Below are 121,896 nucleotides of genomic sequence, written 5' to 3'. Positions count from 1 at the left end.
GAGATACGCACAATCACATACTGCTGGCGAGATACGCACAATCACGTACTGCTGGCGATATACGCACAATCACGTACTGCTGGCATCTTAAAGACTGCATTCTGTTGTGATGTCACATTTCACTTCACATCTTCCAGCTTTCTAATATGACTTGATGACCATCTTAAAGCTCAAGGAGTCAATGAGAAGTTACTGTATTCAACTCCAACATCATTCCAGTTGCTCCAGCATGTCAGCAATGTGGGCACATACCTGTAATATGCCTAATGAGAGCAACAGTGACTCATGCTTATCTAAGATCAGGGCATAATGATTCCCCCAAACATTCGATGCATCATGATCCTCTGTGCCATGATATACATATTGTATCAGTAGGTCATGTATACTAACCAACAATACAAGTACAAATGAAGGGAAATATCTAAAAAGTTAGTTTTCACATATATCGCATCCTCATTATTGGGATGCGTATCATGTTGCAAGGAAGTGTATTGCTGTGGTCTTACTTTGTGGCAGAGGTTTGGACTGGGCTGCTGGCATAGCAAGAGTCATGTTTTCACGTATCATGTATTGTATTGCTACACACTATTACCATGATTACAGCCCAATTACATATACTTTCGCAGCACCTTCCTTATCAGCATATTAACTGGAACCGGAGATCTATAGCATGAGAGAGCACTGATGATGTTTAGGTTGAAAATGATAACCAATACCAATGTAACAAGATAGTCTTGATTAGGGCACATTCAATTAGTTCCAAATAAGCAAAAGCACTAACATTCAAAAACATAATGAAGATGGTTGAGAAGATTATTCAGCACAATCACAAAAAAATTCCGTTAAAGTATCTGTAACATAAACATGGCAATGCTAAAAGTCACTTACACACAAATGTTTGCTTGACTTGACTTATTCAAACTGAAATAAATACTCAACATTAATGAAATCTTACATCAACATTACATCCAGCACTAGAAAAAGAAAGTTTAAGATAGCAAACCAAAGACAAAACATGGCTTGCAGTGAGGTAACATACTCAAACCTGCCTGTATACAGAAGTCAAGTATACATACATGTATATTCGATATATATATATATATATTCGACATATAACTTTTTGTTCGTTATTCAAACTTACATGAGCAATAAGTCCCATTTCCCAATGAAATACTCAAAAAAAAGTTAAGGGACACCCGATTCTTTCAAATTACTAAGGTTAATCTATCAGAACAAGGCAAATTAACTGGCGTAAAATGAAAGAATCGGGTGATCCTTAACTTTTTTGAGTAGTATATTTAAAAAAAGTTTTGCTTAATATAAAAACATACAGGTATGAAAATAAATATGGTTCCTACTGACTATGAAAATAAAAAGAATTCATCACAAAAAACAAAACAAAAGATAATATTAGGATGCAAAAATAAATCGCACCTATCTGCCTATTGAGAAAAAATCTATTGACCAAGTAATATTTATATATGTGTTGTATGCATACTTTACCGTATTAACTGAAACACAGCATGTTCTTAAAGTCACATCAGCAAGGTCAGTTAAACAGGCACGCATTAAGGGCATGCCAGACAAGACAGAAATCCAAGGAAGTAAGGAGAGGCCAGACAAAATGTCAGGTCACTATCAGTACTTCAGAGTTTTGTATACATTACATTCATCCACCAATACAACTGTGAATATGTGTGTCACTTTGTGGTGTAGTTGCCACTTTTGAACAATGAATCATGTAAAGGATAGGTTCGAGCAGGAAGTCAGCGAGTGCTTTGACCAATGAACACCTAGCTGACATCAAGGTCTGGTCACATAGCAATATTCCAGCTATATGACAGCAGTCTGAAAATAATCAAGTCTTGACCAGACAAGCCAGTGATTGATATCATGAACATTGATCCACCCAATCGGGATCGATGACATGTATGAACCAAGTCAGCGAGCCTGACCACCCAATCCCGTTAGTCGCCTTTTACGACAAGCATAGTCACCTTTTACGGCAACCATGGGTTGCTGAAGGCCTAGTCTACCCTGGATCTTCACAGGTCCTGACATCAAGGGTAATGTTTCTCTCTCGACAACATGGATAACGTGTTATGGCCTTGGGACTATCTGCTCCAGACAGTATTTCAATGTCAGGCATCCAGAAGGGCTAATTGTTTTCTTTGGGTTATACATCCTCATTTCGGTAATATATGAAAAAACAAGCATGAAATACTTATATCCCCCGCCAAGTCAAAGTCGTTGCTTTGGAAATTTGAAAAATAAATTTGTAAAAAATCCCAAACTATCAAAGGGCACCAGTTTGCCACTAGACCTATCTATGTGCCAAGTTCGGTTAAGATATCTCTCATGGTTGTTGAGTACTGCTCCGGAAACGAAACGAAATGGATGGACAGATGGGAATGGCTCCCATTCATATAATATCCCTTTCAGTTTATGGTCGGGGATAATAAACGTGTCATTACTGCACCACAAAGCTACAGTATGTATTCACGGGCGATGGAGGGACGTAGTGTGTAGACACCTGTGAAGTACTGACAATGTGGGCAGTCAGATGCCAAGTACACTGAGACATGGCATCTTTCAGAGGATGGATACTGATGACAGGCAAACACAAGTATGATGGAAAAGGAAGACAGATCAGACACGATAGAAAAACATGGACAGAGGTCAGACAAAAGGATGTGCTAAACACTGATATAGCATAAATACACTACAGGGTAGGTAGACACTTATGACATACTACTCTCATGACTTATCAGAGGCAGGGGACAATCTGATTGGTCAGAGAAACAGACGAAGGAGAGTATGTGTCAGACAAGGAAGTCTTTTTTTTTCTTCTTTTTTTTTTAACAAGTAAGTCATGGTGGACATGGCAAGGGAAGAGATTCAACCTATCCTGTAGACTTTGACAGAGTGAGTGAGGTAGTTGACAACTAGTAAGTGTCTGTCCCGCGTCAGCATGATGTCGGACGGTCGGTAGATTGGATCGGACAGCTTGATGGGAAACAAGTACTGCCCGTCAGGAGAAAAAACCTGAAGCAACAGAGTCAGCAGTGATGAAGGGTTTTGGTTTGATTTGTTGTTTTACGCTGCACTTAGCAATATTCCAGCTATATGAGGACAGTTTGTAAATAATCGAGTCTGGACCAGACAATCCAGTGATTGATATCATAAGCATCAATCCATGCATGCTTCAACCAAGTCAGCAAGCCTGACCACCCGGTCCCGTTAGTCGCCTCTTATGACAAGCATAAGTGATGAAGGGAGGTGGTAGAGAACCATTACTTACCCATATCTATTAGTGCGTAAAAATAAATCAACAATTAGAAGTTAACTTGAAAATGATTGTGATGACACCAAAAAAATTCATATGAAGAAATTAGGCCTGGTCTACAGTATTTGGGATGATTATATATATATTTTCATGGCTCATGAACTGGATCTCTGGCAATCTTAATTCCAAACACCCCATACTCAGCGTTGACACAATGCATAACCCTCCACCACATACCTGTATCCTGTCATTCTTGCTGTCGGCTATTATCCAGTTCCCGGCAGAGTCTACTGTCACACCTGATGGTTCACGGAAGAATCCTGGATTGGTTCCGTAATGGCCGAAACAGTGGAATACTTGTCCACACAAGTTGCCCAGGTACATCACACTCAGGCCTAATACAGAACACAACTTAACATGGAGCAAACTGCGATAAAATAACACATCCAAGCCTCCGAGTCATACAATCTGTAAGGCTAAAAAAAATAATAGTCTTGGTTCTCAGGCACCACCCGCATCATCATAAAGTCAGCCACACATTTCGTTTTTATTTCCATTGTCAAAATTTAATTTAAAAAAAACCTTTATCACTGTTTATATATTCCACAACTTGAACAGACTACCCCAGCAGTGAAATGCTTCAATACTACAAAATTTAGTTACATACTAACTAGATCTCCCCAACAAAAAGAGCCCCCCCTCCCCCCCCCCCCCCAACCTGCCCCTATATTTTCAAAAGCAATTGCCTGAGAACCAGTTCTTTTATTTTTTTAACCCTCTGGCTGCCACCTCAAAAGCCTGTGTACTATCGCTGTGCCAAGTTTATTTTTTGTGATGTTGCAATTGCTATGGGCTTGGGGTAATCCAAAAATATTTTATTTCAATTCTTTTAACATGATGTTTCAGAAGGACATATATGTCCCTCTGGCACAGCAACTGTGCTTTGTGTAGGGACATATAAATTATTATTATAATGTCCAAATGGCATACAGGGGGTTAACGCCGCACTCAGCAATATTCCAGCTATATGACGGCGGTCTGTAAATAATTGAGTCTGGACCAGACAATCCAGTGATTAATATCATGAGCATCGATCCGCGCAATTGGGATCGACGACATGCATCAACCAAGTCCGCGAGCCTGACCACCCGATCCCGTTAGTCGCCTTTTACAACAAGCATAGTCGCCTGTTACAGCAAGCATGGGTTGCTGAACACCTATTCTGGCCTAACATCATGATCATGGTACTGTTCATATACGTTATAAGGACATACTTTGTTACACAGAATCTCGGGAATACCCCGCAATGTTGCTCACAAGGAAATTTTTATCATAGCCGTACAGTAGCAATATTACCGATATGTACGTAATCCTGATACCATGCAATAGCAGTATTTACACCTACCAAGATCACTGACAAGGACCCTGTCTCTGAAGACCTCCAGAAAGCGGCACTTGGAGCCTGCCATATTGTTACTGAGGGGACCAAAGACACTGCAGCGGAACACTCCACCGTTCTGCTTGAAGAGATACAGCAAGTGGTCGGACCTCGTCACATCTAGGGTCACCAAGTGTCCGGTGTAGGTCAGCGCAAGTCCTGTTGGCACAAGAACACAATCAGACACAGCCCCATGTCTCTATTCCATAAAGTGTGCACCCCAAAAGGTGTCCATGGGGCCTTGAGATTTCCTCAACTTACTGGTAGGAGGATTACCATGCTAACATATTTGTGATTCTAACCAGGATGTGGATGGTGACTGTTTGAAGTACCGACATTCGAAGTGGAATAATCTCCTTTCTTATTGTGTACTCATTGGTAATGTTCCATATTTTTTACTACAAACATTTCTGTGAAGAAGCAATAAAAATATTCAAATGATGGCAAATTAGCAACAGGGAGCATCTCTTAAAAAGGTATCATAGCATGGAAAGGAGGCCTTTTCTTGGCCCCGGGTTTACAGCAAATGTTTTCAAAATTCCCAAATTGGAATCTAAATTTTTCGAATTCAGGGTAATTTTAATTTGTGAGTTAGCTTTGTATTTTGATACCAGACTTCTGAACAATAAAGAGAAAAAACATTAATTCCATAACCATCATGTTAAATTTCTGCTAAAGGCAGAGTCAGTTGTATGATTACAACTATATCATAAGCATATGTATAGATACAAGTTGTACATGTGATCATAGATATCAGACCGCTTCCGTGGTCTATCGGTCGAGCGTCTGCCCAGAGAGCGTAGGTAGGGGGTTCGAACCCCGGCAGCAGCATCGCAAAAAATGTTAAAAGATGGTACTTGTTGCTACCCTGCCTGATGCTTGACATGGAGGGGATAAAACAAGGACTGGTCGGCTTGGAGTCCTCATATTGTGTCTGAGTGGGGTATTCATGTTAAACTGGGACATGGTATCTCACTGGGCTAGCACTATTAAATCGGCATCAGTCCGGACTAGCTAGTACAAACACACACCCCAACACCCCATAAAAGTAAAATAATCTTGAATGTTAAACTCCATTTCACCTCACTTCATAGATATCACCCAAAGTAAAATTGTTACAAAGTAAGAGTGGTCTTCAGGTTGGGCTGCGTCTTACTTCTCACCGTAAGGTCTTTTGAGAATCTTTTGACCTATCTGCTCCAGGAGAACTCCTTTGACGTCAAACTTGAATATTCCAGTGGCATCCTTCACAAACAACTCATCTTTCTCGTTCACTACTACTGCTGAGGGACGAGATAGTGCAACTCCACTCTGTGAGAAAAACTATGTACAAGGTTACATAAGTCACATGTGGACGTCACATCACAAATTTCTATCAAACATAAACATTGTTATATTTTCACATTGAAGATGCGAGTGAGTGAGTTTGGTTTAACAGTATTCCAGTCATATCGCGGCATGTCAGCTTAATGCGGGAGGAGAAAGCCCAAAGTGATGCAGGTCTCAGACGTTTACCACTTCGGTGAAACCCACGAGCACGGGTATGGTGCTGACAAACCTTGAACTATAATCGGGGCGAACTGGGATTTGAACCCACAATCATAGGTTCCTGGCGTGCCCAAGGGACGCAACTCTGCACTGTGAATCGCGGCGCCTTAGACGACTTGGCCACCCGTGCCCCCACACTGGTGAAGAGTAATGAACTGGATTTACAACATGCCGTAAGAGGCTACTATGCTTGTCGTGAGAAGCGACTAACTGGATCTGGTGGTTAGGCTTGCTGACTTGGTTCATGCATGTCATCATATCCAAATTGCTTGGATCGATGCTAATGATGTCAATCACTGGATTGTCTGGTATAGACTTGATTAATTACAGACCGCCGTCATATAGCTGGAATATTGCTCAGTGTGGCGTTAAACAATAAACAAATGAAAACAAACCTCAAATCATATACAGAGTGAACTGGGATTCAAACCCATTGGCCATCAACATTTTTTATTTTAAAAGCAATAAGTGCACAAATGATGCAATGGTGTGGTCGAGAGTAGGACAGAAGCCCCAGACCAGTCAGAGTCAGCTCTGTCAAATCTATCAAAGTGTACAAATCATTGTCTATAGCGTGTGTCGTTCAGAAAAAAATGAGTGAGCGACCCAGTTGGATATCTACGCTGCCAACATTCCAGCAATATCCGACTGGGGACATCAGAAGTGGGATTCACATGTTGTACCCATGTGAAGCATCAAACTGGGTCCTTGGTCATGTTGGTGTGACAAGTGACTTGGCTACCCAACCACCCTTAACTTAATCTAAATGATTCAGGCAACACAGAACAATAGAGCAAGCACAGTGATGTTTACTTCTACATTCAATTCATCACTGCCTTTAAATAAAGTACTTGGGGCTGGGGTAAACTAAACTGTCTCAAATTCAAAAACTCCTGTCATGTTTGGGGTAGCTACTTTTAGCATGTGAAGCCAATGCTTCTTGTTACACCTTCCCATATTCCTTTCCATCAGTGTGTATAGCATGGCGGGAACATGAGAAATGGGCTTCACACATTGTCCCCTTGTGGGGAATTGAACCTGTGCCTTTGGCATGTGGAGCAAATGCTTTAACCACAAGACTACCACACCACCCCTAGGCAAGGTGAAAGCCAGTTCACTATAGGATTTGTTTGTTTGTTTGTTGTTTAACGCCGCACTCAGCAATATTCCAGCTATATGACGACGGTCTGTTAGTAATCGAGTCTGGACCAGACAATCCAGTGATTGACAACATGAGCATCGATCTATGCAATATGGATCGATGACATGCTTCAACCAAGTCAGCGAGCCTGACCACCCGATCCCGTTAGTCGCCTTTTACGACAAGCATAGTCACCTTTTACGGCAAGCATGGGTTGCTGAAGACCTATTCTACCCCGGATCTTCACGGGCCAGTTCACTATAGGAAGGCAATTTGGCTCATGCTTCTCCATGGCCTTGTACATGTCATGGCATGTCAAAGAATCGTGGCCATCTTTTTATTTTAACACAAAAACGCAAATGATATCACAAGATATTGATCTTAGTGTTTGATGATGCTGTCAATATGTAAGGCTAAAAAAAATATAATAGTCTTGGTTCTCAGGCACCACCCATAATCATCATAAAGTCTGCCGCACGTTTTGTTTTTATTTCCATTTTTTTTTAAATATAAAAATCCTAATACTTAAACATGTTAAACACAATGCACATAAAAATTGAAAATGGAAACAAAAACGAAACATGCAATGAACTTTATGAATGTGGGCAGTGCCTGAAAACAAAGACTTTTATTTTTTTTAGACTAAAAATAACTTTCCAGCACAAATTCGATCATTCTGCACTCGATTCATTCTCAGCTCCCTGGAGAGTATACAACCTGAGCTGCCTGTGAGATGCTAGAAGATTATCAGCCACATGACCATTTCATCCTACAGGTACCCATTCAGTGCTGGGTGAACAGAGGCACTATTTGAACAAAATCACTTCCCTGCTTAATGTGCTTCAGTGTGGGGCAGGACTGAAGCCCCAGAAGCCCTCAGGAGACTCTTTGAGTCACTTTGCAGTCACCCATCCAACTATTCTTCATCACTGACACTGCTCAACTTCACCTGATTTGTGACCGGTGCACTGTGCACAGGACCACATGCCACCACATTTTACACCACAGACATAAACATGACTTGAAAAAACTGTTTTCCAGAACACAAATGACAGACAAAACATCATGTCATCATGATGAACTGCCTATGATGGACGATGATCAGTGGAGCTAATATCTAATTCACAACTGTAGTATCTTGTTCAAACAGTTTATTCTCCCCTACATGGAAAGATTAAGACATGAAACCTACCTTGTCCGCCTGCATGCCAATGGTAAAGTCAAGGACATCCTTCTTCATAACCTTCACAAGATCGTTACCGTTGTCTGCCACAATTAAGTCACCATGGCTGTTGGACCCAACACCGATGGGGAAGAAGAAGCCTTCGCCGTGGCCTTTCTTCAGGTGACCAATCTTACTCACAAGTGTAGCATTGACTTCTGGAATACAATACAAGAATAAACAATATTAAACATTGAAAATGAGTCAGTGACTGAGTTTGGCTTAACAGTAATTCTAACAGTATTCCTGTTAGTGTTACATCACAGTGTGTCAGCTAAACATGGGAGGAAAGCCCGAAGTGATGCAGGTCTCAGACGTTTACTTTTTTGGTGAAACTCATGATCTAGGTTATGGTGCCGACAACATAGAAACATAATCGGGGCAAACAAGGAATTCGAAACCACAGTCATGCCAAGGGATGCAACTCTGCACAGTGAATTGTGAAGTCTTAGACGACTGGGTTACCCATGGCCCCTTGAAAGTGAAAGTCACAGCCTAATTTTAAGAATGATATACTTAGGGCATCCAGCGATTAAAATACTGCATAGGCTACTGTGATGCCAAGCACTGTACAACACTATAATCTCAGGCACTCACCGGTCCAGCAGTTCCCTGAGAACACCAGCCTAGACAAGTCAGTGTATATCTCTGCTACCTTCTTGCTTACAGTCCCACTGCCAGGAGAATGAACTTCTTTTTTCACTGCAACTTCAAGATCCACATCCTTCTTCACAGCAACATCATCCTTCCTCTGTAGTGGTGACTGGGCACGAGTAGCCATCACCTTGTCTTCAGACTTGGTGGTAGTAAGAGCAACAGATGTCCCCTCAACCTTAGCCCTGGTACTTCCTGGATAATCAACATCAGTCTCCATCTGGATCTCCTCTTGGGGTTCTTCCTTTATACTCAGCATATGTTCCTGTAGCTTAGGTTTCGAAAACAAAGACATGTCAAGAGGTCTGCTCTTTGATAGTGTATGACCTAATGGTGAGAGTACCTTGTCCATATCACCATGGTTACCATCCTTTGGCTTGTCTAATACATCAACCTTACTTGACTTGGAACTCTCCACAATTCTACTGGTATCTGATTTGGGACAGGAAGGGCTATCACCAGCACTATCATCTTCCCCACCAATCGTTCCACCCATAGGACTTTCCTTGTTAGATTCAATGTACGTCTTCAGCAGATTCTTCATTCTACCAGAAATGATAGGATATGTCTTTTTGGAAGAATATTCTTTCTTTCCCTTTTGGCAATCCTCCTCCTTTGATATAGCTGAAGTCTTCACATTCAAATCCAGTTCACCTTTAGATTCATGACTCACGATTTCACAATTTCTCTCAGGCTCTGTGACAGTGTCATTTCCCTGTTCTTCTGCCAGTGGTGACAGTTTCAATGAGGTAGAACCAGGCTGCTGTGGCATCTTTCCAAGTGGGCTGCTTCTGAAACTCTTACCGGGTGCTCCACCAAGACCTGTGGTCATCTGTCCATTCTCAAGCCTCCTTTCACTTGATACAGGCTGCATATCAATCTTCTCTTTCTTCACAGGAAAGCTGTACTGACTATGGTCGCCACCCCGAGCATCCCACCAGTCATCCATCCCATTAGCAGTCACACACGGAAACCTTCTCAATGCTGCCTCCACATCAAAGGGTTTGGGGGGCCTATTTTCAATATCGGTCGATTCTTTCTCACTACCTTTTGTCGAATTTCCTTTTAGGTTTACAATCCTCCCTTTAGTTGAATCCTTCCAAGATTCACCATTGTTTTGCTTTTCATTTAGCTTACTTGACCCTAATTCTTTATCAAAAAGTCTTCTCACATGGGAAGGGTTCTCAGATGATACTGCTCGAGTTTGTTGATGGAAAGAGTTTTCATCTGGAAGGGCCATATCCCAAGATTCAGTTGAATTACTTCTTTTGTTAGCTGACCTTGGTGCTGAATGACACATGTCTCCAGAACCTTTAGAACTACTCTTTGTGTTCCTCTCAGACACCTTCCTGTCATAAATGTTTTTCTGGAGCCGAATAGACATGGCAGACGACATCTCAGTGATCTCATACATATCTTCATCCCACTTTTCAATAATTGGTGACAGTTTGGAATTGTCTGATGATCGGTTGCACGATTCTTCATTGCAAGGATTAATTGCACCCATCTGCATCACAGTCTCTTCATTAGCTCCAACTTCCATTGCCTCCTCCAACAATTTTGCTGTCAGCTGGTTTGATTCATTTTTTCTAGCTGCAACAGGTTCTTTGGCTTGAGAACTTGGAGTATGAACAACATTAGCAGGTGTGGAAACACAAGGAAACATTTCGCTCTTCTTTTTGGCAAGTCCTGCCTCAAACCCAGGTGGACATGGAACATTATGGATTGTATGAAGCAGAGTTTGATTGGTCCTGCCTTTCTCACTGGCTTTAAGTCCTGGTTGAGATTCAGAACCATGTGCACTGTTCAACAATGAGCCTAGTTCCGGAATTGGACTCACTTCAGGATTCGAATCAAGAGACATATTGGAACAAGCAAGCGATATCCCACTATCTTTGTTTGAAGTGAAAATATGTCCGAACACCCCTTGATCGAACTTTGTCTCCAGGTCTCCTTGTACAAACTGTAGGAACATCAAATTTTCAAGGTCACCCTGATCCTCGCCATCATGTTTGCTATCCAGCAAAGACTCGAAAGTTTCTGTCAGATGAGTTCCATCTGATGCTAACTTGTGCTCATTCTGAATCTTTAGCACCTTCTCTGCCTCCACACAAACTTCTCCCAGGGTGCAGATCTCATCAAACAGCACTTGCACCTGGTCCTCCATTGCTTTAATCTTTCTGTCCACGATGGTGGAAAGATCTTTTTCAAATGTTCTTTGCAGCATGGCTATTTTGGCTGAAAGTCGGCGTGTCATGCTGTCCATGTCGCTCTTAGTTTTGTCTCTCCTCATGAACAAGATAGCCATGACAGCATTGATCTTCCTCGTAGCAGCATTGAGTGAGTTGATCTTCTTGTAAGCCAACTTGAGTGTGTGAAGCAAGGTTTCGCGTTTTTCTGACAGATCCATTGTCTGAAAATAAAATGTTAAAGAAAGTTTCAGTAGTATTCAGTAGTATTAATTCAACTTCAACTGGAAGTGTTTTGAATGAAACATTCAATAACATTCCATGGCTCAAAAAAGATTATAGAAAACTTGAAACTTGTACAACTAATTGTATATATTGATATACTTATGCTATCTGACACTATGCATTCCTCCTATTTTTCAATCCTGGTGTGGAAACGTCCTAGAATAAAGTTCTTGACGACAAATTGATAAGTTTTCAAGAAATTTTGTGTCATATTTGTGAGACATTACAGAATTTGTATGCGCCAAGTGACCCCCCAATAGTATAAGTTATGAGTCAATTCTTTTTTGTTAGCAATGATCATGCGAGCCCTCTGCCTTGGCAGAACACTGCAGACACATGACATCTTTACTTTTTATCGTTAAACTCTTTGACCCCATATTCTCAAAAATGCCTCTAACGAATTTCACCCAGCTAGCTTGTGCTCGCTTACATATAAGCAAAGCTTTGACGAAACGGCCAAAGTGGGCACCTAAATACTACAGTTGACACTTATATTAATTACAGGACCTATATATTATATCTCAGGCATTTATATCGTCAGGATAATCTATCCCTTAGACCATTGGACTGTCATCTGTTCAAAATGTTAACTAGGTTCGTATCTGTCATTTTGAGGTTCAAAAACTTTTGTCAAGTGAAATTAGCACTGCTATTGCTCCTACTACGCAAGGGATGGTGATGTTTAATCTTGTCTAAGACATTTAGACGTACGCTTATTGTTTTAGTTCAAGTTATCTCTCACCTGACGTGTGGATTGCATCGCCATGTTTTCCTTTGGACGGACGTGTGACATCTTCAACAGTGTTCAAGTTTTAGCGCCAGGAAAACTATATTTTCATCATGACATATGATAAAAGTGCCACAGTACCACTTGTTGACTATAGCATGTGGAAGACATCCACGGTCAATCATTCTACGAGCATGTCTTTAGACAAATAACCACAATATAATCTAGCACAGCACTTTTCAAATATTTGACATAACCGGAAGCACACTTAACTACTCCGCAGCAAGTAATTATAATGGATTTGTTTACCTTCATAAAAAGTCTATTAATGCTGCGTTAAATATATTAGCAGTAGAGCAATACCATACTAACCCTACAGAAACTTATGTGGCGTAATTATTAAACAGAGTGTTAAAAGTGGCTATTATTTTATCACGTGATATCCGGCGCTGCAATCACATGGCCACCAAAAGCAGACGATGCAAGTAATCGCCAAACGAGAACACCCGTTATTCATGCTGCTTGAAAGTTGCGTTTGTGCAAGTTGTCTCAATACTATTTCGGATTGTTTTCGGTTATTTGCCTTTACATAAAACTGTGGTAAGTCAGGATATCCATTGGCTTCACACCACATGAATATTGTGCTGACAGTAATTAAGCGAATACGTCATCACATTTAGGCCCCTCGAACCTTTGAAATAAAAGCGTTATCCAAACAGTTGTTTCAGTGAATGATGACATGTCATGTTTCGAGTCGATCCCCATTTACATCTCCATGCAGTGTCTAGGACAACTTGCAGCCGCTACAGGGGTTTATGTAAAGTTTTATATAGGCCTAAGCCTGGTCTGTGATAGCTTGAATTACATTCTATAACCATTACATTTTTTACAGTCAGTCCCCTTTTACTTTATGCTTACATTATGTATTTATGAAGCATGATATATAGCCTTTTCGTATTCAATAATATTTTGAATGGGTTGCACCGTTCTCATTCTCCTGTCACGTAAAAACCACTTATCGACTGTTCAGAAGGTTCGTACAGGCTTGAAATGGCTTTGAATCTTAAGGTACCTCTTGAAAAGCTTTGATTGTAAGTGTCAACCTTGAAAAGCTTTGAAAATCACCAAAATAACTGAATAAGTAAATTGAATTTGTACAAAATGACATCATTAATAATAGGTCTGTACGTCAAGGATGTTAAGTGTGATTTATCGCTTTGATAGATTTGAAACCATGCGAAGGACATTGAAGAATTCATGACAGACTTAATGTATTTTGCTTATTGGTTGTGAAAAAGAATCTCGTTTGAAAAATTCTGATGTTCATTCTGCGTTTTAGGTCTTACGACTGATATCTAGTATGCTGGATTAAAAATAAAAGTATTGTCAGACTAAGGCTAATGACCCGACTAAACAAACCTTGAAAATGAGAGTTGAAAGCCCCGAAAAGACCTTGAATTTTAAGAACCCTGTTAAATGGTATCTTGAAATATTTGGGTGACGTCTGCCATCGAAGGCATTGGCGTTGATAATTGTTTTATCAATTTTCCACATTGTCTACCTAACAGCATGATGAACGACGTGCCCACGGAAAACTCAGCCCTGGAAGCCACACACTGCCACCAGAGTGCCCTTGGTGAGATTGATAAGATGAACAAGGAATTGGAGCAGCTCAAGGAAGATTTGTTCAAAACCAGAGGTTCAGTATCGCAACTAGTATAGCATTTGTAATTTGTGGGAACTGTTTTGCATACCGCTTTACAAATGTCTTAAGAAAAATTGTAACTTTATGGATGACAACTTATGGTTTATTGCATATAGCGACGTTGCGATGTTGATTCTAACACTGTTATCAAGCTTGAGTACATAATATCATTTCTTTATCAGGGTATTTAACATAATTCGAACAAACAACAGACCAGTGATTTCTTAATAATAATTACAACTCAGCATACTGCCTGTAGATCTATATATAAACGAAATTATTAAATGTGATAACTAAAAAATATATGTAATAAATTACTTAGTTTGCGTGTACATATGAGCATTTGTGAACAGTCTTGTTTTCAATAATATTTTCAAAGGCTCAGAATAATGAGTAACGTAATTTGCCAAACACACAGTGATATAAGGTCAGCATATTTGCAAGATGTTGTGGTTAGTCGCCATGTAATCATTTTTATCATGACAGTGAAGTCTCACATCCTCCACGTTGACCTGGCCACCCAGTTCAGCCCCCATATGGTGGAGAAGTTGAGCCGTGTAAAGGAGGATTGCAACAGGTGCTCTATGACAGTTAACATGCATCTCCAGGCAGACCAGAAGTAGATGTCAGGCACATAGAGACATGGAGTGAAGATGGAACAAGCAACGTTTTCCCGTTTTCTTGTATAAAAGGCAGTTCTGGAAATGACATTGTTGACCCTGGATCCTTTCCTTCATGATTTGTTTATCATGTTCAAAACATTTTTTGATTCAACACTGACACTATCTGATTATCATTTAAGAAAACCTTGGCCTACAATAAACAACCATGTAAAATGTGTATTTGTCATATTGTCACGTCTTGACATTGCTCTTTAATGGCTAGCGTATCTAGTAATTTTATAGAAAATGATCTGGGACTGTTTATCAACTCAAAATAAAAGCGTTATCCAAACAGGTGTTTCAATGAATGATGACCTGTCGTGTTGCAAGTCGACCATCCTCTTTTATATTCCCATGCATTGTGTATGTTCTACCACTACCAGGGGGCCTATATATATATATAAATGTTATAGTCTGTGTATATTCCGTTTTACTTTCTGTTCACATTACAAGTATTTATGTGGTATGATATGTAGCTTTTTGCTACAGTGTATTTAATAGTTCTTGTTAATGAGTTACACCGTACTCATGTACTTGTCAAAGTTAAAAAAAACGGTTGCGAACGTTCCCGAATATAAATGTTTAGTCATTTTTATGGTATCTTAAAAGTCTAAGAGGGTTACCATCAACGGCATTGGTGTCCTTTGAACTATTTTATCCATGTTCCATATGGCTACTTTACAGCATGATGAACGATGTACCAGACAAGTGGCTTCTTAATAATATCAACCCAGCATACTGCCTGTAGAGAGAATCTATAAACGAAATGATTAGGACATTACAATATGTGAACACTAAAAACAGATACAAAATGCATTACTTAGTTTAGGTGTACATATATGGAGATTGGTGGGAAAATCTTGTTTTCATAATATTTACGTCTATTTTAAAAAAACCAGTTCAGTCTCCTATCGATTTTGAATTTGTTAACGTTCATTCAAAAACGTTCCTTTCTGTACTTAGTTGTGTGGGTGTCCACACGTCGCTTGTACTTAAATGTGTCAACCCTAAGTCTGCGTTATAAACAAACAGTTTTAGTCCACTTGTCTTTATAATGATAACATATAGAATAATGATAATAAAAAGGGCCAATTTCTATGAGTCCTTATGATACCTTAACTATTGGGCAGTGTGGCAAGGACAACAGGACTAGTGCCAATTTCTAACACTCCATAACTGCATCTTCAGTTACACTGTTTGTTGCACAATGTTTATCTGAGCATCGCCTGTGTTCTACGAACAGAGAATAATATACCCAAACGATCATATATGTCAAGGTAACGCAGGTTTCATACAGACATGTTATCAAACAACCCCTTGTCTTATAAAACTTGAAACCTCAACATCGGTATACACTCACCTTCTTGTGATACTGATTTTCGGCCCTTTGGCAAGTTTTATCCGTCATCACTACATAATTCTGATATGATTCACCTACAATTCAACCTGAGGTAGCAACTTCTGTAGCCGGCGCACAACGCACAACAGTTATCCATCCCTCGTGAAGTTAAGGATTGAGGTGTCCCTGTCGTGTGGCCTAATGTGTACACATAGTTCAAGAGGTCATACAGTCAGGGACATAATATTTACCCCAGCGAATGCATTTGTTAACGTATAGGCATTGGCAGTCATTCCTTGAATTATTATAGCTTATTGGGAGAATGCAATTTAACTTCATATACATAACCCCTGTCAAATTTAATCACAATTTGAAATATATTATCCATACTCTTTGTCTACACTAAGATGCCAATGGATTGTTTGTTCTGTGAGGCCGCATTCACAGGACGTCTTGCTTTCCAGGCGGGCTGCATACAGACGGTTTTTAACGGTAGGTGTTGAAATTTGCTATAATTATCGGCAGACATTTTGAACTGCAAGATGACAATGCTAGAAGACCACATCGTGCCCAGGTTGTCACCATTTATCTCCAATGAGAAGGCATACGGACATCGGACCGGCCCGCCATGTCGCCAATAGATCATCTGTGGGATGTTCTGAAGCGGAGAGAGTAGGCCAGAGACGTGCCCCAGCTTTAGGTAGGTTTTCTGGCGGAATAAGGGGGCAATACCAAGGGTAACCATGCGCGAAACAATCAACATTATGCCATCAAGGTGTCGTGCATGCATCACCCAACATAGTGGACACACCAGATATTGATCTACACGACCGAAATTAATTTTACAGACATTTATCGTCACTACACCTTCACTTTTATTCATTAGTTCCATTATTTCAGTAGAAATATGTAATTCTTGTTCTCCCTATCTTAGAACAAGTCTAATTATATATGATATTTCTACGAGACTAAGATTCGTTCTCTCAGAAATTGATTCCACTGTTTGGAGACATTTTGTACTGGAGACAGATGGAGAGAAATCAATTTTTTAATTAAGACATAGATCTAGATCTAATTAATAACAGAACAGTTTTTGGGTAGAGTTAACATGTATCACGTTAACTCAACCCAAAAACTGTTCTGTTATTAATTATGTCTTAATTATTGGGCTACACACATTGTACCCATGTCGGGATTCGAACCCGGGTCTTCGGCGTGACGAGCGAACGCTTTAACCACTAGGCTACCCGACCGCCCCTGCTCCTTGTTGTCTCATGTACCAGCCTTGTCATTGGAGTCAACCTGGCATTTCATTGATATAATGCAGTAACTTAAATCATGAGCAGACGACGCACTAAGGGACGTAACTCTAATTTCTTACCACATGTCATCATCCAACACGACAGACTGTAGTGGTGTTGATGACTCTTTTAAGATGCTCCTTGTTGTCTCATGCACCAGGCCTCACCAGCCTTGTCATTGGAGTCAACCTGGCATTTCATTGACATAATGCAGTAACTTAAATCATGATGAAATTGGTAAATTAGGTCCAGGAACGTGATTAAATATTTATATTATGTGTGTGCATTGTGAATGTCATATAAATGTTGACCTGTAATAATTAATTGCAAAACACTTGAATATAATATATCAGTAAATTGCCTCCAAAAGTGCAATTTGCCAAACCAAATCAATCATTTAAATAAGGTCAAATACATTGACCCGTGGAGATTCCGGGCTGGAATAGGTCTTCAGCAACCCATGCTTGCCGTAAAAGGCGACTATGCATGTCGTAAAAGGCGACTAACGGGATCCGGTGCACAGGCTCGCTGACTTGGTTGATACATGTCATCGATCCCAATTGCGTGGATCGATGCTCATGATATTAATCACTGGATTGTCTGGTCCAGACTCGATTATTTTACAGACCGCCGTCATATAGCTGGAATATTGCCGAGTGCGGCGTTAAACCACAAACAAACAAACAACATATTTATTCTTCTTTCACTGGTTATATTGATGAGTAGTGGGCAGATCAGTTTTACTTTTGTCACTGCAAACACAACTTGAACAGACCTTAGTCATGCCAATCAATATTTGAATACTTGTGCCAGGTTAGCTATATAGCAGTTGTGGCTGCTTTTTTTTTGGGGGGGGGGTGTAATTTGCATTGAGCCAAGATGTTGCATATTTGTATATGCATGTATTCACTGGCTAAACATATGTTAAACGATTGTGCATTGATGAAAATTGGTGGGAAGAAATACATTGGGCTCTTTCTGAACCAGAATCTGAATTCTTTTGACACATTTATGAACCAGCATTTATTTCAAGTCCAGTAAAACTTTGGTAAAACATCATTATTTAAACTTTTGGTACCCTGGCATTTGTCTGTTCCGATTCCGGCACTGAGTATTAGACAAAGTCTCCTCTATATATACCGTCATTGTTTTCTGACTAAATGATTGCCATTTCAAGAGGATTACCCATAAAATTGTGTTGTCTTTGATGTCTGTTTTTCAAATTGATAAACACGGAGTTGTCAGTCGAACAGTTTTTGCCGGTCCCTTGTGACGCAAGTTTAGACAGTGGGAAGGTGTCAGTGGAAGCATATGCATCACATGCTACCAGTATTCAGAAGGTACTGGTTTGATGTCACAAATGGGTACAACATGTGAATCTGACATCCCCTGCCGCGAAATTGCTCGAAAGGGTGCAAAATCTTATTCTTTCACTCACTCCATCCGCATAAAGCATTATAAAACAAAGAGCGCACAAATGTTTTTTAAGTTTATTTCAACATTTTGTTTTGGATGACTCCCATATGGTGATATGAATATTCCTTTAATATTTACATCTCTGATGCATGATTTATCAATAACAAACAGTAAGAACTAAATAAGAGGTTAACAGTATTTACATTTAACAATGTTTGATGAGATGCTGATATGAGAATTATCACAATTATGCTTGGGACAAATATTGGCAGATTACAAATTGTGTCATTAACACAACATTCCTTACAAATTCCTATAGTCCGAGTGCTGCAAAGTCGTACCGATGAAATGCAAAATAAATATATATCTGAAAGCAACAATTCATCTTAAATGGCGTGAAAGTTAAGTTATATATATTTGTCCATACCAATTCATCACCATAATTTCAGACATTGTCATGATGGGTAGAAAAAGTTGTAACTGTAATTGTTGGTGGTTTAATACCCCCGGTACTTGTTGTTACAAGGGGGTCTGCACAATAAACATAACAGCTTAGGGGCATCAGGGATAGTCTCAAAACTTCTATTCTGAAATATGTGCTGTTATAAATAACATTTATGCCATTTAAGACGAATTGTTGCTGTGGAATTTATATGTATTTTGCATTTCATTGGTACAGATTTTTGTAGCAAACGAACGATAGCAAGCACAACAATTTATACAGTCCCTATATATCTCTGATATCACGTGACATTATTTGGTAGTTAAAGCCATTAAAAGGCTGGAAAAAAAATTCTCAAGTAATCTGTGTTAAAAAGTTTATGCAGGCAGGAAGCCATTTTCATGTACCTTTATGCATGTAAACTCAAAAGTCTGCTACCCAGGTTAAGAGATGTTCTCTTAATCTCCTGTTACTTTGAGATGTTTATTACAGATGCAAACAGCTTGAGACACAAGAATATCTTACAGCAGCATTATATTAAAATGTGCCTTGTCATACACATTGCATAATTAAGGTACAAAGTGATCACAGTTATTAAACAATTAACAGAAGCAGAAAGTAAATGGAAGCATTATAAAATAAATAGTTGCTGAAATGTAAGCTTAAAACCTGTTGATTTTGTCTTTGAAAGTCATTTATAAGTGATACTCAGAAGGAAGAGATTATGGATGTCAACTTCTTTATAATGAGGAACACAACCTTGTGTTCCTCATAATAAAGAAGTTGAAATCCACAAATTCTCTTCCTTCTGTTGATTATCAGTTGATGTACATGGTGTATGGGTGTTGAATGATCTCATTCCCAGTTTTATATAGACAAGTTGACTTGGAACAGATTCTGAGAGACTTGGCACAGAATCTGTAAGCCTGGAACAGTCAGGGACTGTGAGAGAAGGATTAATCTATCTGCATGTTTGCATAACAACCCCTATCAGTGAAAGAGTGGGTGACACTTTACAAACCTGGTTTGAACAGTATTTCAGTTATAGAACTGTTTTATCATAATGTGAATGGAAAATCCAAAGTGACACAGGTCATAGACATTTACCACTAAGGTGATTTATGCAAATCATGCAAATGGATATGGTGCTGACTATGGCCAAAGCAAATGTACATTGAGATGCAATGCCACTGAACTGGCAATGTTTATCATAAAAGGAGTGTAGATGCACAACTGAGATTTACGTCACATTTGTTAATGAATGTTCCATGATGATACAAATAAATTAATCCTGATAATGACTATTCTTGGCAAACTGTATTCATTATATACAGAGACATATATCTATATATACAAACACATATGTACAACCAATAACATTCCTTGTCTAGAAACAACAAAATAAAAAATCATAAATTTGGTCCATTTCTTTGTTCCAAGATAAACCCTCAAGTAACTAATCATTTGAAATTGAGTAAGCAAACGAAAAGACAGAAACACACATGTTGTTAAAGCTTCATACACCAACTGCAGAATATCAAATCATTCCGTATATGATTTATCAGTAATATTGTATTTGTTCACAAATGAATCAGATCTTATTGTGAGTGAGTTCTGTTGAATATAGACATATTTGGCCGCCTGTGACGTTCGCTACTGGTCCAAAATCTGATTCTAGTCAAATTCCATTTTGTCTGAAAAGATAAACTAAAGAAAGTATATATTTTGAAAATAAAGTCTAAAAAAAAGAAGTTTTTCAGACTTGTAATTTGAAGCATTTGCCACAGACTTTACAAACCTTGCTTTTATGTAGATAAATCACCACACAGTGATTTCATGAGTACAAACATACTTATTTATGCTTTTGTTTGGTTATCACCAATTTCAATAGGAAGCATTTAGAAATCTGTCATCTACTCACAGCACCAAAATACATCACTCTCTACCATGTCAGAATGTTTTGAAACATAGTCATTCCTGAGTTCAACCAATGCATATCTATGAATAGAAAAAGGGTACGTTATCAGAAAGAGTTACCAGGTCTGCTGAAAAAGTGAGAGTCATGGACTGGATTTATATGCAGACTTTATAAAAGACTGCCACATAGATTCTGTTCATGGTTAAGAAGCAAAACTGAATACAGAGAACACCATACATAAAGTATTTACACAGAAAGCTTGCTACATATATGCACTTAAGTTTGTGGTGTTGCTGGAACTGAGTCTAAGGTGAAATACTGCAATTACCACATGCGACAGTGCCCCACCTGTTTCTGCCATGATCTCACATGCACTGAAACTAATTGAATCTAACCCACAAATATGATTACCGGTAACACAATTCTTTCACCAACCCCTAAAAACCTTCACTGACCCAAAATTCCAAACTTAGGGTTTTCAACATGTTATAAGGGAATAAAATTAATCAGCATGATTACTTAGCTGAAATGAAGTTGCCTAAGTGTACATGTGTCAATCATATGAAACATGTAAATTTGTGTACATCAAATATTTCAACAATCAAATATTTCAACCTTTCTGTGACAATATGCCACATGAACTTGTTATTGGTCTGTAAATACCCCCTTTATGTAAGTACAGACGTATAAGGGGTATATATTTTTATTTACTGATCAATAACGAGTTCATCTGACATTACTCTGTTTCATATTTGCTAATCTAAAAGTAGACGGCAATACTTGGAATCTCTTAAGAACCCTGAATAATCCAAAAGCAGAAGACATCATCAACTCCTGTGCACTGATATAATGTCCTAATACATGTATTCATAAAGATATCATCAAAATATTTTGGCTTGACGTGAGTTTGGCTCGATGTTTAACTCTTAAGCATGGTAAGTAGAAATGTCAGTGGCATAACTGCAAACAAATTAAAACATGTTGGTCTTTAATGTCACCTTATCCTAGCATTCCCACGCTCCAGGAGCGGTGGATCAGCCAAGTGGTTAAAGCTTTCACTTGTCACGCCAAAGACCCGAGTTTGATTCCCCACATGGGTACAATGTGTGAGGCCCATTTCTGGTTTCCCCGCCTCCGTGATATTGCTGGAATATTGCAAAAAGCGGTACAAAACACCACTCACCCTCTCCATATAGCATACATATATATTAAATATCTGACAGCAGGGATGAAACAGTTATTGCAAGTACAGACCTTACCAGCGTATCAAAACAAGAACTGTTACACTGTGAATGCACACTATCTTGGAAAGGTATTTCTTGAATCTTTTTTACACAGTTCAAGTTCATACTTACGTCAAGATTGTTCACAGGTATGTTTTCCTAGTTTACTGTGTATTTGGAATGTTTGAGACAGTTAATCACTGGTGATAGCCTAACAACACTAAACGCCATGCTTATATAGTGTTTAAAATTAAGGATGAAAGTCAAGGGGTCCTTATCATGTCCCCAATGTTAAAAGGTCTAGCTTCAAATAAAGCAGCAAACCTTAAGTATGCCAGGAGCACACTTAATTCTGAACATTTACATGTACAGGTTCTCAAATCCCTGCCTGGTTCATCCCCATCTGCTGTCCTAAAACTCTTTTCTCATGATGACCCCCCATGATGTATTCTGTAGGTTATCTTGTTTTAAGCGCTCTTTGATAGTCCTGCCATCAATGTTTAGACTACTGTGTCTCATGATGGTCCCTAAATAATTTTAATGTAGACAAGTCCTGCTGTTAAGTTCCTGATCTCATGGTCCCTCCTACTATCAAATGATTTTTTATATAAGTGTACATAGTTTGGTTAGACAAGCTGTGAGGCATTCATTAACTGCCGGTGGAGTTATTGCTTCCACTGCTGATGGTGCGAGTGCGGAACCTGCTGGCCTGTCTACGTGGGGCAAAGTCCTTCAACAGATCATGCTCCAATATAGCGCAAGCAGATGGACGTTCAGAGGGCTTCTGTGATACCAGCCATTTCACCACATCATGCTGAAAGAGAGATATCAAGGGATAAACATCCATCCTTCATGAAGTAAGGAATAGTGAAAGTAATGTTGAACTGCCGGAAAAATAAAGTTGTATATAATAAATAAAGTTTTGTATGTACCAAAGGTTGACCAAAGGATAACAATTATCATTTCATAGCAGTGTAATATTGTTCTGTAATTTCTGAAATATTTTGTTGTCCCAATGTGTATGATATTTTGTTCAACAAAATACATGTATAGGCATACAAAAATTATTTTACATGATAAAATCAACCCTTCTTTCAAGCTGGTTATTGAGTGGAATGTTTCAACATAATCAAAGGGACATTACTATGTACACATGACTTATTAATCTGGAAACTTGTAAATCCAGACAGTTCCGTAATGGTATAATCATCTGGATTAGCAAGGTTTTAACATGTTCAATGTAAGATATATTGGCAGCACTGCAGTTTACTGGGTGCAGCTTATGAAACAATCGGGTGCTGATCACTTGATAAACAAGCACTAGTTCTTTGTGATAGCCCCTATAGTGAGTGAGTGAGTGAGTATGGTTTTACGCCGCTTTTAGCAATATTCCAGCAATATCACGGCGGGGGACACAAGAAATGGGCTTCACACATTGTACCCATGTCGGGAATCGAACCCGGGTCTTCGGCATGACGAGCGAACGCTTTAACCACTAGGCTACCCGACCGCCCCGATAGCCCCTATAGTCCCGTGGTAAAGTGTTGGGTTGATAAACTCATTAGCCTAGCTTAGCTTCAAACTGGCAATGCAAGTTTGATCCTCTGTGCTGTGCTAATTAAAATCTGAAAAAGTATGCAGTATGTGCAGTACTCCCAGGAGTTAATGGACAAAGGACATGAAGGATACGAAGGAGGGAGAGATGGTAGAAAGACTGAACCACCCACCTCTTTTGGCATTTCTCGTATGAACCTGTCTGGGAAAATTTGTTTCTTGATGTCCACAAGTGTCCTGATCCTCTCCATCTGAGTGGAGAAGGGATACAGCAGCTCAAACAAGATCATCCCCAGGGAGAAGATGTCCACCTTGTGGTCATACTGACGCCGAGCAATCTGTATAACACACAACCATGCTACTTTGTACTAACAGAACAGGATGCCTTCTTCTAAATCTTTGCATTGTGTGGTGATAACTTTGGTCCAAGAGTGAGTGAGTGAGTTACTTGGGTTTAAGCCATTTTTAGTAATATTCTAGAAATACCACAGAAAGATACCCGAAATGGGCTTCAAACATTGAACCCATGTGGGGAAACCAGCTGTTCAGGGTGATATGCAAACACCATAATGATAGTGAACCATTAGCTTATCATGCTTACTACTCATAACACATACCCACTGCCAACATGAATACCATACATGTTGGATTAAAAATGGACACTCATTTTCAAGAGATATTAGATTGGTTCCATGCACAAATGAACATACTGGTATGTTGTGTGAACCAATGCTCTTGAATGTATCAAATGTGACATCATAGATCCATGACTCGAGATGCACCATTTGTCTTGTGCAGGATTACCGTGTTCACTTTGTAACTCATGTGCAGCATATCGTGATAAATATAAAGACACTCTGTGGTAACACTTGACTGATTCTTAGTATTGTCATTCATTGGTGCCCATTGGACTGTTGGAAACATCTCTTCTTAACGTACATACTTCTCTGTATGTTTCCATGGTTCATGTTTCTTTAGGCGGTGAGTATACATAACGATATCAATAATATCATAATAATCATGAAGACAGATGAACGGGCAAGCAGAAGCCCTGAAACTTTGTTACAAGTAATAAAGAAGATATCCATACCAGTAACTTGGTGAACAGTTGAATATAATGATAAAATGAAATTTTGGATAGTAACAGATTAATAAACAAATTCTTTAACTTGTTTAAAAAATTTCTACCTGTTCTGGGCTCATGTAAAGCTGTGTGCCGACCTCAGCTGTGTGTTTAGCATAGGCATCGCCAGCTTCACCAACTATGTCATGTGCTTCTACAAGTTCTGTCACAAGGCCAAAATCTCCAATCTTGATTGTCCCATCCACAGAGAAGAAAATATTAGAGGGCTGAAATAAAAGAAATGATCCTTTGATTTCACTGTCAAACTGTACTAGTAATCATGGCAATAAGTATAATTACTAGGGCTGGGATGAGTCCAAAGTAACTACCCGGGTACCCAACCCTGTAATAACCGACCCTACTCGAGTACCCGCGGAAGGTCTCATGAGATTGGTACAAACTGTTCGATAAGGAATTGTTTGACTGTAGCCCTGGCAAAAAATATTTAGGTACACTATAAAACGATAATGTCATGCATTACTGAAGTTGACTGAAGCTCTAACTTTATTCAAAAATACAGAAGGAATGCGTTAATGGTCTGAAAGATAAGCAAACAATCGTGACCTGTAGTGTATTCGTGGAGTTCTAGATAAGTTTTGTCATTAAACAATATATCACATGATTAACAACAGGTCCTGGTAGTCCTGTGGGTACTCAGTACCCACCAGAACTGAGAACCTGAGTTACCCGTCCCAGCTCTGGTAATCATGGTAATCGTGGTAATTACAACACATTTTCTAGTGGTAGTGAGTGAGTATGGTTTTACGCCGCTTTTAGCAATATTCCAGCAATATCACGGCGGGGGACACCAGAAATGGGCTTCACACACTGTACCCATGTCGGGAATCGAACCCGGGTCTTCGGCGTGAAGAGCGAACGCTTTAACCGCTAGGCTACCCGACCGCCCCTTCTAGTGGTAGAGCATCTGCCCTGAGAGTGGAAGGTTGGGGGTTCGATCCCTGGCCACGTCATAAAAGTTAAAAGATGGTACTTGTTGTTACTCTGCCTGGCTTTCGGCATTAAGGGACTAGTCAACTCAGAGGCAGTATACTGTGTCTGAGTGGCGCATTCATGATAAACTGTGGTATGGTATCTCAGTGGGCTAGCATTTAATCAGCATTAGTCCAGAGTAGTACAAGCAGGCACACACACACACACACCCCTGCAATAATCTTGAACATGATGTTAACCCCAATTTCATCTCACCTCATCTACAACACTTCTTCACATGCTTCAGGTGTTAGAATCATGAGTATTGTTATAAAGCATGTTTGTTTGTTTGTTTCTTAGAGCCACACTCAGCAACATTCCTGCTATATCATGTATATGATGGCGGTCTGTAAATAATCAAATATGGACCAGACAATCCAGTGATTGACATCATGACCATTGTTCTACACAGTTGGGATACAATGACATGCTTCAACCAAGTCAGCAATCTGATCACCTGATCCTGTTAGTCGCCTCTTACCATGCTTATGACATTGACAAGCATTGGTTGCTGAAGGCAAATTCTAACCCTGATCTTGGTACACCAAGCATGTGAAGCAGTGACTTGGCTATCAGCTGGGTGCTACTTTGACCATTCTTTCCCTTGTGCTTATATCACGGCATGTCCGACAAATGTGGGAGGAAAGTCCAAAGTGATGCAGGTCCTAGATGTTTGAATGTTTCATAATATTACATCTTTGATAATAATGTTATTGTTAAAGATGAGGGGCTGTTGGAATTTCACTGACAGCAATTTGAGAATGCTTAGAATTAACCAAAGTCCCATCTATTTAATCAAATTGAGTGTATGCCATATATTCATACATGCATTATATATGTACACACATCTATGTTCATACTAGCCAAAAACACATTATGAAAATCTTTTCTCATGATTGAGAATATCACACCTATTATTGCAGCATGCTGAAAACAAACTAGTCATATATAGGGTACCATATTCGACGTAATAAGCGCCCCGCTCTAATAAGGCAATATTTGCTAATATATTGGCTAGTGAGTAATCCCAATTAGCGCCCCTTCCGATTGATCAATGTACACAAGACTTATTTATTCGTGTATAATACGCACTGGTGTGTAATATGCACCCTTAATTATGGGCTGTCAGCAGAAACCACAAAATTTATCTTTCAACTCTTTTTTTCTCTCAACAAATAATATTTTAATAAGAGCCTCCTATTTCTAATTTTGATTGAGCCCTGGGCACTTATTATGTCGAATACGGTATATCATGCTATGATCAAGGTTTACAATAAACAAAATAACAAACGTCATCAGCAGATATCCATCCCCCGTTCTGGTACAATTTAGAAATGGAGTTTGACTACTTATACCCTACCCCACTTTTAGTTCATTGCCATCGGATACCGTCAAATATTTCATTAATTGAAGAGCAATGATATAATTTTTCAATATCGATATACACCACTAACCTATATTGCTATTTGTGTCTGATGACACTTACCTTGAGATCTCTATGCATAAGTCCACATTCATGTACATACTCCACAGCAGACACTATCTGGTCAAATATATCCAGAATAGCAGTCCTATCACGGTTCAGTGTGTTGGCACACATCCACTCCTTCAGCGTCTCTCTCCGACACAGCTGCATCTGAATGTACACATACACCTTCGGAGTGGCTAGCTTCTTCCCCACACTATGACTGTCCTCCGGGGTTTCCGAAGTGTGTCTATCAGAGTTTTGGCTTGGTAAACCAGAGTTTTCAGATTTCTCAATCCGAATGGAATGATCTTTGAACACAACATTGGAGTCCGTTTCCCCTGAATTATCTCTTTCATGTGAAACATCATTACTGCTTTTGTCCTTGCAACCTGAATCTTCAAACACTATGCTGAATGAGTCAGCATCACCTTGGTGAGATGGCTGAATGCTTTCACTTGAAGAGTGGAGATATGACTGGAAGGGAATGCCAGATGACTTAGATTCTTTTCCACCTGACTGAGAATTCATGAATTCAATGCTGAATGAATCTTCATCTTCTGCACAACGCTTGTCAGGCTCTCCACCAATGTAACTGAAAGACCCGCTTTCGTCTGTTGAACAATCCATATTGGAATGAGCTGAAAATTCTTGACTGGTTCCTTCACGAAGATGGTTGAGACGGCTGAGAGAGGAAGAGTTTTCCTCTGGTAGGATTCCCAGTTTGTTAATGAAAGGATTGAAGTCTGAGAGACTAGGCTCCATGGCCTGGTTGGGCGGGAATCTCGAGATGGAGGATAGGTCGGTGCCAGTGTTGCATGGCATCGGAGTCAGGCACTCACTGAAAAACAGATAAAATAACTTTTATCATAATGTTAAATTGCACTGCTGCTTAAGGATCTCTTTGATCACATCCATTAAAAAACACACAGCTACCTCGTAAGCCAACATTAAGTGGTTACCCTAAAGAAAATGTAGTAGACCTTTAGTTACTATTATGACATCACAGCACACACTGAAAAATGATAACACATCTCTGATGACCCTAAGCTTGAATTACACTCTCTAAGTCAGTATCTGTAACCACATTTTGTAACTGACGATTGTACATACTATTCCAAAGCACCTCCCGACAATGACTGAGATGGAAGTACTTTTCTATCAATATTCCACAGTGACCCAGTCGTCAAATTCATTGTTTCAACCAGAGGTGGTTGTTGTGATTTAAAACCTCTAAATGGCCAATCAAAGTGATTGTATTAAGTACCATTCCTCATATTCACGACCTACCTGTCCTCAAACTGTTTGTCCCTCTCCTCCTGCCAGCCTGACGGAGGCGTCTCCAGCCATGCGTGGTAGAACCTGACAATACCCACGTGATCAAGCTTGGCCAAGGCCTTCACCTCTCGGATCACCCGCTCCTTCTGACCTTCCCTGAAAGGTAGCCAATTTTTTAAAGAATATTAACCCCTTGAAACAGGCAGGGCTCTATTTCCGAACATGATTTAACATGCACCATGCACACGTTTTCATTATGAAAACAAAAGATAATTCAAAGAGCCAAAATAGACAAAAAGTCTTTCAAAATTGAAAAAATAATTGTTGAATAAGGTGATGGAATGTTTAAAGAAGATATTCCGACCTAAAAACTTAATAGGGGAGGGCAAATTGAATAAAGATGGTTCAGATAGTAAGAGCACAAGAACGAATTCCCAGCCAGCTGAGTGAGAGTGATGAATCAGACTTGTTAATCACGTGGTTCCGGTGCTCCTGCGGTTCCGCACATGGGCAAGTTGATTGAAGACTTTGAAGGACTTCGAAAATATTTGTCTGAGCTTAATGTTTTTGAATAATTTCAGCGCAAATTTGATGCAGAAACCATGTTTTCGGAACCTGCATGCTGATGGGACTATGAATATGTGTGATAGTCCTCTCCAGAGTGAGTCTGTTTACACAAAAGTTGGGTTGAAATGGCAAGGGTGAGAACTAGACTTTGATATATTAATAAAGGCTAGTGGACATCCTAGCCTCTAGAAAAGGGGGAGAGTGTGATTACCTGTTTGGGATACAGATTCTCTTCACAGCATACTTGCAGTCATCCACTTTATTCTTGGCTTCAAACACAATCCCAAACCCTCCCTTTCCTAAACAGTGCAGGCAGTCGAAGTCTTGGCTGAACCTACAAAACAACAGACCCTTGTTATTATTCATAGGAACAGGGTTAGAAATTAAATCTTACTTTTGCTAGTCCACAAAAACAATCTGCTAAAGGTAAAAGTTGTAGAGAACACAAATGTCCCTTGATCTTTTCCGGAATTTTTCGCATCTCAGACAAGTGGACTTACGATTATTTATGTCAAGCCTACCTGTGGATGCAAATTAACCTCAAACAGTGCCTGAGTAGTGAAAATGTATAAGGACGTCCCCTGAAAAGCCAGAAATTCTACTAGACAAACTGACTTGGGATAACAGGCTGGTGCCAACTTGCATCTCAGCTCTCACAGTAAAAAATATCTGAACATAAATATTTTTCTGATGCTATCAGTAGGACTATCCAATATTGTTTCTCCATGAAAATTTTATGACTGATGTCATAAATGGTTAAAGAACCAAAAATACTATCCATCCACAGTTTATGACGGACGACACTCAGTGAAAGGCTAAAATATTAATAGTCTTGGTTCCCAGGCACCACCCACATCATCATAAAGTTCGCCACATGTTTTGTTTTTATTTCCATTTTGAATTTTTTTTTAAAAATCCTTAAATATTCCAAGTCCAACGGGAGTCAAATATTGCATTCAAGTATTTTACTCATCAAGGAATACATTAATGTATGGAATCCCTGTCCGGGGTTGATTGTTCACAACTGTTTATTTGGTTACACACTAGTTTGATAAACCAAAAAAAAAGAAAGAAAAAGACACCACCCGCCGCAAATATATTTTCAAAAACCACTGCCTGAGAACCAATTCTTTTAATTTTAAGCCTAATGGTGCCCATTTTCAACTTAGGTCCAGAACATTTTAACAAGTGCCAGGCATGAAACTTAGGCATTGTCTCAGATCAATAAGAGGAATTATTAAACAAACTGGTTACATCATATATTTGTAGTTAGCAGGCAAAGTGGGTTTTGAATTACTTTAATGAAAACTTCATGCTGCAAAATGGTCCGAGCTTAGTTACTCTTCCACAACTTTCTGAGCATTTACAAATCTGAAATGTTTTGTGTATGTTAAATAAACTGTTAAATGAAGTATTGGACACCTTCTCCAATCTAAACCATGGCTGTCAGTCACAAACTTTCTTCTATAATATGTGATATGTAAACTGACAGGTTACCTGGAAGAATATTCAGCCTGTTTCTGTGGTTCTGGCAGGATCTGTGAGGTCTCGGACCCCTTGCTGCTGGTACTGTCAGTCGACACCTGAACACAACAAATCCTTCATAGTAACGGTAACTATAGAACAGTAACTTTCCAGAGAAACAATCTCACTACGTTTTCATGAAAAAAAATAATAAATAAACATAAGAAAAAGACAACACTTAATATTCTGCAATCTCCAGGTAATATTTGTGCTCATACAGCTTATTTTTAAAAGGAGGTGGGCGATTTTTTGCAATTTTCGTTCAGAAATCATGTTGATAATATATCACCAAATAAGTTAGTCTTGTAATATATTTACTTTTAGTATACCCCATCACCTTCAAAGCTTCCAAATGAAGTTTGTTTAGTACCGGTATGTTTCAAAATTTACGGTGTGCATCCCTGCACCTCACCCCTCCCCCAAATACACATACAATATCTCTATTACTTTTGACTACTTTCTAAAAGGCATTTTCTACTGATATCTCTATGGTTGTTAGAAACTTTTCTTGAAACTATCTCATTGAATAAAACAATTCCTGTGACAAGTTAACAAAAGAGAGCTACTGTAGACTCACCTGTCTGCTGGTGTTGTCAGGCTGGTCCCTGTGGGTGTATCTGCTCAGTAGCAGGTGAACCACTACAGTCATCAGGGTGATAGCCACCATCTCCTTCCTGTGAGTAGACAACATAGACTGTCAGCTGTCTACTACATGGATACTATCATAGAACAAAAGGCTAAAAATCAACAGCAATCAAGAACTGAAAGATCCATTTTCTGAGCCCTGAAGAATAGTCTAAGGGAGATAATTTGTTGATCTGAGAAGAGTTGCCTACCTTGATAATCCAGTGGATACCTTTTTTATATATTATTTGTTCAGGCAGATTTACACAAAAGAGGTATGCCTTTCTACTTGTATCATAGGAATATATCAGTAATTTATTCAAAGCTCACGATGCTTGGACATATAAACCAACTTTAAGTTTTATCACTGAACTATGAACGGGTGATTGGTGATTTCAAATTAAAGTTCATTTGCTTTTTGGAAAACCAAGATTCTAAAATTACAACCTACAGCAACATTTTGACTTCATAAGGACATGAATGAATTCCTAACTCACCACCAGGTCCAGAGTGGTAGATTCATGCCCATCACGTTGCCTGCCCCATCACGCCTGCTTCCATTGGGTCCTTCCTCAATTGCAAGTGTAGTCGGGGAGAAGTCAGGAAACAGGTAGTAGCCATTGTCTGCATGAGGCAATACAGAATATGTCAGGTAAGCTTTAACATCAGGCAGATGTGGTGAGGTGAGGTGAAATGGGGTTTGACGTCGCGTCCATGATTATTGCACTTATATAGCGACGTGCTTGTATGTGTGTGTGTGTGGCTGCTTGTACTAGTCCGGACTGAAGCGGATTTACCATGCCGCAGTTTAACATGGATACCCCACTCAGACACAGTATACTGACTCCGAGCCGACTAGTCCTTGTTTTAGCCCCTTAATGCCGAGTGCCAGACAGGGTAACAACAAGTACCATCTTTTAACGTCTTTTGGTATGACACGGGTAGGGATCGAACCCCGGACCTTCCGCTGTCCATGCGGACACTCTACCATTAGACCACGGCAGGCAGATGTGGGTGGTTGTGACACATCAATCTGGGTTCAACAAGGCTGCTAGTCATGGGCTAGTACAAAAGGACTAGTAGTAGGAGTCAGTGAGTGAGTATGGTTTTACACCGCTTTTAGCAATATTCCAGCAATATCATGACGGGGGCCTTCACACATTGTACCCATATCAGGAATCGAACGAACGCTTTAACCACTAGGCTACCCGACCGCCCCTGTAGTAGGAGAAGGTGAAGTAATATTACACTATTAGTCAGAATGAACTATGGACTGGACGGTTTAGCGTATGGAGTTTTTCTCTGCCAGTGTTTTTCCTTAGATATCGAACTACCTCACAGCATGGTATATTATATCTGTAAACATTTTTTATGTTTATCAACCATAATGTGAAACCAGAAAAATCTGAATAAATACATAATATTAGCTTTCAGTGTGATGTGGTCGTCAAATATACCGTTTTTAATCAGAAGTGGTTATTGTGATTTGAAACCTCTGATCAATCAGAATCGAGTATTTTTCAAATTCATGGTAGGATTTGCATTACCAAAAGGGTAGTTTTCATGCCATGACACGAGCGAGGTTGCAGCCTGTGCATCGTCCACTCCTTCAGCTATCTGAGGTAGGTCCTGACTGGGGTTCATTATAGGTGTCCGAGATGTCGCTGACAACAAAAACAGTTTGGACATTTTAAGCATATATAAAGATTACTGTGCTGTAGTAGGGTTTCTAAAGATCTATTGAAAGAACAGCCATTGTGTTGACTATGTAAGCAAGCATCTAACATGTCAGGAAAGTCTTATAAAGTGTACCTTCATTTAAGACTTAAGCTTTAGGTGCAAAATAGTGCATAACAGTTTGGTATACGGTTAACTAAAACAGGGTCAAACATTGTTTAAAATGGTCAGTTATTTTCAAGTTGTAATGTACATATTGATTAAAAAAAACCTCATAATTGTCCTCTATTTTACACTTTTTGCTAGAATGGTTTTGAACCCAAAATATGACCAATGATCAGTGTGTACCCATTCAGACTGATGACTGATGGAGAACCTGATTAAGATTCCTATTTCAATATCCTGTTACCTGTACTGAGATAGGGCCTCCAGGTGATTCGCAGTGGCACAGTCTGGAGGCTGTTGGCAGCAGCGGCAGAGACGGTCTCCTGCATCTGATCAGATGGCTGGACGTAAAGCTGGTTCTGATGCATGCCTATAGAACAAACAGACAGTGGAAGATCTTTGACATCCTGAGTAGCATGTAAACCTGGTTCTGATGCACACCTATAACACAGACAGACAGACAGACAGTGGAAGATCTTTGACATTCTGAGTAGCATGTAAATCTGGTTCTGATGCACACCTATAACACAGACAGACAGACAGTGGAAGATCTTTGACATTCTGAGTAGCATGTAAACCTGGTTCTGATGCACACCTATAACACAGACAGACAGACAGTGGAAGATCTTTGACATTCTGAGTAGCATGTAAACTTGGTTCTGATGCACACCTATAACACAGACAGACAGACAGTGGAAGATCTTTGACATTCTGAGTAGCATGTAAACCTGGTTCTGATGCACACCTATAGCACAGACAGACAGTGGAAGATCTTTGACATTCTGAGTAGCATGTACTGGTTTAAATCCCTTGTACATGAGAACCATAACATTTCCAATGTATCACCTCAGTACTGTTGCAATAGTGCAATAGATGCCCTCGATAGTACTCCATTACAGAAACCAGCTAACAGAAAGGTTAGTGTTCTCTGAGTAGGCCGAATCATAACTTATCACCCAAAACTTAATAGTGATGCTTACTTATGAAGTATAGATATAACTTACATAATCTTGATTTACACAAAGGACACCTACAACACAGGGCAGTTGTAGTTGTTGTCCTGTCATGTTCAAGTTTCACCCACTAGTCAAGAGAGGCTCTTTGATTTTAAGTAACTACTCCTCATCAGATGGCTGTGTTGAACTCACCAACATAAAGCAGTGGGTCCCCTGGTGGGCTGTCAATGTCGTCGGGCTGGAAGCTGGAGATGGCTGGAACATGGCGCGTGTCAAACAGACTCATCTGCTTCAGCTGGCCCTGGTGCATCAGCCATGCATTGGCCACCGGGCTGGAGAACTGGCGGAAACAGTGGTGTAAGAATAAGTAGTGTGTTACAATACGGTGTGTGCCACTGGGCTGGAGAACTGACGGAAACAGTGGTGTAAGAATAAGTAGTGTGTTACAATACGGTGTCTGCCACTGGGCTGGAGAACTGGCAGAAACAGTGGTGTAAGAATAAGTAGTGTGTTACAATACGGTGTGTGCCACTGGGCTGGAGAACTGGCGGAAACAGTGGTGTAAGAATAAGTAGTGTGTTACAATACGGTGTCTGCCACTGGGCTGGAGAACTGGCAGAAACAGTGGTGTAAGAATAAGTAGTGTGTTACAATACGGTGTCTGCCACTGGGCTGGAGAACTGGCAGAAACAGTGGTGTAAGAATAAGTAGTGTGTTACAATACGGTGTCTGCCACTGGGCTGGAGAACTGGCGGAAACAGTGGTGTAAGAATAAGTAGTGTGTTACAATACGGTGTCTGCCACTGGGCTGGAGAACTGGCGGAAACAGTGGTGTAAGAATAAGTAGTGTGTTACAATACGGTGTCTGCCACTGGGCTGGAGAACTGGCGGAAACAGTGGTGTAAGAATAAGTAGTGTGTTACAATACGGTGTCTGCCACTGGGCTGGAGAACTGGCAGAAACAGTGGTGTAAGAATAAGTAGTGTGTTACAATACGGTGTCTGCCACTGGGCTGGAGAACTGGCAGAAACAGTGGTGTAAGAATAAGTAGTGTGTTACAATACGGTGTCTGCCACTGGGCTGGAGAACTGGCGGAAACAGTGGTGTAAGAATAAGGTGTGTGTTACAATACGGTGTCTGCCACTGGGCTGGAGAACTGGCAGAAACAGTGGTGTAAGAATAAGTAGTGTGTTACAATACGGTGTGTGCCACTGGGCTGGAGAACTGGCAGAAACAGTGGTGTAAGAATAAGTAGTGTGTTACAATACGGTGTGTGCCACTGGGCTGGAGAACTGGCAGAAACAGTGGTGTAAGAATAAGTAGTGTGTTACAATACGGTGTCTGCCACTGGGCTGGAGAACTGGCAGAACAGTGGTGTAAGAATAAGTGGTGTGTTACAATACGGTGTCTGCCACTGGGCTGGAGAACTGGCAGAACAGTGGTGTAAGAATAAGTGGTGTGTTACAATACGGTGTCTGCCACTCGGCTGGAGAACTGGCAGAAACAGTGGTGTAAGAATAAGTAGTGTGTTACAATACGGTGTCTGCCACTGGGCTGGAGAACTGGCAGAACAGTGGTGTAAGAATAAGTAGTGTGTTACAATACGGTGTCTGCTACTGGGCTGGAGAACTGGCAGAAACAGTGGTGTAAGAATAAGGTGTGTGTTACATTACGGTGTGTGCCACTGGGCTGGAGAACTGGCAGAAACAGTGGTGTAAGAATAAGTAGTGTGTTACAATACGGTGTCTGCCACTGGGCTGGAGAACTGGCAGAAACAGTGGTGTAAGAATAAGTAGTGTGTTACAATACGGTGTCTGCCACTGGGCTGGAGAACTGGCAGAAACAGTGGTGTAATAATAAGAAGTGTGTTACAATACGGTGTCTGCCACTGGGCTGGAGAACTGGCAGAAACAGTGGTGTAAGAATAAGTAGTGTGTTACAATACGGTGTCTGCCACTGGGCTGGAGAACTGGCAGAAACAGTGGTGTAAGAATAAGTAGTGTGTTACAATACGGTGTCTGCCACTGGGCTGGAGAACTGGCAGAAACAGTGGTGTAAGAATAAGTAGTGTGTTACAATACGGTGTCTGCCACTGGGCTGGAGAACTGGCGGAAACAGTGGTGTAAGAATAAGTAGTGTGTAACAATGAGGTGTGTGTTACAATACGGTGTGTGCCACTGGGCTGGAGAACTGGCGGAAACAGTGGTGTAAGAATAAGGTGTGTGTTACAATACGGTGTTTGCCACTGGGCTGGAGAACTGGCAGAAACAGTGGTGTAAGAATAAGTAGTGTGTTACAATACGGTGTGTGCCACTGGGCTGGAGAACTGGCAGAAACAGTGGTGTAAGAATAAGTAGTGTGTTACAATACGGTGTGTGCCACTGGGCTGGAGAACTGGCAGAAACAGTGGTGTAAGAATAAGTAGTGTGTTACAATACGGTGTCTGCCACTGGGCTGGAGAACTGGCAGAACAGTGGTGTAAGAATAAGTAGTGTGTTACAATACGGTGTCTGCCACTGGGCTGGAGAACTGGCAGAAACAGTGGTGTAAGAATAAGGTGTGTGTTACAATACGGTGTGTGCCACTGGGCTGGAGAACTGGCAGAAACAGTGGTGTAAGAATAAGTAGTGTGTTACAATACGGTGTCTGCCACTCGGCTGGAGAACTGGCAGAAACAGTGGTGTAAGAATAAGTAGTGTGTTACAATACGGTGTCTGCCACTGGGCTGGAGAACTGGCAGAAACAGTGGTGTAAGAATAAGAAGTGTGTTACAATACGGTGTCTGCCACTGGGCTGGAGAACTGGCAGAAACAGTGGTGTAAGAATAAGAAGTGTGTTACAATACTGTGTCTGCCACTGGGCTGGAGAACTGGCAGAAACAGTGGTGTAAGAATAAGTAGTGTGTTACAATACGGTGTCTGCCACTGGGCTGGAGAACTGGCAGAAACAGTGGTGTAAGAATAAGTAGTGTGTTACAATACGGTGTCTGCCACTGGGCTGGAGAACTGGCAGAAACAGTGGTGTAAGAATAAGTAGTGTGTTACAATAAGGTGTCTGCCACTGGGCTGGAGAACTGGCGGAAACAGTGGTGTAAGAATAAGTAGTGTGTAACAATGAGGTGTGTGTTACAATACGGTGTGTGCCACTGGGCTGGAGAACTGGCGGAAACAGTGGTGTAAGAATAAGGTGTGTGTTACAATACGGTGTCTGCCACTGGGCTGGAGAACTGGCGGAAACAGTGGTGTAAGAATAAGTAGTGTGTTACAATACAGTGTCTGCCACTGGGCTGGAGAACTGGCAGAAACAGTGGTGTAAGAATAAGTAGTGTGTTACAATACGGTGTGTGCCACTGGGCTGGAGAACTGGCGGAAACAGTGGTGTAAGAATAAGTAGTGTGTTACAATACGGTGTCTGCCACTGGGCTGGAGAACTGGCAGAAACAGTGGTGTAAGAATAAGTAGTGTGTTACAATACGGTGTCTGCCACTGGGCTGGAGAACTGGCAGAAACAGTGGTGTAAGAATAAGTGGTGTGTTACAATACGGTGTGTGCCACTGGGCTGGAGAACTGGCAGAAACAGTGGTGTAAGAATAAGTAGTGTGTTACAATACGGTGTCTGCCACTGGGCTGGAGAACTGGCAGAAACAGTGGTGTAAGAATAAGTAGTGTGTTACAATACAGTGTCTGCCACTGGGCTGGAGAACTGGCAGAAACAGTGGTGTAAGAATAAGTAGTGTGTTACAATACGGTGTGTGCCACTGGGCTGGAGAACTGGCAGAAACAGTGGTGTAAGAATAAGTAGTGTGTTACAATACGGTGTCTGCCACTGGGCTGGAGAACTGGCAGAAACAGTGGTGTAAGAATAAGTAGTGTGTTACAATACGGTGTCTGCCACTGGGCTGGAGAACTGGCGGAAACAGTGGTGTAAGAATAAGTAGTGTGTAACAATGAGGTGTGTGTTACAATACGGTGTGTGCCACTGGGCTGGAGAACTGGCGGAAACAGTGGTGTAAGAATAAGGTGTGTGTTACAATACGGTGTGTGCCACTGGGCTGGAGAACTGGCGGAAACAGTGGTGTAAGAATAAGTAGTGTGTTACAATACGGTGTGTGCCACTGGGCTGGAGAACTGGCGGAAACAGTGGTGTAAGAATAAGGTGTGTGTTACAATACGGTGTTTGCCACTGGGCTGGAGAACTGGCAGAAACAGTGGTGTAAGAATAAGTAGTGTGTTACAATACGGTGTGTGCCACTGGGCTGGAGAACTGGCAGAAACAGTGGTGTAAGAATAAGTAGTGTGTTACAATACGGTGTGTGCCACTGGGCTGGAGAACTGGCAGAAACAGTGGTGTAAGAATAAGTAGTGTGTTACAATACGGTGTCTGCCACTGGGCTGGAGAACTGGCAGAACAGTGGTGTAAGAATAAGTAGTGTGTTACAATACGGTGTCTGCCACTGGGCTGGAGAACTGGCAGAAACAGTGGTGTAAGAATAAGGTGTGTGTTACAATACGGTGTGTGCCACTGGGCTGGAGAACTGGCAGAAACAGTGGTGTAAGAATAAGTAGTGTGTTACAATACGGTGTCTGCCACTGGGCTGGAGAACTGGCAGAAACAGTGGTGTAAGAATAAGTAGTGTGTTACAATACGGTGTCTGCCACTGGGCTGGAGAACTGGCAGAAACAGTGGTGTAAGAATAAGAAGTGTGTTACAATACGGTGTCTGCCACTGGGCTGGAGAACTGGCAGAAACAGTGGTGTAAGAATAAGAAGTGTGTTACAATACTGTGTCTGCCACTGGGCTGGAGAACTGGCAGAAACAGTGGTGTAAGAATAAGTAGTGTGTTACAATACGGTGTCTGCCACTGGGCTGGAGAACTGGCAGAAACAGTGGTGTAAGAATAAGTAGTGTGTTACAATACGGTGTCTGCCACTGGGCTGGAGAACTGGCAGAAACAGTGGTGTAAGAATAAGTAGTGTGTTACAATACGGTGTCTGCCACTGGGCTGGAGAACTGGCGGAAACAGTGGTGTAAGAATAAGTAGTGTGTAACAATGAGGTGTGTGTTACAATATGGTGTGTGCCACTGGGCTGGAGAACTGGCGGAAACAGTGGTGTAAGAATAAGGTGTGTGTTACAATACGGTGTCTGCCACTGGGCTGGAGAACTGGCGGAAACAGTGGTGTAAGAATAAGTAGTGTGTTACAATACAGTGTCTGCCACTGGGCTGGAGAACTGGCAGAAACAGTGGTGTAAGAATAAGTAGTGTGTTACAATACGGTGTGTGCCACTGGGCTGGAGAACTGGCGGAAACAGTGGTGTAAGAATAAGTAGTGTGTTACAATACGGTGTCTGCCACTGGGCTGGAGAACTGGCAGAAACAGTGGTGTAAGAATAAGTAGTGTGTTACAATACGGTGTCTGCCACTGGGCTGGAGAACTGGCAGAAACAGTGGTGTAAGAATAAGTGGTGTGTTACAATACGGTGTCTGCCACTGGGCTGGAGAACTGGCAGAAACAGTGGTGTAAGAATAAGTAGTGTGTTACAATACGGTGTCTGCCACTGGGCTGGAGAACTGGCAGAAACAGTGGTGTAAGAATAAGTAGTGTGTTACAATACAGTGTCTGCCACTGGGCTGGAGAACTGGCAGAAACAGTGGTGTAAGAATAAGTAGTGTGTTACAATACGGTGTGTGCCACTGGGCTGGAGAACTGGCAGAAACAGTGGTGTAAGAATAAGTAGTGTGTTACAATACGGTGTCTGCCACTGGGCTGGAGAACTGGCAGAAACAGTGGTGTAAGAATAAGTAGTGTGTTACAATACGGTGTCTGCCACTGGGCTGGAGAACTGGCGGAAACAGTGGTGTAAGAATAAGTAGTGTGTAACAATGAGGTGTGTGTTACAATACGGTGTGTGCCACTGGGCTGGAGAACTGGCGGAAACAGTGGTGTAAGAATAAGGTGTGTGTTACAATACGGTGTCTGCCACTGGGCTGAAGAACTGGCGGAAACAGTGGTGTAAGAATAAGTAGTGTGTTACAATACGGTGTGTGCCACTGGGCTGGAGAACTGGCGGAAACAGTGGTGTAAGAATAAGGTGTGTGTTACAATACGGTGTTTGCCACTGGGCTGGAGAACTGGCAGAAACAGTGGTGTAAGAATAAGTAGTGTGTTACAATACGGTGTGTGCCACTGGGCTGGAGAACTGGCAGAAACAGTGGTGTAAGAATAAGTAGTGTGTTACAATACGGTGTGTGCCACTGGGCTGGAGAACTGGCAGAAACAGTGGTGTAAGAATAAGTAGTGTGTTACAATACGGTGTCTGCCACTGGGCTGGAGAACTGGCAGAACAGTGGTGTAAGAATAAGTAGTGTGTTACAATACGGTGTCTGCCACTGGGCTGGAGAACTGGCAGAAACAGTGGTGTAAGAATAAGGTGTGTGTTACAATACGGTGTGTGCCACTGGGCTGGAGAACTGGCAGAAACAGTGGTGTAAGAATAAGTAGTGTGTTACAATACGGTGTCTGCCACTCGGCTGGAGAACTGGCAGAAACAGTGGTGTAAGAATAAGTAGTGTGTTACAATACGGTGTCTGCCACTGGGCTGGAGAACTGGCAGAAACAGTGGTGTAAGAATAAGAAGTGTGTTACAATACGGTGTCTGCCACTGGGCTGGAGAACTGGCAGAAACAGTGGTGTAAGAATAAGAAGTGTGTTACAATACTGTGTCTGCCACTGGGCTGGAGAACTGGCGGAAACAGTGGTGTAAGAATAAGTAGTGTGTTACAATACGGTGTGTGCCACTGGGCTGGAGAACTGGCAGAAACAGTGGTGTAAGAATAAGTAGTGTGTTACAATACGGTGTCTGCCACTGGGCTGGAGAACTGGCAGAAACAGTGGTGTAAGAATAAGTAGTGTGTTACAATACGGTGTCTGCCACTGGGCTGGAGAACTGGCGGAAACAGTGGTGTAAGAATAAGTAGTGTGTAACAATGAGGTGTGTGTTACAATACGGTGTGTGCCACTGGGCTGGAGAACTGGCGGAAACAGTGGTGTAAGAATAAGGTGTGTGTTACAATACGGTGTCTGCCACTGGGCTGGAGAACTGGCGGAAACAGTGGTGTAAGAATAAGTAGTGTGTTACAATACGGTGTCTGCCACTGGGCTGGAGAACTGGCAGAAACAGTGGTGTAAGAATAAGTAGTGTGTTACAATACGGTGTGTGCCACTGGGCTGGAGAACTGGCGGAAACAGTGGTGTAAGAATAAGTAGTGTGTTACAATACGGTGTCTGCCACTGGGCTGGAGAACTGGCAGAAACAGTGGTGTAAGAATAAGTAGTGTGTTACAATACGGTGTCTGCCACTGGGCTGGAGAACTGGCAGAAACAGTGGTGTAAGAATAAGTGGTGTGTTACAATACGGTGTCTGCCACTGGGCTGGAGAACTGGCAGAAACAGTGGTGTAAGAATAAGTAGTGTGTTACAATACGGTGTCTGCCACTGGGCTGGAGAACTGGCAGAAACAGTGGTGTAAGAATAAGTAGTGTGTTACAATACGGTGTCTGCCACTGGGCTGGAGAACTGGCAGAAACAGTGGTGTAAGAATAAGTAGTGTGTTACAATACGGTGTGTGCCACTGGGCTGGAGAACTGGCAGAAACAGTGGTGTAAGAATAAGTAGTGTGTTACAATACGGTGTCTGCCACTGGGCTGGAGAACTGGCAGAAACAGTGGTGTAAGAATAAGTAGTGTGTTACAATACGGTGTCTGCCACTGGGCTGGAGAACTGGCGGAAACAGTGGTGTAAGAATAAGTAGTGTGTAACAATGAGGTGTGTGTTACAATACGGTGTGTGCCACTGGGCTGGAGAACTGGCGGAAACAGTGGTGTAAGAATAAGGTGTGTGTTACAATACGGTGTCTGCCACTGGGCTGGAGAACTGGCGGAAACAGTGGTGTAAGAATAAGTAGTGTGTTACAATACGGTGTCTGCCACTGGGCTGGAGAACTGGCAGAAACAGTGGTGTAAGAATAAGTAGTGTGTTACAATACGGTGTGTGCTACTGGGCTGGAGAACTGGCGGAAACAGTGGTGTAAGAATAAGTAGTGTGTTACAATACGGTGTCTGCCACTGGGCTGGAGAACTGGCAGAAACAGTGGTGTAAGAATAAGTAGTGTGTTACAATACGGTGTCTGCCACTGGGCTGGAGAACTGGCAGAAACAGTGGTGTAAGAATAAGTGGTGTGTTACAATACGGTGTCTGCCACTGGGCTGGAGAACTGGCAGAAACAGTGGTGTAAGAATAAGTAGTGTGTTACAATACGGTGTCTGCCACTGGGCTGGAGAACTGGCAGAAACAGTGGTGTAAGAATAAGTAGTGTGTTACAATACGGTGTCTGCCACTGGGCTGGAGAACTGGCAGAAACAGTGGTGTAAGAATAAGTAGTGTGTTACAATACGGTGTGTGCCACTGGGCTGGAGAACTGGCAGAAACAGTGGTGTAAGAATAAGTAGTGTGTTACAATACGGTGTCTGCCACTGGGCTGGAGAACTGGCAGAACAGTGGTGTAAGAATAAGTGGTGTGTTACAATACGGTGTCTGCCACTGGGCTGGAGAACTGGCAGAACAGTGGTGTAAGAATAAGTGGTGTGTTACAATACGGTGTCTGCCACTCGGCTGGAGAACTGGCAGAAACAGTGGTGTAAGAATAAGTAGTGTGTTACAATACGGTGTCTGCCACTGGGCTGGAGAACTGGCAGAAACAGTGGTGTAAGAATAAGGTGTGTGTTACAATACGGTGTCTGCCACTGGGCTGGAGAACTGGCAGAAACAGTGGTGTAAGAATAAGTAGTGTGTTACAATACAGTGTCTGCCACTGGGCTGGAGAACTGGCAGAAACAGTGGTGTAAGAATAAGTAGTGTGTTACAATACGGTGTGTGCCACTGGGCTGGAGAACTGGCAGAAACAGTGGTGTAAGAATAAGTAGTGTGTTACAATACGGTGTCTGCCACTCGGCTGGAGAACTGGCAGAAACAGTGGTGTAAGAATAAGTGGTGTGTTACAATACGGTGTCTGCCACTGGGCTGGAGAACTGGCGGAAACAGTGGTGTAAGAATAAGTAGTGTGTTACAATACGGTGTCTGCCACTGGGCTGGAGAACTGGCAGAAACAGTGGTGTAAGAATAAGTAGTGTGTTACAATACGGTGTCTGCCACTGGGCTGGAGAACTGGCAGAAACAGTGGTGTAAGAATAAGTAGTGTGTTACAATACGGTGTCTGCCACTCGGCTGGAGAACTGGCAGAAACAGTGGTGTAAGAATAAGTAGTGTGTTACAATACGGTGTCTGCCACTGGGCTGGAGAACTGGCAGAAACAGTGGTGTAAGAATAAGTAGTGTGTTACAATACGGTGTCTGCCACTGGGCTGGAGAACTGGCAGAAACAGTGGTGTAAGAATAAGTAGTGTGTTACAATACGGTGTCTGCCACTGGGCTGGAGAACTGGCGGAAACAGTGGTGTAAGAATAAGTAGTGTGTAACAATGAGGTGTGTGTTACAATACGGTGTGTGCCACTGGGCTGGAGAACTGGCAGAAACAGTGGTGTAAGAATAAGTAGTGTGTAACAATGAGGTGTGTGTAACAATGAGGTGTGTGCCAAAGTGAAGTGTGTGTTATAATAAGGTGTGTGTTACAATAGGTGTGTGTCACAATAAGGTGTGTGTCACAATAAAGAGTGTGTAACAATAAGGTGTGCATCACAATAAAGAGTACGTAGCAATAAGGAGAGTGTCACAATAAGGTGTGTGTCACAGTGAGGTGTGTGTAACAATAAGGTTTGTGTAACAATAGATTTGTGTAAAAATAGGTGTGTGTAACAATAAGTGTGTGTTACTATAAGGTGTGTGTAACAATAAGGTGTGTTCCAATATGGTGTGTGTAACAATAGGTGTGTGTGTAACAATAGGGTGTGTGTAACAATAGGTGTGTGTAACAATGAGGTGTGAGTCACAATAAAGAGTGTGTCACAATAAGGAGTGTGTTACAATAAAGTGTGTAGCAATAAGGAGAGTGTCCAAAGTGGTGTGTTCCAAAGTGAAGTGTGTGTCACAATGAGGTGTGTGTCACATTAAGGTGTGTGTCACAATAAGGTTTGTGTCACAATAAGGTGTGTGCCACAATGAGATGTGTGTAACAATGAGGTGTGTGTTACAATAAGTGTGTGTTACTATAAGGTGTGTGTTGCAATAAGGTGTGTGTCACTATAAGGTGTGTGTCACTATAAGGTGTGTGTCACTATAAGGTGTGTGTCACAATAAGGTTTGTGTCACAATAAGGTGTGTGCCAAAGTGAAGTGTGCGTAACAATAAGGTGTGTGTTACAATAACCACACCTTATCCCTATTTAGATTTGGTTAATCTTACTAAGTAAGTTACAACTAAGTATCTTGTATTTTCATGTATCACAATACTGGTTCATACCTATCATCTATCATATCGAAGGCCACGTATCACAGAGTTTCGGAATATTGTTTCGGCCTTACCTTGTGTTGCCACATGACACTGACAGAGTCCTCAGGGTTGAGGGCCACTATCATCCCCTCCGGCACAATGATCTTCAGGTTTCCCTCCAAGTCCGACATTTCCTCTGGCGACAAGCCCTCACCTGTAATAACACCACAAACGGACCCTGTCAGTTCACAAGAGGTGAGGTGAAATTGTGTTTAACATCACATCCAAGATTATTGCACTTATATGACAACGTGCATGCATGTGTGTGTGTGTTGACTGATGCCGATTTATAGTGCTAGCTCACTGAGATACCATGTAACAGTTTAACATGAATAGCCCACTCAGCATTGCTCAGACACAGTATACTGACTCCGAGCCAACCAGTCCTTGTTTTACCCCAATAATGCCGAGCACCAGACAGGGTAACAACAAGTCCCATCTTTTAACGTCTTTTGGTATGACGCGGCCGGGGATCACACCCCGATCCTTCCGCTCTCCGGGCGGACGCTCTACCACTAGACTACGGAGGCGGTCCAGTTCACAAGAGCATTGTGCTTGGGTGGTCAGACTCGCTGACTTGGTTCATGCATGACATCGTATCCCAATTGCCTGGATCAATGCTAATGATGTTGACCACTGGATTATCTGGGCCAGACTCCATTATTCATTGACCACCATCACACAGCTGGAATATTGCTGTGTGCGTCGTTAAACAACAAACAAACAAACACAAAAATGGACTGTTGGTTCAGATCCGTGATGGCTGCATAGTTCTTATGCACTTTATGAATTCAATCATTAAAATGTAAACATTCATGTTAAACATATCTGTTCTGAAGAGACTCGTTCACCATCATCACCTGTCAATTTCACGTTGCCTAAAAGTGGTGGTCTGGACAATTGCATCTTTCAGCTTGTGGTCGTATTCACGGGGACAAGCATCAATAAAATCATAAATCAGTGGCTTTGTTGAGAGATAAATACACATTGAAATATATTCATTAAAAATGTCATATCAGCATGATTGGTTATGAAATGTTGTCAGTATTATTTCCAATCAGCGAGTATTTCACGGGGATAAGTGCTACAGTGAGAATGACACAACTTTGAACTCTCAAGAGAAGGTTCTCACCTGGATTACACGCTGCAATGGTGACACCATCGTCATCATCGTCATCTATCTCTTCTGGGCGACTGGGCTTCTGGCCATCAATGATCTCTATCTCATGGCGACCTACACTGAAGTTCCACCTAACGGCAAAGAAATATAAATGTCATGAAGAAGTCATCAAGTTATACCAATTCAAACCTGGTGACCAATTATTAGGATCATGTTATTGCTTGGTGTCAGTTTGAAAGTAAATTATTGGACTGAATGATACTAAGAAAAATGTTTTCATGGTAAACGCAGTCAAATGTTTGTTTTAATGAGTTCCTTCTTTAAACAGTGTTAAATACAAGGTGTACAACACACAGGCTGAATTCATTCATTGCCCGACACAAAGTTTCTATGAATATCCAGGGGTAGATTAAACAACAAATTTGTCTGTAGCCAGGAGGGCTTGCTCCGTTCACAAGTTACTGGCCCTTCTCCAAACTGGCCTACAAGTACATGGCAAAGGCGTAACCACCTGGCGGGGCTCCAAAATCTTTAGAACTCCTCACCCCTGAGACGCCTATTAATGCACTCTGAGATAAAATCTTGGCTTCTATTTGCCTCATTTCATGGTGGGGGGCACGGGCGGCCCAGTCGTCTAAGGCGCCTAGATTCGCTGTGCAGAGTTGCGTCCCTTGGACACGCCAGAAACCTATGATTGTGGGTTCGAATCCTGGTTCGCCCCGATTATTTTTCTAGGTTTGTCAGCACCATACCCGTGCTCGTGGGTTTCACCGAAGTGGTAAACGTCTGAGACCTGCATCACTTCGAGCTTTCCTCCCACATTAAGCTGACACGCCGTGATATGACTGGAATACTGTTAAAAGCGGTGTTAAACCCAACTCACTCACTCACTCATTTCATGGTGATTCATGAGCAAATATGTTATACACAACATTACAAAGTGGCTTCATCCATCCTTAATATGTTATCAACAAAATTACATGATTCACAAGTAGTGTCCAATTCACAAGTGGTTTGTCCAGCCAAGATATAACTCCTGGACTTGGAGTCTGTTAACTCCCTTGCCTCACGAAGATGATTCAGAGCTTAATGACATTGAAGGCAGACAGAGTTTGCTAATGGCTTTCCACCTCTTTAGTGCAATCTTCTGGTAAAGGCACTAGTACCTCGCACAGGTACACATCTTCCCGAGGCAAAAGAGTTAACGAGTTTCCACCCTTGCCGAACTAGGCTGGTATTATCATGATTATGGAGTTACAGTTTGGCTTCGCTAACGAGTCTATGCATAGTTTAATCAAAATAACGCAACGAAAATGAAATCCGGTTCGTAATCTGTCGTGCTGATTTCGGTCGATTGCAGGATTTGCAAAGCATGTCCACCGCCAACTCATTGTCAACAGATATTTTCCAAATCCTTTCAAGATTTTAATCAAGGTGCTCATGTGATTTGATGCACTTCGCGATGTAAGACCCATTTTGTCACAATATATATCCTGATTATCGATCAGATCGTCTTGACTGGGCACTGACATTTTGTTTGAATCAAATGCAAGTGATACGAGAGGTGGAATCTGCTTGGTCCATAGGAGAGGTTTAGAAGGGACATAACTCGTAATAACCACTGACGCTCTATGATCGAGCCCAGGAATTCCAGATTAGTTGGGCAAGGGTGGAAACTGGACTTTTAAAGTCAGTTAACTCTCTTGCCTCGGGAAGATGATGGGTAACATTGAAAAAATAAAAAGTAAAAAATAAAACAAGTCAACCCTGTATTTATTGATACGACCTCGAAATATCACTTAGAGGTGTTAGAAATGATTGCTCTTACTTCTCCGCCCCAATCCTTGCATCAACGGCACGCACGGTCTGAGTGTTGCGTGTGATGACAATCAGATCATCATCAGCTCGGCTCTCGCCCTGGCTAAGATCGTGACATCCTGCCATTGTACAGAGGTAGCGGATCTACAACACAAACAGCACAAACATCTAGGACGTTTCCACCAAAATCAAACAGGACTTCTTTTTTGAGAGAGGACTGTACTAGGCTATAATTGTACCATAAGTGACAACTTTCCCAATCAGAACAGAGAGATGCCATCTCTATATCAGTATGAGTTTGTATGTTTGTGGGTTGAACAAATCAAAATGTTCAGAAATAAATCAATATCAATAGCAACATGATCAGAACAGTAAACACAAACTTAAATTTTAACATTACAAATATCCTGAAAATCATGAAAATAGCACTAAAAATCTATATTATCTACGTGTAACAAGTCCACTTAGACCAGTTTAAAAGAAACATGATTTTTTAAATAAAAAAAACAACTAAATATTTTTTACATTTGTATATTTATCCTGCATTATTTCAATAGATATATTACATATTACCAAGAGAAATATGAAAGCAGGGTTAGAAACTAACAGTTTATGTCCACTAGTCCTTATAATCATGTATAATGATAACATATAGCAAAACCCTTAAAATGGGCCAATTTCTACTAGTCCTTAGGACAATGTAGGATACCTTTACTATTGGGCAGTTTGGTAAGGACTACAGGACTAGTGCCAATTTCTAACGCTGGAAAGCTGTGATGATAGCACATACATGAATTGTTCCCTTATGAATGTTATGAGGAAATGCATAATGATAGCTAGATTTACCTGACCCCCACTCTCAATACGTCACAGAATTGAATACACTATATTCCCCTGACATCCATGAAAACATACGGCCAGGATAAGGTGTAATCACCATTTTTTTTAACATGAATCAAGCGATGACCTAATTACAGAGAGGGAAACCAACAATTACTCACACCAATGAGCATCCAGATTACATCACACAAACAGCAATGTTTCTCTCTTTAGGTCTCTTCTCTCGACATTGATTCACTGTGATTACGATTCACACAAAGTTTGTGCATCGAGAAGGGCTTATTTGAGCATGAGTTACACACAGACAAACCACACCACACCACACCACTACATCACATGTCAGCCACTTGTATTCACTGGTGATGGAGAAACATGTATGACAAAGTCCTGTTTGTTTGTTTGTTGTTTCACGCAGCACTTGGCAATAACCCAGCTATACGATGGCAGTCTGTAAATAATCGAGTCTGGATCAGACAATCCTGTGTTTGTCATCATGAACATGGATTTAACCAATTGGGATACGATAACATGCATCAACCAAGACAGCGAGCCTGACCACGCGATCATGTTATTCTCCTCTTATGACAGGGGCAGCATGGAAGCCTCGTGGTTGAAGTGTTCGCTTGTCACGCCAAAGACTCTAGTTCAATTCCCACATGGGTACAATGAGTGAAGCCCATTTCATGTGTCCCCTGCCATGATATTGCTGGAATATTGCTCAAAGCGGAGTTTAACAATACTCACTCCTCTTACGACAAGCATAGTTGCTCTTTACAGCAAGCATGGGTTGTTGAAGACCCATTCTAGCCGGGGCCTTTAGTCCAGAAGAACTAACAATGACCCATAACATGATGTACATATCACAATGACAGATGACTTACCTGTCCGGTAGTGGGATCTATTCCATATGTTCGGATGTCCTTCCCACCGATCATCATTGTGTTGTCAGACAATCGGAAGGATGAGGACAGCAGTGTCTCTGCCGTCATAGGAACAGCCTCAATACTGTCCCCATCGTACTGGTACAGGCCGCCATCTAGTGATGGAATAAGTCGTGTCCGCACACCTTCTCGCATCACCTGAAATTACAAGACAAATATCTTTTTTGTAGGGAGAGTGATGCTGAGCTTCAGGCAAATGTAGATACTCATGAAGGCGTCAAAAGACCAACAACTGTTCATAATTGGATATAACATGTATAACGTGCCGAGTTTTGTAATGTTTTACTATCATCATGGTCCTGTTCAAATTCCATACCAAATGAAATTAATTCTGTATTTATAAATAGTGAATATCTTGTTCTATGTTGATCAGAAATCAGCGGAGTCACGTGGTGGTGTTATGATTAATCGAATTAATCAAAGATTGATCTGAAGGTCCAAAAGACTAGGCAGTCGAGCAAATATGATTTCCCCACACCCCTCAACCCTGAGACAGGTTTGCTTCCTGAGAAGGTTTATTCACTACATAGTATATGTACTTGGAGAAACATGTGAGAAAGAGTGTGGCCAGTGTCTTTTTAAAAAAAAATATTGCTGAAGTAAGTATTTGTGTATGTTATAGTTACGTGTGATCAAGTTTTACTGAACCTAACAATGAAAATCAGTAAAATGAAGCTAACCGATTAATTTCGATGATTGATCAGTTGATAGATTTCCAATCACTAATCATGATTGTACAAGCAAGTCCCAACGATAGCGATCAGGTTATTAAAACATATCATGACGTATCACAATACTTGAGTAATCATGGTAATGATAAGATATGTATTGCAATAGTTAAATTGTGCTGTTCCAGTGACCCTGCTAAAAAAAGGCTGCAGCCATCAACCAGTTTGTTTGTTGTTTAACGCTGCACTCAGCAATATTCCAGCTATATGACGGCAGTCTGTAAGTGATCGAGTCTGGACCAGACTTTTAAGTGATTGACAACATCAGCATGGATTTGGGCAATTGGGATCAGTGACATGCATCAACCAAGTCAGCGAGCCTGCCCACCCGATCCCGTTAGTCGTCTCTTACGACAAGCATAGTCGCCTTTTACGACAAGCATGGGTTGCTGAAGACCTATTCTACCCCGGATCTTCGCGGGCCCTGAACCAGTTTGTGTTCACACTACTAGTATTACACAAGTAGTTTGTTTCTTACAAGTTGGAATTATTGACAGATTCTTTATTAATTGTGAATATAGATTTAGCAGTTTAGTTCAACAACAAATTTTTTCAGCCCACCTCCATTTTGCTGATACTTGATGACAGCAGTGGCCGGGAGTCAGCCTGGACTGACCACATCAGCTGTCCCTTGTCCCCGACGTCCAAGGCCGACACCCGTCCATCCAGGGTGCTCACCACCATCAGGTATCTGTACAACAGAATCACACGCTACTGTTACCATAGTTACCATAGCTACACGGACAGAAATAAGCACAGACACTTTACAGGTAAACATGTGGCATAGATCATGTAGATGGAAAGCATTTCTGGATAAGATAATGGGAAGTGTTTCTGCATAAATAATAGAGATGGGACGAAACACCAATGCATCGGTGGAGTGCGATTTTTTACTTCTCGATCACAGTCGCACACAAAGTACAAAATATCGGTTCTGATCTTAAATCTTTGCGTTAATAACTGTTCCACTAAACACTAATCAGTAGTGCAAGTTAATAGTGAAAACATCAACATGATCAATATTTTCATTTGTTTTGCCATACTTGACACTGCCAACTGTAAATTGTCAGTGTGCTAGGTATTTGGCCATCCTGTCTAAGAGTAAGAACAAGATGGCCCACGCACAACAGATGAGAGCACCTGCAAGAATTGCGATATATATCAGATCGTGATACTATCAGATCTCACAGTTGGTGTGTCGACCCAGCCCTAAGAAATAAATGGGAAGTGTTTCTACATCCACCCGAGGCCAATTAACTGACTTTTGAAGTCTGATTAAGCCCAGGCATTCCTGCCTTTTTAGAAGAGAGGAAACTGGGACTTTTAAAGCCAGTTAATTCCCATGCCTCAGGAAGATCGAAAAATAAGAAAAAGAAAAGTTTATCCATCCGTTCACAAGAATAATGCCAATGTGACTTTTCTAACAGTATTCAAGTAATATCCCTGTGTGTCTGTTTGAGCTGGAAGGCATGACAAAGTGATGCAAGTCTGAGATGTTTACCACTTTGGTGAGACCCACAAGTATGAGTATGGTGCTGACAAAACTAGAAACATAATTTGGGCAAACCGGGATTCGAACCCACAACAATAGGTTTCTGTGGAGTCTAACATGTCCAAGAGAAGCAACTCTGCACGGCAAATTGTAGCACCTCCCTGGATGGAACCAGGGGTTAGTGAAGGTTTACCGATATGCAAGCCCTGGAGATACAGAGAATGGTCAGTTCCTGGTTTGAGGGGAATTGCACACAATACAAGACATGACGTTATCCTGCAGTGCCATAACACATTCTGAAAGTTTATTTATATTATTTTCAGGGATAGTGTATGGTGTACATGAATGTAATATGCAATTAATAGAACGAATTGTATGCTTTAATCAGCACTGTGAAAATGATTTGGTGACAAACATCCACTTTATGTAACCATGGTAACAGGAAAAGGGCATAAAATTATGAACTAATTCAATTTCAAGCATTAACTTTTGCTGTATCCACACCATGTGACACTATGTCTGTGTCAAGAGTGCATTCACCCGTTCCATACAAAAAGAATTTCAAAACAGAAAGCAAAAATAACATCGGATCATCATCATCATGCTTCAAGTTTGACCCACGAACTGTTACCCTATTGAAATTATGGGATAAGCATGGAGTGTTTGATTGTGTCAACTTTGTTGTTTAACGCTGCCCTCAGAAATAATATTCCTGCTATATGCTTGATATGATGGTATGGAAATAATCAAGTCAGGACCATACCATTTAGCATGATTAGTGGTTGACATTATGAACATTGATCCACACAATTCTTTTATATTCACTCGACCAATACACTGAGTTTGACCACCGATCTATTCAGCTGCAATTTAGGACAAGCATAGGTTGCTGGGACCAGTATTCATACACAGGTAGGATAAACATTAGATGAATGATAAAACACCTGCTGAAAAATCAATGTCCAGCAGAGGTCGAAATAAGGGTGGGTGGGTGTATCTTGGGGTCTAAAAATTGCTCCTAGATTATTTGAAGCTGGGGATTTACTAAATCTTTATGTTTTAACATTAGAGCTATGACAAGGACCCCTTGACAGTCATGCTTAAACCCAACATTGTGTAGGCTACTATATATATATATATTTGCTGTAGCTACCTTTAAATATAGGGATGATAGCACTATTTATACACTCTGACATTAACTGTGCTGTCTTCACATGTAACAGGTGAAAGGCACGGTAACTTTTTTAATCATGTTAATATTGTCAGTGACCTAGATAACGTTCATATTTCCGCTGATAATTGTACACATCAGATTCATCTAAATACACTACAAGCTTCTTGTTCACCAGTGAATAGACAACCAATGTCAAGGACGGGGGTGTGCCCCGATCGTCCAATCAGAATTTCCAATCCGATCGCCATGTTCAAGGGTCATCACAACATGACATACTTTCACGTGTCATAACACCAGAAGAACTTATGTCGAAACCAAACTGATGTAACTATTTATCCCACACTGTAAATATCACACTGCTTATAACTAAATTAGCATATCTGGTATGACAACGCCATACAACAAGCACTTGGTACAAAACTGGGTGTGTGGCGTTCACAATGTATTGATTGCTACGGCATTATCTCCCTTGAATGAAACCACAAGTGAAATACTTCCGACTACCATGCAGCCATCTCACACCAGTCGTCACATAAGCCTGAAATGAGTGGTTAACGATAACTATCTTGTCATGAAACAAACTGGAAATGCGTAAGCTTACTTGTCTCGTGCCGACTCCTGCCCAGGATTTGGGCAAGACTTCGGCCGATCATCTGTCGCCTCTACATTACTTCTTGCTATGCAAAGGGCGGTCAGCGACGCAATAACTCCAACTATGCGTGAAAACCATCTTCGTACCCTCCTTCTTCCCATCTATAGGTTGTTGCTTACATCAATTAGAACACATCAACACAACATACAGTCATCTTCTGTTTACAATCATCGCGAGATTATTAGCTTCAACGTGATTGGCTGAAATATCGGAAGTTACATCATGTGAAACGTGTGCCTCCAGGTCGACACTTCCGTTCTGGGAATGCCGTCAGGCTATTTTTAGAAAATAGCTCTCGAAGCATCCAGGCTTCATGAGACATTTATGAATGGCAATAAATACATTCAAATTGTATGGCATCAGTATTGATTATGTAGTATAATAAAATCGAAACTGAGATATCAATACATTCATTCCCTATTTTAAATAAATAATTGATGTTATTGGTGTTAATAAAATAGATCTCCCAATAACATAAATTATTGACTTGAAATCCAAAGAACGAATTAATGTATGATGAAACGTAACATAGACTTAGTCAAGTCTGACGATTAATATTTCTGTAAAGAATTATATATATTTTTTATTGGAAAGAAAGCCCGTTGGGGCAAAGAAAAAACATGAAGTGTCATAAAATCTCGCTCATTGTCCGTTCCATATCTGAGTGGGCTGGGTGTTTGGCAACACTGAGGAGTGAGTGAGTGAGTATGGTTTTACGCCGCTTTTAGCAATGTTCCAGCAATATCACGGCGGGGGACACCAGAAATTGGCTTCACACACTGTACCCATGTCGGGAATCGAACCCAGGTCTTCGGCGTGACGAACGAACGCTTTAACCGCTAGGCTATCCGACCGCCCCGGCATCACTGAGGAAGACGTGTTTGGTGACATGTATTAGACTAAACAGATTTGGTCATGTCCGTATATAATGACACAATGTGTTTCAATACAATAGAGTCCCGTGAAGATCCGGGATAGAATAGGTCTCCAGCAACCCATGCTTGTCGTAAAAGGCAACTATATGCTTGTCGGAAGAGCTAGGCGACTAACGGGATCGGGTGGTCAGGCTCGCTGACTTGGTTGAAGCATGTCATCGATCCCAGTTGCGTTGATCGATGCTCATGATATCCATCCCTGGATTGTCTGGTTCAGGCTCGATTATTTACGGACCGCCGTCATTTTGCTGGAATATTGCTGAGTGCGGCGTAAAACAACAAACAAACCAACCAACCAATACAATAGAGCAAAACCATAAATAAGTTCTGATATAAGTTTGTTGCTAGAGTAAACCAATCAGTTATTTCCCAACGTTATACATGGGGACCATTCCAAACCTAGATCTACACGTTTGAATAATAAAACATTCCTGTCATATTTCGTTAAATGCTATACTAGGCAAAGTTCATGTAAAGTATGAAAACAATATGTAGTTTAATACACATATTACTACTATGCGATACTAACGTGGAAATATTGAGTGATGCAGTTTTAAATAATATTGCGATAGTATGTCGAATAGTTTCCCTGTTGTATTCCCCAGCTGTTTTCAACACGATGTCAAGTCTAAGGCGTGTGGTTTCACTTATTTTCTTCTATTTGAAGATAACACCTATACCGAACGCTTCAATTACCACCCTTTTTACACAAGACAACCATCAGTAGTTGCGGATCTCCACTGATGTTATTGTGTTCTCGTTAGGATTACCTCCCCTTCTGCAAGATAACAGTGATAACGATCCTTTCCACAGTGAAACTCTACACGTCGGTTTGATTGTTATAACGGTTTACTGAGGTTGGTATCAATAGAGATGGAAATTCAAAATGTTATACGTACATTCTCTGAAATCAACCCGATACATAACCCATAGTTCTTTTTTGCAAACCACACATAATAATAGCACAGACTGTACCAGGTACTTATCATCCCCAGGACCCAAAGTCCAGTATGTGTAAACCGAAAGTAAAACCAGGAACGTCTTGCTGTTCTAGTTTCATGACAGACAATTGTCAAGCATTACATGTTATTACTTTGCATGTTGTGTTGTTCAAGCATGATTTCTTCTGAATAGTTCGAATCTTTTCTTTTAATTATCACTCATACATATTGTGGCTTGCATCATCTTATGTCGTATTTATAATTGTTGGTTTAGCGCAATAAACAGCACTATTCCAGCTATATGACGAATGCCGAATAAATATGTCACAGTAAACTATTTTTAAAAAATAGAACTAGCACGCCCCCCCCCCCCCCCCCCCACACACATACACATCAACACACCCACCCCAACACCCCTACTCACATCCCACAGCCCAACAGCCACATCCCCCCCCCACACACACACCCCACACCCACACACCACACAAACACGCACACACACACACACACACACACACACATCCACCCCCAGCCCACACCTCACCCACACCCACAAACACAGACACCCACACCCACCCCACACACCACACCACACCCACACACACAGACCCCCCACGAACCCCAACCCTAACCCACACCTCACATACACACCGAATATCAAATGGTCAGTCCCTAATGGTATTAAACAACTTGAGCAAGTGTCGTTTGACGCTCTTTGAAATATTTAAGAAAGAGCGCGGTTGTATCCGAAACTGTCCTTAAATGTAGACACCAAAGACTGGAGCTGCTGGAATATTGCTCGACATAAAGGAAAGGTCCATTTCTAGATATTAAGTTACATGTATCTATCCTTTATAATGGTCTTTCCACTTTCGCCAGAATGTCTGAACCGCAGGCGAAGGTGGACATGAGTGCCCTCAAAGACACATTCCTGGAGTGTCCTGTGTGTGTTGAACATTTCAACCAGACAGACCGACGTCCCCGTCTCCTCCACTCCTGCTTCCATGCCTTCTGTACACAGTGTCTTCAACAGCTGCTCACGAAGGAGGGGAAAGGTCAGATCACATGTCCTCTATGTCGCCAGGTCCACAAGGTCCCAGGGAAGGCTGACATATTGCCCGTGGATCCGGTCAGAGCGAAACTTGTGGATTTTGTGCAGATCAAGAATGAAAGAAAAGTTCCGTGCACAGACTGCCCCGAAGGAAGTACAGCGGAGTCAAAGTGTCAGGAGTGTTCAGTATATCTCTGTAAGGATTGCACATACGTACACAGACGTCATCGACTTACAAACGACCATCCAATCATATCCTTGAGTGATGTACTAGAACAGCCCCTGAACACGTTTGGCAAGGGTCATTTCTGCACTCATCACCCAAAACACCAGTTGGAGTTCTATTGTGCTACTGATGAAATCCTCTGTTGTATTTCTTGCACAGTTCTGGAACATAAAGGCCATGACTTCCAGAAACTCGAAAAAGCTGCTAAAAAAATACAAGGGGAATTGGAAACATCGATGCGGGCAGTCCAAGCAAATGCCCAACAACTGCGTCAGAGGCGACTGTGTGAAGAAAAACGTCAACATGCAATCATGCAGGCTCAGAGAAAGGCCAAATCCGATGTGAGCACATACTGTACAAGTTTGACAAGTATTATCAATAAAAGAAAAGCACATTTGGACCAAGACATAGACCAAAGAAGTAGCACAATGCTGTCTCTGTCTAAGAAGAAAGTAGCAGCGATAGACCAGACTCTTGCTGTCATGGACTCAACTGAAACGTACTTCACACAAGCAAGAACCAAGGCTGACGTCGTGGAAATGCTGCAGATGTATCCTGCAATCAAGAGAAGTCTGGAAGCATCAGCTGTTGGACAAAGACAAGGTCGACCAACGGCACCGGAAGTTGTGACATTTAGTCCCACAAATGGACACATTGTGGAAACATTAGTGTCAGAAATTGGATGCGTGAGAGAGTCTACTGACACCCAGAAAGGTAGACACACCGACTGTCGTGAGATTATCCATACCCTCGTATTAGTTAATGGCAGTTTGGTTTCCTTGTGTGTTTATCATTGTTACACGTTGTCAAGGTTGTAATAGCAAACCTGCCGCTAGTGCACGAACAAACACTTTCTCCTATTTCACCGAATATTGTCACGAACTAGCAACACATTGTTTGTAGTGGATGATATACTATGATATACTATCGACGGTCTCAAAGGTGAATATATTTCGTGGGTCTATAGCTCATGCATGTATTCGAAATTAGTGTAGCCAAATACAATATGATTAACACGGTTGTTGTTTTTCGATGATCATAATATAATAATGTTTTGCAATGGTATTACCGTCCATCAGGAGAGCGGGGGTCGGGGTTCGATCCCCAGGTTGCATAGTCCTGAAAAACTTCAAAAGATGGTTGTCTATCCTGGCGGTCGGCAAGAAGGAGATAAAATAAGGACAGGTCTTCTCGGAGCTAGTAAAGTATCTGTGTGGGGTATATCTATGTTAAACTGAGGCATGGTATCTCATGATGATCAACGGCCAAACACTATAAAACTGACCTGATTCCTGACTAGTACAAGCAGCGACATACACACGTTCATGCACGTTGCTAGTTTAGTGCATGATATGCTTATCTTGAATGCGATGTAAAACCCAATTCTAGCTAACCTCACCTTGTAAAGATATAAACTTCATACAATACTTTATTTCCCTCTTTTCAGGAAAGAATCAACTTCTACAGTGTTTGGATGAAGTATTTGATGCTGCTTTAAAATTCAAAAGCAAGAATGAACTGATGAAACATTTTCAAGAGAAAACCTTCACCACCGAACGAGAATGGTGCACCATCTGCCTGAATCAGATCGTAGAAGCAAAGAAGATACAGTGTGGACACTGTTTCTGTAAGAGCTGCATTGACCAGGTACTCAGTGTGCAAGACCATTGTCCTGTGTGTAAAACCTGCTACAAAGTAATAACTGGAAACATGCCTCCCGGGGTGATGGAGACACATGCTATCCCTGACCGTCTACCTGGCTATGAGCAACACCACACCATACAGATAACATACAGTTTTGAGAATGGAATTCAGTCTGTAAGTTCGGTATTGTCTCACTCTCGTTAAGTGACATTCCTTATGAACCCGAAAACAAACAAAATGTTACAAGTTGTTACCTGCAATCATTTGAGTTATATGTTCATTACGACAATGACTTCATATTCATTGAGTGTTTTTATGAACAGTCGAGAAGGGGCATTGGTTTATTGTGAGTTCATCTCGATTGACGTTGTTAATAGTGCCCAGAGCTTGGATGTAACGAAGGACTAAGTGATATTGCGATGCGACAGGGCGTTCCCAGTATTTCATTATCGTTATATCACATAATAAGGTACGGCGAAATAGTTTCGTTCGGACAGGATATGAACACAAGTGGGTGATTTATATAGTAACCTTGTAACCGTACTCATATTGTATTAGTAAACCCATCCTGGCTCAGGACAAAAATATTTGAACATATATTCTAACGTTTTCATATATAAAACAGAAAAACACTTGTGATTATTTCTATTTCAACTTAAGTATGTTTGATAGGGTTATGAAATAAAAATACTTAGGAATAAATATTTCTCCACTGTATACATGTGTATGTGAATGCCTTCATAGGGCGTTACACATTCATAGAAATGGTACACCGCCCGTACAAGCGATGCGTGGCATTGTGTAAGTGACTATTCATTTTATGATTCGGACACTTGTGACTTTCATTTATGTTCAGTATTTATCCTCATTCATCGGTTACTATGCATTGTGACAAACAAATAAACAAATTTGTTATATTTCATTTTAATAGGTCAAAAATAAGGCTGTGACAATAACCTTCATCAATCAGTTAACCCTATTGCAGTGGCATACGTGTGAGAAGACAGGCGGGATAGGAACCTGTTGGTAACAGGGTATTGAACGCCTTTTATCATTAGTTTATTCAATATGACTGAGATTTCAGTTTCTGATACTATTGGTGACAATTCATATTTAAGAAATGTATTATGAACATAAAGTTGAGTGTGTACGGCACTGTTTTCTCTTACATTTTGTACTGTACTGTAGGCCCCATAAACGAGGTCAAAACGTCATCGCTTAGAATAAGAGAGTATACAACGCTGTATTGCGAAAACGCCATTTAATGACAATGTGATAGAGCCATAGTGTGATAGTGAGAGAATGGTAGAAAGCGACAGAATGACAATGCAGTAGTAAAGTACGTTATTCGAAATAAATGATGTTACTGCATAAGATGTAGCACAGTGTAATTTCAAACTCTGTAGAGGAGTGTTTTCTTCTATTTGGTGACCGCCTCCTTGGTCTAGTGGATAGATCGTTGGTGGTTCGATTCCCGACCATGTCATACCAAAACGTTAAACGGTGGTACATGGTGTTATCCCGCCTGGCCCTCGACACACACACACGCGCACGCATGCACGCACGCACGTGCGCGCAGACACACACCTCCTTGGTGATGGTCGATAAGTTAGCGAGTGAGTATAGTTTTACGCCGCTTTTAGCAATATTCCAGCAGTATCTCGGCGGGGGACACCAGAAACGGTCTTCCAGAAATTGTACCCAATTAGTGCCTCGAACCCGGGCCTTCGGCGTGACGAGCGAACGCTTTAACCACTAGGTTACCCAAACGGCACGCCCGGTAAGAAGAAAGAAATACAGATAATATTAATGCCTACCTACATGTATTACTATCATACCCTTCCAAGACATTTGAAAAAGCAAACAGCGCACTTAACTTTACATTCTTTAATTTTACCTTTGAGATGTACTAGGTATATGTGTAAAGGTTAAATTTTAGTGTCTTAGAATCGTATGTTTGTGTTGTAGTATTGAACAAAGCCTGTAATGTAAATACCAAGATGTAATGTTATTACTTGATATCACCATATTTAGATAATGTGTCATAGCGATGCTTTAGAACTGTAAACGTTCTGTCGCACTGTCGCATCATGCTATTGGTCTATCTCATCGCAAACTCGCCCTGTTGCACGCCAACTCAAGCTGTTTAACAGCAGTACCGCTGTTTTATCGCATGACAGTCTGTTTTAAAGCGCCGCAATGTTTTGTTCAGAGTTTAACTGAGCCCCAGGAACCTATGATCGGAGATTTGAATCACATGTTGACCCTAATTATGATGGTGTCGTCCTAGATATGTCGACATCACACTGACTGCTCTTGGTGTTCACCAAATAGGTAAACACCTAGGACCTGTATCACGAGGGGTTTTCCTCCATTATCAAGAAGATACGCCGTGATATGATCGAAATACCGTTCAAAGCGTCAATCAATGAATCATCTTTAGTTTTTTAAACTTTCACTATTGCCTTCATATATATAGTTACTGTTTAGCCTTGAAGACTCTTCAAATTCAATCTCATTAAAATCAGATCTTAGTTCTCGCTGCCGCTAAACAAAGATCTGAAGACATCCCATTAGGGGTCACGTCAGAACGACCTTTCATCCGACCAATCAGAGCGTCGCTTACCAGATCATGAAAGTGACAGTCGGAATGGGATTTCTAATCATGTAACCTCGAAAACTTTAACATGGAGTATTCCGAACGATAGTAACGGGTTTAACGACTGATTCCATACAATCTAGACCATCTATTAGCCATTCGAGAATGTTCTTTTGTTCAGGTTTCAAATTTGTAATCGAGAATTTGTCAAAATATGTTTCGAAGCATAGTCGCCAATTCGAAATAAGTGCCGTAAATCACAAGAAAGCTGCCTTCTGATTGGTCACTCCATTGGTCGGTCAAGGGTCGGTCTGACGTGACCCCTAATGGGATTTTCTCAGATCTTTGTTTAGCGGTAGCGAGAACTAAGGTCTGATTTTAATGAGATTGCTTCAAATTGTTTTAAATAAGAAACACATTCCCTTTGTTTGCACAAGTAAGCATAATGTTATCACATATGAATCAAATATCAATGTATCTAATTCATTCCACGTTCCTTGAGAGATGATGATCAGTACTATGTCATGTAAGAATGGTAATGGTAATGGTAATGCTTGCCAAATAATCAAATAATCTAACATATATAAAAAGATGTGTTTTCAATAAGCGATAAGAAGTGATTATACTTCCAGGCACCATCCATCCACGAGGTGGATATGCAGGATATGGGATGTATACTGATAGCTGGTTATCTATTTGCTCTCGCTTGTCATTATAATACACACAGGGAATACATTCAGTGAGATCTTGTGTGACAGAAGGGGCATCCCAGACCAGGAGTCAGGTATAATGGAGGAGAATTCACCGCCTACCTGCCCAACAGTCCAGAAGGTCAGAAGGTGCTGGCTCTGCTGGAGGTGGCCTGGGAGAGGAAGCTCACGTTCACGATCGAGGCGGGCCTTTGGAATCCCACTTTGATCATTCGGAGTCCCACTTTGATCTTTCGGATTCCTCACAAAACGAAGAAGCAATTTTCACCAAACATCTACCAAAGGTTTACGTTAACCATTCATCTCTCTAATGTAACACACCATATACAGATTTGTTTATATGCACAAGTATAGAAGATTAAGTTTTTGATTATGATCAGGGACAGTTAAATGTGATTTAATCAGTTAGTTAGAATCGTGAATGCCAGTCCTAAAGGCCAGGAGTAAAACAGCCTTAATCATAAACAGGGATTTCAATCCATAATTAACTCACCCTTCATTTCACAAGAACAAAAATGACTTTAATAAGAAAAAAAGTGTGCACGCTTTATTTGTCAGGTGTTCCTGGACGAACATGTATATCTGTGTATTATAGCTGCAGTCAAATCATGTCGTGATTCGTGAAATAACTAAGAATTAAATCAAATATATGCCCATACCAGAAGTCCCCGAATGACATGGTCATGTAACACCTGAGATGTATTTATTAAAGTACGCTACTTGTATGTTTTATTTTCTTATATCCACTTCCAAAACTCGTGGTATTCCACGTTGGAGGCCACTAAATGGATCGGGTGGTCAGGCTCGAAGACTTGGTTGATTGTGTGTCACCATACCCCGGTGTAATTGCCTTAATGTGTATAAAGTGCAGATGTCTCCGACAACAGATAAGAAAACAAAGGCATCACTCGCCCTTTTAAATATGTGCATAAAATCGCAAAAGTATGTCATATGCCTCATGATTCCAGTTAGTAATTCAATTGTAAATATAAATTAAGATGATTGAAAATAACAGTACTTTTTTGATATCAATGTTATGAGTATTATTTTAAAATTCCATTCATTTTCCATAACAAAATAGCCAAAGAATTAAATAATTCCAGAATTAACGTCTGATGCTCTTCTTGTTAGTTTTAGTAAGACTGCATCATGAGCAACAGCCCGCTCTATCAGGGCTCGATGTCACACAATCAACCAAGTCTACAAGTCTGACACCCCCCGATCTATTTATTGGCCTCTCAAAACAATAACTGGTTGCTGTGGACCTATTTGCACCTGTAAATCCAACAGGGGTATACAGTATCTGATGCGCTTACAAATTATCTTCAAGAGATAGTGATTGGTTAATGAGTTACGCCCCGGAAAATGAAACCCTCTTTGAACATACGTTCAACATGATATTGCCTTAGAAATAGAAAAAAATGTAAAACAATTATTAAAGAACCCATCCGAATAGCAAAAGCTACCAGTACGGCATACAAAGTTTCACAAAGAAATAAAGTCTAAAATGGTAATCAACAGTAAATGAATTATAGTCAGTACATGCATATACGTGGACGTCGAGATAATGAAAAATAATTTTAACATTAAATACATTCCCAGTTGTTGTTTCTGCATTCTGGTAATTTATGTGATTTTAGAAAATGCTTAAAAAATAAAACACCTGTGTCTCTTGATAAAGTGTGATTCTTTTAACAGGCTTTGGGCTTACCAGGCAGCTTCACGCGACTCGGAGGAAAACAGGTGTTGGCTACAACTTCTTTAGTAAAATAGCGAGATATTGTAGTATGTTTTGAAGAAACAGAATTTTAAATTAAAACGTTTTTATGAACATAGGTTTTTCCATGTGTAATGGGCGGGACGTCAGTCCAACATTCAAGGTACATATATCTGCCCGATGAGCTTAAAGGTTTATTCATTACTGCACTGTATTACAAAGCAAAGTTCTAATTTTACAAGTTTAAGACAACAGCACAGTGATATATATGTCAGAACGGTGGATGTGGAGTATCAATACAAAGGATGTGTTCTCTTTGGACGTGGATTACTTAGTTGAAAAATGAAAGTAATTATGTAGTTCCCTCACTGACACAAACACATGTCTTATAATGTTTTTAAGTTTAACTGATACATGATGTACTGGCATTGTTTCAGCAATTTTTACCCTGATCCAGACTACCTGAGAAGAGTCCAAGAATCACTGAAGTCACTCGGAGTGACAGAAGCGGACCTGCAATAACCAGACCAGAGAGAACAACCTTGACAACAGGCGTGCAGACACTCTCTGAATAAGGCTCACCTTAACAAAGACGCGCAAGCCTCATGGAACAGTTATGTCGCATGTTGTTGTCCAAGTCTTGACGGGATTCTAGACCAGTGAGTGTGCGTGCGTGCGCGCATGCTCCATCACAATTATTAGCCTGATAAAAGTCACAATTCATTATTTTTGCTTCTTTATTCAGATGATTGTAGAGCGGTGTAATCAAGTGGCAAACAGAAATTTCTATTTTGCAATGATTGTATGGTATTAACTGGGCGTGAACTGATCTATTAAGCTTATTTTCATAGTTGTTTCCTTTCGAGAAATATACTCTATCATATACTTCAGCGCGAAAGACGGAGTTTTACGAAGTTGAGAAAAATTATATTTTCATTGCAGTGAACATAACACTCGATATTTCACTGCAGAATAGTTTTTAGTTAGAGTTGATTTTGTATATAATTATCTCTATATGTGTGATAGAGAATTTTCGTGACTCTAGATCTAAATAATTGTGGTTACTTTGTTAAAAAAAATTAAGATTTTGCAAACACGAAACTATTGTTTTAGTCGCAAATACAAGGGTTGGAGAACCGTCCGTCTATCGTGGGTAGAGAGAATCTACGTTTCAAGATTATACATTTGTAATAAAATAATTTAATTTTAACAACTACTCAAAAAGTATATAATAAATAGAATATTCCATGAGTCTCGTGAAATGTCTTGTTTCTCTCATCTCGTGACGAGGGGAACGGAGATATTGTCGACGAGAGAAACATGATATTTCAGTCGACACATGAAATATACTCTATCAAAAGAAACCTTCGGGTCTTTTCATTGTACTTGTATCAATGTATGTTTCAACTCAAGGATTGGAAGCTTGCTTCCTCTAATGTTTCCCAATGGTTAACCACTGTGACCAACAGAGAGTTCCCCGCACATCAGATACATGCAGATTACTGCAGTTGATTATAGTCACTAGTTTCAACAATATTTAAACATGCAGAGTGGGAAATATTATTCTTTACACGATTTAAGTTATCATCAAATTTGTATTTATGATGCACCAAATCTTATCATTTGGTTTCTTACCGGGAGCAACTGTAGTTTAGAAGAGACGCTTGAATTGTGTACATTGTGAAATACATATATGTAGCATTAGTTTATCTTACTGATATTTTTTTTATATACGTTGTTATTGAGTTTTGTTACCTTTTGTGTGGATATGTACTTGCTATTTTCTTTCATTTGCTACATTAACAGCAACAAAGTTAACTACTCGTAGAAATGATATGGACTTAACATGCTTAAGATGCTTGAGTCAGCGCAATCAACACACGTTTTGCTGTTTACGTTATTTAATTGTAATCAAACTACTTTAGCTTAATTTCTCTAACACTTTATGTTGTTTAGATACGAAATATCAACTATCAGTGGTCTTATATTTGCAGAAGGTGTCCATGCCTTTGGGATAACCTATTTGATGATTTAATTACCTAATACACAAGACAATGCTTGTTTAGTGTGAGAAGCTATGTTCTCGCTCTGAATATGTTTGTATGTAAGTCAGCACCATACCCGTGGTCGCTGGTTTCACCAAAGTGATTATCATTCAAGACCTGCATCACTTCGTGCTCTTCTTCCACATCAAGTTGACACGCCATGATATCATTGAAATACGGCCGTTAGACTCAACTAACTCACTCACTTACATAGACGCTCCTATTCTAAATTACATGATTTGTATTCATTCAGTGACAAATAATTGGAACATCTGTCCTGTTTACCTTTTGTCTTTAGAAATAACAATACACTAAGTTTTGTCGAGTATCTCTTCACAAAACCTTGCACGGGTAACAACCTTGTGTTGAGGCGCATATCTTTATGATATCTAACAAGAAGTAGGTAATTTTGTTTTATTTTTCATTTTCATGAAATGATGTAGCACCTTGAATCAATTTCTGTTTCTGTCACTCATCTCATGCATTGTTTATTTTGAAAATTGGTTGACTTTTAACTGACCAGTGACAAGATTTTCTATGAAATTATTTGTCAAAACTATTCACTCTTAACAGTATTGTTGCGACATGCATATTTATATTTGGTTACAGTTGACCATGGAGATTTTAACTTGTGAATATTAAGAAGGGCAATACTGATGTACAGTAATATTATATTTACTTCTGAAAGCAGAATATTGCGTAGATTCAAGGTAGTTGTATTTTTAGGCTCAGAACCGTTTTGTATGTCTTACATTGGCACTGATTTGTCATTAACGGATGACTTGTATTCTGAATAAAACTGCTACGTATATGCCTATATTTACAATGAGTTTGATATTTGTCACTCCATTTTATCAGTTAACTAAGTGTGATTGAGCTTTGTTCTTTAATGCATATGGTATTAAAATGATACAATTCATTCCTTCGATGATAAGAATTGTGGTGGCACTTTGCAATCAATTAAAGGAAAGACATTAATGGTCTTCGTACATATATGCCCATGTAAGGATCATTTATGGTTTCCGTAGTCTACACTACGTAAACTACACTGACACTTGATCTTAATGTATTGAGCCTTGCACTGATCAGCATAAATCACATCATTAGAACTGCTGAAGAAGACAACCTTTCAATAAATGCCTTTTGTCAGAAGTTTAGTAAAAATCGCATTTCTGTAATACACATCTAAATGGAAGCTATGAAATACCATCATGTGACATACATCAATTACTACAGCTACGACACCTTTGGACCACATCCGTAGTCTAGTGGAAAGAACGTGGCCCCGGAGAGAGGAAGGTCGGTTGTTAGATTACCGGAAGACGTTAAAAAATGTTACTTGTTACACTGCATCACTGTTGCGGACTGAACTGAGTTCACACGCACTCGCACACACACACACACACACACGGTACGTTATAAGTGCACTTATCTTGAACGTGACGTTGAACCCCCCTTCACATCACCTCACTCTCCCTCTCCTCACACTACCCAACCCTGGGCAAGTATGAATTAGGATGTTGATATTTTACGGGGCACGGTTTACGCAGTTTCCGCAATTCGATGTGCAAAGTGATGCTGTGATGCCTAGTTAGATGATCGTTGGTTAGAATCCTATATCAGGCCTAAAATGTAGAATGTTGGGTTGAGCATCGCTTGGAACAGTATTTCAGTTTAATGTGGTAGGAAATTATATATATATTTCAGTTTAATGTGGTAGGAAATTATATATATATTTCAGTTTAATGTGGTAGGAAATTATATATATATTTCAGTTTAATGTGGTAGGAAATTATATAATATATGCATGACTTGTGAGCACCATACTCCACTGCCCATGTGTTTATCGAAATGATATTTCCATGTGCAGTGTTGTATGGAGCTCACACGCCATGCATAGAATATATGTATTATTTCCTACCACATTAAACTGAAACGCCGTGATAGAACTTAAATACTCAACCCAACACTCTCAATCAATCGCTGTTGTAATACGACACGAAGCAAGATTACAGCCGTACGGTGACTGGCCTGAAGTGCGACTTGACATATCAGTGGGTTATAACATTCCACACACCTGGGATTCAACTGTATCATAGATCCTACAGGTATCCACTCGATCGAGCACACATCCATATCACTTAAAACAATTGTAACACAATATGCAATATTCGGTGTTTTATGTTTCGTTGTGTCACACATTCCTTTCCGTGTTCGTGTTTCCTATTGGGCGAACATAATATGAAGGGCATGATGCGGAAGTCCGTGAAACATGTCGCTGAGTCACAGGTCCGTCAAATGTGTCAGGGGTTCACAAAGCATTATGTTGCTGTTTAACAAAGAGAGTGAGTGAGTGTGGTTTTACGCCGCATTTAGCAATATTCCAGCAATATCACGGCTAACAAATTACCTTTATTTGTAATAAAGGTGTTGTAATACACCACGAAGCAAGATAACAGCCGTATTACAACAACTTTATTACAAATAAAGGGTCTTCGGCGTGACGAGCGAACGCTTTAACCACTAAGCTACCCGACCGCCCTTTAAACAAAGAGATGTGTGATATGTTCCGACAATAATACACACGACATGCAATTCAATCTTGTGCTCAGTTGTTTCACCCTGATGGGCCGTTAGGTCAACCGTGTTATTCATGTAAAGCTATGTTGTCTTCAGGTCTACAATGAATTTGGAACTAAACGTGTAGTATGTATTTTTGTATCACAGCGGAATTTTTTCGCATTCAGAAAACACCGACGATAGCCATTTAGCAAAGAGTGCTGCAAGGCTTTGTTCTAATGTGGTGATGTCACAAGGCTCATTGTGATACAATTTGTAATACGTTTATTGACGGAATTGACAGGCCTAGTTCACAATTCCTGTTACATGTACACATTAGCATAAAGGTAATCTTCTACACTCCTCACGGTACAACATGCACAGATGTCGTTCCATAAGATTTACTTTAATAGAACATGAGGTCATTGTATCCTGATCGGAACTGACAGTGATTCATTACACATGCTCATCATATAATCGGATTCTTACAATCGACTGTGCTCTTGGCTAAGGTTTCTTATAAATATGGAATGGGTACCGGTTTGGTCGCTTTTATTTATTCCCTGATTTGTCTATTAAACTCTAAATATGTTCTCTCAGTTGACTTCCATGCCATACGAGCTTTTGTTATGCATATGAATAAGAATTTCTGCTCGGATTGGCAAAGGTAATTTGGCCAAGAAATATAACTTAAGCTCCCAGTATACAATAATCTGATATCGTTCAATGACGGCCAAAAAGCCAATCCCTTTCTACTGATGTACCCACCTGAAGAAGAAATACAAGAGACCACTGAAACCGCTTCATTTGTTTCACATTTAGATCTATGCATGAAGAATCAGAGTGACAAAAACCCACATGACTGTATGACAAGAGGGATGACTTCAACTTTAAAGTAGTCAACTTTTCCTTCATGTCGAGCAATAATTAAGGATCTCCAGTCTGCGGAAATAACATTTCACAGAACGTCAAACGACCCTTGCTCAAAAAGGTTACACCTGTGCCACCGGTGGCAGAATACGCTCACCTTTCGTATCATCACTATTTCATAGTGATTCATAAACACGTGCTCATAACATGCTCGTACAATCAAAGGGTTTTGATTCTTGTCTTTTTATTGAATAAGAGTAACCATCTTTGTTGTTACAACTCTGCATTTTGTAACATACATGTACAACTGAAATATCCTTATTTAAAAATTAAAAAAACAATTGAGAAAGAAAACTCTTCTATGAATAATGCCTCGCGGTGAGGCACTTGTCAAATGATCTCTTCAAACAGAAATGTTTATTGTGATTTTAAAAAACACATACAATTGGAATCAAGCATTTGCCAATTTTTCAAAGTCATGGTGCCATTTAGGTTAAATGTTGCTTTATAAAGTATATGAGTTATTAAAATAAAATTATTTTTATGTATCAGCTTAATGGTAGAGGCGCAGGCCCAAAGTAACACAGATCGTTAACGTTTTCCTCGTTTTGTGAAACCCAGCCAGGGGATCGACGATAAGTTATCTCTTGAAGCGTGTGTTGACATGTTATCCTTAATTCAAACAGGAAATGTTGGCCGGTCAGGGCTGCCTACGCTTAGCGGTTAAATACGTTCCTCCTTCAGCATGTACATCGTACAAAGTGGATGTATGCACAAGGCGTGTCTGTGTTTGAGTGTAACATAGGAATACGTTGACAGATTTAGGTAAGTGGTAATCCTGACAAACAACGATATTACGAAAAAACATGAACTTACATTTTCTGGACACTGCATCATTTTAAAATTTACTCTGGCATGTTCTGTAACTTACAGCAACACAAACTGAATGACCTAAGAGGAATATATAGGGGGGATTTTTTGGCATGTTTGGAAAGATACATGCCATTATTTGAACAGAAGCATGCTTTTGACCCAAATTGATTTGTACGAAATGTAGGTAAAGGCAGTACAAAGCAAACACTTCACAGACTATATCGTAGATTCACAAGAAACCTTTTGACTGTTATATGAAGAAATGATAAACCACACAGGCAAAAGACGGTGTTTAAGACGGATTTAACGATTGTGTTAAAGACCCTGTACAATATATAGTGAGCATTAACTTCGTTATCTGGAATACTGTATCCACCATTTATTGATGTTTATTGGTGTTATATTTTACAGTGTTTCCAGTATGTCTGAGCCGAAAGAAAAAATTGACATTACATATCTGAAAGAAACGTTTCTGGAATGCCCCGTTTGTTTGGAACATTTTAACCAAACAGAACGACGTCCTCTCCTGCTTCACTCCTGTCTCCATGCTGTCTGTGCCCAGTGCCTCGAACAGCTCCTGGCCAAGGAGGGCAAAAGTCAGGTCACCTGTCCTCTATGTCGTCAGGTGCAAAAGGTATCCGGAAATGCAAAATCAGTGCCCTTAGATTGTGTCAGATATAAGCTTGTTGAGTGTCTTGAAACGGCGGAAGAAGAATATGCACTTTGCATAGATTGTTCAGATGGGAATAAGGCGGAGTCGACCTGTCAGGACTGCTCTCTAAACCTGTGCAAAGAATGCACGTCTGTACATAGACGTCATAGGCTTACACGTGATCACATCATCACATCTCTACACAACTCAGTACAACATCTGCCGAGACCAGTTGTAAAGAGTCATTTCTGTCCTCAGCACAAGATGCATCTATTGGAGTTCTTCTGTATCACTGATGACACAGTGTGTTGCCTTTCTTGTTCAAATCTAGATCATAAAGGCCACACTTTCGAGAAACTGGAGGATGTAGCAAAAATGCGAACTCAGGAACTTGAAACAGCTATACAGATTGTACAGGGGCATGCAGGACGACTAAGAAATATGATAATGACTGAGGAAAATCGTAAACGAACATTCAAACAATCAACAGAAACTGCAAAATCCTGTGCGTCTCAATTCCTTGCCAGTTTGGAATGTGTCATAAAGAAGAGAGAGGGACAAATATATGAAGTAATCGATAAAAGAAGTAAGAGCATGATGTCCATGGCTGAAAAGAATATTGAAGCAGCAAACTCGTCCTTATCGATGATAGAGTCGAAGATGTCATACTTCACACAGGCAAAAGAAAGAGCTGACGTTGTGGCTTTACTCCAGATGTACCCATCCATCAAAAAGGCCCTTGAAGTTTCACTTGGTCAGGATCAGTGCCAACCAGAATCCGACGAAGCTGGTGTCACCTTTATTCATTTGAATGGATCCCTTATTCAGACATTACTTTCAGAAGTTGGAGGTGTTACAACATCTACAGATTCCACTCACCATAGCGGTAATATTATGTGATTATCATTTAACAGGAGTACATTTTGAAGCAGGAGACAACTTTAATAAGGTTTTTCGTGATCATAGTGGTAATAGTGAGTGAGTAAGTGATTATGGTTTTACGCCGCTTTTAGCAATATTCCACATCACGTCGGGGGACACCAGAAATGGGCTTCACACATTGTACGCATGTCTGGAATCGAACCCGGGTCTTTGGCGTGACGAGCGAACGCTTTAACCACTAAGCTACCCGACCGCCCCAAAAGTGGTAATGAGTACTCAAGTACATAATCATGAAAATAACAAGTGTAAACTATATATTAAAATGGCTTACAGACTGATCTTCTATATTGTTCTCAAACTTCCATACAGCTATTACGTTGAGTTCAATGCCGCTTTGAACGGTATTTCAGTCATATCAGGGTGTGTCAGCTTAATGAGGGGGGGGGGGGGGGGGGGGACGGGCATAGCCTTTACATATACCAATATATGTCCGGTCAAACTAATGACCTAAATCGTATGTGATCTGTTATTCAAACCAATGACGGGCATATCCTGGCAGAGCTCTACAGTTTATGGATCACAGTTTCACAATTTAAGATTTATAGAAAAATGTCCAGACTGAACTTTTTGAAAATTCCCAGACGACCGAATCTCCCGCCTAAACAAACTTAAGACTGATAATAGCAATCACTACCATTTTTGTTTACTAGAACATCAAAGATATAAGAGAGGTCATAGTTATGATTATTTAACTATTGAATAGTGATTATCAATACAAAAAAACGTATAGACGTATGTTTATGATATAGACAGAATCTTACATGGGAATATCAAAGATAAAGAAGAGGTATAAAAAAGGATTATTTCACCATTTGATAGTGATTCCTAATAAAAAGAACGTATGGGCGTTTGCTTATGATATAGTCGGAATCGTACAAGGGAATATCAAAGATAAAGAAGTCGTATGAAAAATGATTATTTCACCATTCGATAGTGATTCCCAATAAAAAGAACGTATAGACGTATGCTTATGATATAGACAGAATCTTACATGGGAATATCAAAGATAAAGAAGAGGTATGAAAAATGATTATTTCACCATTTGATAGTGATTCCTAATAAAAAGAACGTATAGACGTATGCTTATGATATAGACGGAATCGTTCAATGGTACAATTTGCGGAGATTCGCATGATCATGGAAAGGGTGTGATCGCTTTTATGATATACCTGTAGCCATTTATACGTAGGCATGGCCATCAATGCACTTAAGCAAATAGAAAATAATATCTATATTAAATATAGTTTGGTATATTTCAAAAGTGTTTTATAATGTCAAATGTATTTTCTATATATCGTACAGGTTTACATACTCAATAGGGGGCAAGGGTGGCCCAGTCGTCTAAGGCGCCGCGATTCGCTGTGCAGAGTTGCGTCCCTTGGGCACGCCAGAAACCTATGATTGTGTGTTCGAATCCCGGTTCGCCCTGATTATGTTTCTAGGTTTGTCAGCACCATACCCGTACTCGTGGGTTTCACCGAAGTGATAAACGTCTGAGACCTGCATCACTTCGGGTTTTCCTCCCACATTAAGCTGACACGACGCGATATAACCGTAATAAAGCGGCGTTAAACACAACATACTCACTCATACTCAATAACTTCACCATATTTCATTGATTTCAGACAAACATGGTTTGATGTCCCTTATGAACAAAGTGTGTGATGCAGCCTCAGAGTCCATTGGGAAGAAGGAACTGCTGCAATATTTTAAACAGAAAGCGGAAGCTTTGGAGAGTGAAACTTGCAAGACATGTCCGACACGGAAGGAACCTACGACCCTTCAGTGTGGGCACACTATCTGCGAAGCCGGTCTTTTCGTCAAAGAACAACGGATGTGTCCCGTGTGCAAAACCGGAAACATGCCGCCTGGAGAAATGATTACAACAGTCATCCCTGACGGGCTGCCAGGCAACAGGTTACATGACACCATTGAGATAAAATACGTATTTCAGGACGGAATTCAAACTGTGAGTCATCTTGTTTAAACATGATAATAAACACACTTTTAGTGTTCAAGAAGGTTACAAGTGAACTTAGAAATGTTCATTCAGGCGACGGACAATTTAATTGATGACGATAATGTCGATCATGAAAATTATCTGTTTTGTACTTTGGAAATAGTGTTTCATGTAGCGGCTGGGAGGGGTATATTCCAAATATCGGCGGATCTCTTATGTTGGCACTTTTATGGTGTTATGTTCGTAACGTTTTAACACTTCAGGATTGCTCGATACAGTTCGCACATAGGTCATGGAGATTTCCAAACAAAGTTTTAAAGGTCAAACTTATGTCTTGAAGCATATATATAATTCACCCGCACCATTGTTTGCTGACAGTCTCCTATATTTTCACTCACGTAATCAGCATCATCACAAGACAAAAGTTGAACGAGTATTTATTTTATTATAATATCATGCAAATGACGTATCAAAACAAACAAATGCAATAAATAAAAATCAATTTGAAACATTGTTTATCGGGGTTTTTATGCATTCGGAACGCTAGTGGAAAAGATAAAAGTATGCATTGGGTTTTTAAAATATTTTTTAAAATTCATATAAGTGAGTTTAAATGGGGTTTAATGTCTCGTCCAAGATTATTGTATATAGCGACATGCGTGTGTGTGTGTGTGTGTGTGTGTGTGTGTGTGTGTGTGTGTGTGTGTGTGTGTGTGTGCGTGCGTGCGTGTGTGTGCGTGTGTGTGTGTGTGTGTGTGCGCGCGTATGTGTGGCTGCTTGTACTAGTCCGGACTGATGCCGATTTTATAGCGCTAGTCCACTAAGATACTATGCCGCAGTTTAACATGAATACCCCACTCAGACACAGTATACTGACTCCGAACGGTCCAGTCATTGTTTAAGCCCCTTAATGCCGAGCGCTAGGCAGGGTAACAACAAGTATAATCTTTTAACGTCTTTTGGTATGACGCGGCCGGGGATAGAACCCAGATGGACGCTCTACCAGTAGACCAAATTTATACAGGAAACAAACTGCATCTAATCTAGATAACAGTATGAACGCCATTTTTGTGTAACAGGAGGGACACCCAAAACCTGGAACCGAGTATCATGGTGAAACATTCACTGCCTACCTGCCCAACACTTCCGAGGGGCAGAAGGTGCTGGCTTTGCTGAAGGTCGCCTGGAAGAGGAAACTGACCTTCCAGATTTACCACGACCCTCTTGGACTCTATTTGCTGAAATACTGCATCCATCACAAGAAGATGAAAGTCGTAAATCCTAAGTAAACACATTTTTTTGTTGAATGTACATGTCACTGTCATCTCGAGATGTTTCGAGTCCTGTGGGTTGTAACTGTTATAGAGTGTATCAGATTCAAGACTTTTGTAAAACTTGGTTTATGCGTTCGAAATTAGTATATACTTCAGTTCAAACCTCGTGTGCACTTGCATTTAAGATAGAGTATCGAACCATATGGCAGTTGTCAGTTCTCTGTACTTTATTGTTCTGCTGTGCATGTTTCTATCTCATCCATACACTCATCCACACTACTGTTCAAACACTGGCAATTTAAACTTCATAGTGAATGACTGAATGAATATTATCAACAAGATACCTGCTCTTTGACGGCGGCCTGTAAGTAATGTTTTCTGGGCCAGGACAAGCAGTTGTACATCGTACACCGCGTTAGGCTGACTCACAATATAACCAAAGTCACACAAATCCTAGTCTTTAAAATCTTCCGAAAACGTGTCAGGTGAGGTTAAATGGGATACATGAATGCATGCGTGCGTGTGTGCGTGCGTGCGTGCGTGCGTGTGTGTGTGTGTTTGTGTCCGGACTAATGCTAGCCCACTGAGATACCCCGCCGCAGTTTAACGTGGATACCTTACTCAGACGAAATAATGTGGATCTGGAGACCTTTTATACTCCGACAGCATCACAGCAGGAACTCGTGATCTTGTCTCCTTTAAATATTTAATAACTTTTTGAAGGCAAGGAAAGGAAGCTACAGATCGGACTGATGTTAATAGGTGCTTATTATTTTTCATGTTCCAAAGTACTGATGACAGTTATCCTGATCGCAACTACCTCGGAGGAGTCCAAATGAAACTGGTTGAACTGGGGGTTACAGAAGATAGTCTCAAGTAGTTACAGAGTATTCCCTCAAGTACTTACAGAAGCAGATTGGTTCGCGGACCGAAGGTAAGGTGTATATTAAGCTGTCTCGAAGGAGAGTTCACCAGAACTTTGTACTGGTGGATAAGGTCGAGCCTGCAATTGGGCAACATCATGCCAGAGCCACCATCATGGGAAGTATGTTTCACAGGACTGACTTGATATGTTTGACTGTACCCAGATGGTCTCATCATGTTTGTCGAAATAATGTGTTTTATTTTCCAATTATCAACATATGACCTTCTTTGTGCACGAGACGACATCATACACAGGAAGACATGTGTTGTTAACAGAACTGTCACGAAGTGAGTGCTGGGTGCTGTTCAGCTGAAGCAGAAGAAGCAGGAACAATATGAACAGGATGTGCACACAGATCCAGCAACAGCCCAACATGGTACAATATGTTTGGTGTATCATAATATGTCTTGCAGACTGGGCGAGGTTGAAATGACATATACATGTATCTGTCATTGTATTGTGAATAAATGAATGAATGAATGAATGAATGAATGAATGAAGAAATGAATGAATTTATATCCTCCAGAAATTACATCTTTGTTATTTTCTAAGAGCAAATGCATAGTTCTTGTACATAAATATGTGCATAATAACATAAATAATTCCACCATACCCTCATATGTAGTTCATATTTACTTCACATTTAAAATCAACTAGCTTAAAGGGTGATAGTACATGATCCTTATTAGTTTTGTAAAGCCAATGACATTTTCAGATGATTTCTTTTCAGAAACCGGTACCGTAATGTTTCATATGTTCATATTGTCAAATGCTGCGTAAATATGTGCTTGATGAGACATGTTGCAATGCATTTAATCATTTTCATGCATGTTATCAATAAATCCTATTCCCTGTTTTTCATTAAAAAAACATTGTCAATAAATAAAATGATTATGCGAGTGTTAACGTGTGTTGATCATTCAAACACAAATTACCTTTGCGCTGTGGTCTTTTTATTCAAAATTCCAATTTTAAGTTATTCATAAACATACCGGACGGACAGAAGGAATCGGCCGTGAACGCCACGCGGGTAATGCACGTGCAGCATATCAACAACAATAATGATATTTTGTGCCATAATTAATTCAAGCTATTTTTGTAAAACAATATAATCACAATATAATTTAGTAACTGTAGATTATTTTGAGTTGACTTAAATATGAATGAATATTGTCAACTGATATATTAAAATGATGAGTATATTCTTGTATTTTGTTTTTTTCTGTCTAATACATTATTTTTAAATTTTCAGAAGGGTAATGCGCATGTATTACTCCCTGCTTGATGAGGATTTAATTGTCCATGTACTCAGAACAAGTTTACGAAAGTTAACTAAAGGGACATTCACGCTGTACAACCAGTTGGTACAACTTGTATGCAATTAGTTGTATGCAAGAAGTTGTACGAACTGATGTATACAACACGGCGGCATGTTGCATACAACTCGGATCTCGCGAGATCTCTGACCAAAAGCTTGTGATTCGCTACATTACCGCTGGAATCCTGTTAATTTTCAGACCTACAGTTTTGAAATGTTAAGGCTGTGCGAGAATTGCGGTTGCGCGGTACTGGGCCAACCTATGACTTTGCAAATTAACGGAGTTGTATATTATTGAATTTTTAACTTGTCGCATGAAAATAGAGCATGTCCTATTTCGTACAACTCACGTCCAAAAAGTTGCATACGTCAAAAGTTGGACCGACTTGCCTGTTTACACGATGCAATGTGTTGCATGAAACAAATTGTATACACCTAGTTGTACTGTGTGAATGCCCCTTATATAAATTAAGCCAGCTCTATCACGAAGACGGACACATCAACAGAAATGCATTGTTATATTTCACAAGGTCATGACACTCGCGAGTTCAGGGTTATGTCCAATTCGCTTTATTCTTAGCGTGACCCGGAAGTATGTTATCTCGACTATATTAATTTTCTCACAACGGATTTTGTTTCATTGTTTATTGTTTAACGCCACATTTAGAAATATCCCAGTTCATCACAGCAATCTGTAAATCATGGAATCCCGGCCAGGGCAACGAGGGTCTACAGCATCAGCAACGTCCCAAATCGTCAGTGTCAGTCGTTATCTCAAGGTGACGCTGAAAGTAAAAATATGTATGAAATAATGTAAGTGACATTCTCGCGATCTCGACCTTAAGAAAAGAGCTAAATATGCCCAAAGTTCCGGAATGCGAGATCGCGAATGTGCCATTTTGGTGCTGGATGAAATGGAAGTACCAATGAATGCAAACAATATATTTTCAAGAACTTTCATGTTTTCGTCATGACAGCATTGTTTACATGCAGCGTGTACACATATCACCACCACCGTTTAACATTGATTTTACGCCCTCTTCAGTCTGACACCAACACAACAAATCCCCTGTGTTGTTCGAGAGATTTATGAATAAAATCATACTAGACAAACCAAGGCAGCATGTGACATTTGACATGCCCGATAAAAATATATACAACATCGTTATTACTTGCATAAAACTTGAAATATATACTCACCGACAAAAGAAACATGAATACCATATATGTTGGTTGATATGTGAAAAATTACTCATATTCAAGAAATATTTGATTGGTTCGATGCACAAACGAACACACTGGTATGTTGTATGAACCGACACTCATGAACACATTACATGTGACATCATAGATCCATAGTTCGAGATGCACCATTTGTCTCGTGCACGGTTAGCCTGCAAAGTTTGGAAATCGCGTGCAGCATATCATGATAAGAATAAAGACACTGTGGTAACACTGGACGGGTTGTTAGTTTGGTCAAAAGATGGTACTTGTTGTTACGCCGTCTGATGCTCGGCATTGAGGGACTAAAACAAGGACTGGTCGGCTCGCAGTCAGTATACTGTGTCTGAATGGGGTATTAATGTTAAACTGCGGCATAGTATCTTAGTGGACTAGCGCTATAAAATCGGCATCTGTCCGGACTAGTACAAGCAGCCACACACGCAAGCGCGCGCGCACACACACACACACACACACACACACACACGCAGGCACGCACGCACGCGCGCGTACACACGTACACACACACGTGTATGCACGTCGCTAAAATAATCGGGAATAATGATTAAATATTAAATGTCAATACTTACACGGCAATGAATACAAGGTACCCAACAACATCTGCTGTTTGTTATTTTTATTTCCATCACTGGACAATGTTGTTTAAGAAATTATCATGCTGTTTTGTGTACAAGCTGACATCTTAACCGGGGAGGGTCACAACGGTAGGAGGCACAGCGCAAACTGTTAGGATTTTCGGATTAGGTTTCCCAAACATTTGACAGACATGGTATGCTTTGCAAAATTCAGCCACATAATGCCTTAAATTAGACCAAGGAAAATGGTAACGTTATGAACTTCATATTGTTCAAGAAGATCCAAAACGAACCATGGAGATACGACATGGTGCTCAGTTTCAGTACTGACGCCGTCCCCCACGACTTTTCAAAGGTTACCGTCTACAGTTGTTGATAAACTGCTGTTGATGACAGTGCTCATCCACGCTGGTTTGTTCAAGGCAAGGTTAAGAATACAGTATATATAAACTGAAACAGAATAATTAATGTATACATACGGGAAATGAGATAAACTCATCCCCATATTCACTCTTCATACACTCTTATCTTATGATACACTCTTATTATGATACTTATCTCCCCTTCAATCTTAGCATTAATTAACAGCTGCGCCTCTCACTTCTCAACCCAACCCGGAAATACCTGAAATAAGACACTGACAACAGGTTGGCAATTAATGCGCTGAATTTGAAAGACAGGGTAATTGGTCACCTTGACCGAACACGGGAACATATGCCATGTCTCAAGACACTGTCATCAGGTTGGCAATTAATGCGCTGAATTTGAAAGACAAGGTAATTGTTCACCTTGACCACACACGGGAACATATTCCACGTGTCAAGACACTGACATCAGGTTGGCAATTAATGCGCTGAATTTGAAAGACAAGGTAATTGTTCACCTTGACCCCACACGGGAACATACGCCACGTGTCAAGACACTGACATCAGGTTGGCAATTGATTCGCTGAATGGTGTCTGTAGAAATACTAATAAGACAAAGGACACTGGTTTCATCATAACTGAAATATAAAACGTCAACGCGCGAAAATAACCAGTTAAATAGCCGATAAAGCAGCCAAATTATCCCTTAAACTCCCAGAAATAAGCTTAAACCTACCTATCTCAAAATCAGAAATTAAAAGTGCCACTAAACAAAAAATCACAAAAATGGCAAAATATATACCTAAACTCAAATAGCCAAATCAAAAAAGTTCTTAAAAACCCCTAACTAAACCAAAAATACTACACCCATCCACAAAAATCGATAGAATAATCACTAAACTACAAACAGGCTACACCAAACTAAATAACCACCTCAAAATAGCTAAACTACACGCGACAGGAACCTGCCCACACTGCAAACAACAAGAAAAACCAGAAAACGTACTCATTCACTGCACACACTACCAAACACACCGAACCACACTACAAACCACCCTATATCTTAATACTGCACTTACTCTAGAATCAATTCTAAATCCACAAAATAAATTAGAAAAATTCAAAGCCTAATGCATATACTTTATTAAAACAGGACTAATTAGTTGCATTTAAACCCCAAATAAACTAATAAAACCAAAATCACATAAACTAACAAACCACCCACCACACACAGCTCCCTCAGTTCGCCCCCTACCCACACCTGGCATTCATTCAAAATCTTAAAATCTCAAAATTACTATATAAGCAATCCTTAAACCCTCTCCTGGGTTGCAAAACCACTTCCTTTTCCCCCTTTCGGAAACATATTAAATGGCCTGCCGGGCCCGTGTGCGACATACGCTTGCAGTCGGAAAGCGCACGTAAAATTCTAATATAAGTAAGTAAGTAATAACCAGTCTCGATTATCCACCCAAACAGACACCATTCGGCGTAAAAGGCAAAGTATTTGTGGAAATTATAGGAATGGATGACTGACAATCAGTGACAAGCAGTTATCATTATACTGGCAGTTATCCTACTTATTATATGTATATGATGTTCCAGTGTTGTTCATTTTGTGGGAGCCGTGAGGATTCCGGGGTAGAATAGGTCTTCGGCAACCCATGCTTGCCGTAAAAGGTGACTATGCTTGTCGTAAAAGGCGACTAACGGGATCGGGCGGTCAGGCTCGCCGACTTGGTTGATGCATGTCATCAATTCCAATTGCTTGGATCGATCCTCATGATATTAATCACTGGATTGTCTGGTCCAGACTCGATTATTTACAGACCGCCGTCATATAGCTGGAATATTGCTGAGTGCGGCGTTAAACAACAAACCAAAAATCATTTTGTGGTATCTTAAAACATGTTTTGAACAATGGAGTTAGCATAACATTATTTATAGAATGTATACACATCGTTGTTTTCAATAGGTGATGAAACATTATCACGTTTTAGTTACCAATGCTTAGTTTCAGGATGTCATTCTATATTATGTCCAGGCTCCAGCCATAGGGACGTGTGCGTGGGGATATTTGGACGACTTGAAGAATGTGGGCGTGTTTTGCAAGTTTCATTGAATAGGTTCACTTTTGATGACAGGTTCAACGTAAGTATAAGGTTGTAGGTTTCTAGTGAGCAATTACGTTCACGCTATTAAGATAAATGTTTTATTATACATAGAAACATAGACAACGACGTGCATTAATGTGAGTCAATGACTTTGCTTTAAAGCATTCATGACTCCACAACCTATTGTCCATTCTAATTGTACAAACGTATCCTTCACTTAGAAGGAGTTTTGTTCATTAGGATTCCTTATAAAGGGCTATACTCACGCCTGTATAGACGTGAATGATTTATTACATGTGTTCCAACAATCGCACACAGTGTAACGAGTTCATTTAGACACGCCTCCAGAGAATCCTTGTATAGTCGAAATGTATAACAGTGACAATCAAACTAATGTCTGTTTGACCAGACATCATTCATGATGCCAGTGAGAGATTACTCTAGAGACAAGACTTAATTACGATACACTCTTGTTCATTGAATGATATTCCCTCAGCATGAGTAAATTAGGTGCGTTGCTGCTTAATCAATGAAATGTCTCTTGCCAGATTAAAATGATACTGGTATTCAGAGTGCAAGAACAGTGTTGCCCATGTAGCGACCATAAAAATTCCGAGTCCCGTGATGGGATTCGAACCACGGACCTTCTGATCAGAGGTCGGTCCATATGTCCAATTGGTTTAACCCCCATCAGCAAGCTTACAAGGTAAGGATGTCATCTGTGGGACGACTCCACGCCCTGCTACCTACTTCCCCGGCAACACGCCTCCACAGAGTACTTATTTTGCTCACATTTAATATGAGCGTGCTCAGCCCCACTTTAGGCGCCAATGACTCCACGCTCTGCCACACCCACATAGGACGTTAAGGGATTTATTATATACTTCAGTGTGAAAGGCCGACTTTTCTAAAGTTAAATAAAAGTGACATTTTCATTGCAGTGAACATAACACTTGATAGTTCAATGCAGTCAACATAACACTTTGACTGAACTAATGTCATATAAGAGTTACCGGCCCGCAAATTGTCTCCTTTTATCGTGTCTGGCCCGTACACAAACTGTTGACTTTCTTTTTACATTAGTTCCACATTGACCAGGCAAAATAATGACAGATCATCTTTTATTGAGTTAATGTTGCTTCTTGTCGTTTGTTATTCTCTTGAAAATGTTTCGTAATAAACTGTAAATTTCTCATTTAACTCGTCAATCGAGACTGTTCGTTTCGCAAAGCACCTTTTTGGTTACTTGACCAGCGTGTATTCCTTCGCTTCCAATAGCAGTCTCTTAATAACTTTCAATACTATTTTTTTAAAGTTGATTTTGTATATAATCATAGCCAAATGTATGATAAAGTAATTAATTGACGTAAGACATTTTTTATCACTTTTGTTCATATTTGACTAAGATTTATTAAATTGGGAACTACTTTTTAAGTCACAAGTACAAGGGTGGTGTAATGTCCCTGCGTGTAAGATAGGGGGAATTTACGTTTCAAGCTTTTTGCATTTGTAAGGACCAGAATTAATTTTCCTTAAGACAACTACACAAAACGTATATAAAAAAAGGATATTCCATGTGTCTCGTGAAAATATGATGTTTCTCTCATCTCGTGACGGGGAAAGGCGATATTTTCACTCGTGGAATCCTCACGAATAACTTTTAAACAACACAATGTCAATTTAGATTGACGTAAAACCCAACTACCTCACACACTTTTATACTTGAAATATTTTATAAGTTGTATGTATGTTATTATTAAAAACAATATATGTTTTAGGTCACATAAATGATTGCTCATACTTGTTATAATTCCCCTTTGATTTTGAAACAGAACAAGTTAACATCTTGCAGATAAGTATGACTTTCTTCGAAACTTAAGATGAAGCAATAAATTACGATGTTCACTATGACCTTAGTTTTGTCCAAGTGGTCGTTTTGGGTCATACATAGAAAATATCTCCATACCTATACCAGCTTTGAACCTCCGCTGCAAAATGTGACACATTATTGAGCGAATGATGGTTTACAAATGAATACATACCGTCATATTCCAGTTATATTACGTCGTATAATTATGATATAGCCTTGAACAGGACACTGGCGATCGGTGTCATGATTAATTGTTCACATGTACACATGTTTTGGTGCCTACATTTCAAACTTCTAGTTACAATCGAGTAGGCTCCTTTTGCGAAGAAATCAAAGGGCGTCACTAGACTATGGCTCAAAAGGTGTTTGATCAGGATTTGGTGCAAGACATTACTACAGCTTTTATGGTAGATATGTGTTCCCATGTTCTTTTTTCAACTGAATGATTGACTTGCCTTAGCATGTGTTTGGGACAGATGCACGCTGAGGGGCAGGATACGCTCACCTGTTGCCCAACACATGATATTATCGCAACGTGCTTATGATTGAGTTTGAATTTAACAGTTGACTCTTATGGGTCATGGAAATGGTCTTTGTCGCTTTTATTTACTGATAACCATTCTTGTGAAAACTGTTGTAGGTATTTTATTAATGATTTATCAGGTATTTACCCATTTAATGCGATTTTATGGTTTATACTTTCTGATCTTTTCATGGATAAATTAAGCTTTTGAGATATATTTTGTTTGACTGTATCAACTTGCAAATGCAAGGGATTCACATTATCCAACACTCAATCTAAAATATCTATTTTCCCGTGTGAGCAACTACTTGAAAGAAAATGATCTTTGTCATAAGTTATTAATGTGTATCTGAATAAATAATTGCTTGTTTTTAAATTTGGTGTGATGCAGAGATTGTAGAAGGCTCTATTGTATGCCTGTGTGACCCGTAATTCCTATAATAACCGATGTAACTGTCATCGACCAGTGGTTTAAGCCAATCATTACTGAGCACTGAGGACATGTTTTCCCTTTTCCAAACCTTGTGTCATCACTGATTTTCAGTGGTCCATTCTTATAATTTCCTAAGTCTCCTGTGGTTTAAGCTCCATACATGTTCCATGTTCCGTGACTCAGAGAAGAACATTCTTAAAGAGATTTGTAGTTTTATCAGTTCCTTTGGAAGGACATACCGCTTCAGTTGTTTCATAATTGATGGCCTTAATACATCATATACACATGTCAACTTCGTCGAGTCCGTATCTGAGAAGACAGTTCTTAAACATTGCGAATCTTCTAAAATACAGTCATTTATTTAAACGCCATAAACATATCTGATTGATACCATTGTGCCAGACTCTCTTGAAGAAGTGGAACGTTAATGTAACAAAACGAAAAGACGACGGATGAACTGAACTGAAGATAATAGATGAATATGAAAAGACTCTTTAATTTGCAAATATTGTGTGATTCCTTTCCCATTCTTTTCCCTCTTCAGTTAAACCTTTTTCAACGAGACAAATATATCTATATTAAATAAGTCTATATTATACGTAAATATAGAATGTCAGTGCAAGTATGTCTTGATTATCCATTCGATTTGGCGTAAAGGGCAAAATGGCTGTGAAAAATGTATGAATCGACCACTGAAAATCAATGATGACGCCAGGTGTTCAAGTGAACATAATGGTGAGTACTAAAGTCGGATGTGTCTTGAGTTAAGGTTGAGGGGAAAAAAACCAACGCAGTGATGGGGAGGACGTGGGAAACAGACAAACCCCATAAGTCTTCATTCCCTCTTATGAAAAAATGTCCTCTTTAAATAGGATAACTCATCACGTTGTTTACATTCATGTTAAAAATGTGTGTTGGAGTGTTGGAACGCAAAGTGTTAACGACGGTTATAACGTCAATTTTTATCATGTTCAGAAATCGCTGGAACCAAATTCATTTCTTTGTTTCGCATTCCAGGAATAAAAGATTGATAAATGACGCTCGCCATCTGATTAACAAACGGCTATTTGTCAAATAGCAACATCTTTAAAAGGTCAAGATGTCAAGCGTGAAACAGAGAACTTCATCTTTTACATCAGTTGGATCGACATTTCCTGCATTGAATAAAACATCACCAGCATACCGAATTTGTTGTTATACAGTGCGGGGTGATGTTTTGTGAGGGTTATACAGTGCGGGGTGATGTTTTGTGAGGGTTATACAGTGCGGGGTGATGTTTTGTGAGGGTTATACAGTGCGAGGTGATGTTTTGTGAGGGTTATACAGTGCGGGGTGATGTTTTGAGAGGGTGGCCTGTAAACATGACGATTTCGCACGACATGTACACACACACACTCTCTCTCTCTCTCTCTCTCACACACACACACACACACACTCTCTCTCTCTCTCTCACACACACTCACTCACTCACACACTCACAAATGTACACACACACAATTTAGTGCCAATGTTTGCTGTAGTCAACAGAGTTACGACCATACATGTATATCAGTATGAAGAAAATAAATAAGTTAACAGAACATAACCGCATGTGTGTCAACTTCGTTATATTGTTTGTTGTTGTTTAACGCCGCAATCAGCAATATTCCAGCTTTATTACGGCGGTCTGTAAATAATTGATCCAATCCAATGATGGACATCACGAGCACTGATCTATGCAATTGGGATACGATGACATGCATCAGCCGAGTCAGCGAGCCTGATCACCCGATCCTGTAAGTTGCCTCTTACGACAAACATAGTCGCCTTTTATGGCACGTATGGGTTGCTGAAGACCTACTCTACCCCGGATCTTCAAGGGGACATTATTTATAACGAAACAACAGTACCGTATGTGCATTCTGAAAATACTGCAGAGAAGTCAGAGCCATTGTGTATTACATCTGAAGGAGGGGTTCAGATCACTGCATACAAATTTTGAATGACAGAAAGAACAATCTACAAGACTTTATAACAAGAGGGATCATGACTTCAAGTTTCAACTTTCCCGTTATGTCTTTGGTGTCTACATTTCACAACGTTTTAGGTACAATTGAGCGTGCTCTATACATGAAGATTTCAAAGAGCGTCATGCTACTCTTGCTCAAACGTTATTTGATCATGGCTACGACATTCTAGCTCTCAGTAAAATCTATTTGTTAGGTTTTATGGCAGACTTGCAGTGAGGACATTCGCAAATTTGACGGATCACTGACAAAATTTATGTCTGATCCAATTCTCTATTTTGAAATGTACCGTGTTCTTTCAGGTAAACATCTGACTTGCCTTTAAGGGTTGGGCAAGATACACCCACTTTTTCTCCAGGCGAAAACATGCCTATATTTAGCAAAGATATCTGGAACAGATTTTATAACTTTTATTTAGTTATGACATTCCAATAGGAAGATACCATTGGAATGTTTATTTACAACATCCGCCTTCGTCTATCCTTTGTGATAGGATCGCTATGCATCTGTTATAAGAGAAACCGAATACAATGAGCTGTCTCTTTGTCCAACAGACTGGGGAAAGGGCAGCACAAAACTTACAATTCGCATTGATTTGTCAAATAGAACTAGAGAAGGGACATTGTATTATCAGGAATGAAGTGGACAATTTCAACTATATCGTGCTGTCTTATAATGTTGCTCTGTCAAAAGGGTAGACCCATTAAGCTGAAGCACATCCGGGCATGTACAGTGGTTTGTAACAAAACTGGTATTTGTGGACCGTCTGTCCTGCAATTTCGTTTTTTTACCTGTCATTTGAAGTCAAGAAGGAAACACTTCAAATCACATGGGAAAGAAACCGTACTTCCCGTAAGTATATTTAAGATTTGAGTGGCATTTAGATGATACATATGTAGCTGCTAGATAGCGCAGAAGAAAATGGATCATCATCTTAAAAATATTCATTACAACTAAATCATTTGCTTGATAATCAAACGGCTATATTTGCCATTAAGAATTTGAACGACTTGACTATCTTGTCATTAAATAATTATAATGTGATGAAGAGTTTGGCCTTAGTTACATAACAATCAATAGTCTATAAACATGTATAAGACCCCAATGAATGTGTAATTTTGTTCATATATTCAATTAGGAACAAAGGGATGGGTTACAGCATGTACAAGACATAAACTGTCTAGGCAAAGGCCAAAACAGCCGCAGCCTATCAGCAACGTCCTGTGCGTTTGGTAAGTCTTTATAATTATGAGTTTAATGATTTGTAAACATGATGTTCAGCAGTCAATTTCATTTCAGCTGTTATAGGCGATCGTCGTCTTATCTCTGAAACCACTTCACCATGGATACTCCCTATATGTTAGATATGAAAGGCATGAAATAAAAATTCAAATTCAAATGAAGGCGTTTGAATTTATAGTCATAAATTCCACAAGTGAGCTTCTGCCTTGGCGCGTTCTCCATGGTCGTCATATTGCTTTTTTCTGGCGAAAAATCAAATCACTAAACATAACACAACAATTTGAATCGTTCATGGCATTAAAGAAAAAAATAATTATTTTAATATTTCTCAAACACAGCAAGGTCTATATTGAATATTACTTTTAGAAACATAATGGGACATGTCAGTATATTCAGTGAATTTTAGAATTTTTTGGTCAACATGGAGCTTATTTCCTTGGTCGACGATCACAGGATGTGTCACCCTTACAAATCGTCATATTACCAATAAACGGCACTGGTGTACACAACGTCGAAACTGGGGTAACGTAGCTTGTCACGTGTCATGTTTTCAAATGAGAACCGATTTACTTTTCACTTCCTTGATAGGCGTGGTCGACTTTAAAATGAATGTCATGACAAAGTAAGCCTGAGACCTCATGACAGATTTGGCAGTGAATCGGTTATGTTGTGGGGTGGCATCACTATGACAGAGCGAACTCTACTCTATATTGTACATGGAAGGTTTACTGAACAGTACTATCGGGACACCAAACTGACAGCCTTTGTTGTCTAGTATGCAAGGCGAGTGAGTCGACGTTTTGTCTTTCAGGACGACAACTCCCGTCTCACCGTGCACGAATCGTCAAATGCTCACCTCCATCAGCATAACATCCATTAAATGCAATTGACAGCAATGCGCCCGGACCGTTTCCCCACTGAACACGTCTGAGACCTTTTAGGGAGACGTGTGCGTCATCGTCATAGGCCGCCGACCACGTTGGCTGAACCTGGCCATGCGCTGCAAAAGGAGTGGGAAAGATACAGTCAAATCGCCATTGCGAGACTCATAGTATGTCGAGTAAATAAATGTTTGACAAATCGTGGAGGCAATACGCGCCAATGAACCAAAAAGGTCAAATGCCCATCCAACTTCCTATCTTACACCTATCACTCTTCAAGATTGTTGGCGGTCATAACATCTACTGTCATACTTCACTACCGGTTACATTGTTTTCCCAATTCGTTTATTAATATCATACAACTATTAATAAAATGTCTCTTACAGTTTTGGGGAATTTTATGTTATTTTCGAGTATCCCCCTACTGTGTGTGCAGTATATTTTAAAAAAACCATTTGTTCAGAAACCACAAGACCCAGAGAGATGAAACTATATAAAGATTTGTAGGACAGCAGTGTGACTTTTATTTGTTCATGGAATTGGTTTGACGAATGAAGATAGATTTTCTTAAAAGTGGTCATATTCTTCAATTATGGAAAATGATAATGTACCATCTGAACGATTCACAGATCTGACATGTTGTTAGGATATGAAGAATTAAAATGGGTCTGATTTTGTCACTGCATCTAGATTTAGAATACTGATTTTATTTCTGAAAAACGTGATTGAGCTGAAACTTAATGGTTATCAGGATCTTACGTCTCTGCTTTACCATATGAATAGCTATTACCACAACGATTTAAAAAATATTACTTTGATAATGTATTGTCTTCTCACACAAAACCATGACATAATATAACCAATTAACAAACGCATTCTTATTGGCTCATTGATAGCCACATCTTTCATTTAAAATAACACCCGGCTCACATTGATTTTACCTGGTGAGCACAAGGGCCTTGATGCTATGTTTAGAAAGGTAATCTGAGGACGTTCATAGCCTACTCGTTTGAACACGTGCAATCCAATAAGAAAGTGGCAGTTCATGCATTGCCCATGTTAACAGAAAGAACCAATCACAGAGGTACATTGGAGTTCTGAGTGGGTTGGAGTTCGACACATTGGGTTAAGCCAATGACCATATGGATTCGGATTTTAACATACACGTCTACATATTATTGACATGGTTAGGTGATCACCTTGATATTCACAGCTGCAAATTGATTTATCTTACATTGTCTTGGTCCCTTTGTCATCTAGAGAAGTGTGAAATCACAAGCAGGCGTGTAATCACACCAACACAAAAACAAGACTCCTTGGGAACCTGGGTGACAAAGCTGATTGCGTCTGAATGGTACAACTGTTTCAAGAGCAATGGACAACAAATCTCAAATTGTGGAAAAGAAGAAAAACAACATAATGAAACTAACCTCCTGGACAATATAAACCAACATGAATCTCCAGAAGGCAAAGGAGACGAATCCAAAAAGAAGCGGAATGGTTCGTATTTTGAGTAGGGAAAGAATATGATGTCACACAATCACATCACAATTGTATGACGTTATATGTTTCTGGTACAATCAAACCCGTGCGGATTCCGGGTGAGAATACAGGCCTCCAGCATACCATGCATGTAACAAGTGGCTAAACGAATCGGGTGGTCAGGCTCGGTGACTGCTTGATTGCATGTCAGCGTTCAAAATTACATTGATTCATGCTATTTAATATTGCTGGTCGCGGCGTTTAACAACTAACACATTTACAATCAAAACGGCTGGGTAGCAGAACGCAGTGTAAACTGCGAAGTATATAGCTTTAGACGAAAGGATGACACGCAAGGCATGATCACCATGGTGAATGCCACGCTTTTAGAATATTTGAACAGAAACATATGCTCGTAGATTTTGAAGATATATAAGAATATTCAGTTTTTGCCAGTGTTGATGTATATACACCGAATCCGATTAACTATTAATCATATTATATTAGAGTATAATATAATTTCTATTCACTAGGTTACATATCATCGTTTACAAGAGATGGTAATTCAGAAGGAAGTTTCTTTCACACACTCATAACTGGAATGTGTCAGTATCATAATGATCATAATGACCATCTACTATAAACTATTCATACTAGAATACCATCAATATAACCTCACATGCATGAAGTGTGCATTCCTATGGATGGATGTTCGCATGCTGTCGTTCGTTGTAGTTACAGGATACACAGAACTTCGTGATGGCAAGAGCATAGTGCTTGTGAAGTTATATGACGACCGTAAGCCATGGGATGATGCTTTGAAAGTCTGTGAAGCTGACGGGGGAACGCTTCTAAAGATTTACTCAAAATATATTCAGGTTCAAATCGGCAAAAACTTTCCTCTCCGGGGATTGGGTAAGTAAATTTGTTTATTACCTACGTGGTGGAGAAAACGATACTGCCGTAAATCCGTGCTTCACAGGTGTGTCGCCCAAAGTCGACCTAGTTTTATTCCATTTGATTGCATAACAGTGACCCTAAAAGCATCTACGACATGTTACGATAAGACTCTCGGCAGCTCACCTGGTCTGAAAGCTTTTGTCATTTCTTCAAGTCACCTGTTATCGGAGTTGTCCATAACAGTTTTACATGTTCGATTTCCCTGAAATTCATGAATTCAATATTTTGTGAGAATGTTTATTACTACGGGGGGTTCAATTGGCATTTCAAGATGTCCAGCAGGTAGCCATCTTTGACTTCAAAGAAATAGAATATGCCAACAACTTGTGGGGGGTCATATTGATTACGAAGATATGAATTGTAAAACGTTTATGGACGAGGATGCCGAGACGGATTGCTCGCGACATGAGCTCACATTGCCTCTCGAGGCCGGGTGGATTCACCGATAGACAGACAGGCAAACATATGATACATTGAATTCTCACCAAGTTACATAAAACAGCTCACATACGTTTTACACATAATGCTAATATGAACATTTTCTCATTTAATGTAGTTTTACTTCTATCAAAACATGAATGTACACTGTTCTTTATTAATGTCTGCCGTACAACATGCCCCATGTATGTGAGGATGCTTTAAGGTTATGCCGGAAATTGACTGCGGCTTACTTTCTTTTTGAAACCACTCGGTGCTTTGACACTTCAGGGATATTACTGCATAGATATCTCGATTATAGTCCTGGGGAAGATTTTGGCAAATTGATATGTCATATCACGGGTCAAGGTCTTCCTCAAAGAAAAAACCCAAAGAAGCGTTTGTTTACTGCCTCAGACTCAGAAAGACGGTTAGACGTGAAACTTCGTACACGTTCTCTTTTGAGATATATACTGAACCGCAAAAGAAACGCGAGATTGTAAAATATAAATTTTATATGGTAAAATGAGGAAAATAAATGTCAAGACTGTAGGTGTGAATATTCCATGACGTCCTGATGCGTTTGTGAGACAAACATTCTATCGAATGGTACAACGAGGCCTGAAATTAGTCGCCACAACGCAGCCTTGTCCAAAGGCCGTGGGTGACAGTTACCAGGCTTTGCCGTGGACACCAACATGCACGTGTAACTCATGGAGGCTATGGGTATAAAAATCAACTTGAACTGCCTTTCTGGCACTCGCAATTTTGATGCGGCAGGTAAGCCTCGATTATCCACACAACAGAGAGAACAAGCGATCGGTCGATTACAAGCTGGACAACGGTCCCAGGTTGTGGCCAACACTTTCAATGTTCACGTCAGCACCATCCACCGTCTGCAGCAGCGCTACAACATCACAAACTGTACTGCAGACCGCGCCCGACGTGGACGCCCCCGAGTGACCACGCCCAGGCAGGATCGGTTCATCCACCGCCAACACCTACGGGATCGCTTCAGACCAGCCAGTGTGACAGCTCGAAACACCATTGGCACTAGAGGGCGACCGATCAGTGACGATACGGTACGACGTCGGCTGACTACCAACAACCTGTATTGCCGTCGGCCCGCTCGAGTGCCCATCCTCACCGCCCGCCACCGCCAGGCACGGCTGCAATGGGCTACACAACACCGACATTGGCGGCATCAACAATGGAGGACAATTGTCTTCTCTGACAAGAGCCGGTATCCACGTCTGATGGGAGAGTGAGGGTGTGGCGAAGGAGGGGTGAACGTTATAGGGACCATTGTGTCGTGGAAAGAGACCCGTGGGGTGGTCAGAGCATCATGGTTTGGGGTGCTATAGGCCTGAACCAGAGAATTGGCCCTCATGTGTTTCACAATATTGGCGCTGGCAGGGGGAATGGCATCACAGCGCAACGCTACATTGACCAGATCCTGAGACCTTACATCGTTCCCTTCTTCGCACGTCACCAGAACCACGTGTTCCAGCAGGACAACGCGCGTCCCCACACGGCCAGGCTCACCAGGAACTTCCTGCACCAGCACAACATCCAAACCATGCCATGGCCGGCTATGAGCCCGGATTTAAACCCGATCGAGCACCTGTGGGATGAAATACAGAGACGGCTGAACCGGGTGGTACCAACACCAAGAACTCGTGCTGATCTGGAAGCAGCTTTCGTCAGGGTGTGGGCACAGGTGCCTATGGCCTTCGTGAACCGCCTGCTACATTCCATGTGCCTTAGGGAGGGCATACGAGGTACTGACATTTCCCACCCAACCATTTCCATGTGTGTGATCGGCCCAAAGCAATAACTTGCAAGAACGTTCCATGGACTCTGGTCAATGTGCATGCAAAACATGAACTGTCTCAGACTTATCATAATTGACCTCTCTGTCGCTTTGTGAATAAACCATATTTCACAGTCACACAGTACTCGCGTTTCCTTTGCGGTTCAGTATATATAGGAAAAGGTCGTGGGTGATCTTCGTGTAAGGTCAAGGTCACAGTAAAGGGTATTCGTGAAGCATGTTCGCAATTTTCAATAAAACGACTTTATCTGTTATGTATTTGGTTGTAATATTATCGTAATTCATGTCAAGGGTCAAGGTCATCCTCAAGGTCATACCATATTGACATTTTCACTAATATATGTTGTTGTATTATTTGAGAGCATGTCATGTCGTATACAAATATCATCTCCCATTAAAAACTGCTATATTCACTAAAATGTCAATCTTCTGCAGATAGTTTTAGGTCCTATATATGTTGTTATAATATCAATGTACAAGGCAATAACCGGAAAATGTTACTCGAGGATGATTTAATGTTGGAACTCGGTAACATGTCTTCCTCAGGGCTGTGCCAAGATCAGAAAGTATCATCAGTTACCCAGTTCGTATTATGTTGAAGGTTTTACGTGTTGTTTGCCATTTTCACTGAAATGTCTGAGCCAGGCCAGAGCCTAGTCCCTTTATAATGGAGCTGCATTTATGGGAGTTTCTGTTGTTTTTCAAACCGAATGTAATGTCTTTTAATCAGATTTGGTTATGTAGTGTAGCTAGAGGCACAGAGCAAAGTTGTACTGCATTTGACAGCGTTAGGCCTTGATGAATACAGATAATTTCTGGTAATGTCACGTGAAGTCAATGGTTAAGTCCCAAATGTTCATGATACATGTTTCTTGTGGGAAAGAATTGGGGCTTTCAGGAAAAGGTGGGCATTAAGCTGTTTCTATTTTTTGCATGGCACCTTTCTAATTGTATTACTTTAATGACAGTATTTTAAAACAATAAATTTACGTTTTGTTTATTTTAGAATGGATCGGATTAAAGGATCTATATAAGAACAACACCTTCTTTTGGACAGACAAAACTCTCCCTAGCTACACGAACTGGATTAAAAATCAACCAAGCAACGGGTTCATGGATGTGAAGCATTTCTCTTTTAGGAATGAAGATTGTGTACAACTTAGAGGAACCCGTTCCCAATGGAATGACTGTCCATGTGATAGTTCAAAATCGTTCTTATGCCAAATGTAACACGAATCAGCTTCAAAGCCTCATCCTTACGTCTGTATTGGGTGAGTGGCGGGTGCTACCGGTGTGGAAGGACATCACCTTTTTGGGGGCGAACACCTTGTGTCATCACTGATTTTTCAGCGATACATTCATATCATTTTCCCAAATATTTTGCCCTTTACGTCCAATGAAATCTGTTTCGGTGAATAATCGAGACTGGCTATTTTCTGGCGATGATATTTTATATTTAAGCAATGTTTGCTGTTGAATAAAGTAATGTTTCATTTACCTAACAGCATAAATAGCATCAATAAATGTTTTGTCAACACTTTCATTTGAATCCAGCTTTGTGTTTCTGTCGTTGATGTTACTGACCAAGTTTGACAACCCTATTACTGTTTTTGGCTAGCTCTTACGACAAGCATATGGTATTGGTTACCTATTTGACCAAGGAGTCTCCATTTGCATCCACTTGCTGTCAGCCGGAGTCAATAAACAAATCTCTCGAGTGAGTGGATGTGATTATTGACAATTTCTTTGTAAATAGGAATTTCAAGTCATGTACTCTTATGCTGCATATTCTGGTGTATGAGTTATATAATATGAATGTGTACACCCACTTAACTTGCCAAAAGATAAATTAATTATCTACAAGAATCTCGGTTAAAATGGTTATGTTACTGCACACCCGGGGTATATGTGTAGACGGAATGTACATGGTATGTCAAAGAGAACTGCCAAAGAACACACCTTTTCTTTTCGTTTGTTCTGTACTTCGGTACTGATAGACATGTGCATGTACTAAACATACATGTTCATGTTCAGGAAAAGCTCATATACTCAAACCATCAGCGTGAATGAGTGAGTTGGGTTTAACGCCGCTTTTAACAGTATTCCAGTTATAGGACGGCGTGTCAGCTTAATGTGAGAGGAAAGCCCGAAGTGATGCAGGTCTCAGACGTTTAATTTACCACTTCGGTGAAACACACGCGCATGGATATGGTGCTGACGAACCTAGAAACATAATCTGGGTGAACCGGGATTCGAACCCACAATATTAGGTTTCTTGCGTGCTCAAGGGACATAACTCTGCACAGCGGATTGCGGCGCGTTAGACGACTGGGCCACCCGTGCCCCTCAAACCATCAGAACTAGATATAATGGAATAAGGTAATATCAATTTATGATTTTGGGATAATACATCAGTTGATGTCCTTGTTACATTTGAATTATGTCAGTTCCAAAGTACCATTATTGTCTGGAACCTGGGACCATGGCTTCGTTTTGCAGATGTTGTGGCTGAGTAAAATGCTAAAATATTATCATCAGGGACGTACACTTTACAACAGTTAGGACACTATTGTCATGATGGCACAACAGAGACACAAAACGTATTGCACACAAGTCTCCCATGTAATGTATGTGTTTCTGGAGAGTAGGGTCACATGGACAAAAAGGGTAGTTTCCTGAAATCAGATAGTACTTCTTTGAGTAACTACAACACAGACCTTTCCTGGGATCATGTGCCTAACATTTCATAATTATTAACTCGGTAGTTTTAGGTCATAGGAATAGAATTCCAGAAACCAAACTTTACAAACTTTTTTCAAATCCATATTAGCATAGCAACACTGCAAATGATCAACTCACTGTACATCGTGATGGTACTGCTTAACAAGTCAGACAAGAAAAACTCAAGCTAGAAATTAAAGCTAACTAAAACACGGCATGAGAACGCAATGTGTGTATACAACACACTTCGTGTTTTCCCAAGCAGATATTTCACCCCCAGAACTTGGTCTTTGGTCATGCCATAAGGATATCAAGACTTCCAATGAAATCATGTCACCAAAAACAGCTATGCTGGCACTTTCGAGGAATGTATTTAAACCGCGTTGCAGTGCATTGATGAAATGTCTTTCCATATGACAGACATATGAACACCGTCATCCCTGCAAAAAGATGGATCATCATATGTTATCTCTTTGTGCTTCGTCACCCTCACCAAATCTGTTACATGCCTTCCTCCATTTGTGACCAACTCGTGTTAGTCCGGGACAAGCCGAATAGCGACCCGTGCCCCTCGCGTGGCCATTCTTCCGACTGGGTTCCGTCTAAGCGCAAACGGGCATAGCTAAAAATTGTAACCGAACAACCAAACAGCTTCTTGCTGAATGCTGAAATGTCATATAGAAATTTGAACTTGGTAGTGTCCACACGGTCATTTGATCTAAGGTGTATGATAGTGTTGTCTTGGGGAGGGATTTTCATTTTGTACTTTAAAGCACTTGCCAGATTAGGCCATTTTACTCCTCGTTACCAAACCAGCTGGGAGAAGCAATACACATAGCTTGTGAACCAGGGTGAAGACCAACTGGGCGTGTTACATCTCTTCTGTGTGCCAGTAAATAAGTGATTACCCAAACGTCCACATCTCAGTAAATTTTGTGTTTACTGGCCAATTGTATAGGTGAAATAATGCATCAAGTTATGCAAGGCGTGTTCCGATTGATTTCTCAGCGGGCTATATGAGCGGGGACACATGGAAAATAATTGCCCGATCCTTAACCAATCAGAAGATAGTATTCTAATGTAAGGTGTGATAAATATATTTATATCGGAGATCTCAAACCAATAATCTCCGAACTTCTCCATCTTGAAGTATTCCGTGTTAAAGAAGATAATATTTACTGAGATAAAAAATATTATTTTTATGCAATAAGAACTTAACTAACACTTAACACAGGTCTAGTTCCACTGTAATTATTGTGTAACTGGGCAGTTATTATATTACAGGTCCAAGATGTCCTTCGTCATCGGTTCCAAGGGTACTTGGAAAGCGCCTGGTCTCCCCAGGTGCTACGTCCATTCCTGGGCAGTCCAAGCTGTCCTGTGTGTCACTGTGCCTGATGTCTCAGGCCTGTGTTAGTGTCAACTACAACAGTGGATCAAATGAGTGTGAACTTATCCCCCGACCCCAACCAAGTGACACGGTTTCCTCCATCCAAGACTCGGTCTTCTATGGAGATGATCAGTGTCAAGTCAAACATTTAACTTCAAACATTTGTTTTGGTGTCTTCACCGGACATGACCTTTATCCAACTGTTTATCTAACATTCCTGTTTCAGTAATATTGACTGAGAAGCATGATACTATTTGATAATTGTCACCATACATTTTTCATCACGAAGTAAAAATTAGATTCAACAATTTAAATGTGATTTTACTGCAATTTTTGTGTCATTGTTGTTACAATTTGTACACTATCAAGTTAACAGTTTCACTCTTTGTGTTGATTATTATGATGTCGTATTCTGAGCTTTTCTTACAATCGTCGCAAAAGAAGTGAATAACTTCTAAATACATTATTAATAATTCAATAATATGAACTTTCCATGAGCTATGTTTAGTCACTTATATATTCAATCTTACATGTAGTTACAATATAATGTCATTTATATGACAAAGTTCATGGTTTATTGACAATATCACTCCTAGAGTGTAAAGTCAGTTTTGAGGTCTATATAATTTTGGAAATGGTGTTTTCCTGAGTGTCTGGAATAACTGAAAACATTGTTTTTGTCATGAAGACAGCTCAATGTAAAGGGGTGCAATTACAGTGGAAATGTCCTAAGAATCATCATTATGATATATAGCGGCAAGGAGCTTTTATCTTAATTTAAGTTGTATTGCAAAAAGACATGTATTTTACCAAACCGATGGTCATGGTATCACATCGAAAGTTCGTGGTGGTATTTAACGATTTCTGGGGCCTTCTCGAAATGTAGAATGAAAGGGCTGCAAATATAACTTAATCAAAATTTGCAAGTCATCAATACACACTCCTAAACAAAAGGCAACAATACTTGTTTTATTGACTACAAAACCATCGAGGTACAGTAAGATCTTCATCTATTTTCAATGGGACACTTTTTTTGTAAAACTATTTGGTATGTTTTAATGTGAAACTAAATAAGTATAGTCCTTAATAATTGTAAAATATGTGTGAATACTTATTTGAAAATGAATATACTTTTGTTCATGAATGAGTATTCTCGCTTCTTTATCTACTTATTAATGAATTAGGTGATTATGAACAGTTGTACATGTATGATGTCATCTGTATCTCCTTCGGATAACATAATAAAATCGGGAAGAAGAGAATATATGGATGTCAACTTCTTTATTATGAGGAACACAACGTTTCGGAGTATATGCTTACTCTTTAATCAGATGAATGAATGCCATGAGGCAGAAAGCATATATATGTACATGTAAGGACAACAAAATTAATATATATGCTCTCTGCCTCATGACATTCATTCACCTGATGAAGGAGTAAGCAAATACTCCGAAACGTTGTGTTCGTCATAATAAAGAAGTTGACATCCATATAGTCTCGTCTTTATGTGAATCACTTCTAAATGCCTTTCAAAGACAAATCGGTTTTCTTTTTTTTGTCCGTCAAGCCCGTGTGGATGTCGGACAGGAATTGTACACTGCACAGATGTTTGTTTGTCGTACTAGAAGAAAACAATGATAAGTGACTTTAATGATTGCATAGCATCGTGCCCCGATGGCGCTGGTTGTTGCACAGGCGTCAAAGCAACGTTACATATACTTTAAAACAGGAATTTCATGCGACATGAAAATAATGCGAGCTCTTGATTTAAGACATAAATGCGCATTTTAAAAATGCGAGTGCCCATACCCTTTCCTAAAAAATTATGCGCTGGATTTATGTTCTGTGTTATTTTAATTAATGTAACCTACGTAAATAAAAGCCTTACCTGAAAACGCTTCGTTTGTTTCAAATGACGTTTTGAGCAGGAACTGTGAGTAGACAGAGATAAATAAAATAACTGTGCACATTAAATCCCCTGTCCATGTTTTTTCAGTGTGAGATTCCTTCCTTATTTTAATATTATTTAAGCAGTTAACAAGAGTATCACAGTAGAGAGCAGGTCGAAGTTGACATCATTGGCCTTGAAGACAAGCGAGAAATCATAGTTCTACTCGGCAGTACAGCGAGTGGAAGTTTGTTGTATATATATCAGGTGTTAATGTTGTACACAATACAATTAACTTTGACTGTTTTTCAAACCATAGAGAATTGGAACTTTTTGTATGTGCCATGACACAGTTAATTGACATAAATTGCTTACCACAACCATGTGCAATTTTGAATAATCAAGTTTGTCAGTAAATGTAATTGGCATTGTTGGCCCTTTTACTGTGCACAAATGCATGTTTCGTTTACCGAGAATTTGATACTTCATGTATTTGGACACGCAATCTACATCTATGACGAATGAGCTTTCTATCTAGTGGCACTGAACGCTTTGTATTATGTATGTATATACAATGCAATAGGCAGTATTGGTTGCTCAATATCCTATTTGTTGTCAAAGATTTCATTATTGATTATATGCAGCGTGTTTGAAAATACAGAGCTAAATAAGCTCAAATATGTTTTCGGTTTATGAGTTACTTAGGTCACAAAGATAATATTTGAAGCTTCAAATGCTATCCCATATTTAATTAAGAACCCCATGTAGAGAAATGGGTTTACATTTCCCATGCATGTATATAACAGAAATATCACAACTGCAAATTGGATATACTATCAGCGACAAAACCATTTCTGTAAAGAAATTGAGAGTGAACAAAAGTAATCGATACATAAACACTTTATTTGATCTCGGCAGCCATTTTGTTAACCTCTACATTTTAGTCGTCTCTCCGAAGACAGGCATCGACGATTGTATCGATTTCGCTGCAGAGCCCCCGGCGGAATGTATTTTGATAAAGTAACATTAACATAGCAAATCCTTCTTTGTTCATTGTGGACATCTGTCTGCAGCATGTTACAATTGTCAATTATTAATGTAGCACGATACATGGCCCGAACTCCTCTCCGATATTGCCGAGTGATATCTGATAATCAGACGACATGAATCCCCGGGGGGACGACGGACAAGCCTTGACAAATATAGGTCAAGATAAGATCTAAAGTTTGTCATCCGTGGGCCCCAAGAGAAAGCAATACAACATGTCAACATGTCATTTTATGTCTATTCATGTTATTAAGATGAGATTTAAATTTAACTTCATGTCAGAAATCAACCATGACCGGTCTCATGTACATATGAAGCGGTTGTGAACCACTAACTGAGCCACAGACTGGTACCGAACTTTGGTAGTGGCCCCGATGTGTGTGTGTGTGTGTGTGTGTGTGTGTGTGTGTGTGTGTGTGTGTGTGTGTGTGTGTGTGTGTGCATGCAGGTTTATGGTGCTAGTCCATTGAGGTAACATGCCGCGAATGCGCTACTCGAACACAGTATACTGACTCGAGCCGAGCAGTCCTTGTTTTATCCCCTCAATACCTAACGTCAGGAAGGGTAACAACAAATAACATCTTTTAACGTCTTTTGGTTGGAGGCGGCGGGGATCGAACCACCGACCTCCTTCTCTCCGGGAATCCGCTCTATCCACAAGGAGTTGGTCAGTTCCAAAACTCTATATGGTGTACTAGTATATGTGGTTATGTCCAACTAACTCAAACAACCCCCCACCCACAACATCACCACCAATCCAAAACACTCACACCCTCAGTCCCTTACTTGGGTCAGAAAATACGAAGCGGCAATCATAAGTAAACAATAACAGTATGACAGACATCTTACAGGAGAGCCCATACAATTGGAGACAGTTCATACCACTATCACCTTTTGCTTTCCAACTCAATTATATGATTTTGATTTACGACAGAGTAAATCCAAAGTGACATACACCTGGCAAGAATGTGTCTTAAAATGGTTTTAGATGTATGTCTACCATGTCATGTTCCCACAGTCGCTCACTGAAAACTGACCAAATTTTTAGACAGTCAAATTGGTAAATATAGTAGGTCACACATGACAATGACTTTCACTGGTAATGAAATGGCTCCAGCTGATAACTTCGAAACCGATCAAAGTGTCATCCATAGCGGACAGTTCAAATATAATCATCAGCGGAATCGGTCAATTAGGTCTGCAATACCATTCTGTTGACTAAATTTCGTCTGATACTATATTCCCGATAATGGCACTAATGTACTGAGAAAAGTCACTCATAAAGACATCAAGTTTATTTTCCATCAAAATTTGTCAATATTTAAGAGGGGCTTAATCGGCTTTATTGACCTTTTTCACACTTTCGCCATCTTGGATCGAAAACGAGGCTTGGAGAGCATAGCTCCATGCAGTGAGACTCGCATCAGCTCATAGGGAACAGACAGCATGTTGTGCATTTCACTGATGGACATTTTAAACAAACCAAAAATGGTATCCTCTGTATCGCATACAGAAGATATTTCACATTAAATCATGAGGTCCAACTAAAATATGCCTGATATACACTGGAATTAGCATTTTGCTGTCAGGATCCCGGAAGTGAATCGAAAGGTGCATTTCGAGATAGTATTTCAGAAATAGATTGTTTTATCATAACCTCGTCGGCATATAGATACAATGTGACAGTACATTCAATGACAGAAGTTTTGTTTCGTAAAAAAAACGCATAACATGAAACACGTCAGTTTCCTTTTGCAAAATTGCTCAGTCAATGTGTGGCTTGGCGAACTCTAGATCAAGATTGAGATCATGTTTATTTCACGTTTCATAGTGGTGTTTGCTGCACAACGCACTATCGTTTTGCCATGAGTCCAGTTGACAAAAGACACTTTTTCTGCTAAGATTTTCATTTTAACATATTACAATGTTAATTATGAAAATAATTCGTGTGTCAAAATAAATATTCAGAAGGGGCGATAACTCTATTCAGTGTGTACAATGACAGATGATACTTTCAAACATCACTTACTTAACTGATTATTGCCGATTGAGTTTGCACCGTGCACGACAAAAGTAATAATGTGTGAACTGTTTAAACTAAGTTAAAGGGAAACTAAAAATTGATAAATATAAATAATGTATGAAATTGAAGAATAGTTTGAAAATGCCTTGATCAGATATGAGTACAGATAAAATAACAAAAGATATAAAGGAATCAACTTCAATTGGTAATCAAGCCAAGATAAAATATATGTATCGGTACAAATTATGTTGATGGAACAATCTGGATTTCTCATATTTAACAAAGAAAAACAAACCAAAATTTTCATATCTTTATTTCTCACAATATAAGTTTTCAAAACTTAACATGGACTGGGTGTCTTTGTCAGTCAAAAGCACCTAATTAAATTCCAGGAGAAAATGGTACAATGTGCTTTTTCAGTGTCCAATAAATATTGGCCATGTTGATTTGTGAGTGAATAAGGCTTTTCACTTCCTCGTCCTATTTAAGTGAAATATGACAGGAAGCACATTTGTTGATTAAATGATTATGGCTTTTCACTTCCTCATCATTTGACAGGACACACATTGTAACCATTTTGTTACTGTCAGCAGAAAGCTCCTCCAGACATCCGTCACCGGATACTAGTACTTCATTGTGTTGACTCGCTGGCCTGAAATGAATAATTCAATAATATTGTAATAATATTCCTACTTCAATAACATTTTTTATAAACAATGCATATTCACCTTCTCTCAAAATATTGCTTATTTAGAAAACAGCATTCTTCTGAAATAGAGAAGTTTAAGGAAATTTAATCACAGTGTGTAACATTACATGCTACTTAAGAACAATCTTGAAGGCATCAATTCATCTGATATGTCGAAAACTGAAACAGTATATTCTTTGTAAATAGTAAACTCAACAGATGCATCAATTTAAGGACAGTGTACTAAAGCTCTTTATATCAATGTCACACAGAAATTCACCCTTGTTTTAATGAAACACGTTTTGATATTTGCATTACCGGTATGTATTTAATCATGAAATACTTTGTTTAGCCTAACCATGTTGAAAACATACTTTCGCTGGAGTGAAAATCAGGTGAAATATCACGTTTTGTCACACCTACAGTCAGTCTGCCTCATTGACACTATGGTTTTCTGAGTAAGGTCATGAAGATCACAAAGAAAATATAAGACTTGAATTTATTTTGTCAAATGCAATGTTTATCCCTTCATGTGGTTTACTAAAGTTGATATCTTGACTTGAAAATATTAACTTTGTCAGATCACAAGATGAAATATTATTAAACATATTTTATTGTCCAAAAAGACAAAGGGCGGCACTTATTACCGCCTTCTCCCTATATACAGTTATACATAATATTGCATAATGAAAATGAACAATTTACAGTTGAAGCTTCCCATTGTGGAACCATAGTGCGCAATATATATACAGTGCTCATATGAAGGATATGTACAATGCACAAAAGAAATCTTTTTGTTTTAAAAGTTTCAAAACATGTTTGTGGACATAAAACCAGGTGGGTTTCACAATTAAACAAAGGGAATTAATGAGTTATGATTGCAATACGCATGGGAATTAAAAATAATTCTTTTTATACTTTAAGTTTTTAGTAATGTCAATATCAATTTATGCATTTGAAATATTTGAATACAAACTGTTAAAGAGTTATCTGTTTCTGTAAATTATATAAAGATCAAATGTAGATTGAACATTTACTGGACATTAATTAGTTGGGTTTTTGTTCATTAAAATTTTCATGACATGATTAAATTGGCACAGTAAAGTAAATATCATTTTGGTAGAAATATTAATTGTTACCAAAATTGCAGATCAAACTGTACTTTGCTTTAAATATTTAAACACCCTTTATGTAATATTTCAGTTGAAATATTACACCTCATGCTATCTAATCTGTCAACATTGACAATCAAAATAACAACTGTTCACAATCACAACAGCACAAGTAGATCGAGAGGTCTAACATTTTATTCGAATGCATTTGAGTCCATTACAATTTACATCAAATACGCAACTGATGCAAACTTTTGATTCGTTACGATTGTAAATTCTCAGTAGGTTACAATTTGATACATTATATCAACATATCAATTTAGTCAGTTTCTGACATATATCTAGATATGGTCAAAAGGTCAATATTTCGACTTCAAATACAACCCGCAAAGTTATTTAAACTCACAATAAATAGTTTGGCTTAATGGTGTGTAAACAATGAATTATTCTTTACAAGATTTCAGTAGCATTTGTATTAAGTCTGTTCAGCTACCATAAACTGCACTGGGAGTTACCAGGTGGTCATGGATATTTTAAATTGAAATCACAACAGAACGGCCAGATTCAAATTCATATCGGTAAGGAGACCAGATAACAGTAGAATAGTTTGTCAATAAGAATAATGTTCAATACTTACGATAAATGTACCGGGATGGTTAAATTGTCACAGTTTGTCCCGATTGCGTGCCTTGTTGACATCTCCATGTGTTTTATGTGCTATCCAGCCTTCACCTTCTGCTCTCCAAGCCTCGCTTTCAAACCGGAAGTAGCGAAGTGTGAAAAAGGTCAATAGACAGTCATAGCAAGTTTGATTCAAGTTACTACATACCACAGAGAGAGACTTCAAATAGGTCCTGTGTTGTCAGTCCCTTCAAGTCATTCAAAGACAATTTGCAACTAACAGTGGATCACAGTGCCGCTGTGAGGAGATAAAATGTCTATAGCACAAATTTAATATAAAATGCTATGAAGGGGTTTCAGTACATAATTTGCTAAATATCAAAGGATTTAAAACAAATCACTATTAGACGACAATAATATACTAGTCTCATGTTGTACGATATTCAGGAAGAAGCAGAGTGTTTTCATTTCATACTTTCGACGGGCTTATATATATATATATGTGTGTATATATATATATATATATATATATATATATACACACACACACACATATATATATATATATACATATATATATATATATATGTGTGTGTGTGTGTGTGTGTGTGTGTGTGTGTGTGTGTGTGTTGGTATGTGTGTGTGTGTCTATGTTTTAGTGTATGTGTGCTGGTGTGTGTTGGTGTGTTTGTGTGTGTGTGTGTGTGTGTGTGTGTGTGTGTGTGTGTGTGTGTGTGTGTGTGTGTGTAAAATATTATATATGTGTGTGTATGTGTGCGTGCGTGTTGGTGTGTGTGTGGTGTAAACATGTGTATCATGAGTCTGTGTCTTTCATTTTGTTTTTTCAGCATTACCAAAGGTACTATCTTTATTTTTGGGGTTGACACAAATTGATTGAATGTTTTCTTTACACATCTCATCAGTACCTGTATGAGATGCAATTACTTAAAGATTACCCCTGCAAGACCGTATTTCGGTTCTGAATATCAAGAAATATTCATGAATAAATTCAGAATTTAAGAGCTGCAGGAGGTGCATGACAATATACATCTTTATACATCAAAGTGACCGTATCACCAGCTCTCAGGAGGGCTTCCTTGACAGCACGTGGTATCGTACAACCAATGTGAACACACGATAAATACGCAAATGGAAATGATATCCTGCCCTTCGCCTCCATGAATTGAGTGTGGCGTGGAGCGTAAGCGCTGTAGGGCAGTCGAGGGTTCGAGGCTTCGAGGCTTGCCGCATGGAACTCTGGGTTAGGGATCGGGAGATCATTGGAAAGATGGCGACATTACACGGCCTGCGTCATTAGCAAGGCAATTTCCTTCGTGTGGTTCCATCCGTGGTTTCAACGCGATTGGCGGTGCACAAATACACTACTGGAAAATGTGTTCCACTGAGACCTTTCTATGCAGTTAGACGTGTTTGAAAAAACAAACAGGAATCTATATCGGACAAGAAGCCAAGGTCCCTGTAGGTAACTACAAAATTACAATATGAAAATTCATTTAGGTCTCCAAAGTGTTGTATTTATTTAGTTATAAGTTTAAAAAGACATGCTACTGTTGAATATTACAAAATATTTGACTCACTATGAACCATTCGCGTTGTCGACAGCTGCAAATCAGATCAGTATCTTCTCAGGTGGAAAAAGTAAGAGAAATTCAAATACCTGTTCAGTGCTGAGGAACTGGGAAAAGACTTGCAAGTTTATATATGCTATACCGCGGCATCAATCCACCCAACGTTTACTTTTATATCAAAGCCGACTTCTATTTAATCAGTTAAATTAAAAAGAAATGCAAAGTGTTTGTTTCTTGCCATGAAAAACGACACAGACAATAACGCTAGATGAACTAATTTCTAAAGCAACATTAAAAGATTTGTTTTTATTTTGAAAACAACAACCCACAATGCAATTGCTACTTCGGTTTTAGAACCATTGGAGCCAACAAAAGGCCACTTAAGTTTGAAAAGGAGTATATCATTTCGGCGTATGCGTAGATTAACTCACTTATTACACAGGAGCACCATTAATAGAAACGGTTGACAATGCGACGTTATCAACATGTCGCATTGTCTAGTTGTCGCGCAATTTAACGCCTTTTTTTACACATTTTTTATTTGGGCGACAGCGCGACATATTTGACATTGACAATTGTTGCGTTGTTGCATTGTCGCCCATTGGTAAAATAAAAAAATATTTTTCAAAGGGCGACAATTCGACACAAGGCAAAGACATTGGCGTTGTCGAATTGTCGCATTTCAGATATGTTATACTCTTGTTGCTTGTTTATGTAAGTGCGACGATGTCCCTTCTGGGACTCCAAAGAGAGGAGCGTTTGCCCGAAATTCTTGCGGACATGAGTAGTTTGTGTATATATCAATAATTAATCTTATGTGTATGTATTTTTGCTTCTATTCGTGATTATATCTCCAGTAGTTTGTGGTATAAATTATTATAAAAGTGAAATGTGTTTGTAGCATGTTCAGGAAGCTTACTCATTTTATGTTTAATCTATTTACACCTCATCATCAAACTTATTTACTTTTTGCATTTCTTATAGTCAAGCAATAAACATATTTTGGTCAGCATCCTGAATATCAAATCTGCTAAATATTATATCGTATATGTTATTATGAGAACAGTTAAAAGCTTTAATCCGAATCGATTTCAATGAAATATCATAATCTTATGACACTTCAGTAATATAAAAGCGAAAATCACGTATATTTCCTGCTTACAACATACAATTAAGGTGAGCTTCAGAACCTGATGCACTGTAGGGATACGTGTGATTCATGTGGAATTTCAAATCCAATTACCTTCCATAGCGCACCGCCTACTGTATCATGTATCGAACTATCATGATGTATGGTAAAGCATAAAAAATACACACGGGATGATGGTTTATTGGTTTGTTTTACGCCGCACTAGTATTCTAGCCATATGGCGGCGGCCTGTAAATAATCGAATCTGGACAAGACAATCCATTGATTGATATTGTGAGCCACGATCCGCACAGTCAGGGTACGATGACACGCCTTCAACCAAGAAGAGACTTTTTTTAGTCTATGAAAGGGTTTTACCACTTGTCTTTATTTAACCAAGGCACCAAGCCACACTCTCCAATCCATAAAGTCGCATCTTTCGACCAGCAATTTTTGATGGGGACCTACTCTTACTCGAAATCCTCAAGGGGGTTGTATGATGTGATCCCAGACCCAGCCTGAGTGATCAAAGGCACGTGTTCTGTCGTACTCATTATCATTGTTTGTTTGCATCGAACATACTGTTCACACGTGTTATTTCGACGCGGCACTGACAATCACATATACAGGTGACACGTTGTTACGATGGATTATTTCAACAGTCGACACTTGCAGTTACTGTATTAATTAGCACAAGTAAAGTTGCGTCATGGATATAATGGATTAAGAAAACGGGTCAAGTCAAGTCAAGTCTATTCTCATAAATTACAATATCTGATATAGAGAGGATATACGTACTTGTGGACACATATACAGACAAAGATATGTTCAGTGAGAATACGTAGATAGTAGTAGGAATAGTAAGTCAGTATCTCGTGTGTCCGCCATGTGCATTGATGACTGCCGTGCAACGTCGATACATGGAATGGATGAGGCGGTTGACGAAGGCCATAGGCACTTGAGCCCACACTCTGAGGAACGCCTGACGCAGTTCAGTTGCAGTTGTCGGCCTTGGTCGGACGTCATTTAACCGTCTTTGAATCTCGTCCACAGGTGCTCAATGGGATTTAAATTTGGACTGAGGGCAGGCCACTGCATGGTTCTGATGCCATTCTGCTGGAGGAAGTCTCTTGTTGCTCTCGCAGTGTGGACACGGGCGTTATCATGCTGAAACTCGTGGTTGCGGCGAAAGGCCAAATGAGGTATGGCGTGTGGTCTCAAGACTTGATCAATGTACCGAGCTGCTGTGACACCATTGCCTCTCCCTGGACCGATGTTCTGGAAGACCACAGGACCGACCCTCTGTGCAAGACCAATTCCACCCACACCATGAGCCTCTCTCAACAACACAAGCATCCGAATAATGTTCCCCACAGCGTCGCCAGTCTCTCTCTGCCATCTGCTTTAGAGATACAGTAACAGCTCTCGTCTGAGAAGAGTACTCTTCTCCACTGCTGGTGGCACCAATGCTGGTGCTGTGTTGCCCACTGAAGATGGTCCCGGCGATGACGTGGTGACAGAATGGGTCCTCGTTGTGGCCTGTGACGGTGGAGATGTCTGCTCGTCAATCGTCGACGCACGGTTTCCGCACTAATGTGTCGCTGGTGTGTCCCCATGGTCTGTCGAGCAGTTTCCGCAGCAGTAACAAAGCGATCTTGAAGTTGCTGTCGCACAACCTGACGATCCTGACGCCGGGTGGTGACCCTTGGTCTTCCACTACATGCTCGGTCATCTGTAGTGTTGGTGGTCTGGTACCGTTGCTGGAGCCTGTATATGGTCCTTACGTCGACTTGAAATGCACTGGCTACTTGCCGGGCGGTTTGTCCAGCTTGCAATCGTCCAAGGGCTTGGTGTCACTGATTTCTTGTCAATCTTGGCATGTGGTAGCAATTCAATAACGAATGAATGTTATCCGATCTGGGTGGATTTTTATAGGGCAAGAAATGGGGGAACGCATGTGCATTTCAATTTGCACGGAACTCACGTGCATCGGGTTATCATGGCCATTGCCGTGATGCATTTGGGCGATCGGTTTTATTGTCATCTGCTTTGTTTTTTATCATCAAATTTCATTTTTCCGGACAAGGTAATGTTACATTTTAGAAACTTTGACAAAAAAAACCCAGGTATCATGCAATGTTACTTGGGGTGACGTTTCTTTTGCGGTTCAGTATACATCTAGTATATAACATTATTTTTACGATTTCATTGATGCATTGATATACTTGAACAAGATTATAAGGATAGGCCTATATTGTATAGACATTTGTGATATATATATTTCAGTTGTAGGATATTTGCAATTGTATTTTGATATACATCGATTTCTGAGGATATTTAATTAAGGGCTATATAATATGAAATGAAACTCGTCACCTATTCCAAGATTACATTATGAAATTATCGAACAGTTTCCATTGGGGGAATATGTTTACCTAATATGTATCGAGTTAAACATAATCGTATGTTTACAGGCAGTGATAATAGGTTTTGTTCAATGATATGGAACTGCTTAAACAAAGAATAATAAGATCCTTTTGATGATGAGGTCATCTCTCATCTCAAATCTTGATAATATTGATCTATAAGAGTTGTTTTAACTTTAAACGTCAACCATGAAATGCAAGTAAAGGACTGAGATAGCCATACATGATTTAACCCCGTGCTCTCAGTACAGTTTTGTACGAAAGTGGGAAGTTATAACTGCTCTGACATTGATGCATTTTATACATAATCATAAACTTCAAAATAAAATCATTCTAGTTTTATAATAATTACCAGTGGGTATCTTCCACGTTCACTATAAACGATAAAGCTTGGAGTTGATTGCTCAACTTTAAGAATAAACTTGCAATATCTTAAATGAATTCTTTCACTCACAACTTATTTTTCAAAGCCCCATACATCAGAGGCATATATACTGAACCAAATTAAAAACTTCAAAAACCTAAAATTTTAACATTTTGACCAGTTATCATTGTGGGTCCTAATTGTGTATTTAAACAGTAATGGCCACGTATTGTCTTCAGATAACATGCGTTTTTGTGCACGTGAATCGATCAAAATCAAGTGCACAGCACTACAGTGGCAAAAGTGGTTTTTCACGGGCAACTGGTCACGTGGCCATAATACCGCACGTGTTTACAGCCATACTTGATAGCAGTCCTTAACAAAAAAAGAAAAACACAAGAAAACAAAAGTCTTTACGGCCATTTGTCATGCCACGCCTTTCAAATGTACGGCATGTTGCAGACGGGAACGTCCGCAGCTGAAGTCGCAAGGCCGATGGGTTGTAGTCGACGGACAGTTTATGATTTACAGACGCGTCTACAGCAAACGGGTACCACCGCTGATCGCCCTCGGCCAGGTCGACCACGTGTGACGTCACATGCAGAGGATCGTTAGATTGTCTTACGTCACCTCCGTAACCGATTTTTGACGGCTACATCAACCAGAAATGAACCGTTTAGGGGTAGAATGAGTGCGAAAACTGTCCGAAACCGTCTGAGAACTGCTCACCTTCAAGCACGACGGCCATACTGCGGGCCGATTCTGACTCAATTACACAGACGTCAACGTCAATTGTGGGCACAGCGACACTTACGATAGACTCAAGTCGTCTTCAGTGATGAATCCCGATTTAATCTTCGATTTGCTGATGGTAGGGCGAGCGTGTGGAGGCGCCGTCATGAACGTTACGCCCAATGTTGTGTACAGGAAGTTGACAGATTTCGAGGCGGAAGTGTCATGGTGTGGAGTGCTTTCTGTGGCAATGCACGTTCCAGTCTTCTTGTCGAACTTGGCAACCTCAACGCTGCTGCTTACCGCGACCAGGTACTGGCACCAGAACTTCTGCCTTTTTTATGGCAGCACATGGACCCGGTTTGATATTCCAACACGACAATGCCAGACGCCACACAGCAACTTTGACAAGGAATTTCCTTCAGAATGCGGGAGTCATGGACTGGCCGTCAAGGTCTCCCGACCTCAATCCCACCGAACACGTCTAGGATGCTCAACCACAGAATTTGAAAGATCTTGGCACCATTTTGCAGCAACAATGGCGTCGTCTTTCCAATAATGTGTTCACAAGCATCACAAGGTCCATGCGGAGGCGTTGTGTGGCAGTTGTCAACGCACATGGTGGCCATATACGCTACTGAACTTGTGTGCCATCAGATTCTCGTGCTTGGGACATGATTTAAACTGTTGATGTTATTACCGAATACCGTAGGTGCTTGAAACAAATTATGGTTACCACCGTTAATTAAAATCCTTCTTTGGACATTAATGATTAAAAATACCTTCTCCGATACATTTGTCCGTTGTATATCATATATGGGATTACTTTTAAAAATGTGAAGTTTTTAATTTGACTCAGTATAATAATATTGGATGAATGATGTGGTCAAACAAATGTAATTGACAGTCGACGGACTTTTCCATCTGTCGAATCTTTGTAAAAACAACAAACAAGGCTCTGGCGGCTCGCTCGCAAAGGCGCTCTTGAGCCTTCCAAACCGACCATTACATATCTATACATCCGACCATATATCCCCAAATATATATAGCTTTTGACAATATCTAGTGCTGAACCCATACCTCCCCCATCAGTTGCAATGTACCAACATGTCAAAAGAGCTGCATTTCATGCTGGTTATTTTTGCCGACAATGTTTGGAGGCCGAAACAGACTTTCCCACACCAACTGAAGGAGGGGTCCTAACATCAGTAGCACATGGCTATGAGCCTTTATAGACTACACTGCTACAAGCTTCTAAGTCATGCCAAGAGCTTCTGAGATGTAGTTGTAAGTCTGAGAGGGGCTGCAGAGCAAGGTGTGACTGTGGCACATTAAATTAGTACACCACTTTACAATTGTGGTGTCAACTGTGATCACATTTAATTGCCCCTAACCAACCAAACCATTAGCCATTTACATCATATTTGAATAAATACAAATATTGTTCTTTAAATATTCTGTTGTTGTCATTGTATTCACCATATGAGCATACAATATTGATATAATTAATTGTCCTTCATGAAGTGTGTCTTAAAAGATATGCCGAAAAACAAAGAAATGCATATGTTTATATTTTTTTCACACGTTAGATTAACTAAATCAACATATATAGTCTATTATAATTACAATATTTAGATAATAGATGTAGTGTTGGGTAAATTATTTCTAAAATGTTCATGTTTCTTCATATATTTAAGTTGTGGGTTATGTTCACATGAGATATACTGGAGTTTAATTCCTCCATGGCGGCCATATTAGATGTTTTTGGGTGGCCCCATGTCTAAAAATGTTTGGAATTTCATACCAAGTTTCATGCTTTTTTTCACAAAATTTCTGTCACGCAACGGCTCCACTAATTGTAACGATTTCAACCTCAATCATTACTGGCTCAAAAACATTAACTATTAGATTGTCTCGTGGGGAAAATACCAGTTGTAATTAACTTGTTGTGATGGATATGTGAGTACGTGGTATAACAATATAAAACGGTAACGTCAGAGAACAACCAGTGTCGATTATCCGACGAAGTAGATTCCATTGAGCGCAAAACGCAAGACAGCTGTGAAGGCTGTATCAATAGATTACTGAAAATCAACACGGGCTTCTTTTTTCGTTATTATCTCCTAGCCTCGACAGTATTGCACATGAGTAATACTTTTAGGGTGCAGTTAACAATGTTTGCAAATGTCCCAGGAGAACGTAATACAAACATCGATCACTTGCTGAACAAAGGGTGTTTACGTTCAACGCCATATGACCCAGGAGAAAAACATGTGTTCACCTAGAAAACGTGTCACAGCACTTAACTAATAAATACAAACTTGAAAAAATTGAAAAACACGTGTACACACAGCTGGTCTACAGAGTACCTGTTTAAACATATATTTGTTTGATCAAATATTGATTTACCATATGTGGTACTCACACTGAAAGTGTATATGTATATGCAAGCGAAGGGATTGCTGTATACTACAGACTTGGTGTTTCAACGTGAACAAGCTCGTCGAGTCATGCTGCGTTTGGCCGTTTTCATCACAGCATTTACTTTATGTAATGCTTTCTTCTGGGGAAAATGTAAGTCCAGTTATCTTTGATTTTACCGTTTTCATCAGCAATCGCCTTATTATTTGCTTTTTTCTGGGGAAATTTAAGACCAATTATTCTGCGTTTCGCCTTCACTGTCAAAGAGTGATTATGATTTATTTTCTTTTATCAGACCAATAGATCAAGATCAATTTGTTTAATTGTGAGAAAGGCCTCTGGCCCATATACAAAACAAGAGCACAAAGAGATATTATCAGTGAGTACACCACGGCTACAGAGATAGGCTGCAGACAATACCATCAGGCCAGTATCAACGCGATACTCGCCAGAGAGGTGAGGAGAGGAGAGGCAATGTTTCCTATTTTCGTCCGTAAAAAGTAGAATTCGTATTTTTGTTATTTTAGTGAATCATTTAAATCGTTCTTTTCACAGTTACAGGTTTACAGGTTGGGTATACCAGTCGGGTGGGCGACATTAGTTCTACAGGCAAGGTAGTAGGGCCCAGACAAATCAGTGGTTTGTGGCATTTACCATGTGGCAAAAGCGATATCTGCCATTCGTTAGACAGGCAGTTGTTAGACAGTGAAGAACAGGGTTAGGTAAGACAGCAGTAAGACACAGTAACCAATGATCTGTAACCAAACTGAGCATGATCACTATGCAGGAGACACCAGTAATCTGTGTCAGTTTCAGTACTATGCACAAGCGTAGAGATGAGACTACACAGATACATGCTGCAGACACCTCGCTGTTTTGCCTTCCTGATGATTTGTTATAATGTCTCTACAAAACATAAGAGAACTGAATCTATGGTATTGTTATTATTCTTAATGCCTCTATTTATTCTCTAAGAAAGATCACAAGAAATCACATAAAGACTAGTATGATGTCATGTTCTAGTATTCTCTACCTGGGTTGTTCCATTACCTATCGGAGGTAACATCCATCTGGGAATATTGTTTTACGCTGTGTAACAACTTAATGTTTCACAAAGGGGTAATTTGAGCCTGATGGTACGACACCGGATTGTGGTGCAAACATATTTGTCCATTGGAACACATTTCGTCTAACTCCAGGATCACTGTTACAATTTCTATTTGTTAATCAATTAATTCCTGTCGCGTTCTTATACCTTAGAGTCACAATTGTACTTGCATCTAGTGTGGTCTTAATCTGTTTTTCAAACCTTATTGGTCATTTTAAACCAAAACAGAAGATAGTCAGTACATATCCCTGACTACTAAAATCCCAGCCTAAAAAAGGTCAACAAAAAGTAAAGGTTCCACGGCTATCAAAGTGTTATATAGTGAACAGTAGGGTCAGTTCCACACATCTTTGTGGATGCCCGAGGTGATGTAAATACAAAACAAAATACAAAGCTGGAGAATAATCAGTTTCGATTATGTGCCGAACCTCATTCCATGGGGCGTAAAATATAAAACAGTGATGACAAGAAATGTGAAAGAGTGACAAGAAATGTACAAAAGTGATGACAAAAGATTTAAACCGTGCTAACAAGAACTGTAAAACAGTTATGACAAGAAATGTAAAACTGATGACAAGAAACGTAAAACACTGATGACATAAAACGTAAAAGTGATGACAAAAACGTAAAACAGCGACAAGAAATGTAAAACTGATAAGAAATGTAAAACAGTGATGATAAGAAATGTAAAACAGTAATTACAAGAAATGTAAAAGTGAATACTAGAAATGCAGTGACTAGAAATGTTAAACAGTGACAATATATGTAAAACAATGACACGAAATGTTAAACAGTGATGGCACAAAATGTAAAACTGTCGATAATAAATGTATAAAAAACAGTGACTAGAAATGTAAAACAGTGACAATAAATGTAAAACAGAGACAAGCAATGTTTTACAGTGGTGACACAAAATGTAAAACAGTGATGACAAGAAATGTAAAACAGGGATGACAAGAAATTTAAAATTAATGACAAGAAATGTAAAGCAGTGAAGTCTATAAATGTAAAACAGTAACAAGAAATGTAAAACAATGATGACTAGAAACTTAAAGCAGCAACAAGAAATGTAAAACAGTAACAAGAAATGTAAAACAGTGATGACTAGAAACTTAAAGCAGCAACAAGAAATGTAAAACAGTGATGACAAGAAAAGTAAAACAGTAACAAGAAATGTAAAACAGTGATGATTAGAAACTTAAAGCAGCAACAAGGAATGTAAAGCAGTGATGACAGGAAATGTAAAACAGTGTAAAGAAATGTGAAACAGTGATGACACAAAATGTAAAATAGTTTCGATTAGAAATGTTAAACAGTGGTGACAAGAAATGTTAAACAGTGATGACAAGAAATGTAAAACAGTGACAAAAAATGTGAAACAATGACGAGACACGAAAGACAGTGATGACAAGACATGTGAAACAGATATAAGAAGAAATGGAAAATAAAACAGTGATGACCAAAAAGGTACAACAGTGGTGACTAGAAATGTAAATCAGTGATGATAAGAAATGTAAAACAGTGACAAGAAATGTGAAACAGTGACGAGACGCGAAAGATAATGATGACAAGACACGTGAAACAGATATAAGAAAAAATGGAAAAAACAGTGATAACCGAAAGGTAAAACAGTGGTGACTAGAAATGTAAAACAGTGAGGACAAGAAATGTTGAAGTGATGACAAGAAATGTAAACACTGATAAGAAATTTAAAACAGTGACAAGAAATGTAATACAGTGATGACAAGAGAATTAAAAGTGATGACAAAAACAGTGATGACAATTAAGGTAAAACAATGGTGACTTAAAACGTAAAACAGTGACGACAAGAAATATGTAAATGATGACAAGAAATATAATTAGAAGTGATGACAAGAAATGTAACAGAACGTAAGTAACAGCAGATGACATCGGCATTAACCCTCCAGTTAGACCTAACCCTACCCACTTTCTGTTGCAGCTCCAGACTGGGACAGACTCCAAGGTACTGTGCATCCTGTCCGTTTCCCTACTTTCCACTGATATTGTACATACCTTGTCAATTGATTCCGAAACAATCATCGATCAGATCAGGGCCCTTGTCCCCTCTTCACGCAGCCCCGATTGTCAGAATCTGTCAATCAACCTAAAGCACTGATCGAGAACAATGGGGAGTCGCACAACCTCGTTCTTTGGATGCAAGCGTGACATTTCGAAAGCGAGGTCCGCATATTTGCCATGTGTTTCCACAGTCTTGTCAATCACATTTTTGTCAAAAGGGACAGACAAGTCAATGGCATAAATGATTTCATTTGATTAATCAAAAAGGACAAGATCAGGTTTGTTGGCCTGGATACGTCTGAGGCTGTATACAGGCCTATTCCAAAGAATTTTGTATTTTCATTTTCCATGACGCCCTCTACATATTCTGGGTCGTACCATGGATGGACCTCTGTGTCAAATCCACAAGCAGGGCGAAGACGGTAATAAAATGATCGAGCCACACCTCCATGTCGCTTAAGATACTGTGTTTGTGCCAAAGCTGGACATGCACTGACAATGTGCTGGATAGTCTCATTAAAAGATTAAAATAACAAAATGCAGCGTGATCCTGGCACAGGAAGCGCTGCCTAGTCAAAACCCATCCAGAACTTTTAGGAGAATGTGAAGACCTGCATTATTCAGATTGTCAGAGGTGCTGTATTCCTGGTAGCAAACCCTGGTACTCTCCTAATGTCAGTCAACAGACCGGGAGGTACCAAAGCTTAGGAGTCGGACAACTTGGTATATGGGGTGCAAGCGTGCCATTTCGAAAGCGAGGTCTGCATATTTGCCATGTTTTTCGTGAATCTTGTCAATCACATTAGTGTCAAAAGAGACAGAATATTCAACAAATATAAATGATTTTATTGGATTTATCAAAAAGGACAAGATCAGGTTTCAAACTGAACTCGAAGTCGAACTACGGATCACTCGATACTTCGTTGAAGTTGTTTCACTGTTTAGGATTTTAGAAACAGAATCTTGTATTGCCATGTTAGTACTGTTGATAATAACACGAAATATGCACATACAGTTATCAATTATACTCAATTATACCTCTTTTCTTTCAGTCACATTTGGACTAAATATATTGAGCTCAAACGTCTTCGCCAAACTTCCGAGGACAGAGTCGGACGCAATCGAGGACGGATACTCTCTCATCTCAAACTGTGGAGGTTTTCATCAAAATTTGACTAAATATATGAAAAATGCTATTTTGCTATCATCATCATTATCATCATCATCACCATCATCACCACCACCACTGGCACGTGTTGCCAAGGGCCATCAGACGTCGCAATTCGTTTGTCAGGGAACGTTAACGTGCGTTCGTTTGACGTGTAAGATATCTATGGCCTCTGGCCCGAATCCCAGGTCTCAGTTTTTATTATAAGTAGTGATTTCTTTCGCAGTGTAAAATATTGTATTATTCCTATTTAAAGTAATCATAATTATTATTAGTAGTATATATCTAGACATACTTAATTAACTTCACTTTATCGTTATCGTTATGACTGTCACAAACATCAGCCCTAATCGGTCATTGAATCAAAAAGTACCTACTGTCTTCATCTACATGAGGAAACTGAGCCAAGGTTCTGTAGTTGGAGGTCAAAAGAATAGGTCGTCGGAAAGTTGGACAGCTTTTTACGACTCATGTCCTCTGTCGAGCATAGATTGATATTGAGCTATAATTAAGCGGCAAATGTACCAATAAATTATAGTACAAGAACTTAAATTCATTTCTTGGCAAAAATATTTTAATCCCAGCATTTTTGTTTACCCTTTCGACAAAAGATGTGATGATCAATACCGACACCAGGACCATAATAACGTCATTGCGTCATTATATATGTATTTTAATCTGCCACATATCCTGTACAATACATGTATGTTGTTTCAGAGAACTCTAAGTTTGCCGGTAAGCGCTATGCCAAGGACGGAGACACAGCTGTCATCCTCATCTTCGACGTGAATGGCTACATCGCTGGCCTACAGGCAGGGGTAGGTGTTAATATCATATCACTTGGTGTGGGCACATACGTAGAAACATTGAAAATAGCTCCGTGTGGATTCCGGTTTAGGTTTGGTTTAGGTTGTTGTTTAACGCCACACTCAGCAATATTCCAGCTATATGACGGCGGTCTGGAAATAATCGAGTCTGGACCAGACAATCCAGTGATCGATATCATGAGCCTCAATCCACACAATTGGGATTGATGACATGCATCAACCAAGTCAGCGAGCCTGACCACCCGATCCCGTTAGTCGCCTCTTACGACAAGCATAGTCGCCTTTTACGGCAAGCATGGGTTGCTGAAGAGCTATTCTACCCCGGTTCTTCACGGGTCGGATTCCGGTTTAGAATAGGCCCTCGGACATCTAATGACTTGGTTGATTGAGTGTCACCGTACGACAGCGGTGTGGAACATAGCTCAAAATATAAATAATGGTTTGCCATTTCCGGCCGTGAGTGTTTACAGGACACCCTAATATTGCTGGAATATTGCGGCATTAAAAACAAACGTAGACACGTGGGTTGTTGATTGGTTGGTTTGGTTGGTTTGTTGTTAACGCCGCACTCCATATTCCAGCAATATGACGGTGGTCTGTAAATAATCGAGTCTGGACCAGACAATCCAGTGAGTGACATCATGAGCATCCATATACGCAATTTGGATACGATGACATGTATCATCCAAGTCAGCGAGCCTGACCACCCGATCCCGTTAGTTGCCTCTTACGACATGCACAGTCGCCTTTTATGGCAAGTATGGGTTACTGAAGACCTATTCTACCCCGTAGCTTCACAGGTTTATGGGTGGCTGAAACAGAATAACAACGAAAATGCTTCTTCCAGATTCCCACTGGCCAAGACAACGGCTACCCATTTGCACGTATGATGAACAACCCCTTTGTGACGGACAGAGACTACTACTTCATTACAGCCTACTTCACTGACCCAAGTAAGGGGCTGAGGGTGTGAGTGTTTTGGATTGGTGGTGATGTTGTGGGTAGGGGGTTGTGTGAGTTAGTTGGACAAAACCACATATACTAGTACATCGACCATATAGAGTTTTGGAACTGACCAACTCCTTGTGGATAGACCGGATGCCCGGAGAGAAGGAGGTCGGTGGTTCGATCCCCGCCGCCTCCAACCAAAAGACGTTAAAAGATGTTATTTGTTGTTACCCTTTCTGACGTTAGGTATTGAGGGGATAAAACAAGGACTGCTCGGCTCGAGTCAGTATACTGTGTTCGAGTAGCGCATTCCTGTTAAACTGCGGCATGTAAATTCAATGGACTAATACCATAAACTGGCAAGCACACTCACGCACACACACACACACACACACACACACACACACACACACACACACACACACACACACACACACACATCCGGGCCACTACCAAAGTTCGGTACAAGTTTGTGGCTCACGTAATGGTTCACAACCACTTCAAATGTACATGACACCGGTCATGGCTGATTTATGACATGAAGTTAAATTTCAATCTCATCATAATAACATGAATAGACCTAAAACAAAACAAAAAAGTGTTAGTATGTATCCGTCGTGAGAAGCGACTTACGGGATCGGGTGGATCGATGCTCATGATGTCAATCACTGAATTATCTGGTCAAGACTGGACTATTTACAGACTGCCGTCATATAGCTGGAATATTGCTGAGTGCGACGTTAATTAACAAACAAACAAACATATAATGCTTATTATGAAAATTCACCCGATTTCAGCGCAAGACACTGTTCTTGACGTTTCACCGCAGGTCATCACAAATTGACTTCACACATTTTACCATTCAAATCCTGGTCTACAACGTAACGATCCAACGCTCTAACCAGTAGACAACTCTACCCCAACGGTTAAATTATAGAGTTGCGATAGTCGACGCTTTGTGAATCGGAAGTGTTGCTAGTACTGTTGATCAATACTCTCCTTTTCATATATTGCTGTATATTACTTATTGACTTAAATAGTTTTTGCGTTTATGCAAGTACAAACGTAAAAACAACGGTGAGCAAACTGTGCATTGTGCATACTATTAATAAAATACGTCAACAGTTAAAACTTCACAGATTGCTTTTTAATGACTTACACAAAAATAACAATAGACATAGCAATAATTCAACACAAGTCCAGCCCATTCTATTGTCAACAAATCAGGAAACAGTAATCATATAGTGGGCGTGGCCTAAATTTCGTCAATCGTTTCTAATTTATTATGTGAACCATGACGATCACAAACAATGACATCCTTCACGTCACAAACGCCACCTCTGTATCATCAATTTGCCATATACGTTGTGAAATGCTCTGAGCAGATGCGTTCAAAGCTGAGTCGAGGATAATATTGATTATTAAAACAGGTGACACTCGCAGCATTAATTAGCATATGTAAAGCTGAGTAGTTGATATCATGGATTATTGTAACAGGTGCCATTTGCAAAATCAATTAGTACGTGTAATGTTGCGTCGTGGATGTCATGGATTCTGAAAACAGGTGACACTCTCACATGTAAATTTGAGTCGTGGATATTATCGATTATTGAATCGGGCAAGTCAATACATACCACTTCCACTTCTTTTCGTCTCGTCACCTACTTTTTCAGAACGAAATGGGAGAGTCCATGTTATAGGGGTGTTTACACAGGAAATCCAAGCTGTTCTTTCCCGAAACATATCTACTCACCAATCAACTAAATCATGTTAATGAATATATGTCCAAGTCTTTGTATGTTGTAAAATGTTTATTTATGACAAATCTAAAAAACAAATAATTGAAGCATAATTGAGTCGAGGGTACTCAAGACACCTAATATTTCCATACAGGAAATATGTTCGAAACTAGAGTTAAATACAGAAACAATGGCAATATATTACCCCCAATACGCATTCAGCGTTCATGTTAAATTTCCAAAGAACGATTTAAACTAGAGAGAACTGTTTCATTCAAAACAATCATTGTGATTTTAACCGAGATAACCAAATTGCTCTCCGAACGACTGTCCACTATTACACAAGGAAGAAATTCTTAAACTAATAAACTAAACGTATTTCTGCAAAGGTCGTTGCTGGTAATGCATTAAAATGTAACTGAACTGTTTGAGAGTTGCCATGTTTATCGACCACGACTAGGTATTCTTTACTGAAAGTCTGCAGCATAAATTAACACGGTGTATTCCTCACCAAGCCATACCCACCTGCTCCTTGGGGATGATATACACAGTGAAATGTGTAGAAAATATTACAAAAGACATGTGACCGATACCCTGATGATGCCCTAAACTTCGTTGGGGCAAACTATTGACAAAATAATCGTTATAATTGTCTGCCGCCTCAAATCGTACCATTCATGTCACTACTGAAATCACATTTGTACACTTTCATATTCACTGTCTGTGCAAACATGTTACATGTACAGAAATGTTTTAACAAAACGTCTCAGAAATTACCTTAAACTATGCCACATTCAATAGCACTACATAAAAAAACTTTTTCCTTTGAAGAGCATTATACTCTACACAAAACGTGTTTTAAACTGTATTCGAATTATAATGGAATGTTTATTAAATGAAATAAATGTGTATAACCTTCACACCTATTAAATCTGATTTGTTTCATTTGCTAATAATCTGCCGAATCTTGAAATATGTTTCAGTTTAAATCCAGTGTATCAGTCTATGGTAGATTATCTGTCACATAAAGCTATATAGGTATT

The 121,896-nt window shown here is 39.9% G+C and overlaps 5 protein-coding genes across 6 annotated transcripts in view; 3 read left to right on the top strand and 2 right to left on the bottom strand.

The window, feature by feature from the left end:
- Positions 1 to 2,776: 2,776 nt before the first annotated feature.
- On the bottom strand, positions 2,777 to 12,757 carry LOC124141263. Of its 2 annotated transcripts, none has more exons than XM_046509232.2 (7): positions 12,506 to 12,757; positions 9,233 to 11,702; positions 8,606 to 8,793; positions 5,888 to 6,047; positions 4,692 to 4,883; positions 3,524 to 3,681; positions 2,777 to 3,045 (listed from the first exon to the last, which is right to left on the bottom strand). In XM_046509232.2, exons 1-7 carry the CDS (start codon positions 12,554 to 12,556, stop codon positions 2,899 to 2,901), a joined length of 3,366 nt encoding a protein of 1,121 aa, XP_046365188.2. In that variant the 5' UTR covers positions 12,557 to 12,757; the 3' UTR covers positions 2,777 to 2,898. The 2 variants fall into 2 exon arrangements, with proteins under 2 accessions (XP_046365188.2, XP_046365189.2); XM_046509233.2 differs by having other exon boundaries at positions 5,888 to 6,035.
- Positions 12,758 to 18,973: 6,216 nt separating this feature from the next.
- On the bottom strand, positions 18,974 to 53,886 carry LOC125378215 (eukaryotic translation initiation factor 2-alpha kinase 3-like). The gene is made up of 18 exons (XM_048393291.1): positions 53,637 to 53,886; positions 50,931 to 51,060; positions 49,582 to 49,779; positions 47,871 to 48,004; positions 46,055 to 46,173; positions 44,955 to 45,076; positions 34,612 to 34,759; positions 33,708 to 33,833; positions 33,169 to 33,285; positions 32,119 to 32,245; positions 31,575 to 31,671; positions 30,971 to 31,056; positions 29,685 to 29,807; positions 28,919 to 29,062; positions 27,650 to 28,469; positions 25,239 to 25,400; positions 24,224 to 24,388; positions 18,974 to 23,310 (listed from the first exon to the last, which is right to left on the bottom strand). The coding sequence occupies exons 1-18, from the start codon at positions 53,786 to 53,788 to the stop codon at positions 23,146 to 23,148; spliced, it is 3,135 nt and encodes a 1,044-aa protein (XP_048249248.1). The 5' UTR covers positions 53,789 to 53,886; the 3' UTR covers positions 18,974 to 23,145.
- A 1,517-nt stretch (positions 53,887 to 55,403) lies between these two features.
- LOC124141265 (tripartite motif-containing protein 45-like) lies at positions 55,404 to 66,384 on the top strand. Its single transcript, XM_046509235.2, has 6 exons — positions 55,404 to 55,479; positions 56,443 to 57,554; positions 58,288 to 58,658; positions 61,842 to 62,077; positions 63,492 to 63,536; positions 63,948 to 66,384. The coding sequence occupies exons 2-6, from the start codon at positions 56,444 to 56,446 to the stop codon at positions 64,030 to 64,032; spliced, it is 1,848 nt and encodes a 615-aa protein (XP_046365191.2). The 5' UTR covers positions 55,404 to 55,479; position 56,443; the 3' UTR covers positions 64,033 to 66,384.
- A 3,331-nt stretch (positions 66,385 to 69,715) lies between these two features.
- LOC124141267 (E3 ubiquitin-protein ligase TRIM71-like) lies at positions 69,716 to 75,710 on the top strand. Its single transcript, XM_046509236.2, has 5 exons — positions 69,716 to 69,809; positions 70,269 to 71,395; positions 73,077 to 73,420; positions 74,491 to 74,696; positions 75,475 to 75,710. The coding sequence occupies exons 2-5, from the start codon at positions 70,279 to 70,281 to the stop codon at positions 75,563 to 75,565; spliced, it is 1,758 nt and encodes a 585-aa protein (XP_046365192.2). The 5' UTR covers positions 69,716 to 69,809; positions 70,269 to 70,278; the 3' UTR covers positions 75,566 to 75,710.
- A 37,331-nt stretch (positions 75,711 to 113,041) lies between these two features.
- LOC124138136 overlaps positions 113,042 to 121,896 on the top strand; it is a 15,172-nt gene continuing 6,317 nt past the window's right edge. The window contains exons 1-5 of the mRNA XM_046504670.2: positions 113,042 to 113,176; positions 116,092 to 116,115; positions 117,224 to 117,328; positions 118,057 to 118,157; positions 119,014 to 119,119. Of these exons, the coding sequence (XP_046360626.2) occupies positions 113,047 to 113,176; positions 116,092 to 116,115; positions 117,224 to 117,328; positions 118,057 to 118,157; positions 119,014 to 119,119 (466 nt within the window). The 5' untranslated portion in view covers positions 113,042 to 113,046. The remainder of the gene's footprint in view (positions 113,177 to 116,091; positions 116,116 to 117,223; positions 117,329 to 118,056; positions 118,158 to 119,013; positions 119,120 to 121,896) is intronic.

This window comes from Haliotis rufescens, unplaced genomic scaffold (assembly GCF_023055435.1).
Source record: "Haliotis rufescens isolate VD_foot unplaced genomic scaffold, xgHalRufe1.0.p SCAF_12, whole genome shotgun sequence".
Lineage (NCBI taxonomy): Eukaryota > Metazoa > Mollusca > Gastropoda > Lepetellida > Haliotidae > Haliotis > Haliotis rufescens.
The sequence above is the reverse complement of the archived record's forward strand: the minus strand, read 5'-3'. Positions and strand labels throughout refer to the sequence as shown.

What these genes read in the sequence shown, in the direction of transcription:
- LOC124141263 (XM_046509232.2), bottom strand. Translation starts at nt 12,556, where the DNA reads ATGTCACACGTCCGTCCAAAGGAAAACATGGCGATGCAATCCACACGT. An exon ending in CTCAGGGAACTGCTGGACCG is followed by an intron (nt 8,794 to 9,232) that starts GTGAGTGCCTGA and finishes ATTGTATTCCAG; the next exon opens with AAGTCAATGCTACACTTGTG. An exon ending in GCAAGAATGACAGGATACAG is followed by an intron (nt 3,046 to 3,523) that starts GTATGTGGTGGA and finishes CTGTTGCTTCAG; the next exon opens with GTTTTTTCTCCTGACGGGCA.
- LOC124141265 (XM_046509235.2), top strand. Translation starts at nt 56,444, where the DNA reads ATGTCTGAACCGCAGGCGAAGGTGGACATGAGTGCCCTCAAAGACACA. An exon ending in TCACCAAACATCTACCAAAG is followed by an intron (nt 62,078 to 63,491) that starts GTTTACGTTAAC and finishes TTCTTTTAACAG; the next exon opens with GCTTTGGGCTTACCAGGCAG. An exon ending in CGCGACTCGGAGGAAAACAG is followed by an intron (nt 63,537 to 63,947) that starts GTGTTGGCTACA and finishes GCATTGTTTCAG; the next exon opens with CAATTTTTACCCTGATCCAG.
- LOC125378215 (XM_048393291.1), bottom strand. Translation starts at nt 53,788, where the DNA reads ATGGGAAGAAGGAGGGTACGAAGATGGTTTTCACGCATAGTTGGAGTT. An exon ending in GAGGCCCTATCTCAGTACAG is followed by an intron (nt 33,286 to 33,707) that starts GTAACAGGATAT and finishes TTTTGTTGTCAG; the next exon opens with CGACATCTCGGACACCTATA. An exon ending in CTACCACTCTGGACCTGGTG is followed by an intron (nt 31,672 to 32,118) that starts GTGAGTTAGGAA and finishes GTCTACTCACAG; the next exon opens with GAAGGAGATGGTGGCTATCA.
- LOC124141267 (XM_046509236.2), top strand. Translation starts at nt 70,279, where the DNA reads ATGTCTGAGCCGAAAGAAAAAATTGACATTACATATCTGAAAGAAACG. An exon ending in TTCAGGACGGAATTCAAACT is followed by an intron (nt 73,421 to 74,490) that starts GTGAGTCATCTT and finishes TTTGTGTAACAG; the next exon opens with GAGGGACACCCAAAACCTGG. An exon ending in ATGAAAGTCGTAAATCCTAA is followed by an intron (nt 74,697 to 75,474) that starts GTAAACACATTT and finishes CATGTTCCAAAG; the next exon opens with TACTGATGACAGTTATCCTG.